A 144,179-nucleotide genomic window follows, 5' to 3' on the forward strand; every position below is an offset into this window, starting at 1 on the left:
GGTGCGGTGAAGGGTGGCGAAGTTGGAGCGGCATCGGTGAGGCGCAGGACGGCGTGGTTGAACTGGCTCGGGTATGGACGGCTCGGCCTCGGCTTCAACTACTAGCCGTGGAGGGCATTGCGGTTGAGGTTGCGGTGGACGACGACGTTGGGGTATCGGCTCCGGCGTGATGGAGGAGGGCGGCGGTTGATGGGTGGGATGGGGTGGCGGACGGAGGACGCTGGGGTTTCGTGGCTGGTGGAGAGGTAGGTTTGGCACCCATGGAGTACGAATGGGGAGTCGGACGGGTGGGGGGAACCATGTTTCGGTCTGGGACGCGCTTGTTTTTGGATTTTTTGAACAGAAGATGGGACGCGCTTGTTTGAAATTTGGGGAAAGTACAAACTTTGCCCCCCTCTTAAATTTCGGACCTACTGCGGGTCGGGGGTAGGATGGTAATCCCAGGTGTCCCAAATAGTGGGCGGGAGCGATTTCGGCCGTGCACATGTGTGCTTAGGGAGCCATTGTGTATGAATGTTTTTCGGATGCGGTTGTGTGGCGTCTAGATAAGCTACAAACCTACCTCAGTTTAGACCTTTGGACGTCAGGCCGGTAGGTTTCACGGGTCGGAGTTATTAGAAAATTAATTTCCTTGTACTACCAAACATTGGTCTCACACGGTTTCGGGTGAGTAGAGGCTCTTTTGGCACTTCGTTTGAAATTTTGAAACACAAGCATTCACGTTTAGAGTACTCTTGAACTATTAGGATTGACCTAAATAGACAACGTTATATTTGACCTTGTATGTTTGAAAACCTCATTAAATTATCCGCTTCTTTTTGAAATTTTGACACTTGAAAATCCTATAACTACGATTATTTTGGAATGGAGGAGCTAAATTTGAATCTATTTTGTACATGACTATATATGCTATTATGTACAAAATCAGAGCAAAGATTGGTGCCCCCATAATTTAGGTATGGTTTACAAATGCCATGATATCAAATTCAAATAATTGAATGGACTTCATGTTGAATTCGATTTTTTTAAACCACCTTAAGTTGAATTCAAATGTATGCTAGTTCATAGGTAGCTATTTATAATGTCCATTGTGTAACTTTCATATGTATAATGTGCTTTACACACACAACATGAACTATACTCACGTTTATATTCAATTGCTAAAGTGATGCATTGTCTGGAGTTCAAAATACTAACTATGTGGGTCAATTGTGTCGAATAATAACATAGACATGCTCAAATTCGATAGAATCTAGATGTCTGATGGATCAATGACCGCTCATTACGCGAATTGCAAATATCAAGATCCCATCCTAATATTTGGATACAATTTATATCTTTAATCAATGTGCAGAGCAGTCTTTTACGTGTAGTTTCACTCTCCATAGGTGGTCTCTCACACATGCTCACACACTCTCTCCCGAGGTGTCTTTCTCGCACACATGCTCTGGATATAACCCTCCCTCCCTCCCGTAACCATTTACAACTATTTCCACTAACCTTTATCACAAGCACTCTTCCTCTCGCAAACATACACACGCACAATCCTCATCGACCCTTTCTATATACGTGGACCTGCCTACGTGCCTCATGTACACACATTATCTTTACGCCTGTCTCTCACGCATTGTATCACACCTCTCTTCCTAATCGACGAGTATGATTCTAGCAGAGCATTCTGTAGGATGCCCCTTAAAGTTAGGTTGGATGAATAGTAATATCAGAGATAAAGGGGTTACCTTAGTCCGAGAACCTAGGGTTACAAATCCTAGCCGGCTTTGTCAGTGGACACAGAGTCCTTCACAATTCTACTATCTTTGTCTTGTACGACTAGTCATCCATGGGTCTTCCTAAATGCGTCACGGGCCGACCAATGTGGCGCAGGATGGAACCGAACGAAGGGCCTCACCTCGACCCACCGGACCTCACGCCGTGACACACCCTCTGCCCCCATGTCTCATTATCTCCTCACACCCACACATACCAACACAAACACCGCGCACAGAAAATTTCTCCTGGTGCCTCTATTCCCTCCCCCCTTGCATATACACACTCAAGGGAATGGGATCTCTTATCATGACATCATATTCGTCTCTCTCACTCTAGACCACTCTCATTTCTCGTTCTATCTCTCCCACGCCCCCCCGTTGGCCCCTTTATCCATGCCTCTCTCGAATACGTAATACACACACATACCTCTCTAGGCCCCGCCAAATGCATCAACTACACATTCACACATGTTACATCACGTACCCCATTGATCTAAAAAGCCCTCTCTTCACGTTTATTTCGCATACAATATTCCTTTTGAATAAAGTGTGGCCAAAAAATTATTTTTAGAGTTTCTACATATATACAACATTACGAAGTTATATGGAGGAGTACGAACGCTAATTTGCATTGCATGGTGCCCACAATGATATTTATTCCGCACTGTGAATTTGTATATTTTTATACTATATACAAAGTTAGTCATAATAAAGAGAAACGAAGAGCATCTCTCTCTCCATCGCATACCCCCCTGTACGCCCCTTTCACGTATGCACACAAAACTATCTCCAGGTCCTCTAAAAGTAAGCCCCCAGAAAATTCATGCATGTTTCATCTTTCTCTCGCGATATATGCAATAACGATCATTGTATTTGAAGTGAAAGCACGATACGTACATTGGACTCAACACTACTAGGGAAAAGCCTATACACAGAATCTTACCAGCAGCGCGCTTTAAAATCAGGCGCTGCTGCTAAGTAGCAGTAGCGCGGGTTTTTGACCCTTGCTACTACTAAGTTGATAGTAGTAGCGCTGGTTTTTACCCATCGCTACTCCTAAGCGGTCTCTACCGTGCCCCTGGGCCATGCCATAGTAGTAGCGAGGGTTATAAACCCGCGCTACTACTAAGTTTTTACCCCTCGCTACTACTAAGAGGTCTCAACCGTGCCCCTCCGGGACATGCCATAGTAGTAGCGAGGGGTAAAATCCCTCGCTACTACTAAAGGTCCCATTTTGAAACTCTACCCCCCCCCCCCCCCCGTGGATCGCCTTTTCGGTTTTGTAAAAAGCAAAAGAAAATGATAAAAACTTCAAAAATTAAAATCCTTCGAGATGTAGTTATGTTACTACATCTACTAGTTAGGAAAATTTAAAAACTTAAATTTGGACATGTTTTGCAAAAAGTGTAGGGAAAATGTAAAACGCTATAACTTTTGCATACGATGTTAGAAAAAACGTATAATATATCAAAATGTTTCAAAAATTAAAATCCTTCGAGATGTAGTTATGTTACTACATCTACTAGTTAGGAAAATTTAAAAACTTAAATTTGGACATGTTTTGCAAAAAGTGTAGGGAAAATATAAAACGGCTATAACTTTTGCATATGATGTCAGAAAAAAACGTATAATATATCAAAATGTTCAGCATGAAAATCCGCATACGACGGAGACCGCCTACGGCCTGTTTGCAAATTTTTAGAATCCTCAAATTCTAAAAGGAAAAAAAGTTATGCTCAAATTTCAGTTTTTTTTTAATTTTGGTCAAATCTGGTCAAACTATGGTCAAACTACTTATTCAAGAAGTATTAGTGTTACTAAATAATCATTCAAGAATATTAGTGTTACTAAATAATTATTTCAGTTTTTTGGAATTTTGGTCAAATCTGGTCAAACTGTGGTCAAACTCCTTATTTAAGAAATATTAGTGTTACTAAATAATTATTGTTTTTTAGAACAATAGTTTTAAACTCAAACAGCGAAATGTGTGACTTCATGCTCAAGCTAAACTCCCGAGGGTTAATAGGATTGACATCTTACTATTGTCAGGAAAACAACAAGTGCAGACTTGGAATTGAGGGAGAATAGAACCCGGAAGTTAAGCGTGCTCAGGCTGGAGTAGTGAGAGGATGGGTGACCGTCCGGGAAGTTAGATGATTTGGAATGATGAGGGGTGATTAGAGATTAAATTGAGCAGCGATGAGGGTGATTAGATATTAGAGGTTAAAATAATTCAGAAATTTAAAAATTCGCGCAAAAAATTCAAAAAAAAAATTCCGCGGGTTAGTAGTAGCGCGGGTTTTTACCCACGCTACTACTAACGGACGTAGTAGTAGCGCGGGTGGCACCCACGCTCCTGCTATACGTTAGCTGTAGCGCCTTATTAGTAGCACCGGCCCCCGTGCTGCTAATAGGCCCAAAACCCATGCTGCTGCTAGGCTTTTCCCTAGTAGTGCAAGAATCCACTCATTACGGTCACCATTTACGTTTAGTGGTTATTATACAGTCACGGGCTCACCGTACAACTCTGTATTTGCTCATGACATGACTAGTTGACCAGTTAAACGCTCCACGTGGCACCTCTAGTGTTTCATCACATTATCTCACTACCATCGTGCCCACCCATCGACTTGTATCTACTCTACATATACACTCTTATAAAATACATAAAATACACTCTTATAAAAAACAGAGTTGGTGATGATGGTGTGCCTGCCATCCTACAATATAGGCCGTCCGATTTATATCTGACAGATAGGAAAGAAACTATGGCAATTTTGCAAAAGGTACCCACACACCTCTCCACATTTGCAAATAAGGCCTTCCCTCGTTCATCATTTTCTCTCACAAGATAAACAAGTCATACAAATGCATCTTGATGTTACGTGCAACGCACGGGCATCTTGCTAGTAAGAATGAAAACAAACAACAAAAATATTTGGATGGTGGTTCGAAGTCATGACCGCAGGCACAGCGGACAAGGTGGCCTTGTATTGGTATGCTGAGTCATTTGTTTTAACACACAGGAGCTGATGTGGTGATTATACACACACGCACGCATGCACACGAACTGCATCCACGCAACACATGCACCCATGCACGCATGCAACACTCACACATACACACGCAGCCACGCACGCACGCAACACTCACACACACGCACGCATGCATGCACACACCAGTACACCACACGACCAACACACACTCTCACGCTCAAGTGCTCAACCTACACGTGCATGCGCACACATCAGGCCCTGACAGACACGTACACAACCAGGTGATTCCCGCGCACGGGTTGGAGCCTTGTCATGCCTGCGTAAATTTGTTTTTATCTGACCTTTTGCCTATGCGAACTGAGAGGTGGGACCCACAAGGAACGTGGTCAATTTAACTAGTCACGATGGTGCCACGCAGACTATTTGGCTGGTCAACAGAGTGCAATCCGATGCTGAACTGTGAGCAAGTGACCGTATAATCACCGCAAAACGTATATAGTGACTGTAATCAGCTTATTCTGATGTTCGGTGACCGTATTACGCTTTTCTCTCTGTAGGGCCTCCAAAACTACATCTCTACACATTCTTGCATGTTACATCTAACAACTATGCAATAAAACACTACTACTACATTCTAACACAATAAATCATATGTGTTTTTAGTTTTATTAGATATCATATTGTTACTTATAATTATTCAGTTTGCATACATTAAAATTGCCTTTGAAATGTATGGCCAGTATCATCTACCGCGCGGGAAAAATCCCGCCCTTTCCTGTTTAATCGGGTTTGTATCGATGGATCGTGCGAAACAGAAAAACTATAGTACTATACAGTACAAGTGATGGTTCAGTCGGCCGTCGTGTCGTCTACTCCTCCGTCGTAAGAGTGGAGCGCTCGCTTTCATAAATCTTCTAGTCCCTTTCGCCGACATGTGGGACATCAAGCTACCGGGTCCACGTGCCATACCGGAATACAGTGAAGAGCAGCCGGGGTGAAGCACCCCAGTCATGGCGCTGGCGTACTAATGGGCAATGAGGCGTCAAATCACAAAGCTGCACCTTTCCCGCTGTTAAGTTGGAGGGACGAAGCAACCATCATTTCACTCGTTGATGAATCCGCTTCTCCCTCATCTTCTTCAACTTAACCATGTATTGCTTCTGCCGTTGTTCTACCTCATGTGGGACGCGGATCGTCTTGGTAAAGCACTAACACGTGGGACCGCATGATAGCAAACCGCGAGGACAACGTCCTCCGAAAATAAGAAGCCTAATCCTAGACATACAAAGGGTACGTAGCTGCTATGTATACTTTCCATCTAATCTATATATGCCCCCCTGATTTTCAGGTGGGGTGGGCCTAATCCTCTCCTTTAATCCAATCAAATAGTCCCACATCACATTAGTTCATAACTTTACGTAAACCATTACATGGATGTAGCATTGCTCAAATAAGAAACCTTCCCCGCCATCCGCGCGGCAAAATCACCTCCTTTTTACTAATCTTGATTCTATAATTTTTTAGATCAATATAATTGAGATTTGTATAGATAGCACACAGGAGCAAAACCAAGTGGTACGGTTAAGGGCATCCACAATGTGTAGCCAAATGTGAAAATAGCTTTTGGCATCGTGGGAACCATTGTGGACGGTGTTGCCAAAGCCAAAAAGATGGAACCGAACCTCCCTGACTAATTGATTGAAGGAATAGAAAAATGCAATGTCTCTCCTCTTTCTCCCATGCTTGGACGCATGTAGTACAGTATAGAGCACAGAGTCTACTCCCTTGTCCCTTCTATCACAAATCACAAAGCAGTGAGGCGTCAAATCACAAAAGCACGGACGAAGCAGGTGCAAGATGAAGGTAAACCACGAGATATGGCATCAGCTGTGTACGTCTTGGACAAGGTAAAAAGAAAAGAATTCTGCGAGGTCCTGTCATGTGTGAGATTCCCACATGGATTTGCTTCCAACCCTAAAAGGAGAGTCAGTGCAGATGGAAACAAGGTACAAGGGTTGAAAACTCATGACTGCCACGTCCTTAGAGGATTGGGCTGCCCTGACGTATATAGAGCAGTTGCAGAGTTGGGACAATTCTTCAGGGAACTCTGCAGTAGGAATATCAGGATAGATGCTTTGGAGCGTCTTAGAGACAAGATACCAACTATCCTATGCGACCTTGAGAAGATATATCCTCCAGCCTTCTTTGATGTGATGGTGCATTTGGCTGTTCATCTACCTGATGAGGCACTACTTAGAGGTCCAATACAGTATGGCTGGATGTACCCTATTGAAAGGCGTCTAGGCACTTTCAAGGGCTATGTTAGGAACAGATCTAGACCCGAGGGTTCCATTGCAGAGGCCTACATTGCTACAGAAGCGTTGACATTCTGCTCAAAATACATTGAAATAGCTAATCAGCTTAGCAAAGAATTGGGTGAAGACAATCCCGGGCTCAATGTTTTCGATTATTCTGTTCGAGTTACAGGGAAGAGTCGACAAGAGGACAAACCTAAAGATTTGGACAAAATGTTTTGGTATGTGTTGAATAACTGTCCTGAGATAGTACCTTATATCAAGTAAGTGCAGTACTGCAGCTTATACATCGTAATCTACTAAACTTGCAGCACATTCTTATATATTTAGATGTTTGACGCGATCACTATGTTGTGCAGCATCTACAAAGAGGAGTTACTGCCGCAAAATCCAAGAAACATTGACAAACTAGTTATGGCAGGATTTGCGAAATGGTTCAAGAACCATGTAAGCTTTTGAAGTGCACTGTCAGTTTTTTTAATATATTACATAAGATGACCAGCTTGTCTATTTTCTAACCATAGGTTAAGAAGATGTGGGAGGATGGGCAGGCAGTTGATGATGCCCTTTACTCACTAGCAATGGGTCATGATACTCGGGTAAGACATTATGAATCTTGCGTTGTTGGAGATGTTGCTTACACTGCTCCTAATGTACAAGATAACATAGATGTTCCTAATATCTTTGAGAACCATCATGTCAATGACACCGGCGAAAAGATTGCCTGTCGTGCTGTGGACATACAAGAGTTGATCAAGAAGAAGCCAACATTCGAGGACGTTGAGGACGAAGAAGAAGATGACACCATGGGAAATTATGATTCAGACTGATACACATGGCGAAGATGTTGACGCTGCTGCTATGGATGATGATTACATTGCTTTTGTCGTATTTGCCTGTCAGAAGACGTTTTTTTATCTACTATGTGAAATTGTGTTTGCTATGAGAACTGAAACCTGATGAACATGTTGTTTAGTATTTTGCTGTGAGAACATCACTTGTTATGTATGATGATTTGTGTTTGGTGATTGTATGACAACTAAAACATGATGACATTGTTGTTTAGTTGTACTCATATTTGGCTTTGAAACTTGAATTTGATGACATAGTTTGCTGTTGGACTGCAATTTGCTCGACGTCTTCGAATGAGAACAAAGCTGACCCGACAGGGCCTCTGCTATTTATTTATTTATTTATATGAGCAAAAGGGGATACCCCCTGATTTCCGTTAATAGAAATCATTAGATGTTCACAACACTACGCCCAGCCTGCTACACAGGTTTCATTCATTACTAGTTTCAGCAAAGTGCTCATGTCGTAGCCACTTAATACATCACGAGTGCTACATACACTGCAGATAAAGAGACAATCATCCTACAGAGCACATCGATTTTGCCCATTATCTTCACAAGCTCTTTCATCTCCTCATTGCTGTCAAGGCTGTTCAGCAGCTGTTGCTTGACCATGATCAGAGGAACTGCATCTTTAACCTTCTTCCCTGCATCTTCCTGTTCTGCCGTTCCTTCAGTTACTTGTCCAACACCCCAACCTGCTAGTATTGGGATTCCTCGGCTAACCAAATAATCAGCGTAGTTGCATTCCCCCACATCAGCAACTTCCCAGAAATACAAATCACACAAATCTTCCCTTTTCTGCATGAATCAAATTGGAAGATCATCAACCAAACTATTAAAAAATCAGCAACTGAAAGCAGTAGAACAACACTTAAACATATTATTACCCCATTATTCGCGCATTTGTAGAAGAGCCAGGGTTGTGGATTATGGTTGAGACGCGATGGATGACTCTGCGTGATTTGCAGCAGTGGCACCACACCAACGGCAGCGGGTTGCGATGAGCAATCGGCTGCGGTGCGCGTGCCGGCGGGGGTGTGATGAGACCCACAAGCGATGGTACGGGTGGCGACTTGGCGCATATCTGGTTGTTGCCTGCTGAAGAGCAGGTGGACGAGCAGCCAACGGACATGGTTGTTGCGGCCAGAGCTTCTGATGCTAGGCAGAGTAAGTAGAGAAGAGGAGAAGCGAACGTTGGATATGTCAGTTTCATTACTTGCAGAGTAGCATAGCACCATATATAGGGGCTGTTTGGATTGTGACTATGTTTGCCTTATGTTGCCACATTACTTTTTGCCACACTTGCCTAACTTGAGTTGTTCAAATTGTTAGCCACACTTTGGCTTGCCTAAGGGAATCTTGCCACACTTTTTATGTCTATGACATGTGGAGTTCACTTCTCATAAAAAATCTTGCCTTAGGTGTGGCTAGAACCAAACACCCACCAAACTTGGTCAAACTTGCCTAAGGTGAGGTGTGGCAAAGTGTGGCAATATGTGGCTAGAAACCAAACGGCCTCATAGTCATAGTCTAGGTTTGGATTCGAACCAGCTACAGGAGCACGTCTTTCTTTTTTCTAAAACTCGGCAATGTCTCTTTACTGGTACACTAACTTGTTCTGTACGCCTTCCCAAGTCTTTGATTTTCTTTCTATATATAAAAAAGTATGCTACTTGGTGTCCACTTAGTCAACAAACAATTGTGCCAACCTTGACCGTTGGATTGACATTCAGTGTCTGTCGCATTTCTTCAGTCTCTTCTTCCTCGAGCCGCCAAAACCAAACTAGCGCCGGCGGGACCTCCTGCTCCCGCCTCCCACGGCTGGCTGTGATCTTCCCCGGCTCCTGTTCGTTCCCGTTCGAGGCCTCACCATCGTCCTCCGCCTTGGTTCGCTCGCCGCGGCGCCGCCCTCCGGTGTTGTCAACATGGTCAAGAACCGAGAGGAATAAGAAGATGACTGTACATGGTGAGGATGATAGTAGGGACCCAGCAGCGCGCGCAGTAATTTTGTTTTTTCGGGACGGAGAAGGGTATCAACTGGGTTGTGCGGGGCTCGTGACACGTCTAGCCCAGGATTTTATTTCATATGTTTAGCACATGACTAGCCCAGTTTGTTTTTTCCTTTCTGAAAATGGCTAGCCAGCTATTTTGTTTTTGCAGAATAACCAACATAGGCCTACTTGCTTTTCTATGCCCTGCTGGGCCGGAAATCTTTCAAGACGAGGAGGGATGCATTTTGCCCAGAAAATGGGCTATAAGTAATAATAAATGGGCTGTAAAATGAAAAAATACAACAAACAGGCAATTAGTTCCAAAATATTGTTTTCTTTCGGATTTTGATATTTTAAATTTCATTGTGTTTGTGCGGGTAAAATTTCATTGAATTTAAATTAAGGTATATTTAGATTTAAAATTAATTTGAATCTGGCTAGAAATTTCGGGCTGTATGCTGTTTGGGATAGATTTGGGGGCTGACTTGTGGGTCTACTAGGTTGACGTGTACTTTGGCTTTGTCAACTTAGTACAGAAACGATTCTAGCAGCAATGACTGTTGGATGTTAATCCAACGGCCGTGCTGCTTCTTCAATATCTAAACTTCTTGCTCCAGCCGCCCAAACCAGCTCCGGTGGGACTGCCTACTCCCGCCTCCCATGGCCGGCTGTGCTGCCGCATAGGACGCACTGCCCCACCCTACTTCATTGCTGGTCAGGCCATTCCTCTACTCACCCACACCTCCTGTTATTTTTCGGCGACGGTAGCCGGACCAGTAAACCCTCGTACTCCCCACCGCGTGGGCAACCATTGTCGAGTCTTCCCCGGCTCCGTGTCGTTCCCTTCCTAGGCCTCACCGTCGTCCACCGCCATGGTGCTCTTGGCGCGGCCTGGTCAACGTGGTCAACGAGCGACATCCATCGGCCGTGGACTGTACGCGCAAAATAATGATTCCTCCACCTAGCAGCCGGGACCCACCGGAAGGGCCTCTGTATTTCGTGAAAAAAACATTCCCCCCGCTGACATGTCGGACCCACCAGCTATATCTTCACACGCAAGGAAGTGCCTCCTTATTACGCACAAAAAAATGAATACCCCCTGCTAGCTGGGACCCACCACTGTGGGAGGCTGACTTGTGGGCCTACAAAGTTGACGGGGACGGAGGGCTTTGTCAACTTAGTCAATATGAACGATTCTAGCTCCAGTGATCGTACGATGTCCATCCAATGGCCGTAGTGCTTCTTCAACCTCTGGTCTTCTTGCTCTAGCCGCCCAAAGCAGCGCCGGTCTTGCCGCATGCTCCTGCCTCCCGTGACCAGCTGTGCTGCCGCGGGGGCCTCACCGCCCTCTACTATTCCCACCGCTGGCCAGGCCCTGCGGCGACGGCAGCCTCACACCACAGCCGAACCAGTGAACCCTCGTACTCCTCTCCGCACGGGCTTCCACTGCCGTGTCTTCCCCGGCTCCGCGTCGTCCCCTTCCTAGGCCTCGTCGTCGTCCATCGCCGTGGTGCTCTCCGCGCGGCGTGGTCAACATGGTCAAGGAACGACTTCCATCGGAAGAGTACTGTACGTGGAGAGGCTGACAGCTGGGTCCACGGCCACAAGCCAGTTTTTTTGTGATTTGCCAAGTAAGTCGCTTTGTCAGGCCTGTTGGGCTGCAAATCTTTCAAGACGAGGAGAGCTTTCATTCGGCTGGCCGAGAAAATGGCCCATCAGTAATGAGAAATGGGCTGTACATTTTAAAACAGATCAAACCGGCAATTAGTTTCAAATATCTTTTTTTTCATTTCGAGATTTTAAATTACATTAATTTTTATGCGTGGAGAATTTGTTGGATTTTATATTGATATACATTTATTTTTAAAATCAGTTTGAATGTGAGTCGAAATTTCGGGATTAAAAACAGTTCGGACCGCACCGAGAGATGCAAAATTTCATATAATTTTTTAAACGTGGCCACAGTATGGGCTGTAATGCTAACAAAAAGAATATGGGCTCCAAAAAAACCTTAAGAATTAGCAAATGGGTTGTATGCTGTTTTCCACAGATTTGAGGCTTTCCTAAAAAAAGGTTGACGCACAAGCAGTGACTGTTGGATGTCCATCGAACGACCGTCGTGCTTCTTCAATCTCTGCTCTTCCTGCTCCAGCCGCTCAAACAAGCGCCGGTGGGACTGCCTGCTCCCTCCTCCACGTGGCCGGCTGTGCTGCCGTGCAGGCCTCACCGCCCCACCGTACTCCCATCGCTGGCCTAGCCATCCCTCTACTCACCCACACCAGCTGTTATTCTCCGGCGACGGCAGACGAACCAGTAAACCCTCGTACAGTCGTACTCCCCTCCGCATGGGAAACAACTGCCGAGTCTTCCCTGTCTCAGTGTCGTTCCCTTCCTAGGCCTTGCCGTCGTCCACCGCCCTGGTGCTCTCGGCGTGGCCTGGTCAACATGGTCAACGACCGACATGCATCTGAAGTGGACTGTACGTGGAGAGGCCGACAGCTGGGTCCATGGCCGCACGTAAGGAAATGCCTCCTTATTACACGCAAAATAATGGTTCCTCCACCTGAATCAGGGACCCACCGAAAGGGCCTTTGTATTTCGCGAAAAAACATTACCGCCGCTGACAGCTCGGACCCGCCAACTATATCTTCGCAGGCAAGGAAGTGCCTCCTTATTACGCACAAAAAATGAATACTCCCCCTGTTAGCTAGGACCCAGTATAGTGGCAGGCTGACTTGTGGGCCTACTAAGCTGACGGGGACGGAGGGCTTTGTCAACTTAGTCAATATATGCACGATTCTAGTTCCAGTGACCGTATGATGTCCATCCAACAGCCGTAGTGCTTCTTCAACCTCTGGTCTTCTTGCTCCAGCCTCCCAAACCAGCGCCGGTCGTGCCTCGTGCTCCTGCCTCCCATGGCCGGCTGCGATGCGGCGGAGGCCTCACCGCCCCCTACTACTCCCACCGCTAGCCATGCCATCCCTCTACTCACCCACACCCCTTGTTATTCTGCAGCGACGGCAGCCTCACATAGCAGCGAACCAGTGAACCCTCGTACTCCTCTACGCGTGGGCATCCACTGCCGCGTCTTCCCCGGTTCCGCATCGTCCCCTTCTTAGGCCTCGTCGTCGTCCACCGCCCTGGTGCTCTCGGCGCGGCGTGGTCAACGTGGTCAAGGAACGACTTCCATCGGATGTGGACTGTACGTGGAGAGGCTGACAGCTGGGTCCACGGCCGCAGCAAGGAAGTGCCTCCTTATTACGTGCAAAATAATTATTAATCCACCTGACAGCGGGGACCCACCAGACGGGCCACGGTATTTCGTGAAAAAAATGTTTCCTCCCTGACTGTTGGGACCCACCAGCTACACCTTCGCACACAAGGAAGTGCGTCCGGGCAAAAAAAAACAAAACGATTCGCCCCCCTGACTGCTGGGACCCACCAGCTACATCTTCGCACGCAAGGAAGTGCCTGACAGTCGAGACCCACCTGGTCGAAGCGTACGTAGTGTTGTCATTCTGGTCGCGAATGTGTACGTACATATATACTGGTCGATGTAGAGGCGCGCACGTGTCGTAGTAGAGGCGCCTACGTGTCGTAGTAGAGGCGCGCACGTAGGATGTACATGTACGTACAGCGGCCAGGGTGCAAGAAAGAAAATACAGCCACATACGTACATATAGGCAGGGTCTTGAACGCCTACTCGCGCATACGTACGGCCATGGCTCATGTACATGGCTGGGTCGTAACGGAGAAACAACGTCGTCGTCGTGTTCATGGGGAGGCAACGGAATGCATCGTGTTCATGGGGAGGCAACGGAATGCGTCGTGTTCATGGGGAGGCAACAGAATGCATCGTGTTCATCGAGAGGCAACGGAACGCATGGGAGCCAACCGGATGGGTCGGAACGGAATGCGTGGTCATGTTCATCGGGAGGGCTTGGACAGAACAGGCGATGGAAACGAGGCCTGGCGTACCATAGAACGGAGGAAACAGACCTCCTACAGTCGAAACGGGGGTCCTGTTGATCGGGAGGGGTTGTGGCGTACCACAAACCGGAGGAAACGGAGCTCCTACGGTCGAAACGGGGGTCCTGTTGATCGGGAGGGGTGTGGAGTACCGCAAAACGAACGAAACGGACCTCCTACGGTCGAAACGGGGGTCCTGTTCATCGGGAGGGGTGTGGCGTACCGCAAAATGGGACTCCATGGGATATTGTTCATCTCCACCGTCCACCTCCTCCAGCCTCCACGGGCTACCGTCGACCTCCTCTAGCCTCCACGGGCTCCTGTTCATCCAGCCTCCATCGCGCGCTACTCCACTGGCTACTGTTCAACCACCCTTCCATCGTCTACTGTTCATCCAGCCCTCCACACTACAGGGTCCTGTTCAACCACCCCTCCACGGGCACCCCTCCACAGTCTACTGTTAAACCAGCCCTCCACCACACCACGGGGTCCTGTTCATCCAGAGGCAACGCCACTGCTCACTGTTCATCCAAACCCCCCGCAACACTCACTGTTCATCCCAGAGGCAGCATCGATCGGCTTCAGTTAGCAGCAGTAGCGAAGGAATCGCTCGATCGGGTTCAGTTAATAGCCATCGATCGATCGCTCGATTTCAGTAACGCGTAGCCTATAGTGCAATCGCTCGGGTTCAGTTAGAGCCCAACGCCTCGCTCGGGTTCAGTTAGAGCCAACGCCTCGCTCGGGTTCAGTTAGAGCCAATGCCTCGCACAGACGCGCATACGTGTACGAGAGAAAAGCGCATCGCTCGGCCCCCGACCTCCCACCGTAACCGGGAACTCCTCGAAATTTTCCTCCCCCTCGCTTCTACCATGGTTTTTTCCGTCATGGATGGCCCAAAGAATGTCATGCAGCTGCGTCTCCGGCCCGCCCAGGACGAAAAGCCCATTTTCTGTCATGATTTTTTGTCATAGAAGTAGGAGCCCACCACATCTATGATGATATCGGGTTTTGTCACAATTATCGTCATAGAAGTGTCATATGTATGACAGAAAAAAAATTCGTTTGGCCCAAAATGTCACAGATGTGTCTTTTTTTGTAGTGCTAGCAAGCGGCGGCTGAGCTCGCTCGAGGGTCGGGACCTGAGGACGCAGAGCACACAAGAGCATGGAGAAGAGGGGGAGGCTCGCATGGGCCTAACCTAGCTACCCAACAGTGGTCGACGCACAAGTCTGGTGCAACACGAGGAACCTGCTCCGGAATGCCAAGATAAGTCTTGCACCTGGATCGACCCAGCGCTACGGCATAAGATCCTCGCCTTTCGTTGCCCTACTACGGCAACGTCGCCTCCCTTTCCCATCGTCAGGTAGCTGCTTGCGTGCTAAAGGAGACCTCTTGAGCATCGCTCCTCAGGAGCTCTTACTGGACCTCGGGCCGCTCACCTCCTGGCCTTGATCATGGCATCGCGACCTGGCATACCAGCGACGGCTGCAGCCTGCCTGGGGACCGGGACCTGTCGGCGTAGAGCACCAAGCTGCCGCGGGGTTGGAAAGGGGAGACCGAGCCTTTGCGTCTGCAAATTTTCATAATAAGGATAATATCAACAAAAGACATTACAAACCCTTTACATGCCCCCACGGGGTCCGTCTTCATTCCTCACAGGGAACAAGAGAAGGAAGTTTCTAGGGGCCCTATCTACACGCGCCAAGCGTCACCGACTCCATCATCAACAGTGGGCCTCTGGAGGCCGGCGCCAACCCCATCCAGATCAGCGACGGCGGCGGCCGGACGCTGCGGCCTTGCTCCGAGCGCGGCGAGAGCTCGGGGGCACGTAGCTGTCATCGCTTGTGTCCGGAGTCTCATCAAGCTCGGGAGAATCACTGGACCACCAGGAGTCACCACCACTGCTGGAGGAGTCGGTGGCGAAGCCCGCGGTCGGCTCGACGTTGCCCGCTGCACCGTCCTGGCGACCCCTTTAGGGCAGCACTCCAAGCGGTGGCCTTCCTCGTCGAAGACCTTGAAGAACATCATGGAGACGCCGTCGTACTCGAAGTGGATGGCGAGGGCGCCCTCCGCACGGCAGACTCGAGCGACCTCGCCCCAACCACGAGTCATGAAGATCCTCCCGGAGGAGACGTCTTCAACCTCTGCCCCAGTCACCAGGGCATCGCAGTCGGCGTGCTACAGCCAAAGCTCGAGGGGGCCCCTCGGCGGCATCTCGGCGACGAAGAACTGCGGGAAGCGAATCCAAGTGTGCAGAGGCATCGCCGCCCACAACAATAATTCATGTGAGGAGTCCGCGGCGTGGACTCCTGGGTCGGCGGCCTGCGTCACCACGGTGCGGCGATCACGGCCACGGCGTGGGCGGCGTTGTTCGCCGCCCCTCCCTGCAGAGCCCTCAGCTTGGGCGTACAAGGGCAACGGATACCCGGGAGGTGGCCGCTCGTACCATGCCCGCGACACTTCCGGCCTCACGACTATGTCGCGACGATGGGACAACCTCTTCTTCGGCGGAAGTGGCTCAGGCTCGTCAAGGGGAGTCTTTCCCTTCTCCGCGGCCGAGAACCCCCGTATCGGCGCCATGGTCGATGCAGCAAGCAGTGAAGCGAGGAATAAGAAGGAGCGGGAGAAGCGAAGGAAGAGATGGGTGACAGGGGCTCTGCCCCCCTCTTCCCATTTATAGCCAAGGGGAAGACAACTGTCGGCCTCCACGATCTAAGGGAATGATGATCTTTTTCTGCATGCAGCAAGGACTCGTCAAGTCGGGCAGTTGCCGAGGCAGCATGGAGAAGCGGAGACGCCCACGTCCAATCAGTCGCCACGCGCCAACCGAGGCCGCAGGCTGTTGGAGTCTACGACACTCCGCACTTGCCCTTTGGCTTCGCCTCGAAGCCAAGTCCGAGCGCGCCTTGGGCCCGGGGGCTACTGTCGGTGTTCTGGGAACGGGGGTCCCTAGACTTGCCTGCCCGCGGCCCGCGGCGTGGCTCCACCAGCGGCCCTGTATGGCCCATCTTCACCAGCAAACACTCAAGAACCTCGCGAGGGGCCAAACCTCGCGAGGCGGACGACACAAGACCTCCTCAAGGGAAGCTTCACCAAGAAGGCTCGCGAGGGGCAGAGAGATCAAGGCAAGGGAGACCTCACGAGGTTTCTGTGACGCAAGCCATGACGACTGGAGCCAGGCGGGCGCCAGCACATGTAGTGTCCTCATTTCCTTTTTGCTACTAAAGGGGCAAGCACAGGCGAGGATTCTCGAGGCATCAGGCAAAGGTTACCATATCGGTGCAACGAGACCAAGACCAGCAGGACGGCGGGACGGAGGTCATCGTGGAGCCCAAGACGGCGTCACCACCAGAGCCTTTGGCAGGCGAAGACCACCTTTACTTAGGATAACTTGTACTAGTTGTCTCCCTTCGAATTTGGTCGTTGTTGGATCCCTTCCCGCTCAATATTTGGGAAGAGGACCGAGGCCACTATAAATAGGACTAGCCACCACAATGGGAGAAAAGGATCGAGATGACCCTCAACCACACAAGTTCTCCAAGCATAAGAACACCTCTCCTCAGGAGGCTGTTCTTCCCTTGTGACTATTCATCCTCAGCCCAAGAGGCAATCCACCACACTGATACGTCTCCAACATATCTATAATTTTTGATTGCTCGATGCTAGTATTTTGGATGTTTATGGCTTTATTATACACTTTTATATCATTTTTGGGACTAACCTATTAACCCAGAGCCCAGTGCCAGTTTTCTATTTTTACCTTGTTTTAGGGTTTCGAAGAAAAGGAAAACCAAACGGAGTCCAATTGACCTGAAACTTCACGGAACCCATTTTTGGAAGGAAAGAAGCCCGGAAGACTTGAAGTGCATGTAAGGGAAGCTTCGAGGAGGCCACGAGGTAGGGGGGCGCGCCCACCCCCCTGGGCGCGCCCTCCACCCTCGTGGCCCCCTCGTGGCCCCCTAATGTACTTCTTCCGCCTATATATCACCATATACCCTAAAAACATCCGAGAGCACAATAGATCAGGAGTTCCGCCGCCAGAAGCCTCCGTAGACACCGAAAACCAATCTAGACCCGTTCCGGCACCCTGCAGGAGGGGGAATCCCTCTCCGGTAGCCATCTTCATCATCCCGGTGTTCTCCATGATGAGGGAGTAGTTCTCCCTCAGGGCTGAGGGTATGTACCAGTAGCTATGTGTTTGATCTCTCTCTCTTGTGTTCTTGAGGTGATACGATCTTGATGTATCGCGAGCTTTGCTATTATATTTGGATCCTATGATGTTTCTTCACCCTCTACTCTCTTGTAATGGATTGAGTTTCCCCTTTGAAGTTATCTTATCGGATTGAGTCTTTAAAGATTTAAGAACACTTGATGTATGTCTTGCCGTGCGTATTTGTGATGACAATGGGATACCACGTGATTCACTTGATGTATGTTTTGGTGATCAACTTGCGGGTTCCACCCATGAACCTATGCATAGGGGTTGGCACACATTTTCGTCGTGATTCTTCGGTAGGAACTTTGGGGCACTCTTTGAGGTTCTATGTGTTGGTTGAATAGATGAATCTGAGATTGCGTGATGCATATCGTATAATCATACCCACGGATACTTGAGGTGACATTGGAGTATCTAGGTGAAATTAGGGTTTTGGTTGATTTGTATCTTAATGTGTTATTCTAGTACGAACTCTAGGGCTGTTTGTGACACCTATAGGAATAGCCCAACGCATTGATTGGAAAGAATAACTTTGAGGTGGTTTCGTACCCTAGCATAATCTCTTCGTTTGTTCTCCGCTATTAGTGACTTTGGAGTGACTCTTTGTTGCATGTTAGGGGATAGTTATGTGATCCAATTATGTTATTATTGTTGAGAGGACTTGCACTAATGAAAGTATGAACCCTGGGCCTTGTTTCAATACATTGCAATACCGTTTACGCTCACTTTTATCATTCGTTACCTTGCTGTTTTTATATTTTCAAATTACAAAAACTATTATCTACCATCCATGTACCACTTGTATCACCATCTCTTCGCTGAACTAGTGCACCTATACAATTTACCATTGCATTGGGTGTGTTGGGGACACAAGAGACTCTTTGTTATTTGGTTGCAGGGTTGCTTGAGAGAGACCATCTTCATCCTACGCCTCCTACGGATTGATAAACCTTAGGTCATCCACTTGAGGGAAATTTTCTACTGTCCTACAAACCTCTGCACTTGGAGGCCCAACAACGTCCACAAGAAGAAGGTTGTGTAGTAGACATCAAGCTCTTTTCTGGCGCCGTTGCCGAGGAGGTTAGCGCTTGAAGGTATATCTTTAGATCTTGCAATTGAGTCTTTTAGTTTCTTGTTTTATCACTAGTTTAGTTTATAAAAAGAAAACTATAAAAAAATGGAATTAAGGATGCCTCATATGCTTCATCTTTTTAATGTCTTTCGTGAGAATAAGGATTCCGAAAATTGTGCCAAAGTGTTAGAAGAAGAATGCATTAAAATGTTTGGCACTAAATATTTGAATGATGAGCATGATTGCAATGTTGTTAGTATGAACTCCTTGAATATCCATGGTACTAATGATGATTTCACTAGTTATGATGAAAATGTCTCCTATAAACATGTCAATTTTTGTGGAGTGTATTGGGTTTGTAAGTACACACAAAATAGGGAAGATAGATATTGCAAGAGGCATAAGTACTTAGAAACTAAATTGTTGCAAGAAATGCTAGATGATTGTGCTGAAAATTTAAATTTCTTGGCCATACTTGTGAGCTTTGTGTTCAACGCGGTCATTTAACTATCCGATGCAAATTGTTTCATGATCTAATCGTGTCCAAAAATTGTGATGACTTGATTTCCCTTGCATATTATAATGAACTTAGTTTGCTTATGGGCTACGAAGAAATGAAATGTATAACTAACTATCTTCCAGAATTTGCCCGTTATAAACTTCTTGGATTTGATCTAGAAGAAATTTATATGTATTGTGCGGTGAATTGTATTGAAAATCCTTATATTGCCAACTACATAAAGAAAAGAAAACAAATAGAAGATGAAGAGAAAACTAATGAAAGGGAAGAGACTTCCCAATATCCTCCTATTATTTCTTATGATGAATTAGGTAATGAGGAGGAGCCTCCTATTCAACCAATCTCATTAATAAGGAGCTCCAAAGAGAGGATTGAACCCACACATGATGTGGTGAAGAAGAAGAAAAGAAAAAGGAAGAGAGGTAAAAATATATATCCCCAAATAATGTTGCTCCTATTACTATTATGCCTCATGAAAATATAATTGTGGAAGATAATGATACTTCTTACGATCCTGAAAATCTTTTTGGCACTTGCTTGGAAGAATATGACAATTGCTATACTATTGGTGCTATCCATACTATTAATGATGAAAGTGATTATGCTTATGATATGAAAAGGCCCAAGCTTGGGGATGCTATGTTTGATCAAGATGATGTTTTTGAGAATATATTTGCTACAATTAATGTCAGTCCCAAGCTTGGGGAAGCTACGTTTAATGAAGATGATATTTTTAGTCTCCCAAGTTTTGATATGCAAATTTATAATGATGATAGCATGCCTCCTACTTATGATGATTATTGTGATGATACTTATGCTATAAAAAGTAGTGATTATATTTAGAAAAAAATTCATGATTATGGTTACCCCTTTTCTGAACATTACTCTTTTAATGTGGAAACAATTTATAGTATTCGAGTTTCTTATGATACTCCCACTATTCCGAATGAGAAGAATTTTGCTTATGTGGAGAGTAATAAAATTTGTATGCTTGTAGATCATGAAAAGATTGCTTTAGGTGCTGTTTATATTGTTGAATTCATTCATGATGCTACTGAAAATTATTATGACGGAGGAACATATGCTTGTAGGAATTGCAATAATATTAAGTTTCCTCTCTATGTGCTTAAAGTTTTGAAGTTATGCTTGTTTTACCTTCCTATGCAAGTTGATTCTTGTTCCCACAAGTTGTTCGCTCACAAAATCCCTATGCATAGGAAGTGGGTTAGACATAAATTTGCTAGTCATATTCTTCATGATGCTCTCTTTATGTTACAATTCTTATCTTTTATGTGAGCATCATTGAAATCATCATGCCTAGCTAGGGGAGTTAAACGATAGCGCTTGTTGGGAGGCAACCCAACTTTATTTTTGTTCCTTGCTTTATGCTACTGTTTAGAAATAAATAATTTATGTATCCTCTGTTATGAATGAGTTTTTATGTTTTAATTAGTGTTTGTGCCAAGTAGAACCGTTGGGAAGACTTGGGGAAAGTCTTATTGATCTTGCTGTAAAAAACAGAAACTTTAGCGCTCACGAGAATTCCTGCCATTTTTTATTGGAGAGTGATATTTAGTTAATTATTTTTGAAGATGATTAATAGATAAATTCACGTCTAGCAATTTATTTTAGAATTTTTGGGGTTCCATAAGTTTGCGTTAGCTACAGATTACTACAGACTGTTCTGTTTTTGACAGATTCTGTTTTTGATGTGTTGTTTGCTTATTTTGATGAATCTATGGCTAGTAAAAGAGTTTATAAACCATAGAGAAGTTGGAATACATTAGGTTTAACACCAATATAAATAAATAATGAGTTCATTACAGTACCTCGAAGTGGTGTTTTGTTTTCTTTCGCTAACGGAGCTTACGAGTTTTGTGTTAAGTTTTGTGTTGTGAAGTTTTCAAGTTTTGGGTAAAGATTCGATGGACTATGGAATAAGGAGTGGAAGGAGCCTAAGCTTGGGGATTCTCAAGGCACCCCAAGGTAATATTCAAGGACAACCAAGATCCTAAGCTTGGGGATGCCCCGGAAGGCATCCCCTCTTTCGTCTTTGTTCATCGGTAACTTTACTTGGAGCTATATTTTTATTCGCCACATGATATGTGTTTTGCTTGGAGCGTCATTTTATTTCCTTTAGTTTTGCTTGCTGTTTGAATAAAATACCAAGATCTGAGATTCTTAAATGTTAGAGAGTCTTCACATAGTTGCATAATTATTCGACTACTCATTGATCTTCACTTATATCTTTCGGAGTAGTTTGTCATTTGCTCTAGTGCTTCACTTATATCTTTTTAGAGCACGGTGGTGGTTTTATTTTGAAGAAATAATTGATCTCTCATGCTTCACTTATATTATTTTGAGAGTCTTTAGAACAGCATGGTAGCTTGCTTTGGTTATGAATTTAGTCCTAATATGATGGGCATCCAAGAGGGGTATAATAAAAACTTTCATATAGAGTGCATTGAATACTAAGAGAAGTTTGATACTTGATGATTGTTTTGAGATATGAGGATGGTAATATTAGAGTCATGCTAGTGAGTAGTTGAGTAGTTGTGAATTTGAGAGATACTTGTGTTGAAGTTCGTGAGTCCCATAGTATGCACGTATGGTAAACGTTGTGTAACAAATTTGAAACTTGAGGTGTTATTTGATTGTCCTCCTTATGAATGGCGGTCGGGGATGAGCGATGGTCTTTTCCTACCAATCTATCCCCCTAGGAGCATGCGCGTAGTGCCGAGGTTTTTGATGACTTGTAGATTTTTGCAATAAGTACGTGGGTTCTTTATGACTAATGTTGAGTCCATGGATTATACGCACTCTCACCTTTCCATCATTGCTAGCCTCTTCGGTATCGTGCATTGCCCTTTCTCACATTGAGAGTTGGTGCAAACTTCGCCGGTGCATCCAAACCCCGTGATATGATACGCTCTTTCACAAATAAACCTCCTTATATCTTCCTCAAAACAGCCACCATACCTACCTATTATGGCATTTCCATAGCCATTCTGAGATATATTGCCATGCAACTTTCCACCATTCCGTTTATCATGACACATTAATCATTGTCAAATTTCTTAGCATGATCATGTAGTTGACATCGTATTTGTGGCAAAGCCACTGTTCATAATTCTTTCATACATGTCACTCATGAGTCATTGCACATCCCGGTACACCGCCGGAGGCATTCATATAGAGTCATACTTTGTTCTAGTATCGAGTTGTAATCATTGAGTTGTAAATAAATAGAAGTGTGATGATCATTATTTTCTAGAGCACTGTCCCAAGTGAGGAATAAAAAAAGAAGAGAAAAAAAAGAAGTGAAAGGCCATAAAAAATAGAATGCCCAAAAAAAGAGAAAGGCCATAAAAAACGAGAAGGCCCAAAAAATGAGAGAAAAGAGAGAAGGGACAATGCTACTATCCTTTGCCACACTTGTGCTTCAAAGTAGCACCATAATCTTCATGATAGAGAGTCTCTTGTTTTGTCACTTTCATATACTAGTGGGGATTTTTTCCATTATAGAACTTGGCTTGTATATTCCAACAATGGGCCTCCTCAAGTGCCCTAGGTCTTCGTGAGCAAGCAAGTTGGATGCACACCCACTTAGTTTCTTTTGTTGAGATTTCATACATTTATAGCTCTAGTGCATCCGTTGCATGGCAATCCCTACTCCTTGCATTAACATCAATCGGTGGGCATCTCCATAGCCCATTGATTAGCCTCGTTGATGTGAGACTTTCTTCCTTTTTGTCTTCTCCACATAACCCCCCTCATTATATTGTATTCCACCCATAGTGCTATGTCCATGGCTCGCGCTCATATATTGCGTGAAAAGTTTATAGATTTGAGATTACTAAAGTATGAAACAATTGCTTGGCTTGTCACCGGGGTTGTGCATGATGAGAGCATTCTTGTGTGACGAAAATGGAGCATGACTAAACTATATGATTTTGTAGGGATGAAATTTATTTGGCCATGTTATTTTGAGAAGACATAATTGCTTAGTTAGTATGCTTGAAGTATTATCATTTTTATGTCAATATGAACTTTTGTCTTGAATCTTTCGGATCTGAATATTCATGCCACAATTAAGAAGAATTACATTGAAATTATGCCAAGTAGCACTCCGCATCAAAAATTCTGTTTTTATCATTTACCTACTCAAGGACGAGCAGGAATTAAGCTTGGGGATGCTGAGATGTCTCCAACGTATCTATAATTTTTTATTGCTCCATGCTATATTATCTACTATTTTGGATGTTTATGGGCTTTATTATACACTTTTATATCATTTTTGGGACTAACCTATTAACCCAGAGCCCAGTGCCAGTTTTTGTTTTTACCTTGTTTTAGGGTTTCGAAGAAAAAGAAAACCAAACGGAGTCCAATTGACCTGAAACTTCATGGAACCCATTTTTGGAAGGAAAGAAGCGCATAAGACTTGAAGTGCACGTAAGGGAAGCTTCGAGGAGGCCACGAGGTAGGGGGCGCGCCCACCCCCCTGGGTGCACCCTCCACCTTCATGGGCCCCTCATGGCCCCCTGACGTACTTCTTCCGCCTATATATCTCCATATACCCTAAAAACATCCGAGAGCACAATAGATTGGGAGTTCCGCCGCCAGAAGCCTCTGTAGCCACCGAAAACCAATCTAGACCCGTTCTGGCACCCTGCCGGAGGGGGAATCCCTCTTCGGTGGCCATCTTCATCATCCCGGTGCTCTCCATGACGAGGAGGGAGTAGTTCTCCCATGGGGCTGAGGGTATGTACCAGTAGCTATGTGTTTGATCTCTCTCTCATGCTCTTGAGGTGATACGATCTTGATGTATCGTGAGCTTTGCTATTATATTTGGATCCTATGATGTTTCTTCCCCCTCTACTCTCTTGTAATGGATTGAGTTTCCCTTTGAAGTTATCTTATCGGATTTAGTCTTTAGAGATTTGAGAACACTTGATGTTTGTCTTGCCGTGCGTATCTGTGGTGACAATGGGATACCACGTGATTCACTTGATGTATGTTTTGGTGATCAACTTGCGGGTTCCGCCCATGAACCTATGCATAGGGGTTGGCACACGTTCTCGTCGTGATTCTCCGGTAGGAACTTTGAGGCACTCTTTGAGGTTCTATGTGTTGCTTGAATAGATGAATCTGAGACTGTGTGATGCATATCGTATAATCATACCCACGGATACTTGAGGTGACACTAGAGTATCTAGGTGACATCAGGGTTTTGGTTGATTTGTGTCTTAAGGTGTTATTCTAGTACGAACTCTATGGCTGTTTGTGATACCTATAGGAATAGCCCAACAAATTGATTGGAAAGAATAACTTTGAGGTGGTTTCGTACCCTACCATAATCTCTTCGTTAGTTCTCCGCTATTAGTGACTTTGGAGTGACTCTTTGTTGCATGTTGAGGGATAGTTATGTGATCCAATTATGTTATTATTGTTGAGAGGACTTGCACTAGTGAAAGTATGAACCCTGGGGCTTGTTTCAATACATTGCAATACCGTTTATGCTCACTTTTATCATTCGTTACCTTGCTGTTTTTATATTTTCAGATTACAAAAACTATTATCTACCATCCATATACCACTTGTATCACCATCTCTTCCCCGAACTAGTGCACCTATACAATTTACCATTGTATTGGGTGTGTTGGGGACACAAGAGACTCTTTGTTATTTGGTTGCAGGGTTGCTTGAGAGAGACCATCTTCATCCTACGCCTCCTACGGATTGATAAACCTTAGGTCATCCACTTGAGGGAAATTTGCTACTGTCCTACAAACCTCTGCACCTGGAGGCCCAACAACGTCTACAAGAAGAAGGTTGTGTAGTAGACATCACACACCACACTGGAGTAGGGTATTACACCACATCGGTGGCCCGAACCAGTATAAACTCTTGTGTTTCCTGTTCTTTGGGTTCGTCGAGCTAGGCCGTGAGATCACGACGTGCGCGAGCTAGAGGGAGGAGAGATCTTCATGCGCACCCCAGTGTTCGAACCTCAAGGGTTTTACCGGAACCTGAAATCCGACACCCACAATCTATCTTAGTGTTCAGTGTGGGGCGGTGTTCGCCGGCAGCGCGGGCGCGGTGGTGGGGCGGTGGCGCGGGGATCGTCGGAGAAAAATCTCGGCACCGGGGGGGGGGGGGGGGCTAGAGGGCTGGCCGGGGCGGCTGCGGACTGGTGGTGGGGAGTTGTTTTGGGGCGGCGAGGTGGCGGCGGACTGACTCTGGGGAGTTGTTTCGGGCCGGTGAGGCGGGGAGGCGGCGCGGGGGCCGGCGGATCGGCCGGTGGTGGCTGCTACCTCCTGAGCACTGCGTTGGTTTTCCCTTGAAGAGGAAAGGGTGATGCGGTAAAGTAGCGCAAGTATTTCCCTCAGTTTTTGAGAACAAAGGTATCAATCCAGTAGGAGACCACGCGTGAGTCACCTCGTACCTACACAAACAAATAAGAACCTCGCAACCAACGCGATAAAGGGGTTGTCAATCCCTTCACGGCCACTTGGAAGAGTGAGATCTGATAGAGATAATAATAATAATAAGATAAATATTTTTGGTATTTTTATGATATAGATTGAAGGTAAAGATTGCAAAATAGAATAGATTGGAAACTTGTATGATGGAGAATAGACCCCGGGGCCATAGGTTTCACTAGTGGCTTCTCTCAATATAGCATAAGTATTACGGTGGGTGAACAAATTACCATCGAGCAATTGATAGAAAAGCGAATAATTTTGAGAATATCTAGGTATGATCATGTATATAGGCATCACGTCCGTGAGAAGTAGACCGACTCATTCCTGCATCTACTACTATTACTCCACACATCGATCGCTATCCAGCATACATCTAGAGTATTAAGTTCATAAGAACTGAGTAACGCCTTAAGCAAGATGACATGATGTAGAGGGATAAACTCATGCAATATGATATAAACACCACCTTTTTTATCCTCAATGGAAACAATACAATACGTGTCGTTTCCCTTTCTGTCACTGGGACCGAGCACCGCAAGATTGAACCCAAAGCTAAGCACTTCTCCCATTGCAAGAAAGATCAATCTAGTAGGCCAAACCAAACTAATAATTCGAAGAGACTTGCAAAGATAAACCAATCTCTTCCCCGACAAACACACCGCAAAAGAAGATTACATCGAATAGATCTCCAAGAGAATCGAGGAGAACTTTGTATTGAGATCCAAAGAGAGAGAAGAAGCCATCTAGCTACTAGCTATGGACCCGAAGGTCTGAGGTAAACTACTCACACATCATCGGAGGGGACATGGAGTTGATGTAGAGGCCCTCCGTGATCAATGCCCTCTCTGGTGGAGCTCCGGAAAAGGCCCCAAGATGGCATCTCTTTGGTACAGAAGGTTGCGGCGGTGGAAATAGGGTTTCGTGGTGCTCCTGGATGTTTTCGGGGTACGTGGATATATATAGGAGGAAGAACTAGGTCGGTGGAGCAACGAGGGGCCCACGAGGGTGGAGGGCGCGCCCAGGGGGAGTAGGCGCGCCCCCCTACCTCGTTGTCTCCTTGATTGTTTCTTGACGTCCACTCCAAGTCCCCTGGATCACGTTTGTTCCAAAAATCACGCTCCCGAAGGTTTCATTCCCTTTGGACTCCGTTTGATATTCTTTTTCTACGAAACACTGAAATAGGCAAAAAAACAACAATTTGGGCCGGGCCTCCGGTTAATAGGTTAGTCCCAAAAATAGTATGGAAGTGTATAAATAAGACCATTAAAAATCCGAAACAGAATATATAATAGCATGGAGCAATAAAAATTATAGATACGTTGGAGACGTATCAGTGGCTGGCGGCTCAGGGGGGTGCTGGTTGAAGATGAAGTGCAGGCCCTCCCTAAACTACATGTGAAGTGCCTCTCTGCTACCATTGCGTTCAGTTTCGACAGTAACATTCAGATTCCACATTAAATTTCAATTTTGACAGTTAAGTTCAGAGTCAACAGTTTTTAACTCATCTGTTGCAGTCAGGTGGTATTTGGTGATGTAAATTTTACATCTATCACTTTTTGGTAATGTATTTTACATCATCTATTGGATATGCTATTAGAATCCCACTTAAGATTAACGATGTCTGTCTTGTGCTGCTTTAGCCTTGACGTCTTACGGCTCATTGGAGCTGCTCGAACGATAGAACGATCCATCACAACAGAGCAGTGCCTGTTGGACATATGCACTAGAGGCAATCATGTATGATGATATTTCCTATGCGTTTATGAATAAAGATAGTCCTTGGACATTATCAATGATGTGTATCAGCAAGTACGTGACTTGTTTGTGGGACTATGCATTGTATGATGGTTGTCCTAAAAGGTCCCTAGTCGAAAGGGCTGTGTGGACACGCAGCCTATTAGACTAGCATATGACACGGTTGATGGCTTGGTCTCACTAGCCATGGAGCATTGGATGCTAACCAGATAATATGGACTCAGAAGAATCTGGTCAGATTCGACGTATTCGGATCCGAGTTGAGATAAGGTTCGAGTCGGACAGACCCAACTATGAGACGCGGCAATATGTCATCTGTGAGTCTCTAGTACAACATACATTCTATGTCCTAAGACCTGAGCTAGCGCATGTACTCGGGATGGTGACACACTTGCTTTGGGCCAACCAAACGCTACTCCGTGACTGGGTAGTTACAAAGGTAGTGTCAGTGTCAAAACCGGCGGATCTCGGGTAGGGGGTCCCGAACTATGCGTCTAGGTGGATGGTAACAGGAGGCAGGGGACACAATGTTTTACCCAGGTTCGGGCCCTCTTGATGGAGGTAAAACCCTATGTCCTGCTTGATTAATATTGATGATATGGGTAGTACAAGAGTAGATCTACTGCGAGATCAGAGAGGCTAAACCCTAGAAGCTAGCCTATGGTATGATTGTTGTTCGTCCTATGGACTAAAACCCTCCGGTTTATATATACACCGGAGAGGGCTAGGGTTACACAGAGTCGGTTACAATGGTAGGAGATCTACATATCCGTATCGCCAAGCTTGCCTTCCACGCCAAGGAAAGTCCCTTCTGGGCACGAGACGAAGTCTTCAATCTTGTATCTTCATAGTCCAGGAGTCCGGTCGAAGGTATAGTCCGGCTATCCGGACACCCCCTAATCCAGGACTCCCTCAGTAGCCCATGAACCAGGCTTCAATGACGACGAGTCCAGCGCGCAGATTGTCTTCGACATTGCAAGGCGGGTTCCTCCTCCAAATACTTCATAGAAGATTTTGAACACAAAGGTAGTGTCCGGCTCTACAAAATAAGTTTCCACATATTGCCATAGAGAGAATAATATTTACACAAATCTAATCTGCTGACGTATTCCGTAGCGTGACATCACACCACGGCCAAGTCTTTATTCGAATAGTTTTACTGTCCCACCTCAGCGCGTTTAGCGAGGCAGTTTCCTTGGCACGTCTTGTCAAAGCAGAGATCGTGTCCCCTTATTCCGGGATTCTCATCAATACGGGCGTGGGTAACCCAATCGCGCCATTGATTACGGCGCTTGGGAGATAAGCGAGTTTTACCAGGCTGGTGGGGACGCATAGTCGCGTCCACCCATATAAGGGGATAAGGATCCACCTTTTCATCCATGCCTTCTTCCTCCTTTGCCTATCCATTTCCGCGCACTCGAGCTCCAGCGCCCAAGTCCGCACACCCCACCTCAACCTTCTCCAGCCATGTCCGGAGTGGGAGGCAAGTGGATGGTCTCCTCCATCACGGAGGGACACGTCAAAAAACTGAGGAAGGCCGGATACTTATCTAACGACATTGCGCACCGGCTTCCCGAAGAGGGGCAGCTCATCCCCACCCCTAGGCCCCATGAGAGGGTGGTGTTCCTCCCCCATTTCCTCCGTGGACTGGGCTTCCCTCTCCACCCATTTGTCCGGGGGCTCATGTTCTACTATGGCCTGGATTTCCACGATCTGGCCCCGAACTTTGTCCTCAACATCTCGGCGTTTTATCGTCATGTGCGAGGCTTTCTTCTGCATCCGCCCCCATTTCGGCCTATGGCTCAAGACTTTCAATTTCAAGCCGAAGGTGGTGCGCGGCACCCAGGCGGAGTGCGGAGGCGCCATGGTGGGAAAGATGCCCAACGTCCTATGGCTCGAGGGCTCCTTCATGGAGACCCTGAAGGGGTGGCAATCGGGGTGGTTTTACATCACCAAGCCGCGCGACCCTGAATGGGTCGCAGCCCCCGAGTTCCGATCCGGACCCCCTACGCGGCTCACCTCCTGGAAAGAGACGGGCCTGTCGTGGGGTAAACAAGGAGAGATGACCGGACTCCAAACATGCATCCAAACCCTGGTGGACAAGAAGCTCAAACTTGTCAACGTAGTCCAGGTTATGCTCATCCGCCGGATCCTCCCGTGTCAACAATGGGCTTTCAACCTGTGGGAGTTCGACCTGGAACGGCACCGAACTCTGAGCAGGCTCTTCGACACGACATACGAAGATGCCTGGAAGGTGCTTTTCAAGGGCGCCGAGGCCCCCGCATCCGCTACCGAGGCTCGCGGATTCAGCATGCAGCGTCACGCTCGTGCGGTAAGTTGTTTTTAACTTTTACAGGGTATTAGTTTTTCATAGTTTGACTCCATGCGGGATCTAAGCTCCCTTACCTTTGACAGGATTGGCAGGAGACGTCCGGACAGATCAACTGTCCGGCTCCTTTGCCCGAAGGCCCAGCGGACGCTCGCTTTGCGAAGCTGCTGGTTCTGGCACCCTATGTGGTGCCGGAGAAGAAGGCCAAGAAGAAGGCCATGGGGACTCGAAAGAGTGCCCGGCGCCAGGAGGTGTCGGATTCATCATCCGACGACTCCAAGGCGCACTCCTCCCATGAAGACGAGGAGGAGGAAGAAGAGACCTCTCCCCCTCCAGCGGGGGGAGGGAAGAAAAGGAAGGCCGCCCCAACTGGGGAGGCCGAAGGGTCCAAGAAGGGGAAGAACCCTCCTCCGGACTACTCCACCAACACCGATGACAGCGAAGAGGAGTGTCCACACAGGGCCAAGCCCCTGGCGAGATCGTAAGTATTCAGACACTAGAGCAATTCATAGTGTTCCTTTCTTGCATAGCTCCTCCTTACGCCAAATATGACTATGCAGCCCGGCCAGTCGTCGAGCGGCTCCCTGGATTCGTCGGACGTGAATTCACTTCCGCCCGCTACCTCCCCCCACCCTATGGATGACGCCGAGGTGCTATCCCAACAGGTTCCAAGCGAGGAGGAGGTGGTCCTGGAGGCGCCGCAAGGCTACCTCCCGAACTCTAGGTGCAAAGGGGATAAAACCCCCAAGGGCCCCGAGTCCGGCCTTGAGCCGGACACCGCGCTGGAACCTTCAACGGTTATGGACTCCGGTAGGTAGCCTCCTTCCAAGAGGAGCAAGCCTACCGAGCCGGTGACCTCCGTCCAACCGGAGGCACCGGACAATTTGCTGGAGGTGCTTAAAGGCGCCTCCATCGACGAGGAGCACCGCACTATTATGAGTGCGGTGATCCAGAAGGTTCAGTCCGCTAAGAGAGGACTGACTGAAGCATGTGCCAGCCTTCTAACAGGCTTTGAGGTAAGTAAAGAATATGTAAAAATATTACCGCATAGACAGTATCCCCTGATGCTCTGTTCGGCGTTCGAAAAGAAAAGCCGAATAGAGGATCTAATAACATTTGCAAGAGTCTAACATAATCAAGTCAATATGCATATATAGGCTTCACTGCTGGCCTCCGTCGCACTGACTGCGGAGGTGGATACGCTAAAGCAAAACCTCGCACGGTCCGAGAATGAGCTCGGCCATGCCAAGAGGCAACTCGAGGAGAAGGAAGGTGAGTAATACCTTGCGCGAGTATATAGAGAAGATGTGGTTGCAAAAAATGAAAGGATCAACGTGCTATTATAGGGGCCACGACCGAGGTGGCAACCCTTAAGAAAGCGCTGTCCGAGGCCAAAAACAGAGCGGCCGTGGAGCGCACAGAGAGAGGGAAGCAGGAGGCGCGGGTGGAGGAGGTGCAGAAAGAGCTCCAGGCTCTCGTGAAAAAACACGAGAGTTTGGAGCTTGACTCCAAGACACAAGCGTCCGAGCTTGCGGCAACCTTCGAAAGCGCGAAGTCTGCCAAGGCCGAAGCCCAGAAAGCCCTCCAAGAAATTGAAGCAATGAAGAAGATAGCGGCGGGTAAGGCATTCATTATGCAAAGCAAGCACGTGAAAGTGAATTACTTGTTACTTACCCGAGTCCGGAGCTCTCCAGGAGCATTCACAGATTTGCCTCGTAGTGCGTCTGATGCCGCCGCCTACTACCGATCCGAGGAGGGGAGCTCGACGAAGAAGGTGTTCTGGTCTCAGTATGCTGAGGCCGGACACCTGGTGCCTTTGAGCGACCAGCTGAAGCAGATGGTCGAGCTCCACAAGGTGGCCGAATAGGCCATAAAGGGCCTCGTAGTTCGGCTTTGGCCTGGAGAGGCTCTGCCTGGGAGCTACTTCGGGCTGGTGAGGCGGCTGGTGGATGCATGTCCACGGCTTGAAGTAATCAAGTGCTCCTTCTGCATCGAAGGTGCCCGTAGGGCGCTTGCCCGTGCTAAAGTGCACTGGGGCAAGATGGATGCGGAGAAGCTGGTGAAGGACGGGCCGCCGCCGGGCAAGGAGCATCGTGTCCCGGAAGCATATTATGAGGGCGTCCTGAAGGGTGCCCGCCTTATAGCGGATGAATGCTCCAAAGATGTAATTTTTGAGTAAACTCGCATTTGTGATCCTGTACGCTGAAAACTTGTTCATATGCACTAAGCAACGCTTTTGAATTTAAAATATTACCTTCTGTGTTGCCGTTTATCAAATTTGAGAGATGGTGAGTCGTCGGCTTCTACCCCCATGCCACAAGTGCTGGGGTGTTCGGGATAAACATGAGCGTTTTTTCCCATTCTTGGGTCCTTCGAGGGAGGCGCTCAACACAACGAACAAGCCAATCAGACTATAATGCTTCAACACTCTCACTTAGCCATAGAATTCTATAATTTTAAATTTCGGCGAAGCCCCTAGTGTTCGGAAGACCGAGTTCGGGGTGCTATCCACGCCTAGGCTGGACAGAGCCGACTCCTCGCTCTAAGCGGCATAAGTCTTTAGGGACTTAAAAACCTCTCGAACAGCGACCAGCTCTCGCCTCGTCATGATGGTCAGTTTTAGCTTTCTCTACTGAGGTGCTTAGCCCAGCTCAACTGGGGTATAACCGCAATAGTTCTCCTAGTGCTACCTTAGCCGATATAACGGAACGTAAGGTACCAAAACATAGGAGCCGGGCAAACCCAACTATTGACCCAAGACATGATTCGGAGCCGATGCATATAATGCTATAAGTTCGGGGTGTCGCACTTGTGAAAGTGTTCGGACTTCTCACACCGTATTGTGGGGTACTTAAGCCCCTGGCGTATTGGCCGTACCAAAGTGTACAGGTGCAACATGTCATTAATGAACATATATTCGTAAAAAAGAGTAATGCAATAATAGACGGAAGCTATGCATTGTTTATTTTAAAAAAGCTGCGATCAAAGCAGAACGATACAAATAGTGCAATAAGCAAAAGATGGGATTATTTAACATGTCCTTTCCAGGGGCGAGCTGCGGAATGTTACGTGAAACAGGTATACTGCTCGTTATAGAAACCACCTTAGAGTTCCATAGTGCGGCGTAGCTTTCTGCTTCCCTGGTTGTATCGTTTGTGCAGCAATTGTACTGTTAGACAAGCCTTCCGAAGAATGGAGTCCTGAAAATAAGAGAAAATTAAGAAATCGGCAGCCCCTAGTGCGGTTTAAGCCACGTTTCGGGCGTGCCGTGATGGTGCCCCTCCCCCTGTGCCCATGGTATTTCCAGAGCGTAGTTATGTACGTGCAACACTAGTTTCGCAAGTTCGCGAGGGCTGGGGTTGGGGCCGCATTGCTACACTTGCTTGGAACATGCCAGGCGGTCTTGTTGTAGGTTACTCCGGGCGTGCTTGACGGTGTCCAGACGTTTAATGGCCGGACTGGGGAATTTCCTTGAGAGGCTGCTTTGTACTTCCACTGCGATAGCCGCCGTATGCTCCTCCGTTCGGAGAGAGCGTTCAGTGTTTCCATTGACCGTGATGACTCCTCGAGGGCTTGTCATCTTGAGCTTGAGGTATGCGTAGTGCGGCACCACATTGAACTTGGCAAATGTGGTTCGCCCGAGCAGTGCGTCATAGCCACTGCGGAATGGGACTATGTTGAAGATTAACTCCTCGCTTTGGAAATTATCCGGAGCTCCGAAGACCACTTCAAGTGTAACTGAGCCTGTACAGTTGGCCTCTACACCTGGTATGACGCCTTTAAAGGTCGTTTTAGTGGGTTTAATCCTCAAGGGATCGATGCCCATTTTCCGCACTGTATCCTGGTAAAGCAGGTTCAGGCTGCTGCCACCGTCCATAAGGACTCTAGTGAGGTGAAATCCGTCAATAATGGGGTCTAGAACCAATGCGGCGAATCCACCATGACGGATGCTAGTGGGGTGGTCCCTTCGATCAAAAGTGATCAGGCAGGAAGACCATGGGTTGAACTTTGGGGCGACTGGCTCCATCGCGTATACGTCCCTTAGCGCACGATTCCGCTACCTCTTGGGGACGTGGGTTGCGTATATCATGTTCACTATCCGCACTTGTGGGGGAAAACCTTTCTGTCCACTGTTGTTCGTCGGGCGGGGCTCCTCCTCGTCATCGCTATGAAACCCCTTGTCTTTGCTTTCGGCATTTAACTTGCCTGCCTGCTTAAACACCCAACAATCCCTGTTGGTGTGATTGGCTGGTTTTTCGGGGGTGCCATGTATCTGGCATGAGCGGTCGAGTATTTGGTCCAAACTGGACGGGCCCGGAGTATTTCTTTTGAATGGCTTTTTCCGCTGACCGGGTTTAGAGCCTCTGAATCCAGCATTAACTGCCGTATCCTCAGCATTGTCGCCGTTAATGCGGCGCTTTTGCTTGTTGCGACGCGACCTACCACTGCTGTCCTTGGTATCCGAATTACCAGGGCTCTTGGTCATGTTATTGCTGTGAGCTAGCCAGCTGTCTTCTCCCGCGCAAAAGCGGGTCATAAGTGTCGTGAGGGCTGCCATAGATTTCGGCTTTCCCTGTCCTAGGTGCCGTGCAAGCCACTCGTCGCGGATGTTATGATTGAAGGCTGCTAGGGCCTCTGCATCCGGACAGTCAACGATTTGATTTTTCTTGGTTAGGAACCGTGTCCAGAATTGTCTGGCTGATTCCTTTGGCTGCTGAATTATGTGGCTAAGGTCATCGGCGTCTGGTGGTCGCACATAAGTGCCCTGGAAATTGTCGAGGAATGCGGTTTCCAGGTCTTCCCAACAACCAATTGATTCTGCTGGCAAGCTGTTAAGCCAATGCCGAGCTGGTCCTTTAAGCTTGAGTGGGAGGTATTTGATGGCGTGTAGGTCATCACCGCGGGCCATGTGGATATGAAGGAGATAGTCCTTGAGGGAGTCCTGGATTAGGGGGTGTTCGGGTAGCCGGACTATACCTTCAGCCGGGCTCCTGGACTATGAAGATACAAGATTGAAGACTTCGTCCCGTGTCCGGATGGGACTTTCCTTGGCGTGGAAGGCAAGCTTGGCGATGCGGATATTCAAGATATCCTACCATTGTAACCGACTTTATGTAACCCTAACCCTATCCGGTGTCTATATAAACCACAGGGTTGTAGTCCGTAGGCAATCAACTCCATGGTTTAGCCTCCTTGATCTCATGGTAGATCTACTCTTGTACTACCCATATCATCAATATTAATCAAGCAGGACGTAGCGTTTTACCTCCATCAAGAGGGCCCGAACCTGGGTAAAACATCATGTTCCCTGCCTCCTGTTACCATCCGACCTAGACGCACAGTTCGGGACCCCCTACCCGAGATCCGCCGGTTTTGACACCGACATTGGTGCTTTCATTGAGAGTTCCTCTGTGTCATCGCCTCTAGGCCCGATGGCTCCTTTGATCATCAACAACAATGCAGTCCAGGGTGAGACTTTTCTCCCCGGACAGATCTTCGTCTTCGGCGGCTTTGCATTGCGGGTCAATTCGCTTGGCCACCTTGAGGAGATCGAAAGCTACGCCCCTTGCCATCAGGTCAGGTTTGGAAGCCTAAACTACACGGCTGACATCCGCGGGGACTTGATCTTCGACGGATTCAAGCCACAGCCAAGCGTGCCGCACTGTCTCGATGGGCATGATATAGCTCTACCGCTGAGCAGTGCCTTGGAGGCCGCACACGCTTCGGTTCCGACCATTGATTCGGAGCCTACTGCGCCTATCGAGGATCAGCGGTTGGACGCTGCCTCAGGGGCTGCGGTCTCAGAGGCGATCGAGCCGAACTCCAGCCCCACACTCCGCATGGCCCGTGACTCCGAGGATCCGGATTCCTCTCCGAACTCCGAGCCCCCCGTGCCCCTGCCGATCGAATCTGATTGGGCGCCGATAATGGAGTTCACCGCCGCGGACATCTTTAAGCACTCGCCCTTCAGTGACATCCTGAATTCTCTTAAGTCTCTCTCTTTGTCAGGAGAGCCCTGGCCGGACTACGGTCCGCAAGGTTGGGATACGGATGATGAAGAAATTCAAAGCCCACCCACCACCCACTTTGTAGCCACTGTCGACAATCTAACCGACATGCTTGACTTCAGCTCCGAAGACATCGACGGCATGGACGACGATGTAGGAGACGAACAGGAACCAGCACCTGTAGGGCGCTAGAAGGCCACCTCGTCATATGACATATATATGGTGGATACTCCAAAAGATGGAGATGGTGATGGAACAGTGGGGGATGACGCCCCCAAGAAACAGCCAAAGCGCCGGCGTCAGCGGCGCCGCTCTAAATCCCGCCAAAGCAAAAACGATGATTCTGGCACGGGAGATAATACTACCCCGGATAGCGCCGAAGAACACCCACCTCAGCAAGATTCGGCACAGGAAGATGGAAAAGCCAGCCCTCATGAGAGAGCGGCAGACCGAGAGGTCGAGGATGATAACTATACACCTCCCTCCGAAGACGAGGCAAGCCTCGATGACGACGAATTCGTCATACCATCAGACCCCGCCGAACAAGAGCGTTTTAAACATAGGATTTTAGCCACGACAAGCAGCCTCAAGAAAAAGCAGCAACAGCTTAGAGCTACCCAAGATTTGCTAGCTGACAGATGGACTGAAGTCCTTGCGGCCAAAGAGTATGAACTCGAACGCCCCTCCAAGAGTTACCCGAAGCGCAGGTCGCTACCCCAATCAGAGGAGGAAGCACCTACATCACCAGCGCATGACATGGTAGACCGGCCACCTCGCGGCCGCGACAGAGAGGCCTCTCGGCCCTCCACCCAAGCCATGCCCCGACGCCACTCAACTAAGGCACGGGAAAATGCGCCCGACCTGCGAGACATACTGGAGGATAAGGCAAGACAAACAAGATCGATCTATGGATCGCGCAGGCGCCCTACGACATGTGACAATGATCTTCACTCCGGATACAACAAATCCGGTCGGGCTGAACACAACAGACATAGCTCTTCCGAGCTGCGTCGTGATATAGCCCAGTACAGAGGCGCCGCACACCCGCTATGCTTCACAAATGAAGTAATGGATCATAAAATCCCAGAGGGTTTCAAACCCGTAAACATAGAATCATACGATGGTACAACAGATCCGGCGGTATGGATCGAGGATTATCTCCTTCACATTCACATGGCACGTGGCGATGATCTACACGCCATCAAATACCTCCCGCTCAAACTTAAAGGACCGGCCCGGCATTGGCTTAACATCTTGCCAGCAGACTCAATTGGTTCTTGGGAAGACCCTGAAGCCGCATTCCTCGACAACTTCCAGGGCACTTACGTGCGACCGCCGGATGCCGACGACTTAAGCCACATAATTCAGCAGCCAGAAGAATCGGCCAGACAATTCTGGACACGGTTCCTAACAAAGAAAAACCAAATAGTTGACTGTCCGAACGCAGAGGCCCTAGCAGCCTTCAAGCATAACATCCGCGACGAGTGGCTTGCCCGGCACCTGGGACAGGAAAAGCCGAAATCCATGGCAGCCCTCACGACACTCATGACCCGCTTTTTTGCGGGAGAAGATAGCTGGCTAGCTCGCAGTAACAACTTATCGAAGAACCCTGGTAATTCAGATACCAAGGACAAAACTGGCAGGACACGTCGGAATAAGAAAAAACGCCGCGTTAACAACGACAGCAATGAAGACACGGCAGTCAATGTCGGATTCAAAGGCTATAAATCCGGTCAGCGGAAAAAGCCATTCAAAAAGAATACTCAGGGCCTGTCCAGTTTGGACCGAATACTCGATCGCTTGTGCTAGATACATGGCACCCCCGAAAGGCCAGCCAATCACACTAACAGGGATTGTTGGGTGTTCAAGCAGGCAGGCAAGTTAAGGGCCGAAAACAGAAACAAGGGGCTGAACAGCGACGACGAGGAGCCCAAGCCGCCGAACAACAGTGGACAGAAGGGCTTTCCCCCACAAGTGCGGACGGTGAACATGATATACGCAACCCACATTCCCAAGCGGGAGCGGAAGCATGCGCTACGGGACGTATACGCGATAGAGCCAGTCGCCCAAAGTTCAACCCATGGTCCTCCTGCCCGATCACTTTCGATTGAAGGGACCATCCCACTAGCATCCGTCATGGCGGCTTTGCCGCATTGGTTCTCGACCCAATCATCGACGGATTTCATCTCGCAAGAGTCCTCATGGACGGCGGCAGTAGCCTGAACCTGCTTTATCAGGATACAGTGCGGAAAATGGGCATAGATCCCTCAAGGATTAGGCCCACAAGAACAACCTTTAAAGGCGTTATACCAGGTGTAGAAGCCAACTGTACAGACTCAGTAACACTTGATGTGGTCTTCGGATCCTCGGACAATTTCCAAAGCCAAGAGTTAATCTTCGATATAGTCCCGTTTCGCAGTGGCTATCACGCCCTGCTCGGACAAACCGCATTCGCAAATTTCAATGCGGTGCCGCACTACGCATATCTCAAGCTCAAGATGCCAGGCCCTCGAGGAGTAATTACGGTCAACGGAAACACCGAACGCTCCCTCCGTACGGAGGAGCATACGGCGGCTCTCGCAGCAGAGGTACAAAGTAGCCTTCTCAGGAAATTCTCCAGTCCAGCCATTAAAAAGCCAGACACCGCCAAGCGCGCCTAGAGTAACCCACAGCAGGACCGCCTGGCACACTCTGAACAAGCGTAGCAATGCGGCCCCAACCCCAGCTTTCGTGGCATAGCGAAACCAGTAACTCGCGTACATAACTACGCCCTTGAAATACCATGGGCACAAGGGAAGGGGCACAATAACGGCACGCCCAAAATACTTCTTAAAACGTACTAGGGGCTGCCGGATTCTTTTTTTAATTTTTTCTTACTTTTAGGACTCCATACGTCGGATGACCTGTTCGGCAATTCGACTGTCGCACAAACGATGCAAGATCCAGGGAGGCAGACAAGCCATGCCGCATTATGGAACTCCCAGGTGGTCTCTGTTACGAGCGGTATACCTATTTTAAATACAATTCTGTGGCCTGCCCCTGGTCAGGACATACTGAATAGTCCAATATCTTTTTTCTTATCGCACTACTTGTATCGTTCCGCTTTGATAAATAGCCTCTCTATAAACAATGCATAGCTTTTTTCTATTTTCTGCATTACTCTCTTTCATATATGATCATTAATGACATGTTGCACCCGTACACTGTGGTACGGCAAGTACGGCAGGGGCTTCAGTACCCTTTAATATGGTGTGAGAAGTTCGTACACTTTCACAAGTGCGGCACCCCGAACTTATAGCACTATATGCATCGGCTCCGAATCATGATTTGGGTCAATAGTTGGGTTTGCCTGGCTCCTATGTTTTGGTGCCTTACGTTCCCCTATATCGGCTAAGGTAGCACTAGGAGAACCACTGTGATTGTGCCCCGGTTGAGCTGGGTTAAGCACCTCAGTGGAGAAAGCTAAAACTGACTGTCATGATGAGGCGAGAGACCGGTCGCTGTTCAAGAGGTTTTTCGAGTCCCTAAAGACTTATACCGCTTCGAGCGAGGAGCCAGCTTTGTCCGGCCAAGGCGTGGATAGCGCCCCAAACTCGGTCTTCCGAACTAGGGGCTTCGCCGAAATTTAAAATTATAAAGTTCTATGGCTAAGTGAGAGTGTTCAAGCATTATAGTCCGATTGCCTGGTTCGTCGTGCTGAGCGCCTCCCTCGAAGGACCCAACCATGGGAAAAAGAGCGCTCAGGTTTATCACCGAACACCCCAGCACTAGTGGCACGGGGGCAGAAGCCGACGACTGGCCATCTCTCAATTTTTGATAAACGGCCGCACAGAAAATAATATTTTAAATTCAATAAGCATTGCATAGCGCATATGAACAAGTTTTCAGCGCACAGGATAAAAACGAGCGAGTTTATTCAAAAATTACATCCTTGGTACATTCATCCGCCACAAGGCGGGCACCTGCAAGAACATCCTTGTAATAGTTCTCGGGCTTGCGATGCTCCTTCCCCAGCGGCGGCCCGTCCCTCACAAGCTTTTCACCATCTAGCTTACCCCAGTGCACCTTTGCACGGGCAAGGGCCCTACGGGCACCTTCGATGCAGACGGAGCGCTTGATGACCACGAGCCTTGGACAAGCCTCCACCAGCTGCTGCACCAGCCCGAAGTAGCTCCCAGGCAGGGCCCCTCCGGGCCACAGCCAAACTATGAAGCCTTTCATGGCCTGTTCGGCCGCCTTGTGGAGCTCGACCAGCTGTTTCAGCTGGTCGCTCAAGGGCACAGGGTGTCCGGCCTCAGCATACTGAGACCAGAACACCTTCTCCATCGAGCTGCCCTCTTCAGCTCGGTAGAATGCGGCGGCATCGGATACGCTGCGGGGAAGATCTGCGAATGCCCCTGGAGAACTCCGGATTCGGGTAAGTAACAGGTAGTTTACTTTTATATTTCTGCTTTGCATGAAGAATGCCTTACCCGCTGCTATCTTCTTCACCTCCTCCAACTCTTGGAGGGCCTTTTGGGCTTCGGCCTTGGCAGACTTGGCAGTCTCAAGGGCCGCCGCGAGCTCGGACGCTTGGGTCTTTGACTCAAGCTCCAAACTTTCATGTTTTTTCATGAGAGCCTGAAGCTCTTGCTGCACCTCGCCGACCTGAGCCCCAAGTTTCTCTCGCTCGGTGCGCTCCGCGGCCGTTTTCTTTTCGGCCTCGGACAGCACCTGCTTGAGGGTCGCCACCTCAGTCGTGGCCCTATAATAAGCAGTGCAATCTTGTTATTTTTTGCAATCACGCCTCTCTGTAGGCACTTTTTTCTGTAAGGTATTTCTTACCTTCTTTTTCCTCGAGCTGCCGCTTGGCAAGGCCGAGCTCTTGCTTGGTCCGCTCGAGTCCCTGTTTTAGGGCACCCACCTCCGCAGTCAGTGCGGCGGTGGCTAGCAGCGAAGCCTGCATACGCATATTGACTCTTTTTGTTAGACTCCTGCGAAATTTAACAGATCCTCTATTCTGCTTTTCTTTCCAAACGCCAAACAGAGCATCAGGGGCTACTGTCTATGAGGTAATATTTTTACATATTTTTACTTACCTCGAAGCCTGTTAGAAGGCTAGCGCAAGCTTCAGTCAGTCTGCTCTTGACGGACTGAACCTTCTGGATCACCGTACTCATAATAGTACGGTGCTCCTCGTCGATGGAGGCGCCTTTAAGCGCCTCCAGCAGATTGTCCGGCGCCTCCGGTTGGACGGAGGCTGCCGGCTCAAAAGGCTTGCTCCTCTTGGAAGGAGTTCGCCTGCTGCGGTCCGGAATTGTTGAAGATTCTGGCACGGTGTCCGGCTCAAAGCCGGGCTTGGAGCCCTGGGGGGTCTTGTCCCCTTTACTCCTAGAGTCCGGGAGGTCGCCTTGCGGCTCCTCCAGGACCACCTCCTCCTGCCCCGGAGCTCGTTGAGACGCCACTTCGGCGTCATCCGCAGTGCGGGGGGAGACAGCGGGCGGAACTGAGTTCACGTCCGATGAATCCAGGGAGCTGCTCGACGACTCATTGAGTTCGGCCCGGGGCGGGCTGCATGATTATATTCTACATTAGGGAAGGCTGTGCAAGAAAAGGAATAACATGAGTTACTCTGGTATCCGAACACTTACGATTTCGCCGGACGCCTGGCCCTGTCCGGCCACTCCTCTTCGTCCTCGTCGCCGTCGGGGGCGTAGTCCGACGGAGGGGTTTTCCTCTTCTTGGACCCTTCGCCCCCCCTACTGGGCCGCCTTCCTCTTCTTTCCTCCCCCCGCTGGAGGGGGAGAGGTTTCTTCTTCCTCCTCCTCGTCTCCACGGGAGGAGTGCGTCTCGGACTTGTCGGATGACGAATCCGACCCCACCACGTTACGGGCACTCTTTCGAGTCCCCGTGGTCTTCTTCTTCTTGGACTTATTTTCCGGCACCACATAAGGCGCCGGAGCCAGCAGCTTCACTAGTAGAGCTGGGGCTGGGTCTTCGGGCAGTGGAGCCGGACAGTTAATCGGTCCGGATATCGCCCGCCAAGCCTGTCAAAGGCAAGGGAGTTTAGATCCCGCGTAGAGTTAAACTATGAAAAAAGCTGAACATCTTGTAAAAGGTGAAGATAGCTTACCTCGCTAGCGTGACGTTGCGAGCTGTATCCGCGGTCCTCGGAAGCGGATGCGGGAGCCTTGGCACCTTTGATTAGCACCTTCCAGACGTCTTCATACGTCGTGTTGAAAAGTCTGGTAAGGGTTCGGTGCTGTGCCGGGTCGAACTACCACAGAGTAAAGTCCCGTTGTTGACACGGGAGGATTCGGCGAACGAGCATGACCTGGACTACATGTACAAGCCTGATTGGCTTGTTTACCAGGGACTGGATGCATGTCTTTAGTCCGGTCACCTCTTCCTCGTTACCCCACGATAGGCCCGTCTCTTTCCAGGACATGAGCCGCGTGGGGGGTCCGGATGGGAACTCGGGGGCTGCGGTCCATTTCAGATCGCGTGGCTCGGTGATGTAAAACCACCCGGCTTGCCACCCCTTTAGGGTCTCTACAAAGGAGCCCTCGAACCAGAGGACGTTGGCAATCTTGCCCGCCATGGCGCCTCCGCACTCCGCCTGGCTGCCGCGCACCACCTTGGGCTTGACGTTGAAGGTCTTGAGCCAGAGGCCGAAATGGGGGCGGACGCAGAGGAAAGCCTCGCACACGACGATAAACGCCGAAATGTTGAGGATGAAGTTCGGGGCCAGATCGTGGAAATCCAGGCCGTAGTAGAACATGAGCCCCCGGACGAATGGGTGAAGTGGAAAACCCAGTCCACGGAGGAAGTGGGGAAGGAATACTACCCTCTCGTGGGGCCTTGGGGTGGGGAGGAGCTGCCCCTTCTCGAGAAGCCGGTGCGCGATGTCTTTGGACAAGTATCCGGCCTTCCTAAGCTTTTTTACGTCGCCCTCCGTGACGGAGGAGACCTTCCACTTGCCTCCCGCTCCGGACATCGCTGGAGAAGGTTGAGGTGGGAAGTGCGGGCTTGGGCGCTGGAGCTCGAGTGCGTAGGAGATGGATAGGCAAAGGAGGAAGAAGGCGTGGGTAAAAAGGTGGATCCTTATCCCCTTATATGGGCGGATGCGGTTGTGCATCACCACCTGCCTAATAAAACTCTCTTGCCTCCCAAGCGCCGTGGTAAATGGCGCAGTTAGGGTTACCCACGTCCGTATTGATGAGAATCCCGTAAAAAGGGCACACGATCTCTGCTTTGACAAGACGTGCCAAGGAAGCCGCCTCGCAAAACATGCTGAGGTGGAAAAGTAAAAACGATTCGAGTAAAGGACTTGGCTGTAATGTGATGGCGCACTGCAGAATATGTTAGCAGATTTGACTTGTGTTAATATTATTCTCTCTATGGCAATATGTGGAAGCTTATTTTGCAGAACCGGACACTACTCTTGGTGTTTACAATCTTCTATGAAGGACTTGGAGGAGGAACCCGCCTTGCAATGCCGAAGACAATTTGCGCGCCGGACTCGTCGTCATTGAAGCCTGGTTCAGGGGCTACTAAGGGAGTCCTGGATTAGGGGGTGTTCGGGTAGCCGGACTATACCTTCAGCCGGACTCCTGGATTATGAAGATACAAGATTGAAGACTTCGTCCCGTGTCCTGATGGGACTTTCCTTGGCGTGGAAGGCAAGCTTGGCGATGCGGATATTCAAGATCTCCTACCATTGTAACCGACTTTATGTAACCCTAACCCTATCCGGTGTCTATATAAACCGGAGGGTTGTAGTCCGTAGGCAATCAACTCCATATACAACAATCATACCATAGGCTAGCTTCTAGGGTTTAGCCTCCTTGATCTCGTGGTAGATCTACTCGTGTACTACCCATATCATCAATACTAATCAAGCAGGACGTAGGGTTTTACCTCCATCAAGAGGGCCCGAACCTGGGTAAAACATTGTGTTCCCAGGCTCCTGTTACCATCCGATCTAGACGCACAGTTCAGGACCCCCTACCCTAGATCCGCCGGTTTTGACACCGACAGTCCTCGATCCATACCATAGGATCTGTTGTGCCATCGTATGATTTGATGTTCATGGGTTTGAAACCCTCGGGGATTTTATGATCCATTACTTCATCTGTGAAGCATAGTGGGTGTGCGGCGCCTCTGTATTGGCCTATATCACGACGCAGCTCAAACGAGCTTTGTCTACTGTGTTCGGCCCGGCCGGATTTACTGTATCCGGAGTGACAATTACCATCTCGTGCTGTGGGGCCCCCACGCGATCCGTAGATCGATCTTGTTTGCCTTGCCTTGTCCTCCAATATATCTCGCAGGTCTGGCGCATTTTCCCGTGCCTTGGTATTTTTTTAGCAGCGCCGGGGTGCGACTTGAGTGGAGGGCCAAGAGACCTCTCTATCGCGGCCACGGGGTGGCCGGTCGGCCACATCATGCGCTGGTGATGTAGGTTTAGGTGCTTCCTCCTCTAATCGGTGTAGCAACCTGCGCTTTGGGTAGCTCTTGGAGGGGCGTTCGAATTCATACTCTTCGGCCGCAAGGACTTCAGTCCATCTGTCAGCTAGCAAATCTTGATCAGCTCTAAGTTGTTGCTGTTTTTTCTTGAGGCTGCTCGCCATGGCCATAAGCCTGCGTTTGAAACGCTCTTGTTCGACGGGATCCTCCGGCATGACAAATTCGTCATCATCGAGGCTTGCCTCGTCTTCGGAGGGAGGCATATAATTATCGTCCTCGACCTCTCTGTCTGCCGCACTCTCATGAGGGCTGGCTTCTCCATCCTCATGTGCTGAATCTTGCTGGACGTGGTTGTCTTCGGCACTGTCCGGGGTGTTATTATCTCCCCTACTGGAATCACCGTTTTTGCTTTGGCGGGATTTAGAGCGGCGCCGTTGACGCTGGCGCTTAGGCTGCTTCTTGGAGGGGTCATCCTCCGCTGTTCCATCGCCATTGCCTTCTTTTGGGGTGTCCACCATGTATATATCATACGACGAGGTGGCTTTCCAGTGCCCTATAGGCGCTGGTTCTTGATCGTCTCCTGCATCGGCGTCCAGACCGTCGATGTCTTCGGAGTCGAAGTCGAGCATGTCGGTTAAATCATCGACAGTGGCTACGAAGTGGGTGGTGGGTGGGCTTTGAATTTCTTCATCATCCGCATCCCAACCTTGCTGACCATAGTATGGCCAGGGCTCTCCTAATAAAGAGAGAGACTTTAGTGAATTCAGAATATCGCCGAAGGGCGAGTGCTGAAAGATGTCCGCGGCGGTGAACTCCATGATCTGCGCCCAATCGGGTTCGATCGGTAGGGGCGCGGAGGGCTCGGAGTCTGGAGAGGAGTCCGGCTCCTTGGAGTCACGGGCTTCGCAGGGAATAGGGCTAGTGTTCGGCTCAATCGCCGTAGAGATTGCAGCCCCCGAGGCGGTGTCCAACCACCCGTCCTCGATTGGCATAGTTGGCTCCGAATTAAGGGTTGGGGCTGATGCGGGTGCGGCCTCCAGGGCACTGTTCGGCAGCAGAGCTAGATCATGCCCATCGTGACAATGCGGCGCGCTCGGCTGCGGCTCGAATCCGTCAAAGATCAAGTCTCCGCGGAGGTCGGCCGTGTAGCTCAAACTTCCAAATCTAACCTGATGGCCAGGGGCGTAGCTTTCGATCTGCTCCAGATGGCCAAGCGAATTGGCCCGCAGTGCAAAGCTGCCAAATACGAAGTTCTGTCCGGGGAGAAAGGTCTCACCCTGGATCACATCGCTGTTAATGATCGGAGAAGCCATCGGGCCTAAAAGTGACGACACAGAGGAACTCTCAATGAAAGCACCAATGTCGGTGTCAAAACCGGCGGATCTCGGGTAGGGGGTCCCGAACTGTGCGTCTAGGCGGATGGTAATAGGAGGCAGGGGACACAATGTTTTACCCAGGTTTGGGCCCTCTTGATGGAGCTAAAACCCTACGTCCTGCTTGATTAATATTGATGATATGGGTAGTACAAGAGTAGATCTACCGCGAGATCAGAGAGACTAAATCCTAGAAGCTAGCCTATGGTCTGATTGTTGTTCGTCCTATGGACTAAAACCCTCCGGTTTATATAGACATCGGAGAGGGCTAGGGTTACACAGAGTCGGTTACAATGGTAGGAGATCTACATATCCGTATCGCCAAGCTTGCCTTCCACGCCAAGGAAAGTCCCTTCCGGGCACGGGACGAAGTCTTCAATCTTCTATCTTCATAGTACAGGAGTACGGCCGAAGGTATAGTCCGGCTATCCGGACACCCCCTAATCCAGGTCTCCCTCACCTTTTCGGGCTTGTCCAGACCCATGCTGCGAGACATGGTCGAGCAATATGGGATTTGCCCCTCCGATCGGAAGAGATATACTCTGGGCCCCTCATGTGATCCGACCAAGATAAGCATGGCCATGCGATTAGGATTATGAGATAATCCGGTTTGTGGTCGACATCACTGGAACGAGAAAGAGGTCGTGCTAGCACAAGGATGACAGACTCGCCTTGAGCCCGACAACATATATCGTGTGGCAAAAGGAATGGAAGTATGATGCACAGGTTCACCTAACCATCTTCATAGTCTACTTGGTGTTCGACATGCCTTGCTAGGGGCCGCTACCAACCGTGTAGTTCGGTGGTGATCCGAACTGCGACCAAGCCGGCTTGAACCTAAGGGGTCGCGCGCTTAAGGGAAAGAACCTACGAGGTCCGATCCGAGGACACTGGTCGGATGTGATCCGAGCTGTGTTCGGATTCTGGCTGAGTAGACTTATGGGTGTTAGGGTCCGTGCGAGGCCCAAGTGTTGAGCCCACGATGGATGCCTATATAAAGTGGGGGTGCAGCACACTCATGCGATTGATCGCTTCGGCACTGTCACTAGGGTTTGCATGTGTTGCGAATAGCCACCTCCACTCGACCGCCGACTGTGTGATCGGACCTAGCAGTCCGCCGCATGGTGTTCCTCCTGCACGCGCGGATACCGTTAGAGGCGGTGCACTTGCACCGCTTCGACGAACCTGTACAAGGGAATTGACGACCGGCTGTTTGAGGGAGATCGGACAAGTAGGAGACACGCTACCCCAACTCTTCTTTCACTGCATGGCACTGCGTGTCTAGTGGTAAAAATCTATGATCCATCTCCCGTAGCATGTTCTTGGTTGTTCTGCACATAGGAAAATTTGAATTTGCATTCGATGCACCCTACCGTAGAACCCAATAGTGGTATCAAAGCCTCTGCTATAGGATTTGAATTTGGATCGTATGCATATTAGATATGTGGAGGTGATAGATGAGATCTATTGTTTCTGATGATCGGAGTCGATGAGGTCGTGACACAACCTACCCCTACCGGTCGGTATCCGCCATCGAGGTTAACAGTGAAACGTAAATCCGTCGTGTCCGTAGCGCCTTGTATTTCGTACATGATCACTCAAACCGGTAGAATGCGATTCCATGCGTAACTTTGTTTTGCAGGTTTGATGTGAATAGTATGGCTCATGTGTATGTGATGCATGTGTGTAAATTATACATGGCCTATGTGTGAAGTTTTTCAGCCGGCAGGAGCCGAAGTGTTGTCATTATATTGTATAACGACCGGTGTGTCAACTTGTGACTCTATGTAAAATTCATTACTAGTTGTAGTAGTTGGATAATAGAGATCGGGTTGGTGGCTTGGCGTCCCGGCGTGACAAACAATATCGAGTTCCTAGATGGTCATCGGAGTCGGAGCTGACCTAGAAGAACATCCATGAAGGAGCCATACTATTTCACAATATATGTTTTATCGGTGATTGTTATGCTTCTTGTTTTCTATGCATGTCAGAATGATAGAAAGATGCCTCATTAATATCTAGAAATTTGCCATTTCCGATGTTGCACCTTCGCACGTCAAGTACATCTAGTAGTGGACTCATAAAATTGGGGTGCTGCTAGGTGTCATTGAACTGAAGGGTTCATGTCGGACACGGACATGTACTGCATTAGGTTAACTTGACAAGGCTATCAAAACGGTTTTGGGTGTTGTGGCAAAGAAGGTTGGGGGCCTGTGTATGAGATACCTTCCCGACCGACAGGAGTCTTATAGAGATACAATTAGCAAGGAGTTGCTTACCGGATAGGCATGTTGTCTAGCAGTGATGCTAAAGCTCACTAGTCGCATGTGCTAGTCAGAGCCTGAATCACTGAGAGTATGCAGAGGGATGGCGACTTCAGTGGGAGTATTTATATTTAAGGCTTGAATTACTCTACATAAACACATTGCTTAGTGATTGCATATTTTCTGTTGTATATCAATGTCACCACATGCTCAACCCAACTTTCCATTGAAATCAATTCTGGAAAAGGATAAACTGAATGGAACAAACTTTACCACCTGGTATAGAAATCTGAGAATTGTTCTCAAGCATGGTAAAAAGGAACATGTTCTAGAGGATCCACTTCCAGAGGAACCTGCCGATAATGATAATACCACAACTAAGAATGCCTACCAGAAACTCATTGATGAATCAACGGAGATCAGATGTCTGATGCTGGCTTGTATGGAGCCCAATTTGCAACAGCATTTCGGAAATGGCGAGGCTTACGATATGATCGAAAGTCTCAGGAGCATGTTTCTGACACAGGCTAGGACCGAAAGGTTCAACATCTGGCGATCCTTGATGGATTGCAAACTAAATGAAGGTGATCCACTGAGCCCACATGTGATCAAGATGATCGGATATGTGCAAGATTTGGATCGTTTGGGCTTCCCGCTCTTGGATGAGCTGGCTACTGATGCAGTTCTGGGTTCTCTTCCACCCAACTATGGGACGTTCATCTCGAACTATCATATGCATGGCATGGATAAGAAGCTCACTGAGTTGCATTGGATGCTCAAAGTGGCAGAGCAGGATATTAAGAAAGGCACACATCAAGTTTTGATGGTGCAGAAATCGGCTAAGTTCAAGAAGAGATGGTCCAAGAAAAAGGCTAAGGCAAAGGGCATAGAGACGGTAACCTTCACCGCTGCGCCAAAGTCTGAACCGGGCTCGAAGACCATTTGCTACCATTGCAAGGAGACCGGTCACTAGAAGAGGAACTGTAGCAAGTGGCTTGCAGAGCATGGCAAGAAGGCCGGAAATGCTTCTTCGGGCAAAGCTACACTTGTTGCATATGTTATAGACATTTACCTTGCGGACATACCTAGCAGCTCTTGGGTATTTGATACTGGATCGGTTGTTCATTGATACGTCTCCGTCGTATCTACTTTTCCAAACACTTTTTCCCTTGTTTTGGACTCTAACTTGTATGATTTGAATGGAACTAACCCGGACTGACGTTGTTTTCAGCAGAATTACCATGGTGTTGTTTTATGTGCAGAAAACAAATATTCTCGGAATGACCTGAAACTCCACGGAACATCTTAGAAAAAAAATCCTCGCCAAAGATGAAGACCAGGGGGCCCACACCCTTCCCATGAGGGTGGGGGGCGCGCCCCCCCGAGGGCGCGCCCCTGCCTCGTGGGCCCCCTATTGCGTCTCCGACTCCAACTCCACCTCCATATATTGAGTTTTGATGAGAAAAAAATCAGAGAGAAGAAATCATCGCGTTTTACGATACAGAGCCGCCGCCAAGCCCTAAAACCTGTCGGGAGGGCTGATCTGGAGTCCGTTCGGGGCTCTGGGGAGGGGGATTCGTCGCCGATGTCATCATCAACCATCCTCCATCACCAATTTCTTGATGCTCACCGCCGTGCGTGAGTAATTGCATCGTAGGCTTGCTGGATGGTGATGGGTTGGATGAGATTTATCATGTAATCGAGTTAGTTTTGTTAGGGTTTGATCCCTTGTATCGATTATGTTCTGAGATTGATGTTGCTATGACTTTGCTATGCTTAATGCTTGTCACTAGGGCCCGAGTGCCATGATTTCATATCTGAACCTATTATGTTTTCATGAATATATGTGAGTTCTTGATCCTATCTTGCAAGTCTATAGTCACCTACTATGTGTTATGATCCGGCAACCCCGAAGTGACAATAATCGGGACCACTCCCGGTGATGACCATAGTTTGAGGAGTTCATGTATTCACTATGTGCTAATGCTTTGTTCCGGTTCTCTGTTAAAAGGAGGCCTTAATATCCCTCAGTTTCCAATAGGACCCCGCTGCCACCGGAGGGTAGGACAAAAGATGTCATGCAAGTTATTTTCCATAAGCACTTATGTCTATATACGGAATACATGCCTACATTACATTGACGAATTGGAGCTAGTTCTGTGTCACCCTATGTTATGACTGTTACATGATGAACCGCATCCGGCATAATTATCCATCACTGATCCGGTGCCTACGAGTTTTCCATATACTGGTTCTCGCTTATTTACTTTCCCGCTGCTACTGTTACAATCACTACAAAATACCAAAAACATTACGTTTGTTGTCTTTACTTTTGTTGCCGCAACCACCACTATCATATTACTTTGCTACTAAACACTTTGCTGCAGATACTAAGTTTCCAGGTGTGGTTGAATTGACAACTCAGCTGCTAATACTTGAGAATATTCTTTGGCTCCCCTTGTGTCGAATCAATAAATTTGGGTTGAATACTCTACCCTTGAAAGCTGTTGCGATCCCCTATACTTGTGGGTTATCATTCATATTTGCAACTCCATGCAGGGGCTGGTAAGAACTAGGCGTGTAGGGGAGATTGACATCAGGGTCGGCAACAAAGCAAGAGTTGCTGCGTTGGAGGTCGGCACGATGCAGCTCCAGCTCCAGCTTCCTTCTGGATTTATTTTGGAATTGAATAATTGTTATTACATTCCTGCACTTTGTCAGAACATTATTTCTGCCTCATGCTTGATGAGTCAGGGTTATGAATTCAATTTAAAGGACAATGGTTGTTTGTTTTTTGAATGGTATGTTCCACAGCTATGCAGCCATTCTTGATGGGCTATTTATATTGAATCTAGAACAGGAACTGGTCTGTAACGTGAATGTCAAGAGGCATAAGACTAATGAGATAAATCCGACATACTTCTGGCATTGCCAGCTTGGACACATTATTCCGAAATGCATGAAGAAGCTCCATGATGATGGGCTCCTAACTTCGTCTGACTTTGAGTCGTTTGAGACATGCGAATCATGCTTCCTCGGCAAGATGACTAAGTCTCCTTTCGCAAAGAGTTATGAGAGGGCATCTGAGCTATTGGAACTTATACATAGTAATGTGTGTGGTCCAATGAGCACAACTGCCAGAGGTGGCTATTAGTACTTCGTGACTTTCACTGACGACTTGAGTAGATATGGATATATCTATTTGATGAGGCATAAGTCGAAAACTTTTGAAAAGTTCAAAGAGTTTCAAAACGAGGTTGAGAATCATCTCGGAAAGACTATAAAACTTCTATGATCAGATCGTGGAGGTGAGTACATGAGCCAGGAGTTTGATGATCATTTGAAAAGCCGAGGTATAGTACCTCAGCTCACACCCCCAGGTACGCCACAGAGAAACGGCGTGTCGGAAGGGAGGAATAGGACCTTGTTGGACATGGTCCGGTCAATGATGAGCAAATCAGATTTACCCTTGTCATTCTGGGGATATGCTCTAGAAACTGCAGCTTTCACACTTAACAGGGTACCATCAAAATCCGTAGAAAAGACACTACATGCGATGTGGACCGAGAAGAGTCCTAGTTTGTCTTTTCTAAAGATTTGGGGTTGTGAAGCATTTGTCAAGCGACTTATGTCAGACAATCTTACACCCAAGTCGGATAAACGCATATTCTTGGGATATCCGAGGGAAACCTTGGGATATAGCTTCTACAACCGGGAAGAGAACAAAGTGTTTGTTGCTCGGAACATGGTTTTCCTTGAGAAAGAGTTTCTCAGTCGAGAGGCCAGTGGGAGGGCAGTCCGACTTGAAGAAAATTCGAGTACCACTCGGGGACGGCTCGGCGGGTGATGAGATCATACCAGAGTCAGTCAGGGAACCCGTAGTGGAAGCGGCACCGGAACCACAGAGGTCGGAAATATTGCGCAGAGTGCGTGATGTATTGTTGTTAGAAAGCGACGAGCCAACCACGTATGCGGAAGCGATGGTGAGCCCGGATTTCGAGGCATGGCTAGAGGCCATGAGATCCGAGTTAAATTGCATGGATGAAAATCAAGTCTGGGACTTGGTTGATCCGCCGCCTGGCATAAAGGCCATTGGCTGCAAATGAGTGTTTAAGAAGAAAACCGATGTGGATCGAAATGTTCAGATCCAAAAAGCTCGGTGTCGGTGTACAAAAGTAGGGGCTCTCTTATTGACCCTTTTACTTGTGCGCGGGCGGTCAGAGCCATGCGCCGCGGCCACACTTAGCAGGGCAGAGGAGGGAAGCCAGAGAGAAGCCGAAGCACCAAGGCAAACAAGACGACGCCAAGGCCGAGAGAACAAAGAGCAGAGGGACGAAGCAGGTTCCCCCTGCAAGACCCTTGCCGGGGCAGTTCGCCCAACACCAGCGAAGCGCACCATGCTTGAGCCCACGGTCTCCAACACCATCAACCACGTTGGGCCAGGGCACGGGAGGCACCTCCATGGTGGCATGCAGATCTTTGTGAAGACAGAGAATACTCAAGATCAGATGAAGACCAGAAGACGGTGACCCTCGGCGGGATCCTAGCCAAGGAAGTCCACAAGGCCCCCCGGCAAGACCCTTGCCGGGGATAACAGGGATGACGGCAAGCCACGGCAGAGACCCTTGTCGGGCCCCTGGCAAGACCCTTGCCGAGGGCATCAGCAGGGCCACTGCCAGACCCGTACAAGCCAAGACTACCACCGCCGTTCGCATGTAGCTGCCGGCCCAACCAGCTGGGCAGGCACCTGCGTGGCAACATGCGACTTCCAGGCCAAATCAGTAGGCACCTATGTGGCGGCATGCGGACCTTCATGAAGTTCCTACCACCGCACCACCTCAGCTGCCTGCCTGTCTACATGGCACTACATGCATCACTAGCCTGGGCGCGTGTCGAAGCGAGGAGGAGCGGTGACGGATGGGACGGGCCTCGTTCCCGTCCCCGATAAATCTAAGGGACACCTAAGCGATGCATTGAATGTGTCTTGTCCTGTAATACGAGTGATAAGCTCGCAGTACTGTAGGCCTTTCCACCTCATGTGTGCCACTGTGGCAGCCCCTTTCGACTATAAAAGGAGGCCTATGGCATACTGGAGGGGGATTTGACTCTTTTGAACTACACAGCTGCCATAGCTAGTTCGAAAGCCCAAGAACACTCAATACATCCACCAAAGCAGAACTAGAGTTTTACGCATCCTCGTGGCCCAAACCTGGGTAAACGATCCTGATGCTGACTGCTAATCCTGCTCTTCTCATGACCCCGCGCCCCGGCAACCATAGTAGGGATTCTTGTGATCCCATAGGTGTCGTTTCCCACTGACATCTTTGGCGCGCTAGGTAGGGGGCGCAGTTGTGAGAATCTGGTCTGGCTGTTAGCCTAGCAGTTCTTCATTGCCATGGCTCCCAAGAAGAAGGCAGCCACGGCGGTCGGTTCATCCAGGGCCAAACAACCCGTACCAGTGAGGGCGAGTAGCGGGCTAGTCGCGGATAGGACCCAAGGCGTGGCCCGCGAGCACCAGCATCGCTCTGGTAGTCACCACCCACTCCAGCAGAAGCCTTGGCGCGCGCAGCTGCTCCTCGACTTCCCTCCTGCTGCGGAGAAGCTCAACGAGTGGAGAGCCACCATCCGAAGCCTCGTCACCGTCGCCAACAAAGATGATCCGTGACCAGCGGGGCCCTCGGGCCGGCGCTCCACCAAACCACCACATGCCGGTGGCGGAAGAACCGGGGGTGCTGCGGTCACAGTGCACTCTCTTCCTCCGTGCCAACCACCGCAGGTGGCAGCCCGTCGTGACGACGCTTGCGATAACATCTCCATAGCGTCGTCCGACCCGCGGATCCACCCCGACCAGCGCCAAGTTCTTCGGGAGCGAGCCCATGATGACGCTCGAAGCACCATCAAGCGCCGGCGCGATACACGCCACCAGTCGGACAAGCGGGCAGGGCCCGCTGCAGACCACCCGGCTTCGGGAGGCTCCGACAGACTACCTTACAAGGTGGGTTGCCCAGCCTTTACCCGGGAGCTGCGGCCGTTCCTGTGGCCATCCCACCGCACGTTCAAGCCTGTCGTCGGTGAGAAGTACAACGGCAAGAACCATCCGTCGGAGTTCCTCAGCGTCTACACCATTGCGATGCAAGCCGTTGGGGCTCGTGACGACAAGGTGCTTGCCAATTACTCCCCGCTGGCCCTAAAACCCAATGTCATGTCTTGGTTGATTCACTTGCCGGCAGACTCCATTTCTTCTTGGTCAGACCTATGCCATGAGTTCGTTGGTGCCTTCGCTGGAGGCCACCAAACTCATGGCCAGGCGAGTGATTTGCATATCATTCCCCAGAAGGAAGGAGAAAACCTGCACAAGTACATACAGAGGTTCAGCCGGGTGCAGTACAATATCCCCGACGTTCACCCCGTGGCCGTGATTAGCACGTTCCATCAGAACCTGCACAATCGCAAGATGTGTGACAAGCTGGCAATGAACAAGGTTAAGGACGTGGTCGAATTTTATGTTCTGGCTGATAGTTGCGCCCGAGCTGAAGAGGGTAGGAAGTACCCCGGCGAAGATGCCGTCGCGGAAACCGACTCTAGTGATGAAGGCACCGCCGCCCCGACGAAGAAGGGCCGGCGTCGCAGTAGGAAACGCAAGGGCAAGGCCGTACTTGCCATTGAGGGATCTGATGATACCGGTGCTGCCAAGAAGGCCAAAGCAGACGACCCCGGCAAGGAGATTCCCGGGTGCGCCGCTTGCCGGGCCTTAGCAGCTGCCGACAAGCCAGGGGGCTCCGACAAGCAGTACTGCAAGATCCACCGCACCAAGGGCCACGACCTCCATAATTGCCGGCAAGTCGAGCTGCTTGCTGAGAAGCAAAAGGCCGAGTATGAAAGGAGGGACAAGGAGAAGGATCAGGATGGTGCCGAAGGATCCGGCAAGAAGCGTGGTGGCCAGGGAAGTCGCCGCGGCAAGGATAAATAGCAAGAGAGGCCCGCTCGGGGCTGCGACAAGAAGCAAGATGACGACGATCGTGACGAGGACGACGAGTCCGGTGAGCATGAGTTTCAGAAGGCTACGGAGGCCATTTGTGTCGATGGTGGTGCCTCGCTGCATACCTCTCACCGCCAACTCAAGCGGTGGGCGCGTGAGATTATAGCAGCGGAGCCCTCGTTCGACGCTCAGAAGCCGCTAAAGTGGTCCAGCACGCCCCTCATCTTTGACGCCGAGGACCACCCTGACCGCACAACTGCAGTCGGGTGTTTGCCGTTGTTGGTTTCACAAATGATACGCAACCTCAAGATGAACAATATGTTGGTTGACGGTGGGGCCGGTCTAAACTTGATCTTGCCTGTTGTGATCAAAAGGCTGCAAATTCCTGATGGAGACCTCGAGGAAACGGGCATGTTTCAAGGGGTCAACCCAGGAAGGAGCCAGCCAAAGGGGAAGGTCACATTGCCTATGACGTTTGGAGGCGAGTTGAATTACAGGACGGAGAGGATTGTCTTCAATGTAGCCGAGATCCCCTTGCCCTACAGCAGGATCCTCGGCCGCCCGGCACTAGCCAAGTTCATGGCGGCGTTGCACTATGCCTACAACACGCTGAAGATGCCTGGGCCAATGAACATCATCACCGTCCCCTCCGATAACAAGGACGCGCTGATCTGCGCCAACCTACTCTACCAGTAGGCAGTTGCGGCAACTGCCGCCAAGGCGCTTGCTCCTGCCGCTAAAGCCCCAGGAGGGAAGAAGAGGACTGGCAGAACCTCTCGCACCCACTCCGACAAGCGCACTCCTTCAGGGTGTTGCGCTATCGTCGAGGACGTGCCAGAGAGCTCCACCGACAAGAGCAAGAAATCCAGAGCTGCGCCACCAGAGACCAAGGGGGTGTCCATCAAGGAAGATGGAACGGGAGGCGCTTTCACCATAAGCTCCACCCTCGACGGCAAATAGGAAGGCGCGCTCGTCGCTTTCCTGTGGGCGAATGTCGATGTGTTTGCGTGACAAGCATCCGACATCCCCGGCGTTCCCAGGGAAGTGATTGAGCACCATCTTGCTGTCTATCCCCATGCGCGACCCGTCAAGCAGAAGGTCAGGAAGCAAGCTTTGGAACGGCAGGAGTTCATCACAGAGGAGATCAGGAAATTGGAAGCAGCAGGTTTGGTGAGACGAGTGCTCCATCCGATGTGGTTGGCCAATCCGGTGGTGTTGCGGAAGGCAAAAGGGAAGTGGAGATTGTGTACTGACTACACAGATATCAATAAGGCTTGTCCTATAGACCCCTTGCCGTTGCCGCGCATCGACTAGATTGTTGACTCCACGGCCAGGTGCGATCTATTGTCATTCCTCGACGCCTACTCAGGCTACCACCACATCTTCATGACAAGAGAAGATGAAAAGAAGACAGGATTTATCACCCCATGTAGTACATATTGCTTTTTACGGATGCCTTTCGGGTTGAAGAGTGCTAGTTCAATATTTGCAAGAGCAGTCCAAATTGGTTTTGAACCCCAGCTACATAGAAATATGGAAGCCTATATGGATGACATAGTAGTCAAAACCAAGGATAGGGCGACTCTTGTACAAGACTTAGAAGAGACGTTTGCCAACCTGCGCAAGATCAACCTTAAGATGAACCCTGAGAAGTGTGTCTTCGGCGTTACGTTCGGCAAACTTCTCGGGTTCTTTGTATCACAGCATGGGATCGAGGCAAACTCAGACAAGATCAAGGCTATCGAGTGGATCGAGGCGCCCAAGCGGATCAAGGATGTGCGTCGACTCACAGGCTGCGTTGCCTCCATGAGCCGATTCATCTCCAAGTCTGCCGAGCGGGCCCTTCCCTTTTTGAAGATTTTGAAGAAGGCGGGCCCAATGGAATGGACCCCAGAAGCCGAGGCGGCGTTGCAAGAGCTGAAGAGATACCTTTATTCTACACCGATACTAGTTGCACCTAGACCACAAGAGCCATTGTTGTTGTATCTGGCGCCGACGAATCAAGTGGTCAGTGTCGCGCTGGTGGCGCAGAGGGAGGTGGACGAAGACGCGGTGGCTGCGGTAGGACCGGCAGATGGCAAGTCAAAGACTCCTCCAGCAGGGCCTGGTGCCGGCAAGGCAAGGCTCCCGGCAGAGTCTGACGCCATCGGGATAGAGCCCGTGCCGTCAAATGAAGTGGTGCAGAAGAAGAAGATGATGCAGCACCCGGTTCACTTTGTTAGCTCCCTCCTGGAGGGGGCTAGATCAAGATATTCCGGCGTGCAGAAATTGCTCTTCAGCCTCCTTATGGCCTCGAGGAAGCTACGTCATTACTTCCAAGCCCACAAGATCACTATCGTCACCCGCCTCCCATTGCAATGGATACTGCACAACCCAGATGCAACTGGAAGGATTGTGGAGTGGGCCTTGGAGTTATCTAGCTTTGGGGTGAAGTTTGAAAGTACTTCGACAATCTAGAGTAGAGTCCTGGCGGAGTTCATTGCAGAATGGACCTCGATGCCCGAGGAAGAGATCCAGGAGACCACTCTCCCCGGCAAGGAAACAGCTCGTGACTGGATTATGTACTTTGACGGAGCTTTCTCGCTGCAAGGCGCTGGTGCTGGTGTGCTGCTCGTCGCACCCACCGGAGAGCACCTCAAGTATGTAATCCAGATGCACTTTCCCAGGGAGATGTCCACCAACAACACTGCTGAGTACGAGGGATTGCCTGCCGGTCTCAGGATCGCGGCATACCTTGGAGTTAAAAAGCTCATCGTCAGGGGTGATTCGCAGCTTGTCGTCAGACAAGTCAACAAAGATTATCAAAGCCAGTTGATGGAGGCCTACGTAGATGAGGTGAGGAAGCTGGAGGAGCACTTTGACGGTATACAAGCAGAGCACGTTCCTCGAGCGGAGAACGACATCGCTGATTACCTGTCAAAGCGCGCTGCATTAAAGTTACCTATGGAACCAGGTACCTTTTTGCTTCGGCTAAATCAACCATCCGTCGAACCGCCAACGGAGCAGAACAAGCAGAGGAAATCAGGCCCCGGCAAGTACTTTCCCACCGAACCCCCAGGGACCGTCGGCAAGGATGTTGCCGTGGGCCCCGAGCCTACCGAGGAGTGACCGACTCCGGCAGGCCATCAAGCCCTGGCCATAGAGACGAACGTTCCCATGGCGGAAGAGATGCCTTTGGTGCTTGTCGTCGAGCCCCAGGCTCCGGCGTGGGTGCAGCACACCATCCGTTTCCTCCAGACGGGGAACTTCCTGAGGAGCAAGAAGAAGCGGAAAAGGTAGCCCGTCGGTCTGCCGTGTACCAGTTTGTCGATGACGTCCTGTATAGGAAAAGACCGAACGATGTAATTGAGGTGCATCCCCCGGGAAGAAGGACTGGAGCTGTTGGCAGAGATACACTGAGGCATATGTGGCTCCCACATAGGGTCGAGGGCCCTTGACGACAAGGCATTTCGGCGGGGTTTCTTCTGGTCCAATGTCCTCCAGGATGCAACGACACTAGTAACCAAGTGTGAAGCGTGTCGGTTCCATTCAAAGAAGCTTCATCAACCAGCTCAAGCCCTTCAAACAATCGCTCTCTCCTGGCCATTCTCGGTCTGGGTGTGCGACATACTGGGCCCTTTCCCCCGTGCTGTCGGGGGCTTTGAGTACTTGTACGTTGCGATCGACAAGTTCACAAAGTGGCCGAAGGTGGAAGCAGTGAGGAAGGTGACATCACAGTCAGCCGTCAAGTTCTTCAAGGGGCTAGTCAGCCGTTTCGGTGTACCCAACAGAGTCATCACCGACAACGACACGCAGTTCACAAGCCACACCTTCATGCAGTACATCCAAGACCTTTGACAGGCTGCACAAGAGCGGAAGGTGATGGATTGATGAGTTGCCGGCTGTTCTTTGGTCGATCAGGACGACGCCAAATCGAGCCACCAGCCAGACACCTTTTGCCCTAGTATATGGGGCAGAAGCAGTTCTCCCCATGGAACTCATATACGGGTCACCTCGAGTGCTCGCTTATTACGAGCTTGAGGAAGAGCAGTTGCGGCAAGACGATGTGACGCTCCTTGAGGAAGATCATCTTCGGGCGGCTGTGAGAGCAGCACGCTACCAGCAAGCCTTGCGCCACTAGCATAGCTGCAAGGTTCATGCCCAAAGCTTTGAGGAAGGCGACCTTGTTCTTCGGCACGTTTAGTCGGCCAAGAATTCCAACAAGTTGACGCCGAAGTGGGAAGGCCCTTATCGGCTAATACGAGTCACCAGGCCCGGCGCAGTCCGCCTGGAGACCGAAGATGTCATCCCAGTGGGAAACTCCTGGAACATCGAGCATCTTCGCAATTTTTACCCATAAGGCGCGGCTTGCCAGGCTCCCGGCAAGCCACCTTTTGTACAAGCTTTGTCGGCAAGGCATGTAACCCTCTGTACAGAGCCAGGCGCAGACCCTGAGCATAAATAAATGAAGCGCTGGCGCCCTAAGTTATAGCATGCATGCTAGGTTAAGTCTCTCCCTCGGTTAGAGTTGGTAGTGCTTAGCGGCGACTAACCCCTAGGCTAGAGGTCGAGTGTGCGTCTTTCTGTTCTCTTTGGTTCGAGGGCACTTCTGCTGAGCCGCTTGGGAAAAGGAGAACGAACCGGCGCTCCGACCCCGGCAGGGCAAGGCTGCCGGGAGTTGAAGATACGAGGGTCCAACCACGGCAAGCCTAGGGTTGTCGGGGGCTGCGGATTCAGATAAATCTTTCATCCCCTTGTTGTGCGTTTCCGTATAGAACTGGGATATGTGAAACCTCATTTGTGTTCTTGAAACCACCGTGCTCCCCCTTTTCTGGACCCGAGAGCTAACTCCTGGGTCGGAATTTGGTAGTAGTCGCGGTGGCAAGGAGATGAACGAGGGGCCTAACCCTACTTCGCCCCTGCCTCCGCCAAGAGCGCGAGAATGGTCGACTGGAGTAGGGGAACGGCAAGGCCTGTTGCCAGGCGACAATGTTTACCTTAAAAATAACAAGGATTCATCCTTGGCATGGGCCTCGCTCACGCGCAAAGAACCCGGCAAGCACCCTTTTATTAAAAACATCCCATACAGGTACAGTTCATACGGAATCAGAAACATGAGCAAGGGGATTACATGTCTTAAAATCAACAAGTGCCTGCAGGATTACAAAAAAGAGAGATGAAAGGTGCCCGTAACTCTTTTCTTGTCCCTCTCCTCAGAAGATGGAGCAAGATAGCAGGAGGGCAAAAAGAACGCCTAGGCGAGGTGCGAGGAGCAGAGGGCACCAAGAGGGGAAGGATCCGAAAGATGAGGCAGTGGTCTGGCAATACGCGGCGAAGGTGTCGGTGCCCGCGTACTCCGACTTGACGGCCGCCACTCACCTTCTTCGCCTCCTCCGGCCCTCCTACGCCAACCGCTCAAGGAGACGGCGGGAAGCACCCCGATGGAGAGCTTGGCGGGGAAGGCCCTCGGCAGGCCGCACGACATGGGGCGGGGCGACGCGTTCAGTCAGAGACGAGGTCGACGTGACCCCGCTCGACGCTCTCGTCGTCGCTGTCGCTGCCCTCCTCATCGCTCCCGCTTGAAGAGGAATCTTCATCGTCGGAGGAGCTCTCCACACAACACTTCAGGCAAGTTCCGAAATCTTCAAAGACCTTGATGGAGAGCAGGCTGCCCTCCGTTAACTTGAAGTAGAGGACAAGCCCTGCCTCAAGCTGTCGATGCGAGTGAACGTCTTCCATCCGCGGCAGAGGTACATGACGTGAGGAGCGGGGAAGTCGACGTCGACCCGCGTGCCGCCGCTCCCGCAGCCCTTCATGTGCAACCAGATGGTCTCGGGTGGATCGAGCTCCATCTCCCGAGCGAATGTAGTAGGGAGACGGAGGCGGCGATGCGGTGGCCGACGCAGCCTGATGAAGAACTCGCGGGGCTGGTCCCCGATGTGGCGCTCCATCGGGGGAGGCGTCGCTGGTGAAGACGAGGCCAATGCGCCGCCCCGTCCTCCTCTCCCCCGAGTGCCACGACGACCTCGGCTTTGCCCCTCCCCCTTCCTCTTGTGGCCGGCTCTACCGCCACGAGCTCTTGGGGAGGAGGAACGCGTTGACGAGCAACAACCCTCGCCGCCACCGTCGAAGGGCCAGCACCTCCTCTCGCCATGGTGGGTGGAAGAAAGAAGCAGAGGTGGAAGGAAACGGAGGATGGAAGAGTGTGGAATGCCGCCCCCTCCCCTCCTTATAAAGGGGCGGAGCTGTGCTCAGCCGCCCCACTCGACCAATCCGATCATTGGGGCGCAGGTAATCAGGACCGACCCACTGCCCTAATCAGCGACGACCCGATTTCCCGCCTCCACCTCCTCCCACCTTCATGAAGAACACATGGCGAGCGAGCAGCATTAAAGGGACGGGCAAAGAGGCCGCTCCCCACCCCGTGGTCGTGGGGCACGGGCACCTTAAAGACCATGGCCTGAGTCCATCCAAGTAAATGGGTCATGCCTCTATGCCTCCCTCCTTTTATGGGGAAGGCGCGAGCCGCCTCCTCCCCCATTAACCATGATGTGACGCATGCCTGCGGAAACCATCCCATGCATGACCCCCACGTCATGCACGACCCTCCACGTCGCATGTTCAAGGCGGGTCGTGGGGAAGCACGGCGGACGAGAAGTTACTACAGTAAAATCCACCCCACCTTCCCGCGCACCTTACTGGGCCTAGCCCAACAACGCGTCACGCTTATGTATGGCCCAGGCCCGGGGGCTCCTGTTGGTGTAATAAAGTAGGGGCTCTCCTTTTGACTCCTTTACTTGTGCGCGGGCGGTCAGAGCCACGCGTCACGGCCACACTTAGCAGGGCAGATGAGGGAAGCCGGAGCGAAGCCGAAGCACCAAGGAAAACAAGACGACGCCAAGGCCGAGAGAACAAAGAGTAGAGGGACGAAGTAGGTTACCTGGCAAGACCCTTGCCGGGGCAGCCTCAGCGGCCCCGACAAGACCCTTGCCGGGGCAGCTCGCCCAACACCAGCGAAGCGCGCCACCCTTGAGACCACAGTCTCCAACACCATCAACTACATTGGGCCAGGGATCGGGAGGCACCTCCATGGTGGCCTGCAGATCTTTGTGAAGACAGAGAATACTCAAGATTAGATGAAGACCAGAAGACGGCGACCCTCGGCGGGATCCTAGTGAAGGAAGTCCACAAGGCCCCCCAGCAAGACCCTTGCCGGGGATGACAGGGATGAAGGAAATGCCACGGCAGAGACCCTTGCTGGGGCCCCGACAAGACCCTTGCCGAGGGCATCAGTAGGGCCACTGCCAGACCCGTACCAGCCAAGACTACCACCGCCGTTCACATGCCGCTGCCGGCCCAACCAGCTGGGCAGGCACCTGCGTGGCAGCATGTGACTTCCAGGTCAAATCAGTAGGCACCTGCGTGGCGGCGTGCAGACCTTCATGAAGGCCCTACCACCGCACCACCTCAGCTGCCTGCCTGTCTACATGGCACTGCATGCATCGATAGCCTGGGCATGTGTCGAAGCGAGGAGGAGCGGCGGCGGACGGGACGGGCCTCGTTCCCGTCCCTGATAAAGCTAAGGGACACCTAAGCGATGCATTAAAAGCGTCTTGTCCTATAATACGAGCAATAAGCTCGCAGTACTATAGGCCTTTCCACCTCCTGTGTGCCATTGTGGCATCCCCTTTCGACTATAAAAGGAGGCCTATGGCATACTGGAGGGGGATTTGGCTCTTTTGAACTACACAACTGCTGTCGCTAGTTCGAAAGCCCAAGAACAATCAATACATCCACCAAAGCGGGACTAGGGTTTTACGCATCCTCGCGGCCTGAACCTAGGTAAACGATCCTTGTGCTGACTGCTAATCCTGCTCTTCTCACGACCCCGCGCCCTAGCAACCGTAGTAGGGATTCTTGTGATCCCATAGGTGTTGTTTCCCACCGACACTCGGCTTGTCGCCAAAGGTTATGGACAAGTTAAAGGAATTGACTACGAAGAGACTTACTCGCCGGTAGCGAAGCTGAAGTCGGTGAGGATCGTACTAGCTATAGATGCATATTTTGATTACGAGATATGGTAGATGGATGTCAAAATGGCTTTCCTTCTCGGAAATTTAACTGAGGACGTGTATATGATACAACCCGAGGGTTTTGTTAATCTGACTAGCAGTAGTAAGGTATGCAAGCTCAAGAGATCCATTTATGGGTTGAGGCAAGCATCTCGAAGTTGGAACATTCACTTTGATGAGTTCGTCACTAGTCTCGGTTTCATTAGAAGCGATGAGGACGCTTGTTTATACAAGCAGTTAAATGGGAGCTTGATTGTGTTTTTGATCTTGTATGTGGATGACATACTACTGATCAGAAATGATGTTTCGATGCTGAACTCGGCCAAGGAATCATTGAATGGCAAGTTTTCAATGAAGGATCTTGGTGAGGCAGTTTACATTTTAGGCATCAAGATCTATAGAGATAGATCGAGGAGGCTGCTCAGCTTGAGCCAAAGCACGTACATAGATAAATTGTTGAAGCGGTTCAACATGAGTGAGGCCAAGAAAGGGTTCTTGCATGTCTCACATGGTATAAGACTAAGCGAGACTCAGAGTCCTTCGACATCTAATGAGCGAAGCAGGATGAGTCGGATTCCATATGCCTCAGCAATTGGATCCATCATGTATGCCATGATATGTACATGGCTTGATGTTGCTTCTGCAATAAGCCTAACAAGTAGATACTAGGCCAACCCAGGTGAAAGTCACTTGGCAGCGGTAAAGACTATTTTGAAGTACCTAAAAAGGACTAAATAGATGTTCCTAGTTTACGGAGGTGAGTAAGAGCTCGTCGTAAGAGGTTACACCGATGCTAGTTTCCAAACCGATAGAGATGATTGTCAATCATAGTCCGGATTCGTGTATGTCATGAACGGAGCAGCAGTGAGCTGGATGAGTTCCAAGCAAGACATGGTGGCTGATTCTACCACAGAAGCCGAATACATTGCGGATTGTGGAGCTGAAAAGGAAGGTGTTTGGATCCAGAATTTTCTGGATGATCTTGGTATTTTTCCCAGCCTCGGTAAAACCGTTGAACCTTTATTGTGATAATTCGGGTGCCATCGCACAAGCCAAGGAGCCGAGGGATCACCACAAGACCAGACACATAGATCGGAAATGTCACCTGATACAAAAGATCATAAAGAATGGTGATGTTGAGTTATGCAAAATTCACACAGATGCAAATGTTGCAGATCCGTTGACTAAGCCGCTTCCACAATCCAAGCATGAGGGGAACGTTAGAGCTATGGGCAATCGATGTCTATTTGATTGACTCAAGTGCAAGTGGGAGACTGTTGGAGATATTCCCTAGAGGCAATCATGTATGATGATATTTCTTGGATTAATCCTATCCACCATACTAATGAATTGGTTCACCGAAATGAGTTTCATATACTAGTACATGCTAAACCTGTTATGTGTCTGCTTGTTTCTTCTTTTACAATGCTGACAGAATATTGGGGAAGAGTGCCTTATTAAGCAATGGTAAAGGAAGTAATGCAGATAAGGTTCAGGATAGTGAGACATCCTCGTTGGTCTCCAACAAAGCTGATAAAACAGCTAAGTAAGACTATCTTGAAGACAGTGAGACAACCCCAAAGTCCTGTCTTGGTTTAGTGTTCGAGTTACTAGCCACTACCGCTTGCACAAGCTATACAAACTCACTGTCTGAATCAGTTCGGTTTCTTGAGTCTGAACTACAAGATGAAAGACATCGATCAGTTGTGCTGTGACAAGAAGCGGAAGGACTGCGAATGTCCCTCGAGCATTCAGATGCATACTTTCTGGTGCAACAACAAGCGTTGAAGGATTTTAGTGCCAAACTGGACAAAGCTAATTAGAGTGCTAAGCTTATTGCCAGCATGGTGGATACCAAGGATAATGTTTCTTGAGCTCTTCTGAAGTTGATTCAGTTATAGTCTTGTTTTGCTGCCGTGTTTATTTGCACTGGTGGCCAATTTAGACAACTAGTGTATGTGATATGCTGCTTTGTTCCCTATATTTGCATTGGTGGAGAACTTTGATGCCCAGTGGATGTAATATGTGTAATAGTCGTAATAGCCTAGCATTAGTTCCTTGCTTGTTTATTTCCTTATTTTCTTGTTTAGTTGTTTGCTTATAGTCACTGTAGTTTTCCGTGTTTTTTAAGTCGGCACAGTAAACTAGGCTGCAATAACCATGGAAACACATGGACTATTGTGACAATGTCTTGCTACCTACGTAGTGACCATGGCCCTCCACGGGCTGTAGGATCCATGGGCCTTCCACGGGCCATAGGATCCATGGGCCTTCTACGGGCTGCATGATCCATGGGCCTTCTATGGGCCGTAGGATCCATGGACTTTCTACGGGCCGTCTCATCTATGGCCCTTCTATGGGCCGTATAATCGTTTCGCCAAACATGCGTTGTACTATTCGTGGACCAATGATGGACCGCAAAATGGGCTGTAAACGGGCTAGACTGTAAATCGTCTGTTTTATGGCCCGACCATAACGGGTCGTTAATAGGCCGTAATTGATGATGCTACGGAAATAGCCCAATGTGTTAACGGGCCACAAGCAGGCCGACTGTAACCACGGGCTGAATTTGGCCCACAAGCTGACAGGCCAGTAACAGACCGTAAGTAATCGAATTTTGGAAATGAGCCCAAGAATAAATGGGCCCTTAGAAGGCCGAAAGTTAACATGGGCTGGAAACGGCTCACGGACTAATTGGCCATTAATGGGTATAAAGTGATAGACTATTCATTACGGGCCAGTTTCACCACGGGCCGTTAATGGGCCAAGATATACAAAGGGCCTCATATGGGAGTCATGGGCCAGACATGGGACGAAAGTTACAATGGGCGGGAATCATACTGGACGGCCCAGATAATGCTATTGGGCCTAATACGGGTAAGTCGTAACGGGCCGTGACCTAGGGGGCTGTATATGGGCTATATGCTAACAGGCCGTTAACAGGCTTTCCGTGGGCTGGCCCGCTACCTCTTTGACCAAGTCAAACGGGATGGCCTTTTCACCGGAATGTGCATCTGTTGGGCCGTGCCACGTGTCGACGTAACATAGGCGCCTCCTGTCCAGTGAGTGGATGACATCTGTCCCAGCGGTGAGCCAACACATGTTTCCTCTGGCAAATGAGAATTTTACACGTGAAAATCCCCATTGGTCCGGGCTGTTAACGGGTTATCGGATCCAAAACCGGACCCGATAGCTTAATGGCGACCCGTTACGGTGGATGCCACGTGTCGGTCACCCTTAATGAAAGCACTTCCATGATGTGCCATTTATCGTCATGGAAATGGACAGTTTCGTGATGATAATTTTGGTAATGTCATGGAACACTTCTACGACAACACAGGTATGAGTATCTTGATTTTGTCATAAAATCGCCATGGATGTACATGCATGACAGAAAACGTGACCTACTATGACAAACACGTATCATCACGGAAGTGTATTTTTTGTAGTGTGGATAGGAGTCGATGTGTGGAGTAATAGTAGTAGATGCAGGCAGGAGTCAGTCTACTAATCTTGGATGTGATGCCTATATAATGATCATTGCCTGGATATCGTCATGATTATTTGAAGTTCTATCAATCGCCCAACAGTAATTCGTTTACCCACTGTTTGCTATTTTTCTCGAGAGAAGCCACTAGTGAAACCTACGGCCCCGGGTCTCTTTCTCATATTATTTTCCTTTGTGATCTATTTTATTTGCATTTTATTTTTAGATCTATTAAACTAAAAATACAAAAATACCTTGCTGCAATTTATTCTATTTTTTGTATTTGGCGTTCGATCTATCAATCTACTACAATTTATTCACGTCTGTTTGGCAATTTGTGGCACCGTTACCCGAAAGGGATTAACAACCACTACTGTAGAATGATGCTAACGCAACACTACAATCAGAGACCCTTCGATGAAACTGTGTGTGATGCAATAATCGCAAACGGTGGTGTAAAAAAACGTCAAAAAGGTGCAGAACATTAGCGATGGAGGATGCATCAAACACGGTTCAGATTTTAGTTGCGTGTGCGATGCAGGGCATACGGTTTAGTTCAATTAACTATTTGCGATGAGAGGAACAAAAGAAATGGGCAGCCAGATGAAGGTGTGTGTGATATACAACATATGGTTCACTCGGATCAACCGTTTGTGACTAGGAAACACAAAAGAAATGGTCAGCCAGATAAAGGTGTGTGTGATATACGACATACGGTTCACTCGGATGAACTGTTTGTGTTGAGACAAGAGAACAGAAATGGTTCAACTTTACAAGATGTGTGTGATACACGACAAACAGGTCTATAATCAGAAACGTGTGCGAAGACCGATAACAACACATACGATTACTGCTAACAAGCCGTGTGTGTTGTGGGCAAGCGACCGCTGGTATACAATTGTGAGTGATCGATGAAAACATCACCGATGGGGTCCATTGTTTAGTCTGTGTGCGATGTGATTTTCTTTATCCGCACAACATATATGCTCTGTCTACAGAGGATCAACATATACACTGAAAAAGACAGAATTGCATAACCAAATTAAGCATACAATTACACAAGTGACTACACACATAACACTTCCACACACCAAAGTAAGCAATTACATGCATACTAAAGTAGGAGAAACGAGGATCTAATCATCTACTTATTGTTGCAACGACGCTTGCCATTGCTCTGCTTCTGGCTGGATCCCTGGTCGTTTTGTTGAAGGAGGTACTTCCTCATGTCAACGATCCGCCTGTACATGTCGTGGCTCATGTATGCCTCCTTGGCCGCATACACGACGTGAGCTTTGTCGAGTTTCTCCATCCAGGCCGAGTGCCAGGCACGCTTGTCCTCGTTGCACGAATCCTACATGTCTCTGTAGTAGGGGTCGATGATGGCCTTGGCGAGGAGAACCAGCGAGTCCTTCTCATGCTCCTTGCTGCCCCAGATCTGGTATTGGCCCTGGATGTCGACAAGATTCTAGCAGGCGATGCCCGAATTCTCGAGAGCCTTTACATCGTTGGTAATGTCCACCGTAGCGAACATGTAGTGGGGGCTGTTGACAAACCTCGTGAAATGCTCATAAGGGCTTGTGGCTAGGCAGTAGTGGTAGACGAGGACGTGGTGGTGCAGGCACATCTGGCGACGGTGACCTTGGGACGAGGCCCGGCACGAGCGCGGGTGTACTCGAGGTCGAACCCTACCACCTTGTACTTCTCCTCGGCAAGCAACAACTCCATGAGGTGGATGGAGTGCTCCACCCAGTCCGGGTCATTGGTTGTAATGCCCCGAGACGGATGTGCCAGGTGTCTTCCAGTTATTCGCTGTTGTTGCCTTGTCATTTGCTTGCGTGTCATGCATCTCATATCATGTCATCATGTGCATTGCATTTGCATACGTGTTCATCTCATGCATCCGAGCATTTTCCCTGTTGTCCGTTTTGCAATCCGGCGCTCCTTTGTCCTCCGGTGTCCCTTTCTACCTCTTTTTCATGTGCGGGTGTTAAACTTTTACGGATTGGACCGAGACTTGTCATGCGGCCTTGGTTTACTACCGGTAGACCGCCTGTCAAGTTTCGTACCATTTGTACTTCGTTTGATACTCCAACGGTTAACCGAGGGACCGAAAAGGCCTCGTGTGTGTTGCAGCCCAACACCTCTCCAAAGTGGCCCAAAACCCACCTAAACCCCCTCCATCATCTTGGTCGTTCGATCACGATCGCGTGGCCGAAAACCGCACCTCATTTGTACTCTCCTAGCTCCCTCTACCTATAAATAGGTGTCTCACTCCGAAATTCCCGCGTAGATGAAACCCTAAAAATTCCCCCCGCACGCCGCCGGACATGTCCATCCCGCCGCCGGACGCATCCACCCCAGTCGACCACCTCACCCCGGCCAATCAGCGGCCGCCACGTCAGCTCCGCCGACCCTCTCCACCAACCCGCACGCGCCACTTGGCCTCCTACCTCATCCCCGCCGCCGCGCCTCACCCACCGGCCCTCCAGGGCCCGCGCGGGGCCCTTAGGGCCCGATCATCACCGCCTGTCGCTCGGCTCGCGCCACCCCGCGCCTTCGCCTCGTCCCGGCCGCCCCGGTCCGCCACTGCGCCGGTGATCGCCACCTCGCCGGCGACCACCGGTCTCCTCCACCCCGCCGCCGACCATCGCCGCCCGGCACTGCCACCGAGTCCGGTGAGCTTCCTCCTCCGTCGCCTCTCCCTCCTACTCCGACACTCCGGCAAGTCCCCGGAGCAGCTCCGGCCACCTCGATCTTTGGCGAGTCCAGCCAGCCATCCTCGGGCTCCGTGCGCTACAGTACCGGCGAAATCCGATCTGGATCCAGATCCACTGGGTTGACTTTTTCTCCCCGTAACCCTAATTTTTATGCCATCTTCATCATGCCATAACTCTGCATCCGTGGCTCCGATTTGTGCGTGTAGAATATCAAAATGTTCGTCTCGACGAGTACATCATTTCATCTCATTGCATCATTTTCATTTGAGCTCATCTTGATGCCCGAAATGCTGTTGGAAGAGGGCTATGTGATGATAGTTTCAGATCTGTTGCAACAAATGCACTTTTGTCATTTTTGCCATGATTAATGTGTGCATGCTATGATCCTTAGCTCTACATTTGTTTTGTAGAATGCCATGTTGTCTTTACAGGGGTGTATACCATGTATTTTTGTGATCTTTGTGGTGACTAGCACAAGCATGCAAATTAGCTTACTCAATGATGCTGATTTCAGGAACTTAGAATTTCACTAAGTCCTTGCCCTGTCATTATTTTTATGCCATATGTTCATGTTGTTTCCTAGTGATCCGTGCCTCTTTTGAGGATGATCAGTAAGGATGTTTTGTAGATAATTTTGTACTCTATCCATCCATGCCTTTGTTTGCAATTATGGAGCACCCTAGCTTGAGTCAATCGAGCTCTACTTTTGCTATAAAATGCTCCTGGCAGATTGTTAACATGTTTAGAAATTTTGCCGAGCTTATTGTTGTTGATCTGTGCAGGCTATGTGGTTGTTCTTGCCATGTCTAGCTTCTATGCCATGTCTATTTGCTGGGTGTATGATTAGTTTGTCATGCAATGCCTCGTAGTGAGTGCATCAAGCTCGTAAACATACCTACTTGTTAATCTGTTTTGCATGCTCCAGTTTTTCAGTAAGTCTGAATCTGTTTATCTTTTTGACATGTTCACATGCTTGCAATTGTATTTTCCGATTCCTTTTGGCTCATGGTCACTAAGGGACTTTTGTTATATGCTTAGAGTAGCTTCATGACATGCCTTGCTTTGCCATGATATGTTCTTGTAGCATGCAGTTATTGTGCTCTAAACATTGCTTCCTGATGATAAATTCTTGACATGCTGTTAATTTCACTAAGTCGGTAACCTGTTATCTTTTGCTCTTTTGCCATGCTTGTTTGATCCTGTTAATGAGTGAATTAGCCGTAGCTCAGTGTTCATCTTTTGTCAAGCATCATGAGTGGATCCCTGCCATGTATTTTGTTGTCATGTTGGAGTGTTGTAGCATGTTGTTATTGATGCATTTAGAAGGCTACTTGCTGTTTATCGCAGACCGGTGCCATATTTGTTTTGCTTGCCATTTCCAAACCGTGCATCCGTTTCCGGTGATCTTTATATCAATTTCGACCTAAATAAACTCACCTTTCCAGTGGAACTCTTGGTTTTCCAAGTTTAGGCCAGTTTCAATCATTCCTTTCCAAATCATGCATATGCATCACATACCGCATCCCGCAAATCATGCCATGTTCATGTGTTGGTTGTTTACTATGTTGTTTGCTTCTTTCCGGTGTTGCTTCTTCATGTTGGTTCCGATTACGTCGCATTTGTGAGGACCCGTTCGACTACGTCTGTTTGTCTTCTTCATGGACTCGTTCTTCTTCTTTGCGGGATCTCAGGCAAGATGACCATACCCTCGAAATCACTTCTATCTTTGCTTGCTACATGTTCGCTCTATTGCTATGCCTATGCTATGATACCTACCACTTGCTTATCAAGCCTCCCATATTGCCATGTCAAACCTCTAACCCACCATGTCCTAGCAAACCGTTGTTTGGCTATGTTACCGCTTTGCTCAGCCCCTCTTATAGCGTTGTTAGTTGCAGTTGAAGATTGGAGTTTGTTCCTTGTTGGAACATGGATTTTTTGTTGGGATATCACAATATTTCTTATTTATATTAATGCATCTATATACTTGGTAAAGGGTGGAAGGCTCGGCCTTATGCCTGGTGATTTGTTCCACTCTTGTCGCCCTGGTTTCCGTCATACCGGTGTTATGTTCCTTGATTTTGCGTTCCTTACACGGTTGGGTTATAATGGGAACCCCTTGACAGTTCGCTTTGAATAAAACTCCTCCAGCAAGGCCCAACCTTGGTTTTACCATTCGCCACCTAGCCTTTTTCTCTTGGGAGTCACGCATCCGGAGGGTCATCTTATTTTAACCCCCCCGGGCCAGTGCTTGTCTAAGTGTTGGTCCGAAACAGAGCCACTTGCGGCGCCACCTCGGGGAAACTTGAGGGCTGGTTTTAGCTGTACGTAGTGTTCATCCGGTGTTGCCCTGAGAATGAGATATGTGCAGCTCCTATTAGGATGTCGGCGCATCGGGCGGTCTTGCTGGACTTGTTTTACCATTGTCGAGATGTCTTGTAACCGCGATGCCGAGTCTGATCGGATTGTCTTCGGAGAAGGAATATCCTTCGTTGACCATGAGAGCTTGTGATGGGCTAAGTTGGGACACCCCTACAGGGATATGATCTTTCAAAAGTCGTGCCCGCGGTTATGGGCAGATGGGAATTTGTTAATGTCCGGTTGTAGAAAACCTGAAACCTTAACTTAATTAAAATGCACCAACCACGTGTGTAACCATGATGGTCTCTTCTTGGCGGAGTCCGGGAAGTGAACACGGTGTTGGAGTTATGCTTGACGTAGGTTGTTCTAGGATCACTTCTTGATCATAGTTTCTCGAACGTGCTTTGCCTTCTCTTCTCGCTCTCATTTGCGAATGTTAGCCACCAAATATGCTAGTCGCTTGCTGTAGCTCCACCTCATACCTTTTACCCTACCATAAGCTTAAATAGTCTTGATCGCGAGGGTGTGAGATTGCTGAGTCCCCATGACTCACAAATACTTCCAAAACCAGTTTGCAGGTGCCAATGATACCGCGCAGGTGATGCAACCGAGCTCAAGGAGGAGCTCGATGAAGATCTTGTCCTTTGTGTTGTTTCGTTCTAGTTGATCAGTAGTGGAGCCTAGTTCGGGTCGATCGGGGATCTGTGTAGCTTTTGGGGTAGTCTTCTTTTATTTTGGTTCCATAGTCGGACCGTAAGTGTATTTGGATGAATGTAATGCTTTATTCATGTATTGTGTGAAGTGGCGATTGTAAGCCAACTATGTATCTCTTTTCCTTATGTACTACATGGATTGTGTGAAGATTACCTCACTTGCAACATTGCTTTCAATGCGGTTATGCCTCTAAGTCGTGCTTCGACGCGTGGGAGATATAGCCGCATCGAGGGCGTTACATTGGTGTACACCACCGAGAGGTCCATGAACCTTCTGTGGGTGTCCACCATGGCACGCATGGTGAACTACTGCTCGTCGTTGGTAGCCGCTCGGAGCACCATTGGAGCCGCGCAGGATACCCTCTAAGAATTTCTCGTGGTGGTGTTCTTCTTGCAATGGTGGGGCGCGATTGAAAGGTTGAAGAGACACAAGGGTTAAATGGCCGCTATAATAAATGGGGGATGGCCGGCCTGTAATCGTCACGTCTTATCAAGGCGTTCATAGCGGAGGATTCCAGTGCACCCTTGACAACACCACATGCGTGGGCTTGAAGAGGCGCCAAATGTATCGTCGATGATCCTGTTCCCGCGCTATCGCGCAGTTTAGCATGCAAGCTTCCCACCCGGCTAGTTTGGCCACGTGTCAGCAAGAAGAGGGACAAATCATGGGCGTTTATTGGCAAAAAGCTTTGTAAAAACGAAGTGTGTGGAATGAATTCAGTCATAAGTTTACCCGTGGGTGATGAGGTCAAAGTTACACAGAAGGGTGATGATGGACACTCGAGTGCGATAATTAATTCTGCGCTCTACAAGGCACACGGTGGAAGAAACCAACTGTGTGCAATAATGTCGAAGATCGCAGTTGAGTTAGCTATACAGATCATGTGCTGTGAGATCGACAAGGTAAACAAATTCGAGAATGGTTAATAAAATCTAAGACCATTGCATATTAAGGTCAAAATAGTGCTACCAGTATACAAGTCTCATACGATCTGTAATGCCCCAAGACCGATGTGCCAGGTGTCCTCCAGTTATTCGCTGTTGTTGCCTTGTCATTGCTTGCGTGTCATACATCTCATATCATGTCATCATGTGCATTTCATTTGCATACGTGTTCGTCTCATGCATCCGAGCTTTTTCCCCGTTGTCCGTTTTGCAATCCGGTGCTCCTATGTCACCCGGTGTCCCTTTCTACCTCTTTTCGTGTGCGGGTGTTAAACGTTTTCGGATTGGACCCAGACTTGACATGTGGCCTTGGTTTACTACAGGTAGACCACCTGTTAAGTTTCGTGCCATTTGGACTTCGTTTGATACTCCAATGGTTAACCGAGGGACCGAAAAGGCCGCGTGAGTGTTGCAGCCCAACACCCTTCCAAAGTGGCCCAAAACCCACCTAAACCCCTCCATCCTCTCGGTCATTCGATCATGATCGTGTGGCCGAAAACTGCACCTCATTTGGACTCTCCTAGCTCCCTCTACCTATAAATATGTGCTCCCCTTCCCAAATTCGCGGATGAACCCTAATCCTTTTTCCCCTCTCGCCCGCTGGACATGTCCGTCCCCGACTGACGAATTCGTGCCGCCACCTAGGGCGAATCAGAGACCGCCATCTGTCCGTCGCCGCCCTCTCTCTCCTCAGCCCCGCCGCCGGCCCGCGGGACCCAGATCGGGCCGGCGCGAGCCCATCTCGCCGGCGCCGCCGCCCCGCGGGCGCCCGCGCCCGACCGTCGCTTCTCCGGCGCCCTGCCCCACCTCGCCTCACCTATGTGCCGCCAGCCTAGCGCGCCGCCGCCCCGCAATGCTGTCCCCGGCCATGCGGACCGCGCCGCGCCTCGCCTCCTCTCCGCGCGACTCCGCTGTGCTCGCCGCCCGGCCTCGTCGTCGTCGGATCCGGGGGCGCCATGCCCGGATCCGCCCGTCCCTGCTCGCCGTCGTCCACCGGAGTCCGGCGAACCCCGACTGCGCCGCCTGCGTCCCTGCGCCGAGCGGTTGCTCGGGAACGAGCTCGCGCTCGCATGGGCCTCCCGGCAGCCCATCTACTCCTGCCACCTGGGCGGTGCAGTGCGCCAGAGCCGGCCCGTGTGGCCCAACGTGAGCACCCATGTTTTTCCCGATTTTTGACAGTCCCAGTTATTTTATGCAGATTTCATGTCATCATAACTTCCTCATTGTAGCTCTTATTCGTGCGTGTAGCATATCAAAATGTTCGTCTCGACAAGTACATCATTTCATCTCATTGCATCATTTTAATTTGAGCTCATCTTGATGCCCGAAATGTTTTTGGAAGAGGGTTATGTGATGATTATGTCAGATCTGTTTCAGCATTTGGCATTTTGTCATTTTTTCCATGATTAATGTGTGCATGCTATGATCCTGAGCTCTACATGTGTTTTGTTATATGCCATGCCATCTTTACAGGGGTGCATGCCATGTATTTTTGTGATCTCTGTGGTGACTAGCACAAGCATGCAAAGTAGCTTACCCAATGATGCTGATTTCAGGGACTTAGAATTTCACTAAGTCCTTGCCCTGTCATTATTTTTATGCCATATGTTCATGTTGTTTCCTAGTGATCCGTGCCTCTTTTGAGGATGATCAGTAAGGATGTTTTGTAGATAATTTTGTACTCTATCCATCCATGCCTTTGTTTGCAATTATGGAGCACCATAGCTTGAGTCAATCAAGCTCTACTTTTGCTATAAAATGTTCCTAGCAGATTGTTAACATGTTTAGCGATTTTGCCAAGCTTATTGTTGTTGATCCATGCATGCTATGTTGTTGTTCTTGCCATGTCTAGTTTCTATTCCATGTCTTCTTTATGCGTGTATGCTTAGTTTTTCATGTCATGCTCTTTAGTGAGTGCATCGAACTCGTAAACATGCCTACTTGTTAATCTGTTTTGCATGCTCCAGTTTTTCACTAAGTCTGAATCTGTTTATGTTTTTGCTATGTTCACATGCTTGCAATTGTATTTTCTGATCCCTTTTGGCTCATGGTCACTAAGGGACTTTTGTTATATGCTTAGAGTAGCTTCATTCCATGCCTTGCTTTGCCATGATATGTTCCTGTAGCATGTAGTTATCATGCTCTAAAGATTGCTTACTGATGATAAATTCCTGACTTGTGTTATTTTCTCTAAGTCTGAAACCTGTTATCTTTTGCACTTTTGCCATGCTTGTTTCAACCTGTTAATGAGTGAATTAGCCATAGCTCAGTGTTCATCTTTTGCCAAGCATCATGAGTGGATCCCTGCCATGTATTTTGTTGCAATGTTTGTGTGCAGTAGCTTATTTATATTGATGCATTTAGGAGGCTACTTGCTGATTATCTCAGACTGGTGCCATATTTGTTTTGCTTGCCAATTCCAAACCATGCATCCGATTCCGGTGATCGTTATATCGATTTCGACCGAAATCAATTCCTCTTTCTAGTGGCACTCTTGGATTTCCAAGTTGAGGCCAGGTTCAATATTTCCTTTCCAAATCTTGTCCTTTGTGTTGTTTCCGTTCTAGTTGATCAGTAGTGGAGCCCAGTTGGTAGGGGTGGGCGTTCGGTATAAAACGAAAATTCAGTTTCTACCATTCGGTTTATTTCAATATTTGGTTCATAGAATCAGAAACCGAAAATGAGTACAAAAAAAAGCTAACCGAAAAATCAGTTAACCGATTATTTCGGTGCGGTTTCCGGTTTATACCGAAGGCCCCGTTGATTGAGCAAATGCACTCTATCCCCATGCGAGCAGCGGCATGCACTTATATAGATGAGCCTGTCTACCTTTCCTGATTGACCAAGCGAGGTGGGACTAAAGGAAGTGTGTCCCAATCGATTAAGTCACACGCGCTAGCTTCAGGCAGGTCGTCATTCCACAATCCACGAAAGCCATCTCATTTGGGCTAGTGGGCTATCTAGCTAGGTCCAGTAGACAGTAGCGTAGCTAGTTGGGCTGGGTACGGGAAAACAACTGGACGTGGTTCGCGTACAGAGACTGCGAGAAATTCCACGCTAGCTTAGTACTCCTGCATACTAGTTCGGTACTAGTTCGGCTAACCGAGAAAACAACCGAACAGACCGAACATTGTTTGGTTACTGGAACTAAAAACCGAAATTTTCTGTATCAATTTAAAAAACCGAAAATTCGGTTTATTCAGCCTCGGTATCGGTTCGGTGTTCGGTTTGTCGTTTTTCTGCCCACCCCTACCAGTTGGGGTCGATCGGGGATCTGTGTAGCTTTTGGGGTAGTCTTCTTTTATTTCGGTTCCATAGTAGGACCTTGATTGTATCTGGATGATGTAATGCTTTATTCATGTATTGTGTGAAGTGGCGATTGTAAGCCAACTATGTATCTTTTTCCCTTATGTATTACATGGGTTGTGTCAAGATTACCTCACTTGCGACATTGCTTTCAATGCGGTTATGCCTCTAAGTCGTGCTTCGACACGTGGGAGATATAGCCGCATCGAGGGCTTTACAAGTTGGTAATCAGAGTCTTCCCCGACTTAGGAGCCCCCTACTTGATCGAATCGCTGGCGTTGTTGAGTCTAAAAAATGTTTTGAGTCATTTAGGATTATATATATATCGGAGAGTTAGGAATTCTTTTTACTCCTCAGTCCCTTCATCGCTTTGGTGAGGCATCGTGACGTAGAGTTTTGACTCTTCTCTTCTGAAATTTCACTAAGAAAATTAGGATCACGCGGGTATCTTGGAATTGTTCTGATGGTTTTGTGACGAGAATATTGTTCTTGGTGCCTCCTGACATTTAGGGGTTGTGGCAGTGTCCCGGGGAGTTGAGCTCCGAGGTGTTGTCGTTACAATTTTATCGTTGCAATTCTGGAATACCTGAGTTTCGCCGACATCGAAAATCTCTTTTATGCAGTTGTTGGTGAGATAACCTCGACGCCACCCAGTACTGGGGCGGGAGTTCGGGAGTATTGCCATAACTCGTATAACGGATGCCTTTCAAAGGTTGAGGTAAACGATTTCCGAAGGTTTCTTGGTTATGTGTTGAAGGATGGATACAGCTGGATGTAGGATTTGATAGTTTTGGGTGAGATATTATGCTTCCCCTGTATCCCCAACACCTGATTTTATAACCAGAAAGGTTCGGGAGTTTATAAGTGGGAATTCAAGTAGCTCGTAGGATATCTTTCCGACAGATGTATGATATGAAATTGGGGTTCGACGTCTAGTGGTCCGCCTATCCACGGTTGGTTTTACAGTGGTCTCATTGTTTCTTAAAGAGTCCTTGGCTATGCTGACTCGGGGACGCTTCGTATGTCATGTGCACTACCTTGTACATGATGGTGCTGTACGATCGAGCCCGTGTAGGCCCCACCACGAAAACTTCGGACGAAATCTCTATCATATGTTTGTTCTGGCTTATTCCGCAAGCCAATCCTTGTTTTGTTTTGAGTTGTGGTATTCGAGTAGCTTCAATGTCAAGTGTTGATTCCATGCCTTTCCTAAACGGTGTTCTACTAATCTTTCTCATTTATCGAGATTGTCTTGTTAATCCTTTTCAACCGGCGTGTTTCTCTTCAAGTGAATCCGATCATTTTCAACATCTGCAAGATCAATTATCAGTTCTTTTCAACGGTGTTCATTTCATCCGCCCCAAGCTTGCCTTTGTTTTCCCGCCCACCCACCCTTTTTTCTTCAAGGACTTAGTTTTCTTATTCAAGTATCCATCTTATGGATGTGAAGTCTCTCCATTATTTTCCGTCAATGTCCTTACCCGGTGATTCTCATGAAGATCCTAACGGAGCTTCTAGTTCATCATTATTCGTTCTTTTTCTTCTCCGGTGGAACCAATTCAAGCTTGGTTTATCATATCCTTTCCTCGTTTCAAATGCCTTCTCATACCGGTGCACCTCATAATAATTCACTTCTTGCTATTCATTTGTTCCGGCGTGCTCAAGATATCTCAAAAGGGCTCTTCTTGTCATTCAAGATCCGTTCGACCTATTTCGAGGTTGTTATCTCATTCAAGCCATTTAATTCAACCGGTGCAACCTCTCTTTTAGATCATTTCAATGGTGTTACTTTTGAGTGGGCCCTAACCCACAGGTGTTTTCCCAGGATCTTACCTCACTCTTCCTATTCTCCTGGAGCTTTTCAAATTCATATCAAAGTTTGATGCAAGAATGAATTTTCATCAGTCAGATGTACTTCTCCAAGATCTGTCAAATTCTTTTCATCCTTGGTTCAACCTCTTTGCTTTTGATTCTTCCGGAGTGTCTAAACAATTCATGGTGGTGTTCCTCATCGTCATTCTCTGCATTTGAAGACCGAAGAAGAGTTTCTCTTTAATCTTTCTCCATTCTCTTCAAGATTCACAGTTCTAGCCTTTTGCCATCCTCTCATAATTATTTTAACGTGAGTATTCTTTTCACCTATACGGAGCATTTCATGAGTTGTTTTCATGTCTTTCCGTCGAAGGTCATCTTTTCAAATATTATTCATTCTCAGCTTTCAACTCTCGTTCTTCAATCTTACCGGTGCATCGTTCAAGTATTCTTTAATCAGCTCGTGATCTCTTTGTTCTCACAGATCTAAATTCTCTCAAGCATCTTCGTTCATTTGCTAATTCTTCCCGGTGTTTCTTTATCTTTTCTTCATTCATTTTTCAATTCTTACCGGTGGTTCATCCAAGATTCCTTTTCTCTTGATATCATATCGATTTTTTTTCAATCCTACCGGTGATTCGTTGAAGATCTTCCCAAGTTGAGCTATTCCTCTCTTTAATCCTTTCTACGAGAATGAGTAGTGTGCCAAATCCATTGCTTGTCATCAATTTAAATTGGTGAAGGATAAGCATAACATAATTCTTATTCTTGTTTCATCGACTAAATTCAATTCCTTATTTCGGAGCCTCATCAAAATTCTCGGTTTCACTTGATTCATCTTTTCATTTCCGGAGTTCCAAGCTCTCTCAATTTTCATGTCATGGAGATCCATCTAAATCATTACAAGGTTTCACCTTGTGATTTCAACTTCTCTTTCTTTTCGTTATCCTCTTGTTTACCGAAGTTCTTCATGGAGGCTCTACATGATGGTTCATCAAGGATTTAATTCCTTCTCGAAGTGTTCATTGAGATTCTTTTCAAGGGAGCTCAAGCATTCTTCTTCTTGCCATCCGGAGTGCAATTCTTTCTACCATATCATCGGAGGTGGTATTATGTCATTCTTGATAATTTGAGTTCATGTTTCATGATTCACATGTTGTTAAGAATGAGGTATTTTAAATCCATCAACCTCTTTGTTGGAGTTATCTTGTGTCATGTTTCACCTAAAGCCTTCCCTAAGGATTGTTGCTATTTATGGTGCTCATAAATGACCCAATTTCTTCATTTATCCTCCCGGTGAAATAAGTTCCTCGTCTCCTTGTGGATATCAATCCAATCTATCATTTCCGTCAGTGGCAGAATTTCAACTCAGTTTTGAGATGTTTTCCCTAAGCCCACAACAAGCTTACTCTTTTCGTTGTTGGTTTTCCAACAACTCCGTTCTAGCGTTTGTTGTAAGCGTGCTCTCTCAAGATCTTGTTTCCCTTCGTTCATTCCATTCCATTCTTACTTTTGTCCCGGAGGCGTTGTGATGTTGCTCTCTTCAACCCATCTTCTTGTTTTGTTAGGATCGTGTTCTTTTCTTGGTTTATCCATCTAACCGGAGTGTTGTGTCCCTTTGCTCAAGCTCTTTCATTTTATCAAGTCTTTCATCTCTTTTCAACCGGAGTGTTGTCTGAGATCTTTCTTACCCCTTGTTCCATTCATTCAAAAATTACGGAGGCAGTGTATTGTGATTTCATCAAGTATCTTCTCATCTTATCAAGTTATTATTCAATTCCTTTTCTTTTCAATCATAGTGCTGCCCGAAGTTGTTCTTCCTTGTTCCTCTTTTCTAATGGAGTGTTTTCAACTTCGTCATCTCTGTTGTATTCTTTTCTCGAATGGCTTAACCTTTTCAAGGTTCTTTGGCCTCACTCGTTTGTCAAAGAAGCAACTTAATTTTACCACTTCTCTTTCTCTTCCATTTGCCCTCCGGTGCCATTCTAGATCTCGGGATGAGATCCTGTCGTAGTGGTGGAGTGTTGTAACACCCCGAGACCGATGTGCCAGGTGTCCTCCAGTTATTCGTTGTTGTTGCCTTGTCATTCTTTGCGTGTCATGCATCTCATATCATGTCATCATGTGCATTTCATTTGCATACGTGTTCGTCTCATGCATCCGAGCTTTTTCCCCGTTGTCCGTTTTGCAATTCGGCTCTCCTATGTCACCCGGTGTCCCTTTCTACCTCTTTCCGTGTGCGGGTGTTAAACGTTTTCGGATTGGACCGAGACTTCTCATGCGGCCTAGGTTTACTACCGGTAGACCGCCTGTCAAGTTTCGTGTCATTTGGACTTTGTTTGATACTCCAACGGTTAACCGAGGGACCGAAAAGGCCTTGTGAGTGTTGCAGCCCAACACCCTTCCAAAGTGGCCCAAAACCCACCTAAACCCACTCCATCCTCTCGGTTGTTCGATCACGATCGCGTGGCTGAAAACTGCACCTCATTTGGACTCTCCTGGCTCCCTCTACCTATAAATATGTGCTCCCCTCCCAAAATTCGCGGATGAACCCTAATCCTTTTTCCCCTCTCGCCCACCGGACATGTCCGTCGCCGACGGACGAAATCGCGCCGCCGCCTCGGGCGAATCGGAGACTGCTATCTGTCCGCCGCCGCCCTCTCTCTCCTCAGCCCCGCCGCCGGCCCACTGGACCCGGAACGGGCCCGCACGAGCCCATCTCGCCGGCGCCCTGCGCCGCCTCGCCTCACCTGCACGCCGCCAGCCCAGCGCGTCGCCGCCCCGCGATGATGTCCCCGGCCACGCCGACCGCGCCGTGCCTCGCCTCCTCTCCGCGCGACGCTGCTGCGCTCGCCGCCCGGCCTCGTCGTCGCCGGATCCGAGGGCTCCATGCCTGGATCCGCCCGTCCCTGCTCGTCGTCGTCCGCCGGAGTCCGGCGAACCCTGACTGCGCCGCCTGCGTCCCTGCGCCGAGCGGTTGCTCAAGAACGAGCTCGAGCTCGCATGGGCCTCCATGCGGCCCATCTACTCCTGCCACCTGGGCGGTGCAGCGCGCCAGAGCCGGCCCAGCACCAGATCCGGCCCGTGTGGCCCAACGTGAGCACCTATGTTTTTTTCCCGATTTTGGACTAAGTCCCAGTTATTTTATGCAGTTTTCATGTCATCATAACTTCCTCATCGTAGCTCCGATTCGTGCGTGTAGCATATCAAAATGTTCGTCTCGATGAGTACATCATTTCATCTCATTGCATCATTTTCAGTTGAGCTCATCTTGATGCCCGAAATGTTGTTGGAAAAGGGTTGTGTGATGATTATGTTAGATCTGTTTCAGCATTTGGCCTTTTGTCATTTTTGCCATGATTAATGTGTGCATGCTATGATCCTGAGCTCTACATGTGTTATGTTATATGACATTCCATCTTTACAGGGGTGTATACCATGTATTTTTGTGATCTCTGTGGTGACTAGCACAAGCATGCAAAGTAGCTTACCCAATGATGTTGATTTCAGGGACTTAGAATTTCACCAAGTCCTTGCCCTGTCATTATTTTTATGCCATATGTTCATGTTGTTTCCTAGTGATCCGTGCCTCTTTTGAGGATGATCAGTAAGGATGTTTTGTTAATAATGTTGTGCTCTATCCATCCGTGTCTTTGTTTGCAATTATGGAGCACTCTAGCTTGATTCAATCGAGCTCTACTTTTGCTATAAAATGTTCCTCGCAGATTGTTAACATGTTTAGCGATGTTGCCAAGCTTATTGTTGTTGATTCGTGCATGCTATGTTGTTGTTCTTGCCATGTCTAGTTTCTATGCCATGTCCTCTTGATGGTTGTATGATTAGTTTGTCATTTCATGCTCTGTAGTGAGTGCATCGAGCTCGTAAACATGCCTACTTGTTAATCTGTTTTGCATGCTCCAGTTTTTCACTAAGTCTGAATCGGTTTATGTTTTTGCTATGTTCACATGCTTGCAATTGTATTTTCTGATCCCTTTTGGCTCATTGTCACTAAGGGACTTTTGTTATATGCTTAGAGTAGCTTCATGCCATGCCTTTCTTTGCCATGATATTTTCCTGTAGCATGTAGTTACCATGCTCTAAAGATTGCTTCCAGATGATAAATTCCTGACTTGTGTTATTTTCTCTAAGTCTGAAACCTGTTATCTTTTGCACTTTTGCCATGCTTGTTTGAACCTGTTAATGAGTGAATTAGCTATAGCTCAGTGTTCATCTTTTGTCAAGAATCATGAGTGGATCCCTGTCATGTATTTTGTTGCAATGTTTGAGTGCAGTAGCTTATTTATCTTGATGCATTTAGGAGGCTACTTGTTGATTATCGCAGACCGGTGCCATATTTGTTTGCTTGCCATTTCCAAACCATGCATCCGATTCCGGTGATCTTTATACGGATTTCGACCGAAATCAACTCCTATTTCTAGTGGCACTCTTGGATTTCCAAGTTGAGGCCAGGTTCAATCTTTCCTTTCCAAATCATGCATTATGCACCGCATGCCGCATCCCGCATATCATGTCATGTTCATGTGTTGGTTGTTTACTATGTTGTGTGCTTCTTTCCGGTGTTGCTTCTTCGGGTTGGTTCCGATAAGATCGCGTTTGTGAGGACCCATTCGACTACGTCCATTTGTCTTCTTCATGGACTCGTTCTTCTTCCTTGCAGGATTTCAGGCAAGATGACCATACCCTCAAAATCACTTCTATCTTTGCTTGCTAGTTGCTCGCTCTTTTGCTATGCCTGTGATGCGATACCTACCACTTGCCTATCATGCCTCCCATATTGTTAAGCCAAGCCTCTAACCCACCTTGTCCTAGCAAACCGTTGTTTGGCTATGTTACCGCTTTGCTCAGCCCCTCTTATAGCGTTGTTAGTTGCAGGTGAAGATTGGAGTTGTTCCATGTTGGCACATGGATATTTTGTTGGGATATCACAATATCTCTTATTTAATTAATGCATATATATAATTGGTAAAGGGTGGAAGGCACGGCCTTATGCCTGGTGTTTTGTTCCACTCTTGCCGCCCTAGTTTCCGTCATATCGGTGTTATGTTCCCGGATTTTGCGTTCCTTACACGGTTGGGTTATAATGGGAACCCCTTGACAGTTCGCCTTGAATAAAACTCCTCCAGCAAGGCCCAACAATGGTTTTACCATTCGCCACCTAGCCTTTTCTTTCCCTTGGGTTCTACAGACTCAAGGGTCATCTTTATTTAAACCCCCGGGCCAGTGCTCCTCTGAGTGTTGGTCCAACCTGTCAGCTGCCGGTGGCCACCAGGGGAAACTCTGGGCTGGCCTACCGGAACCTTGGACAATCCGGTGTGCCCAGAGAATGAGATATGTGCAGCTCCTATCGGGATTTGTCGGCACATACAGGTGGCTTTGCTGGATTTGTTTTACAATTGTCGAGGATGTCTTGTAACCGGGATGCCGAGTCTGATCGGATTGTCTTGGGAGAAGGAATATCCTTCATTGACCGTGAGAGCTTGTGATGGGCTAAGTTGGGACTCCCTGCAGGGATTTGAACTTTCGAAAGTCGTGCCCGCGGTTATGGGCAGATGGGAATTTGTTAATGTCCGGTTGTAGAAAACCTGAAGTTGATCTTAATTAAAATACATCAACCGCGTGTGTAACCGTGATGGTCTCTTTCCGGCGGAGTGCGGGAAGTGAACACGGTGTTGGAGTTATGCTTGACGTAGGTTGTTCTAGGATCACTTCTTGATCATAGTTTGTCACTCATGCCTTTGCATTCTCTTCTCGCTCTCTTTTGCGCATATGTTAGCCACCATATATTCTAGTAGCTTGCTGCAGCTCCACCTCATACCTTTTACCTTACCTATAAGCTTAAATAGTCTTGATCGCGAGGGTGTGAGATTGTTGAGTCCCCGTGACTCACAGATACTTCCAAACCCAGTTTGCCGGTGCCGTTGATACCGAGCAGGTGACGCAACCAAGCTCAAGGAGGAGCTCGATGAAGATCTTGTCATTTGTGTTGTTTTGTTCTAGTTGATCAGTAGTGGAGCCTAGTTGGGGTCAATCGGGGATCTGTGTAGCTTTTGGGGAAGTCTTTTTTTTGGTTCCGTAGTCAGACCTTGATTGTATCTGGGTAATGTAATAGTTTATTCATGTATTGTGTGAAGTGGCGATTGTAAGCCAACTATGTATCTCTTTCCCTTATGTATCACATGGGTTGTGTGAAGATTACCTCACTTGCGACATTGCTTTCAATGCGGTTATGCCTCTAAGTCGTGCTTCGACATGTGGGAGATATAGCCACATCGAGGGCGTTACACGATCCCATTTCAACGATTGTACCACAAAAGCTCGAAATATTACAAGGTTCAAATTCCAGAGTTATATGGCTCAAATTTGAAGATTACAAGGTTCAAACTGATATTAGAAATGAAATTTAGCTCATCAGCTGCAAACGTTTGCGTTGATCCGCTGAACATGGATATCAGAGAGGTTCAAACTAATATTACCACTTCTAAGACTGGTTTCGAAACCTCACAATTTTTGCAAAGGGGTCAGCCACTGAGAAGTCGTGTATGGGGTTGACACGATGACTTTTGATTACTATCTGAAGTTCCAAAATGAAATTCAGCATTTTTGGAGCCTATTCCATTCTGCCGCAGGAGACGACGCTGATCAACAAACCCTTCATTTTTGCGAAATAAATGTAGGGCAAACCTCATTTCCTTCAGCACCCTTGCTTTGAGAACAAATAACATGGCGAATATAATCTTCGGTAAGGTCCTCGGTAGGAGTTCAAAGTAATTTTTTGAGAGATGCAGATCTAGGCATTCGATGTGATTGTTATATTGTATCACATTATCCACCACTTGGCCTAATATTATCTGTAAAAGAAGAAAACGTGTTAGTGCCTACATTCAGTTTTGGACATTACTACAGGCCTATTTGGTTTGCAGGATTTGTAAAATGCACTAACATGCCATCTTCGATCTGACATGATTAACATGGGCATTTTGTTACATTCTAGAAAAATGTAGCCTTCTTCAAAAGAGGTTGGAGTGGATGAAAACTAGTACAGATGAACCCAAAGGAGAAATGCTTATTGATTGTAACCATATGGATCAAGCAACCAATATGGGGGGGGACATGTATGTACTGAAATCCTCCAAAAGAAGCCTTCATAAATCGTAGTACATTGTCATTGTAAACTTGGAAAAAGGTGTCACAAATTGAACTCCCTTATGGTTAACATTTAATAGGAAAGGAACATCACCTCGATATATAGCTTCTCTAGGCACGGAAAGCATCTCAGGAAACTGACAACTTGCTCCAGGTTGGAGCCGATAGATTCTAGTGCCAAGACCTTCACTGTGCGTAGTTTCAGGGTCAAGCTTGTCGGAATCATTTTATGAATGACAGACGAACAAACATCTTCAAAATTAGAAATAATATTAATTTGTAGAAGGAGAGGTAGAAGGCGGCTGTTGTACCTGAACGAGTGTGGATCCAATAACAAGTTCGGAGTATTTGTCAGACAAGTAGCCCACCACTATCAATTTCGGCGCAGATATGACATTGATTCTTGTTGGACCTTGTTGATCAACTACAAGTAATCTCTCAAGTGCAGGTGTCTCCTCAATGACCATACCATGGTACACATCTTGTGATGTCTTCCTGTCGCACCAGCAACACACATAAATAGTCCGGAGAGTCATGGAGGTGATGTGGAAGGTACTCAACCCATTGATCGCCTGAAGACGAAGGTACTCGAGTGCAGTACAGCCACGGAGCAGGCGCTCCATGTCACCATTTGAGAGGCAGACGACGATGAGCTTAAGGTGCTTTAGTCGTGGTAGAATAAGAGTGGGCACATCATTAAGGGGGATGGCAGTTCCTGAACTTGGTGACGCGCAGCGTGGGCGCGAGGCGGAGTGCAGACGTTGGCAGCGACCGCATATGCACATCATCAAAAGTGAGCTCCTCGAGCTAATCTAGGCGGGGGATCGGAACCAGTCGTCAAGCTTGGCTCGGTCCTTGCCATTGGAACGGAACTTGCCCATTCTAAGGCCACTGGTTGGGCCAAGGTGACTACCGAGGATTTTGGAGAACACATCCAAGCTTTTGCAATAGCCATGGCAGAGCTCGTGAGTGTCGATGAGGTCGAGAGGGATGGAGTTCCATAGGGGGCGCCACCGCCGGGAAAGGACGGTTGTCCGCGCCCCATATTTGATTGGGAGGAGGGTGATGATGACTGTCAACATATCATCGGGGAGGCTGCTGATGAAGCCTAGGCCTGCTGGAGTCGCTTGCGGTTCTAGCTTGCCCCGCCTCGGCTTGTTAGCAGCCTGTTCTCCACCTCCGTAGTCTCCTTGTCAGCGGCGCTTTCTGATAGAAATGGGAGTACATGCAATATTTAGTTAAAATAGGGCAATAGAAAAGTGTATTGGTAACTAGAAGTTATTAGTTAGGAATATAGTAAGAAAAGGGAATAACAGTTGGTTGCTTAAATACTACACAATTCATTTGATATTGCTAGGTAAGTCAACATGCTGATAGTTGAAAAGAAAACTTACTTCGAACAAAGTTTGGCCGGATGATATCGTCGGGGAAGCTACCATATATCTCATGACCAGGCCCTTTTATGTGCAGTGCAATTCCAGTGCCAGCTTTCAGTTCATAAAACTTGGCAATTTCATCCCAAAAGCCAGTGCCAAAATAGGAGTCACCACGTTCGTCAAGTCTTACAGTAGCAACGATTGTAAATCCATGGTTTGTGTGTAGTATGACATCCCTGCAGTCTTTATTTATGTAAAGGGAAAGATTGTGCACTACAGATTATGTTGCATAGCAAGGGACGCGCTGCAGAAAATGGTAGGATTGTTAAAGAAAATATGGTAACATGAAAATATGGGCCCAAATTGAAAGAAGTGTACAGCAGTTGAAATCGACGTACAAAAAATTATAATTAAACAGATAGGGTAAACATGATTTCATGGAAATATGAGAGTAATCGAAAGAATAATACATCATTAATTTGCCTAATATAGAAAGAAGAGGGCAAAAATACCCTTTGACGTATATGGTGCATGTGGCACCTTTTATCCAAATGTACTAATATTTATAATATGTTCAGGAAAGTAGGCCATGTCAGCCGATTTAGGGTGAGATTGAACTTACTGCGCGCATCCACAAGTCATCTGTTACGGTGAGATAGAATGTCTGGCGGAGGCCGCAAGGTCCTGATGTGTCCGCGCACTGTACACTCTATGAACGAAAGAAAACCCTCAAATCATCTCGAATAAAAATGAATTCACGGCGATTATTGCTGGGTGATTAAAGGAGGCAAATGAACTGGGATACGAGATGAGATAATATCTCATTAAATTAGTTACCTTGTTATCCATCAGAAAGAACCCTCAGTACGACAGATTCCGCAACCAAGCGGAGCTGGGTCGACCGCGAGCAGCGTCGAGAAAGTCGATGGCGATAGGCGGCGGCAAGTGAAAGTGGCAAAATGCGGTGGGCTTTGCCGGCAGCCTGGCGGCGGCAGGCAGGCATCGAGCTAAGTGTTTACCGCCGCGATAGGCGGTGCCATGCATAGACGTGGAGGAGCTTGTGCATGTGTGAATTGGGACTAGAGGGGGTAGAGGGCGGGGTGATGGTTTTTGTGATGTGGGGATGGTGGGGTTTTCTTTTTTGAATTGGGTGGTGATGGTTTTCTGTCCAACAAAGAATTTTGGAGGCGGCGGTTTGCTAGAGCCAACCTTGTGTGATTGATGCAACACGCAAAATGAAAGTCATTGCACATGGTTCCAATTTTGGGAATCGTATTGGATTGATGTAGTACCTCCGTCCTAGTTTATTGGTTCCCTTTGTAATTTTTACCAGATATTTAACTAAGAAATGTTTATGCATGTCACCAAAAATTATATCATTGAACACTATGCTCAAATACCCATCCAATGATATAATTTTTGCTGACCTGCACTAACATTTTGTCAGTTAAACCTTTGGTCAAAATTTAACACAAATTACAAAGGGGACCAATAAACCAAGACGGAGGTAGATTCCATCAATCGAACTGATTGCATCCATATCCCACGGTTAGACATAAGTAAACATAGATTAAACATACTCAGACATAGATAATAAGTGTACACGTACGCAAGCATAGTTCAACCATAAGTACATAGTTCGATCCCACATCTCATCTCACATGCCGGCACGATCCTGTAGCTTCTCCAGGTACTCAGCGTACGCGTCATGCACCACTCTGCGAGAATACTTCTCTTGAAGGAGCCAATGGCCCGTCCTCTTGCATGCGCCAGAACACTTAGATACACGTCATGAAGCTTGTGGTTGCAAAATGGGCATCAATAGCCGTCGTTCCAGGTCCTAATACGCTTGTTATGCATTCCCGCATAAAGCTCCCTCGGGATTTGCCTCTTGTACCTCCACTGGCCCTCTTCATCCTCGTTGTCCACTTCATCCTCGTTGCCGTGAAGTAGGATTAGGAATTTATGGCTATTTATGTATACATATCCAGAGATTATGGTTCGATTTTTAAGCACAGTCATCTATGTACAAACCAATCTTGAAGAAAATAAAGGCACAAACATATGTCGGTCATTCAAAATCAATTGTCAAGTCCTGGCTAGGAATTATTAGCACGAACACTAACCCTAGTCAGATTACTAGTAGAAATAATTGTTGGGGAACGTAGCAGAAATTCAAAATTTTCCTACGTGTCACCAAGATCTATCTATGGAGAAACCAGCAACGAGGGGAAGGAGAGTGCATCTACATACCCTTGTAGATCGCTAAGCGGAAGCGTTCAAGTGAACGGGGTTGATGAAGTCGTACTCGTCGTGATTCAAATCACCGATGATCAAGTGCCGAATGCACGGCACCTCCGCGTTCAACACACGTACGGAACGGAGACGTCTCCCATGCCTTGATCCAGCAAGGAGGAGGGAGAGGTTGATGAAGATCCAGCAGCACGACGGCGTGGTGGTGGATGTAGGGCGTCACAGTAGCAGGGCTTTGCCTATACTACGAGAGAGAGACGTAACGGGGAGAGAGGGAGGCACCAGGGGCTGGTGTCTCAAGTTCCTCCTCTCCCCCACTATATATAGGAGGGCCAAGGGGGGTGGTGCGCCAGCCTAGGAGATCCAATCTCCTAGGTGCGGCTGCCCAAGGGAGGTTTCCCTCCCCCCAAGGCACCTAGAGGTGCCTTCCACTAGTGGGACTCCTCCCATATGGAAACCCTAGGCGCATGGGCCTATAGGGGCTGGTGCCCTTGGCCCATATAGGCCAAGGCGCACCCCTTACAGCCCGTGTGGCCCCCCGGGACAGGTGGCCCCACCCGGTGGGCCCCCGGGACCCTTCCGGTGGTCCCGGTACAATACCGATAACCCCGAAACTTGTCCCGATGGCCGAAACAGCACTTCCTATATATAATTCTTTACCTCCGGACCATTCCGAAACTCCTCATGACGTCCGGGATCTCATCCGGGACTCCGAACAATATTCGGGTTACTGCATACACATATCTTCATAACCCTAGCGTCACCGAACCTTAAGTGTGTAGACCCTACGGGTTCGGGAGACATGCAGACATGACCGAGACGTTCTCCGGTCAATAACCAACAGCGGGATCTGGATACCCATGATGGCTCCCACATGTTCCACGATGATCTCATCAGATGAACCACGATGTCAAGGACTTAATCAATCCCGTATACAATTCCCTTTGTCTAGCGGTATGTTACTTGCCCGAGATTCGATCGTCGGTATCCCTATACCTTGTTCAATCTCGTTACCGGCAAGTCTCTTTACTCGTTCCGTAACACATCATCCTGTGATCAACTCCTTGGTCACATTGCGCATATGATGATGTCCTACCGAGTGGGCCCAGAGATACCTCTCCGCTTACACGGAGTGACAAATCCCAGTCTCGATTCGTGCCAACCCAACAGACACTTTCGGAGATACCTGTAATGCACCTTTATAGTCACCCAGTTACGTTGTGACGTTTGATACACCCAAAGCACTCCTACGGTATCCGGGAGTTGCACAATCTCATGGTCTAAGGAAATGATACTTGACATTAGAAAAGCTTTAGCATACGAACTACACGATCTTTGTTCTAGGCTTAGGATTGGGTCTTGTCCATCACATCATTCTCCTAATGATGTGATCCCGTTATCAACGACATTCAATGTCCATGGTTAGGAAACCGTAACCATCTATTGATCAACGAGCTAGTCAACTAGAGGCTTACTAGGGACATGGTGTTGTCTATGTATCCACACATGTATCTGAGTTTCCTATCAATACAATTATAGCATGGATAATAAACGATTATCATGAACAAGGAAATATAATAATAACCAATTTATTATTGCCTCTAGGGCGTATTTCCAACAGTCTCCCACTTGCACTAGAGTCAATAATCTAGTTCACATCGCCATGTGATTAACATTCACAGGTCACATCGCCATGTGACTATCACCCAAGAGTTTACTAGAGTCAGTAGTCTAGTTCACATCACTATGTGATTAACACTCAATGAGTTTTAGGTTTGATCATGTTGCTTGTGAGAGAGGTTTTAGTCAACGGGTCCGAACCTTTCAGATCCGTGTGTGCTTTACAAATCTCTATGTCATCTCCTAGATGTAGCTACCACGCTCTATTTGGAGCTATTCCAAATAACTGTTCTACTTGGAGCTATTCTAAATTGTTGCTCCATTATATGCATCCGGTATCTCCACTCAGAGCTATCCGGATAGGTGTTAAGCTTGCACCGACGTAACCCTTTACGACGAACTCTTTTTACCACCTCCATAACCGAGAAACTTCCTTAGTCCACTAGTTACTAAGGATAACTTTGACCGCCGTCCTGTGATCCATTCATGGATCACTCTTGTACCCCTTGACTGACTCATGGCAAGGCACACTTCAGGTGCAGTACACAGCATAGCATACTGTAGAGCCTACATCTTAAGCATAGGAGACGACCTTCGTCTTTTCTCTCTATTCTGCCGTGGTCGAGCTTTAAGTCTTAACTTCATACCTTACAACTCAGGCAAGAACTCCTTCTTTGACTGATCCATCTTGAACACCTTCAAGATCACGTCAAGGCATGTGCTCATTTGAAAGTACTATCAAGCGTTTTGATCTATCCTTATAGATATTGATGCTCAATGCTCAAGTAGCTTAATCCAGGCTTTCCATTGAAAAACACTTTCCAAATAACCGTATATGCTTTCCAGAAATTCTACGTCATTTCCGATCAACAACATATATTCATCAGAAATTCTATAGTGCTCCCACTCACTTCTTTGGAAATACAAGTTTCTCATAAACTTTGTGTACACCCAAAAACTTTGATCATCATCAAAGCACACATTCCAACTCCGAGATGCTTACTCCAGTCCTTAGAAGGATTGCTGGAGCTTTGCATACTCATTAGCATCTTTCAGGATTGACAAAACCTTCCGGTTGTATCACATACAACCTTTCCTCAAGAAAATCGTCGAGGAAACAATGTTTTGACATCCTATCCGCAAGATTTCATAAATAATGCAGTGACTGCTAATATAATTCCAACAGACTCTTAGCATCGCTACGAGTGAGAAAATCTCACCGTAGTCAACTCCTTGAACTTGTCAGAAAACATCTTAATGACAAGTCGAGCTTTCTCAATGGTGACATTTACCATCATTGTCCGTCTTCCTTTTAAAATCCAGATGTACCTAACAGCCTTACGACCATCAAGTAGTTTCTCCAAAGTCTACACTTTGTTTTCATACATGGATCCTCTCTCGGATTATATGGCCTCGAGCCATTTATCGGAATCCGGGCCCACCATCGCTTCTCCATAGCTCGTAGGTTCATTGTTGCCTAGCAACATGACTTCCAAGACAGGGTTACGTACCACTCTGAAGTAGTACGCATCCTTGTTATCCTACGAGGTTTGGGAGTGACTTGATCCGAAGTCTCATGATCAATATCATAAGCTTCCACTTCAATTGGTGTAGGTGCCACAGGAACAACTCTTTGTGCCCTGCTATACACTAGTTGAAGTAATGGTTTAATAACCTCATCAAGTCTCCACCATCCTCCCACTCAATTATTTTGAGAGAAACTTTTCCTCGTGAAAGGACCCGATTCTAGAAACAATCCCTTATTGCTTTCGGATCTGAGACAGGAGGTATACCCAACTGTTTTGGGTGTCCTATGAAGATGCATTTAAACGCTTTGGGTTCGAGCTTATCAGCCTGAAACTTTTTCATATAAGCGTCGCAGCCCCAAACTTTTAAGAAATGACAGGTTAGGTTTCTCTAAACCATAGTTCATACGGTGTCACCTTATCAGAATTACATGGTGCCCCTTTTTAAAGTGAATGTGGTTGTCTCTAATGCCTAACCCATAAACTATCGTGGTAATTTGATAAGAGACATCATGGTATGCATCATATCCAATAGGGTGCAGTTATGATGTTCGGACACACCATCACACCATGGTGTTCCTGGCTGTATTAGTTGTGAAACAATTTCCGCAATGTCTTAATTCTGTGCCAAACTCGTAATTCAGATATTCATCTCTATGATCATATCATAGATCTTTTTATCCTCTTGTTACGACGATCTTTCAACTTCACCCTGAAATTGCTTGAACCTTTCAATAATTCAGACTCGTGATTCATCAAGTAAATATACTCAACATCTACTCAAATCATCTGTGAAGTAAGAACATAACGACATCCACTACATGCCTCAGCACTCATTGGACTGCATACATCAAAATGTATTACTTCCAACAAGTTGCTTTCTAGTTCCATTTTACTGAAAACGAGGCTTTCGGTCATCTTGCCCATGTGGTATGATTTGCATGTCTCAAGTGATTCAAAATCAAGCGAGTACAAAACGGTCCATTTGCATGGAGTTTCTTCATGCATATATACCAATAGACATGGTTCGCATGTCCCAAACTTTTCAAAAACGAGTGAGCCCAAAGATCCATCAACATGGAGCTTCTTCATGCGTTTTATACTGATATGACTTACGTGGCAGTGCCACAAGTAGGTGGTACTATCATTACTATCTTTTGCCATGAACATGTGTATCACTATGATCAAGATTCAATAAACCATTCATTTTAGGTGTAAGACCATTGAAGGTATTATTCAAATAAACAGAGTAACCATTATTCTCCTTAAATGAATAACCGTATTGCGATAGACATAATCCAACCATGTCTATGCTCAACACAAACACCAATCTCGATGGTAGAAGGAGCGTACGATATTTGATTATATCAACATTGGAAACACTTCCAACACATATCATCAGCTCACCTTTAGCTAGTCTCCGTTTATTCTGTAGCTTTTATTTCGAGTTACTAACACTTAGCAACCGAACCGGTATCTAATACCCTGGTGCTACTAGGAGTACTAGTAAAGTACACATTAACATAATGTATATCCAATATACTTCTATCGACCTTGCCAGCCTTCTAATCTACCAAGTATCTAGGGTAATTCTGCTCCAGTGGCTGTTCCCTTTATTACAGAAGCACTTAGTCTCGGGTTTGGGTTCAACCTTGGGTTTCTTCACTAGAGCAGCAGCTGAATTGCCGTTTCACGAAGTATCCCTTCTTGCCCTTGCCCTTCTTGAAACTAGCGGTTTCACAAACCATCAACAATTGATGCTCCTTCCTGATTTCTACTTTCGTGGTGTCAAACATCACGAACATCTCAAGGATCATCATACATGTCCCCGATATATTATAGTTCATCACGAAGCTCTAGCAGCTTGGTGGTAATGACTTCGGAGAAACATCACTATCTTATCTAGAAGATTAACTCCCACTCGATTCAAATGATTGTTGTACTCAGACAATCTGTGCACAAGCTCAACAATTGAGCTTTTCTCCTTAGTTTGCAGGTTAAGAAAATCGTCGGAGGTCTTATACCTTTTGACGTGGGCACGAGCCTGAAATTCCAATTTCAGCCCTTAAAACATCTCATATGTTTCGTGACGTTTCAAAAACGTCTTTGGTGCCTCAACTCTAAACCGTTTAACTGAACTATCATGTAGTCATTAAAACGTGTATGTCAGATGTTCGGAACATCCACAGACAACGTTCAAGGTTCAGCACACTGAGCGGTGCATTAAGGACATAAGCCTTCTATGAAGCAATGAGGACAATCCTCAGTTTACGGACCTAGTCCGCATAATTGCTACTATCAACTTTCAACTAAATTTTTTTTCTAGGAACACATCTAAACAGTAGAACTAAAGCGCGAGCTACGGCATAATTTGCAAAAACCTTTTGACTATGTTCAGGATAATTAAGTTCATCTTATGAACTCCCACTTAGATAGACATCCCTCTAGTCATCTAAGTGATTACATGATCCGAGTGAACTAGGCCGTGTCCGATCATCACGTGAGACGGACTAGTCAACGTCGGTGAACATCTTCATGTTGATCGTATCTACCATACGACTCATGCTCAACCTTTCGGTCTTCTGTGTTCCGAGGCCATGTCTATGCACATGCTAGGCACGTCAAGTCAACCTAAGTGTATTGCGTGTGTAAATCTGTCTTACACCCGTTGTATGTGAACGTAAGGATCTATCACACCCGATCATCACGTGGTGCTTCGAAACGACGAACTGTAGCAACGGTGCACAGTTAGGGGGAACAATTTCTTGAAATTATAATGAGGGATCATCTTATTTACTGCCGTCATTCTAAGCAAATAAGATGTATAAACATGATAAACATCATATGCAATCAAATAATAGTGACATGATATGGCCAATATCATATAGCTCCTTTGATCTTCATCTTGGGGCTCCATGATCATCTATTACAAGAACATGATCAATCTCATACATCACATATATCATTCATCACATCCTTTTGGCCATATCACATCACATAGCATACCCTGCAAAAACAAGTTAGACGTCCTCTAATTGTTGTTTGCATGTTTTATGTGGCAGCTATGGGTTTCTAGCAAGAACGTTTCTTACCTACGCAAAACAGCAACGTGATATGCCAATTGCTATTTACCCTTCATAAGGACCCTTTTCATCGAATCCGATCCGACTAAAGTAGGAGAGACAGACACCCGCTAGCCACCTTATGCAACTAGTGCATGTCAGTCGGTGGAACCAGTCTCACGTAAGAGTACGTGTAAGGTCGGTCCGGGCCGCTTCATCCCACGATACCGCCGAATCAAGATAAGACTAGTAACGGCAAGCATATTGAACAAAATCAACGCCCACAACTACTTTGTGTTCTACTCGTGCATAGAATCTACGCAATAGACCTAACTCATGATGCCACTGTTGGGGAACGTAGCAGAAATTCAAAATTTTCCTACGTGTCACCAAGATCTATCTATGGAGAAACCAGCAACGAGGGGAAGGAGAGTGCATCTACATACCCTTGTAGATCGCTAAGCGGAAGCGTTCAAGTGAACGGGGTTGATGAAGTCGTACTCGTCGTGATTCAAATCACCGATGATCAAGTGCCGAATGCACAGCACCTCCGCGTTCAACACACGTACGGAACGGAGACGTCTCCCATGCCTTGATCCAGCAAGGAGGAGGGAGAGGTTGATGAAGATCCAGCAGCACGACGGCGTGGTGGTGGATGCAGGGCGTCACAGTAGCAGGGCTTTGCCTATACTACGAGAGAGAGACGTAACGGGGAGAGAGGGAGGCGCCAGGGGCTGGTGTCTCAAGTTCCTCCTCTCCCCCACTATATATAGGAGGGCCAAGGGGGGTGGTGCGCCAGCCTAGGAGATCCAATCTCCTAGGTGCGGCTGCCCAAGGGAGGTTTCCCTCCCCCCCAAGGCACCTAGAGGTGCCTTCCACTAGTGGGACTCCTCCCATATGGAAACCCTAGGCGCATGGGCCTATAGGGGCTGGTGCCCTTGGCCCATATAGGCCAAGGCGCACCCCTTACAGCCCATGTGGCCCCCCGGGACAGGTGGCCCCACCCGGTGGGCCCCCGGGACCCTTCCGGTGGTCCCGGTACAATACCGATAACCCCGAAACTTGTCCCGATGGCCGAAACAGCACTTCCTATATATAATTCTTTACCTCCGGACCATTCCGGAACTCCTCGTGACATTCGGGATCTCATCCGGGACTCCGAACAATATTCGGGTTACTGCATACACATATCTTCATAACCCTAGCGTCATCGAACCTTAAGTGTGTAGACCCTACGGGTTCGGGAGACATGCAGACATGACCGAGACGTTCTCCGGTCAATAACCAACAGCGGGATCTGGATACCCATGATGGCTCCCACATGTTCCACGATGATCTCATCGGATGAACCACGATGTCAAGGACTTAATCAATCCCGTATACAATTCCCTTTGTCTAGCGGTATGTTACTTGCCCGAGATTCGATCGTCGGTATCCCTATACCTTGTTCAATCTCGTTACCGGCAAGTCTCTTTACTCGTTCCGTAACACATCATCCCGTGATCAACTCCTTGGTCACATTGCGCATATGATGATGTCCTACCGAGTGGGCCCAGAGATACCTCTCCGCTTACACGGAGTGACAAATCCCAGTCTCGATTCGTGCCAACCCAACAAACACTTTCGGAGATACCTGTAATGCACCTTTATAGTCACCCAGTTACGTTGTGACGTTTGATACACCCAAAGCACTCCTACGGTATCCGGGAGTTGCACAATCTCATGGTCTAAGGAAATGATACTTGACATTAGAAAAGCTTTAGCATACGAACTACACGATCTTTGTGCTAGGCTTAGGATTGGGTCTTGTCCATCACATCATTCTCCTAATGATGTGATCCCGTTATCAACGACATCCAATGTCCATGGTTAGGAAACCGTAACCATCTATTGATCAACGAGCTAGTCAACTAGAGGCTTACTAGGGACATGGTGTTGTCTATGTATCCACACATGTATCTGAGTTTCCTATCAATACAATTATAGCATGGATAATAAACGATTATCATGAACAAGGAAATATAATAATAACCAATTTATTATTGCCTCTAGGGCATATTTCCAACAATAATTTGCACAGATGAAACAACTAATCACTTATCACTTGTACCATTCAAACAATCAATACACTACACGGATCTAAGAAACTTACTCAGATTTCATGGATTGGGAGAACATAACCATAGGATTTTTATTCCAAAAAGGGGGAGGCAGGAGTAACCAGAGAAACTCTATGATCTATTTGACACATAAATGGGTATAGATGTCTAACCAGTTGTCCGTCGTTGTCAGAGTCGTCGCCGGAGTGGTTGTCGGAGTCGGAGTCGGGTTCGTCACCAGAGTCGGTGTGGAACTCTGCTTCCGGCTGTGGAAGCTCGACATCGTCGGTGATGTCAGGGTGCATCGATAACTTGCTGGAGGTGACATCAACCTCTGTCTCCATCTCCACGCCGTGCTTCGGTGCTTTAGCAGCCCCGGCATCGCCACTCCCTCCGATGGGGCGCTTCGGCGGCATCCTCATTCATGCACTGACGGCTTTGAGGACTGAGAGCGGTGTCGAGGATGCAAGCGGGGGGAGAGGATTGTGTGTGTGGAGAGGATGGGAGGTGCGGCCGCTCAGGCGCACCATTAATATGGAGTAGTGGGAGTTGTGGGAGACAGGTGGGCAGTGGTCAAACCGATGGCTCGCCTCCCGGTGAGCCTGCGCACCGGACTGCTGGCATGCATACCAAAGTTTCACATAGCTACTCGCACGCCCCCGATGACACTGCACAGTGAGCACGCCTCCGTCAGTTCACGCACCTGCACGCATGCCTCCCGGTCTGCCTACATGGCGGACTACTTGCATGCGTTCTGTCAACTCACGCTTGCTCACACGGCACACGGGTCGCGCGGCGGCACATATATTGTTTTTCTATTTGGATGATTAATGTTGCCGCCTTATTGCTTAACCGAAGCATGGAACATATCCATCGTTGGTCTAACACTCACGGTTCGAATAAATAATCTGTTTGGGATATTGGTTCCCAATTATTAATAATCTCCCGTTTGTAATTAGATAAAGATTACATCAAAACTGGTCTCAAATTTGACAAAAAAGAGTACAATGACACTTCGTATTGGTGTCCATATGACAACATGATAAGTTTCATGAACTTCAAATTAGTTTTGGATGTAATAGAATTTAAAAATCAAGATTCTCAATGTTTGAAATTTGTTGCACGAGGAGTAAACATGCACCCAATGAGACACATGTGTTTTTGCAATCCATTTAGGTGCACTGTCACGTGTGCATGTAGCTCAAAATTGATTTTTGCACATTATACTCGTAGAAAATCAATCAATTAATGTACTAAAACATCTTAATGATCTCTGTGATTTTTTCCAAAATTAAAACGTCCCTCCTTTGGTAACATATGTTCACCACGGGATAATTAATTTAACATGCATCATAGTTGTGGTGGATTCGCGGTGTGTGTGTGTGTGTGCGTCTAGGGGTGGTGGGTTGCTCGCAGTACACTACAAGTTGTGAGCCACCGTGTGGGTTGGTCGTTTTGTTAGGCACGCCGGTGCCACATCAGAGTCGTGAATTCGTTATTTAAAACATTACACAACCCTTTCATACATACATGTTTTGGCCACATGCAGTCGATGGTTGTCCTACAGGAAACTCGATACTCGCGTGTGACGCTTTCTATGGGCCCGCGAGGTCGTCGTCCATCACTTTGACGAACAACCGGTAGTGAGGTTAATTTGAACAACATGGTAGAATCTTTTTTGTTTGTGTTATGGTGGTATATACTACGCGTCAAAGAGATGGGAGGGGACTAGCATATATACTATAAGTACGCGTTCGTGAACAAGTACACCTCACTCAGTGTCGGGACTTTTCGGTTTCTAAGGCACGTGCAACATCAGAATTGTTAAATTGGCTATTCAAACATCACACAACACCTCTTTGGGCCACATGCATGCACGCAGTGGTTATCCTAGCTAGGACACTCACGTGTGATGCTTCCATCTGTGGGCCGACGAGGGCATCATCGATGCATGCATGCATCACTTTGACCTACGTCGGGAAAGGTTAATTAATTTCACCATCGATGAGGATTCTTTTGGGTTGTACATATTACGGCAAGAGCATATAGTATGAGGTGAAGAGGGGGGAAGGGGTCCATCATATGTAGTACGCTTCATGAACCTTGCTCTGTGTGGGTGCATGTTTACGGTTTTTGAAGCATGTGGCACATCAAAGTTGTGCATTTTCGGTATTCAACATATATATGTTTGGCCCACATGCAAAGCGGTGGTGGTTGTCCTCTCACACCCACTTAAAGCGGTTATCAGCGATATCGATGCTTTCCATCTGTGGGCCTGCTTGGTCCATCACTACTTTTTGCCTGACAACACAAGAGAGGTTAATTTGACTTAGGAGGGGATAATTTTTTTTTGCTTGTAATATAGTATATATATAGGTCATGATCTAGGATGACATGCATGATACAGTTTGAGCACACATACATGCATGTGTACGCATGAATCTCTCCCATCAAGTCGAAGTGGCTAGTACAACGGCACGTCATGAACCGATCTCGCTCTGTGTGAGGAGCTAGTGTACGATTTTTTACGCACGCGCCACATCAATGTTGTGAAATGGTATTCAAACATGCATGCATGCATCACCTCCATACATATGCATGTAGTGGTTGCCTTCGAACGGTACACTCCCTCGCGTGGTTATTAGCGACAAGCCTATATATTCGTGGGCCCGTGTGGACACCCATGATCACCTTGACCGACAACAAGATAGGTTACCATGGCGGATTCTTCATTTGGTTCATGTTATCGTAGTATAGGTCATGGTGAGATCCAAACCTAATTAAGTTTGAGCGCATATACTATGCACGCATGCATGCATGAATCCCCGTCATTGGCTTGAAGTGTGGTGTAATGTAACATACATATGCATCATCAGCCTAACCCTCACTCAGTGTGGTTTGGGCCACACGCAAGCAGTGGTTGTCTTCGGGGACTAGCTACTTGCATGATTGTTGGCGAGCTAGCCCATATCCGGGGTCGCATGGACAGCCATCACTTTGACCAACAACAAGAGAGGTTGTATGACCAAGGTGGATTATTCTTGGTCCGTTTTACGATCCATCTTGGCGAGATATGCCTCTCTGGCTCGCCGACTGAAAGTGTGTGTGGGGGGTGGGGGGGCTGCTACTTCACACTTTGCTAGGTGAACATCGGTTGGGGGGGCATGCATTGATAGCTTAGGATTCCCTTCGTGGCGACACGAGGGTGGGCTGCTAGCTGCTACTTCGCACTTTACTAGGTGAACCTCAGTTGCAGGGGCATGCATTCATAGCTTAGGATTCCCTTCATGCCGACACGAGGGAGGGGGGTTGCTAGCTACTTCGCACTTTGGTAGGTGAACCTCGGTTGGGGGGCATGCATTCATAGCTCAGGATTCCCTTCGTGCCGACACGAGGGAGGGGGGATGCTAGCTACTTCACACTTTGCTAGGTGAACCTCGATTGGGGGGCATGCATTCATAGCTTAGGATTCCCTTTGTGCCGACATGAGGGAGCGGGGCTGCTAGCTACTTTGCACTTTGCCAGGTGAACCTCGGTTGGGTGGGAGGGGGCATTGATACGTCTCCAACATATCTATAATTTTTGATTCCTCCATGCTATATTATCTACTGTTTTGGGCAATATTGGGCTTTATTTTCCACTTTTATATTATTTTTGGGACTAACCTATTAACCGGAGGCCCAGCCCAGATTTGTTGTTTTATACCTATTTCAGTGTTTCGAAGAAAAGGAATATCAAACAGAGTCGAAACGGAACAAAATCAACTGGAGAAGTTATTTTTGGAACGAAAGCCACCGGATAGACTTGGACTCCATGTCAGGAGATACAGGAGGTGCTCACGAGGGTGGGGGGCTCCGCCCCCACCCTAGGGCACACCCCCTGCCTCATGGGGCCCCCGTACTTCCTCCGACGTACTTCCTGCACCCATATATATCGTCGTACCCTAAAACTTCCAGAGAAGACAATAGATCGGGAGTTCCGCCGCCAGAAGCCTCCGTAGCCACCGGAAGCCAATCTAGACCTATTCCGGCACCCTGCCGGAGGGGGAATCCTTCTCCGGTGGCCATCTTCATCATCCCGGTGCTCTCCATGATGATGAGGGAGTAGTTCTCCCTCGAGGCTGAGGGTATGTACCAGTAGCTATGTGTTTGATCTCTCTCTCTCTCTATCGTGTTCTTGATTTGGCACGATCTTGATGTATCGCGAGCTTTGCTATTATAGTTGGATCTTATGTTTCTCCTCCCCCTCTTCTCTCTTGTAATGAATCGAGTTTCCCCTTTGAAATAATCTTATCAGATTGAGTCTTTAAAGATTTGACAACACTTGATGTATGTCTTGCCGTGGATATCTGTGGTGACAATGGGATATCACGTGATTCACTTGATGTATGTTTTGGTGATCAACTTGCCGGTTCCGCCCATGAACCTATGCATAGGGGTTGGCACACGTTTTCATCGTGATTCTCCAGTAGAAACTTTGGGGCACTCTTTGAGTTCTTTTGTGTTGGTTGAATAGATGAATCTGAGATTGTGTGATGCATATCGTATAATCATGCCCACGGATACTTGAGGTGACATTGGAGTATCTAGGTGACATTAGGGTTTTGGTTGATTTGTGTCTTAAGGTGTTATTCTAGTACGAACTCTAGGGTTGTTTGTGACACTTATAGGAATAGCCCACCGGATTGATTGGAAAGAATAACTTTGAGGTGGTTTCGTACCCTACCATAATCTCTTCGTTCGTTCTCCGCTATTAGTGACTTTGGAGTGACTCTTTGTTGCATGTTGAGGGATAGTTATGTGATCCAATTATGTTAGTATTGTTGAGGGAACTTGCACTAGCGAAAGTATGAACCCTAGGCCTTATTTCAACGCATTGCAATACCGTTTACGCTCACTTTTATCATTAGTTACCATGCTATTTTTATATTTTCAGATTACAAAAACTATTATCTACTATCCATATTGCACTTGTATCACCATGTCTTCGCCTAACTAGTGCACCTATACAATTTACCATTGTATTCGGTGTGTTGGGGACACAAGAGACTCTTTGTTATTTGGTTGCAGGGTTGCTTGAGAGAGACCATCTTCATCCTATGCCTCCTACGGATTGATAAACCTTAGGTCATCCACTTGAGGGAAATTTGCTACTGTCCTACAAACCTCTGCACTTGGAGGCCCAACAACGTCTACAAGAAGAAGGTTGTGTAGTAGACATCAACCTCTTTTCTGGCGCCGTTGCCGGGGAGGTTAGTGCTTGAAGGTATATCTTTAGATCTTGCAATCGAGTCTTTTAGTTTCTTGTTTTATCATTAGTTTAGTTTATAAAAGAAAACTATAAAAAATGGAATTGAGTTTGTCTCATACGCTTCACCTTTTTAATATCTTTCGTAAGTATGATGGAAAGGAAAATTGTGCTCAAGTGCTAGAAGAAGAAATCTATAAAATGTTTGGCACTAAATCTTTGAATGATGAGCATGATTGCAATGTTGTTAGTACGAATTCTTTGAATATCCATGATACTAATGATGATTGCACTAGTTATGATGAAAATGTCTCCTATAAACATGTCAATTTTTGTGGAGTACATTGGGTTTGTAAGTACACACCAAATAGGGAAGATAGATATTGCAAGAGGCATAAGTACTTAGAAACTAAATTGTTGCAAGAAAGGTTAGATGAATGTGCTGAAAATTTAAATTATATTGGCCATACTTGTGAGCTTTGCAATGAACATGATCATTTCAATACCCAATGCAAATTTTTTCATGATCGTATCGTGTCCAAAAATTGTGATGACTTGATTTCCCTTGCACATCATAATGAACTTAGTTTTCTTATGGGTTATGAAGAAATGAAACGTATAACTAATTATCTTCCGGAATTTTCCCGTTATAAACTTCTTGGATTTGATCTAGAGGAAATTTATATGTATTGTGCGGTGAATTGTATTGAAAATCCTTATATTGCCAATTACATAAAGAAAAGAAAACAAATAGAAGATGAAGAGAATGCTAACGAAAGGGAAGAGACTTCCCAATATTCTCCTATTATTTCTTATGATGAATCAGGTAACGAGGAGGAACCTTCTATTCAACCAATCTCATTAATAAGGAGCTCCAAAAAGAGGATTGAACCCACACATGAGGTGAAGAAGAAGAAGAAAAGAAAAAGGAAGAGAGGTAAAAAGGTATCTCTCCCAAATAAAGTTTCTCCTATTATTGTTGTGCCTCATGAAAATGAAGATGATACACTTGATGATGATCTTATTATGCCTATTGCTTGTTGTGATGATTATGATTGGGAAGATAATGATACTTCTTATGATCTTGAAAATCTTTTTGGCACTTGCTTGGAAGAATATGATAATTGCTATACTATTGGTGCTATCCATACTATTAATGATGAGAGTGATTATGCTTATAATATGAAAAGGCCCAAGCTTGGGGATGCTATGTTTGATGAAGATAATGTTTTTGAGAATATATTTGCTGCAATTAATGTTTGTCCCAAGCTTGGGGATGCTACGTTTAATGAAGATGATATTTTTAGTATCCCAAGTTTTGATATGCAAATTTATAATGATGATAGCATGCCTCCTACTTATGATAATTATTGTGATGATACATATGCTATAAAAATTAGTGATTATATTTATAAAACTTGTCATGATTATGATTACCCCTTTTCTGAACATTACTCTTTGAATGTGGAAACAATTTATAGTATTCGAGTCTCTTATGATACTCCCACTATTAAGAATGAGAAGAATTTTGCTTATGTGGAGAGTAATAAATTTTCTATGCTTGTAGATCATGAAAAGAATGCTTTAGGTTCTGGTTATATTGTTGAATTCATTCATGATGCTACTGAAAATTATTATGACGGAGGAACATATGCTTGTAGGAATTGCAATAATATCAAGTTTCCTCTCTATGTGCTTAAAATTTTGAAGTTGTGCTTGCTTTACCTTCCTATGCAAGTTGATTCTTGTTCCCACAAGTTGTTTGCTCACAAAATCCCTATGCATAGGAAGTATGTTAGACTTAAATTTGCTAGTCATATTCTTCATGATGCTCTCTTTATGTTACAATTCTTATCCTTTATGTGAGCATCATTGAAATCATCATGCCTAGCTAGGGGCGTTAAACGATAGCGCTTGTTGGGAGGCAACCTAATTTTATTTTAGTTCCTTGATTTTTGTTCCTGTTTAGTAATAAATAATTCATCTAGCCTCTGTTTAGATGTGGTTTTATGCTTTTAATTAGTGTTTGTGCCAAGTAGAACCTTTGGGAAGACTTGGGTGAAGTCTTTATGATCATGCTGTAAAAAACAGAAACTTTAGCGCTCACGAGAATTGCTACCATTTTTATTTGGAGAGTGATATTTAGTTAATTCTTTTTGAAGATGATTAATAGATAAATTCCTCAGGTCCAGCAATTTATTTGAGAATTTTATGAGTTCCATAAGTATACGTTTGATCCAGATTACTACAGACTTTTCTGTTTTTGACAGATTCTGTGTTTCGTGTGTTGTTTACTTATTTTGATGAATCTATAGCTAGTAAAATAGTTAATAAACCATAGAGAAGTTGGAATAAAGTAGGTTTAACACCAATATAAATAAATAATTAGTATATTACAGTACCTTGAAGTGGTGATTTATTTTCTCATACTAACAGAGCTTACGAGTTTTCTGTTAAGTTTTGTGTTGTGAAGTTTTCATGTTTTGGGTAAGGATTCGATGGACTATGGAATAAGGAGTGGCAAGATCCTAAGCTTGGGGATGCCCAAGGCACCCCAATATAATATTCAAGGATAGCCAAGAGCCTAAGCTTGGGGATGCCCCGGAAGGCATCCCCTCTTTCGTCTTCGTTCATCGGTTACTTTACTTGGAGCTATATTTTTATTCACCACATGATATGTGTTCTGCTTGGAGAGTCAATTTATTTGTTAATATTTGCTTACTGTTATTTATAACAATGTTTTGAATCTTTTATTTCAATAAAAGTGGCATTAATAGTCTTTACTATGCCTATGTTACAAGTCTTCATATTGCTGTTTGAAAACAGAAAGTTTACCGCTGTTGCAATAATTCCCTAGAAAAGTCAGAATGTGATAATATGTTAAAACCTTTTGCATATTAAGCTCTGATAAATTTACTACAGTGGGAATTTTATTTCATAATTTTTGGAGCTAGGGAAGTATGGATGTTGCTGCATTCTTTACAGACTATCCTGTTTAGGCAGATTGCTGTTATGTTTGCATTGTTTGCATATGTTTGCTTCTTTAATGATTCTATTTGAGGATAGGACTATTAAATATGCAGAGGCATTTAGTATGCAATGTTGAATAATAATTTTAGTGATTTTCTACAGTAGAGTATGATAAGGTTTTGTCAATGGTTTATACTAACTTATCTCATGAGTCCTTGTTGAGTTTTGTGTGGATGAAGCTTTTGAGATTTAGGGAGACCGTGATATGAGAGGAATTCAGGAGACACAAAAGCTCAAGCTTGGGGATGCCCAAGGCACCCCAAGATAATATTTCAAGAAGTCTCAAGCGTCTAAGCTTGGTGATGCCCCGGTTGGCATCCCACCTTTCTTCTTCAACAACTATCGGTTAGTACCGGTTGATCCTAAGTTTTTGCTTCTTCACATGATGTTTGCCATTCTTAGAATGTCATTTTATTTAGTTTTGCTTGATGTTTGAATAAAATACCAAGATCTGAAATTATTAAATGTTAGAGAGTCTTCGCATAGTTGCATAATTATTCGACTACTCATTGATCCTCACTTATATCTTTCGGAGCAGTTTGTCGTTTGCTTTAGTGCTTCACTTATATCTTTTAGAGCATGGTGGTAGTTTTATTTTGAAGAAATAGATGAAATCTCATGCTTCACTTATATTATTTTGAGAGTCTTAAATAGCATTGTAATTTCCTTAAAATCCTAATATGCTAGGTATTCAAGAATAATAAAATTCTCTCATGAGTGTGTTGAATACTAAGAGAAGTTTGATACTTGATGATTGTTTTGAGATATGAGGATGGTAATATTAGAGTCATGCTAGTTGAGTAGTTGTGAATTTGAGAAATACTTTTGTTGAAGTTTGTGATTCCCGTAGCATGCACGTATGGTGAACCGTTATGTGATGAAGTCGGAGCATGATTTATTTATTGATTGTCCTCCTTATGAGTGGCGGTCGGGGACGAGCAATGGTCTTTTCCTACCAATCTATCCCCCTAGGAGCATGCGCATAGTACTTTGTTTCGATAACAAATAGATTTTTGCAATAAGTATGTGACTTCTTTATGACTAATGTTGAGTCCATGGATTATACGCACTCTCACCCTTCCACCTTTGCTAGCCTCTCTAATACCGCGCACCTTTTGCCGGTATCATACACCCACCATATACCTTCCTCAAAACAGCCACCATACCTACCTATCATGGCATTTCCATAGACATTCCGAGATATATTGCCATGCAACTTTCCACCGTTCCGTTATTATGACATGCTTCATCATTGTCATATTGCTTTGCATGATCATGTAGTTGACATTGTATTTGTGGCAAAGCCACCGTTCATAATTCTTTCATACATGTCACTCATGCATCATTGCACATCCTGGTACACTGCCGGAGGCATTCATATAGAGTCATATCTTGTTCTAAGTATCGAGTTGTAATTCTTGAGTTGTAAGTAAATAAAAGTGTGATGATCATCATTATTAGAGCATTGTCCCAGTGAGGAAAGGATGATGGAGACTATGATTCCCCCACAAGTCGGGATGAGACTCCGGACGAAAAAAGGAGAAAGGTCCAAATAAAAAAATAAAAAAAATGAGAGAAAAAGAGAGAAGGGGCAATGCTACTATCCTTTTACCACACTTGTGCTTCAAAGTAGCACCATGATCTTCATGATAGAGAGTCTCCTATGTTGTCACTTTCATATACAAGTGGGAATCTTTCATTATAGAACTTGGCTTGTATATTCCAATGATGGGCTTCCTCAAAATGCCCTAGGTCTTCGTGAGCAAGCAAGTTGGATGCACACCCACTAGTTTCTTTTGTTGAACTTTCATACATTTATAGCTCTAGTGCATCCGTTGCATGGCAATCCCTACTCACTCACATTGATATCTATTGATGGGAATCTCCATAGCCCGTTGATACGCCTAGTTGATGTGAGACTGTCTTCTCCCTTTTTGTCTTCTCCACAACCACCATTCTATTCCACCTATAGTTCTATATCCATGGCTCATGCTCATATATTGCGTGAAGATTGAAAAAGTTTGAGAACATCAAAAGTATGAAACAATTGCTTGGCTTGTCATCGGGGTTGTGCATGATTTAAATATTTTGTGTGGTGAAGATGGAGCATAGCCAGACTATATGATTTTTTAGGGCTAGCTCTCTTTGGCCATGTTATTTTGAGAACACATGATTGTTTTGTTAGTATGCTTGAAGTATTATTATTTTTATGTCAATATGAACTTTTGTCTTGAATCTTTCGAATCTGAATATTCATATCACAAGTAAGAAGAATTACATTGAAATTATGCCAACTAGCATTCCACATAAAAAATTATCTTTTTATCATTTACCTACTCGAGGACAAGCAGGAATTAATCTTGGGGATGCTTGATACGTCTCCAACGTATCTATAATTTTTGATTGCTCCATGCTATATTATCTACTGTTTTGGGCAATATTGGGCTTTATTTTCCACTTTTATATTATTTTTGGGACTAACCTATTAACTGGAGGCCCAGCACAGATTTGTTGTTTTATGCCTATTTCAGTGTTACGAAGAAAAGGAATATCAAACGGAGTCGAAACGGAATGAAATCAACTGGAGAAGTTATTTTTGGAATGAAAGCCACCGGATAGACTTGGACTCCACGTCAGGAGATACGGGAGGTGCTCACGAGGGTGGGGGGCGCCCCCCCCCCACCCTAGGGCGCGCCCCCTGCCTCGTGGGGCCCCCGTAGCTCCTCCGACGTACTTCCTGCACCCATATATATCGTCGTACCCTAAAACTTCTAGAGAGGACAATAGATCGGGAGTTATGCTGCCAGAAGTCTCAATAGCCATCGAAAGCCAATCTAGACCCGTTCCGGCACCCTGCCGGAGGGGGAATCCTTCTCCGGTGGCCATCTTCATCATCCCAGTGCTCTCCATGATGAGGAGGGAGTAATTCTCCCTCGAGGCTGAGGGTATGTACCAGTAGCTATGTGTTTGATCTCTCTCTCTCTCTCTCGTGTTCTTGATTTGGAACGATCTTCATGTATCGCGAGCTTTGCTATTATAGTTGGATCTTATGTTTCTCCTCCCCCTCTTCTCTCTTGTAATGAATCGAGTTTCCCCTTTGAAATAATCTTATCGGATTGAGTCTTTAAAGATTTGAGAACACTTGATGTATGTCTTGCCGTGGATATCTGTGGTGACAATGGGATATCACGTGATTCACTTGATGTATGTTTTGGTGATCAACTTGTGGGTTCCGCCCATGAACCTATGCATAGGGGTTGGCACACGTTTTCGTCGTGATTCTCCGATAGAAACTTTGGGGCACTCTTTGAGGTCCTTTGTGTTGGTTGAATAGATGAATCTGAGATTGTGTGATGCATATCGTATAATCATGCCCACGAATACTTGAGGTGACATTGGAGTATCTAGGTGACATTAGGGTTTTGGTTGATTTGTGTCTTAAGGTGTTATTCTAGTACGAACTCTAGGGCTGTTTGTGACACTTATAGGAATAGCCCACCGGATTGATTGGAAATAATAACTTTGAGGTGGTTTCGTACCCTACCATAATCTCTTCGTTCGTTCTCCGCTATTAGTGACTTTGGAGTGACTCTTTGTTGCATGTTGAGGGATAGTTATGTGATCCAATTATGTTAGTATTGTTGAGGGAACTTGCACTAGCGAAAGTATGAACCCTAGGCCTTGTTTCAACTCACTTTTATATTTTCAGATTACAAAAACTATTATCTACTATCCATATTGCACTTGTATCACCATCTCTTCGCCGAACTAGTGCACCTATACAATTTACCATTGTATTGGGTGTGTTGAGGACAAAAGAGACTCTTTGTTATTTGGTTACAGGGTTGCTTGAGAGAGACCATCTTCATCCTACGCCTCCTACGGATTGATAAACATTAGGTCATCCACTTGAGGGAAATTTGCTACTGTCCTACAAACCTCTGCACTTGGAGGCCCAACAACGTCTACAAGAAGAAGGTTGTGTAGTAGACATCAAGCATGCATTCATAGCTTAGGATGCCATTCATTCCAACATGAGGGGGGTGGGGGCAAGCAATAATGTGCGCTTTGTGAGATAGTTGCCACATCGAAGATGCATTTGGTATTTGAAAATCAAACCACCATTTTCATACATAAAGTTGGTCCACATGCAAGTGTGTTCGTGTTCTCACCCTCTCCCGCGTCATTTTTCGCCAAATTTATGAACATTAGACAAGTCGGATGACGCAATAGAAACGGTTCACTCAAACTAACCGTGTGCATTGGGCTCCACGAGGCTTCCCCTCTCAAAAATATCTACCCGCCTGCAGCTTTTTTCTGTTTGGTAACACACGGTTATTGTGTTTCAGCCGTTTGTGCTGTTTCTTGTTCCCAATCCTGCCTGCATCCCTCGAAAATATCTGCCCGGCTCAAGGGTTTTTCTGTTTCATAACACACGGTTGTTATCTCCGGACCGTGTGCGATGCACCATCATTTAATTTTTCAATAGCCCTGGCATTTTACTCACGCGTAGTTAAATTTTCAGTACCCGCATCATTTCCTAAAACACCCCCGCCCCCTCCACACACACACGCACCAAAACCTCCTCGGGCGTGTGCACACACACACACCCTCCCTCGCTCAAAACCTTAGCAAGGTCCCCGCCGTCGCCACCGCAAGGCCTCCCTTGTCAACATCTGCCGGTTTACCCATGCAGCTTACCCACCGATCTCCATACCCTGGCCGCCCTGAGTTTCTTAGATGGCACCTGCCAAATGCCCCCCTTCCCACAGATCCCCATCCCCATCCCCCACTCTAGAGCGTTGCAGCCTAATCCCGGCTACGCTTCCCGTGGAGCTCGAGGAGCGACCAGCCCAAAAGAGGTGTATTGCGGTCTCTTCGCCCGACGTCTCCGAGGAAGCTGACGACCATTACTGGCGGCAGGTACTCAAGCAGCGGGCTAGAGTATGCGGGCATGTCTCTGCCACCGACTACGACATCGAGGTCATCGACAGCGACGTCCTGAGGCGGGCTATGTCACAGGTTAAGTGGCCCACCCCCAACCCCTCGGGTTCAACCGACGCCGATCTCATCCATGGCCCCACCGCTGATCTCCTCTGGCTCGTTGTCAACAATTTGCCATCCTACATCGCCATCGAGCCCCTTTTGGTATTTATGAAGGACACGTTTTGCAACGCTGGCTTGGGATCCACAACTTCCAAGTCAGACCTCATCGACGGCGACCATGAGGAGGGCACCCTCTCCGTCTCTTCCAAGGGGAAAGATCCCATCTGCTCTTCCAAGGGGAAAGCGCCCATCTACGACATCAGGGAGGGCACCCTATAGCCGTGCTCTTCCAAGGGGAAGGAGCCCATCTGCGACAACATGGAGCGCATCCAGGGTCTGTGCTCTTCCCACGGGAACGAGCCAATCTGTGACAAGTGAGGAAACCCATTATTTGTTTTGCCGTGCCTCTTCATAGGGGGAAACCCATGATTTGTTTTGTTGAGTCCCTTTTGTAGTGTAGTGAGAATATGTCCAGTTTTAATTGCTATATCTGGTTGTTTGCAGTATGCCTTGTTTATTTTAGTTGTTCACAATGTGATGCTCTATATGTGCAATTATTTACCGTGGAGTACATTTCATCAATCCAGTTTTAAACATACCGATAGGAATGCATATATTTTCTTGTTGTTAAGCCTGTTATAGCTAGCATATACCTCTTTTAAAGTTTTTTGATTGTTCGGTGGTTTGTATTTACCATATGTCCAGTTTCAAATGCTATCTTTGGTTGTTCGTAGTATGCCTTGTTTATTCTAGTTATTCACAATGTCATGTTCTATATGTGCAAGTATTAACTATGCAGTTCAATTTCATCACTACCAGTTTCAACAATACCACTATGAATGACTACATTTGGTTGCTGTATCTTGTAGTTAACACGCCTTTCCATCTTTATTTAGCAATAACCAGTGTACTTAGACTGACACAATACTAGTTTGAATGACTATGTTTGCTTGTTGTTAAATGTTAGGCATGTTGCAGTTAACACACCTTTCCACTTGTTTTGCTTTACTAGCATGCTTAAACCTACACACTGAAGCTATCTTTTGGAGATTATTTTGTCTGCCATGGATACTTTTGGTTGATGTTTAGCCCGTTGTGCTTAACATGCTTCTCGATGTACCTACACAGGACAATTTTGGGAACTACTGTTGTTTTCCATCGAGGTTAGTTTCATCCCATGGCATATATATATATTCACTATTCAGGATATCGGTAGCTGGTACCATATAGGCGGGGGGCTGATAAGGGACTAATCGGTGAATCGGACTTTTAATTAAATATATTTGTAACCCATTTATCGTTAGGTTAACTAGGGCCATATGTAATATATCTAAGGCTACATAGCAACATGCACTGTACTTAATATCTAAATATGCAATCCTAGGCTACATAGCAACAAGGAAGAGTGTTACATTAATGTTCTGATGATGTCTAGATATACGTAGAAGAGCAGCAGCAACAACATCAACAACACATCCCTATTTGGATACTCAACTTAGCTAGAGATTAGAGTTAGTTTCTAGCTCATGACTAATCCTGAACTAACTCCATCCAAGGAGTTGTTTGGATGGCACGGTTAGATTGACAATAAATGCACTAGGAGAACTAGCTCCAATTAGCACCTCTTGGGTTGGATAGTTTTTTGCGTGGGTTATAGATACAACTAGATCAAACTAGCCCTCATGATTAGATATACTTTAGGGCTATTTGAGCCCGAACTAGCTCAAACTAACTGTAACCATGTATGCAGCAGCAGTTAATCAGTCGATAATTTGTAAGAATACACTAAACTCCTTCCGGCCCATCATATAATATGTTAATTCATCTGATATGTGAGTATATTGGATGTTATAAGATACTATAAAAGAGTGTTGTAATACATCATTGTGCAATTGCTATTTAGCTTCTAATATTAACTTGGTGCTTTTAGATACATATGTCATTGGTAAAGATCCGCGCTTCAAACCTTTCTGCGTATGGGGCAATGACATATCGGTGAACCAGCATCAAGTGAGGAAGCTAATAAAGATTGTTAGTAAAATGGGTCCAAAGATGGCAATTAAACTATTTGTTTACACTTTATCCAAGACAACAGCAAACTGCGGGACGGTAAGTAAGAACTCAGAAGCCTTCTTTTTACTGCCCATAATGAGTTGTGTTAGATGACAATGTCTGAATCTTTTTCCTTTGCAGTGGTTGACAAAGCAGTTTACTCAAGATTACCTCTCAAACTACATGATTGGTGGGCATGAAAAGGTTAAAGTATTTCTACCAGAACATGATGATTATCTAGATGTTTTCATGAAGACTGTGAAGGATGGGCGGTCGGCCATCACAATGGGGTTGGACTGGAGTCGTGCATGCCTTCTCCATGGAGGAGGGTACAATATGGGCATTCCGCTTCACCTTGTTCAGCAACCAGAATGTATTTCGCCTCTTTCTTTACCGTCTTTAATAGTACAAGTATACAATTGTGGTTCATCATTCTTTATTTGGTTCTTGTGTAATTCTTGAACATATGTACCTATGAATCGAATAATGCATTGGTTGTTTGAAACTGATGGATATGAATAAAGTTGTAGCATAGATTCAAATTCAAATTCAAATCCGGTACAATTTGAAATAGCAGCAATTAAATTACGGTGAAAGTATGCTCTCCATGTCGTTATGACACACGCGGTTGGTAAAACACAAACGTTTGCGATATACTCCAAAATCCGAGACGGTTCACAGAGAGGAAACGTGTGCAAGCATGCACACAATTGCCGTTTGCAAAGCATGTGCGATGTCAGACAATATCACAAACGATGCGGGCAAACTAAACGTTTGTGTTAGTTGCCTTATCGTACACGATTTGTAACCATGAACTATTTCTGATGAAGTATGCCTTGTAAACATTGCATCATAGAATAGCGTGTGCGATAGTTGTCATGTACGACGATGTTACGACGGTCTGACGTTTCATAAACCTGTACGACACTCGTACGACAATTAGCTAATCTTCTTAATTGGTTATCGCATACGGTTTGGGAAAAGCGAATGTGTGTGATTGTATGATTATCATACACATTCTATAATAGTGAACCGTTTGTGATGGGCCGCGCATCGTAAGTGTAGCACCATAGAATACTGACTGTGATGGCAATGCGAGCACAAACGAGTAGGAGCACTCTAGAGTACCTATCCATGATGGTTTCTGGGTCGTGTGGGAAGGACCCCCCTATCGCGCCATCACTCACTAGGCAACAGTTCCAAATATTGTCGCGGAAAGGGGTTAAAACCGTTTGTATAGCACCGACACGCACCAGTGAACCCCTTTAATATGTTGGTTTGCGAGCATTTGTTATTTGTGTGCAGGTGTCGTTTACGTATTGTTGCTTGGTTCTCCTACTGGTTCGATAACCTTGGTCTCATCACTGAGGGAAATACCTAACGTCATTGTGCTGCATCATCCCTTCCTCTTTGGGTAAATATCAATGTAGCTTCAAGCCGCATCAATGTGCTGGAGCACGCGCTCGTCCTCCTCTTCGTATGCTGCGTGCATAAACGTGTCTCCACCAGCTACTCGCGTGCTTGGTAGCGCGGCGGCTTCGCGAGGAGGGACTACAGACGACATGAGCGGCCGAGCCTTCGTCTTCATGCACAGGGATGGTAGGGACACGACGGGGATGGGCGAGAAATGGTTCGCCGGAGCAGGCAGGTGCCGGCACGCGCAATGGCGGCGGCGACAAATTGATGAGTGCGCATATGGGAGCTTAGTTTAGTTTTATATAGGGCTGGTCAAACTTAAAAGAACACCGTACTAGTACACGTAAACATTAGTCTGAGGCAACGCTTATATTAGTTACCACAGCAACCATACGAAATCCTGTGCAAGCGCGTGCACCGCGGCCGCGTGGTCGATCAAACGGTGTGTCACCGTGTCGTGTGCGAAGGACATCCACCGAACCTTTTTGTGTGTGTGAAAACAATCCCCGAATATTACTCAACTTTTTTTCCTGGAAAAGTTCTTCACGCTACAATATTTCCATATATTTGAATTTAGCTTCAATTCGTGTTTATTTGGATTTTGACGTTTTAGGTGCACCCTAGTTTTTTTAATAGTGATTTTGTGTGTGTGACTGAGAGAGAACGTGTGTATGTGTCCATATGTGTGTTGTGTCGGAAGGGCAATGTGGAGACTGTGTGCGTGTGATAGATACATAGAGAGGTGTGAATGTGCGAATGATCATGCATGAGTGATACATAGAGAGATGCTGATACGTTGTGTATACATGAGAGAACGGTCTTCTATTTGTACTTGTGTGTGTCCGTGAGAGAGAGAGGAGCATCCGTAACACAACAACCATCTCTCTCGATTCGTCCATCCCTCACACGATCGCATGTAACACATGCATCAACGCACACATTTTGACACCCTCACCCTCACCCGGCCCCTGCCCACCTCAAGGCCCGCACATCCCTCTCTATCTCGCACACACAATCTCTTCATGAAAACCCTATTTAGCATGTAGCTTTCCATCACATACACACACATTCTCTCCATAGGTTTGATTTCTCTCAATGCCTGACACACACACACACACGCACTGCACACACACTCCTCCTCCCCCGAGCACACAATTTATCCCCATCCAAGGTTATATGGGGACCACTCTCGCTTGTGCTTCTCTGCACCCCAGCATGCACACCACCTCAATCTTCAAAGAGGGCGTCGAGGAGATCGAAGACGACGACCACACTGCACTAGAGAATGTGGGGCCATTTGGAAGAAGGATGATGTGACAACGGCCGACTGACTCCTCCCCCACCCTTTCTCTCCCACACAAAATTACCAATCCCTCTCTCTCCCGCACAAAATTATCAATCCCTCAACACACGAGATCCTTCCCCTCTCGTCCATGTTTTTTCAGCTCTCTCATCAAACCTATTGTCTCTTCTCCTTCCACGTCTACAAAATCCGGATGCACACACATCTCACGTATATTACATGTCTCCATATTTCTCGCAGACCTAACTTCTTCCTCTCTCTTTCTCTATCTCTCTAATACGTCCCCAACGTGTCTGTAATTTTTGATTGTTCCATGCTATTATATTATCCATCTAGGATGTTTTATATGCATTTTTATGCTATTTTATATGATTTTTGGGGCTAACCTATTAACCTAGAGCCTAGTGCCAGTTTCTGTTTTTCCTTGTTTTTGAGTATCGCAGAAAAGGAATATCAAACGGAGTCCAGTTGACCTGAAATTTACGGTGATTGTTTTTGGACCAGAAGAAGCCCACTGAGTACTAGAGATGGACTAGAAGAGTCCCAAGGCCACCACGAGGATGGAGGGCGTGCCCTACCCCCTTGGCGCGCCCCCTACCTCGTGGCCGCCTCGTGGACCCCCTGACTTCTTCCCAACGCCAATGCCTCCTATATATCCCCAAACTTCCAGAAAGAAACTTAGATCGGGAGTTCCGCCGCCGCAAGCCTCCGTAGCCACTGAAAACCAATCTAGACCCGTTCTGGCACCCTGCCAGAGGGGGAATCCCTCTCCGGTGGCCATCTTCATCATCCCGGCGCTCTCCATGACGAGGAGGGAGTAGTTCACCCTCGGGGCTGAGGGTATGTACCAGTAGATATGTGTTTGATCTCTCTCTCTCTCTCGTGTTCTTGATTCGACACGATCTTGATGTATCGTGAGCTTTGCTATTGTAGTTGGATCTTATGATGTTTCTCCCCCTCTACTCTCTTTTAATGGATTGAGTTTTCCCATTGAAGTTATCTTATCGGATTGAGTCTTTAAGGATTTCAGAACACTTGATGTATGTCTTGCATGTGCTTATCGGTGGTGACAATGGGATATTCACGTGATCTACTCGATGTATGTTTTGGTGATCAACTTGCGAGTTCCGTGACCCTGTGAACTTATGCATAGGAGTTGGCACACGTTTTCGTCTTGACTCTCCGGTAGAAACTTTGGGGAAATATTTGAAGTTCTTTGTGTTGGTTGAATAGATGAATTTGAGATTGTGTGACGCATATCGTATTATCATACCCACAGATACTTGAGGTGACATTGGAGTATCTAGGTGACATTAGGGTTTTGGTTGATTTCACTACAAAAAATACACTTCCGTGATGATACGTGTTTGTCACAGTAGGTCGCGTTTTTGTCATGCATGTACATCCATGACAAATTTATGACAGAATCAAGATAGTCATACCTGTGCTGTCGTAGAAGTGTTCCATGACATTACCAAAATTATCATCACGGAAGTGTCCACTTCCATGATGATAAATCGCGCGTCACAGAAGTGCTTTCGTCAAGGGTGACCGACACATGGCATCCACCGTAACGGAACGCCGTTAAGCTATCGGGTCGGGTTTTGGATCCGATAACCCGTTAACAGCCCCGACCAATGGGGATTTTCCACGTGTAAAATTATCATTGGCTAGAGGAAACATGTGTCGGCTCATGTTGGGACAGATGTCATCCACTCACTGGACAGAACGTGCCTATGATATGTCGACACGTGGCACAGCCCAACAGTGGCCCATTCCTGTGAAAAGGCCGGCCCGTTTGACTTGGTCAAAAGCTAGCGGGCCAGCCCATGGAAAGCCTATTAACGGCTTGTTCGCATATATCCCATTTACAGCCCGCTAACCCAAGGCCCGTTATGCCCTATCTGAATTAGGCCCAGTAGCATAATCTGGGCCATCCAATATGATTCCAGTCCGTTTTCACTTCTGGCCCATGTATAGCCCATGACGTCTTTCAGCCCATATGAGGCCCTTTGTAACTCTTGGCCCATTAGCAGCCCGTGCTGAAACTGGCTCGTAATGAACAGTGTATTACTTTACACCCATTAATGGTCCGTGATGAAACTGGCCCGTAATGAATAGTGTATCACTTTATACCCATTAATGGCCCGTTATTCCGTTGGGCCGTTTCCAGCCCAAGTTAACTTTCGGCCTTCTGAGGGCCCATTTATTCTTGGGCTCATTTGCAGCATTCGGTTACTTATGGCCCGTTACTGTCATTTTCTGCTTGTGGGCCAAATTCAGCCTGTCGTTACAGTCGGCCCGTTTGTGGACCGTTAGTCTGTTGGGCCATTTTCATAGCATCACCAAATACGGCCTATTAACGGCCCGTTATAGTCAGCGCATAAAACGTACGATTTCCATTAAAGGCCCGTCTATGGCCCATTAAAGGCCCGTACAAGACCCATAAATGAGTCGGCGGCCCATGGATCCTACGAGACGTAGAAGGCCCATGGATCCTACAAGACGTAGACGGCCCATGGATCCTACGAGACATAGAAGGCCCATGGATCCTACGAGACGTACAAGTCCCATGGATCCTACGAGACGTAGAAGGCCAATGGATCCTACGAGACGTAGAAAGCCCATGGATCCTACGAGACGTAGAAAGCCCATGGATCCTACGAGACGTAGAAGGCCCATGATCCGACGGCCCGTGAAGGGCCATGGTCGGGCGATTTGTCCCCCGTTTGAACGATATAGCATATTCAAAGAATTATCCTACTCAATACTATCACCTCTAAAAAGCATACACTATTCAACAAAGAGATCAAGGCATAGAAAGGTAGAATAATCCTACACTATACAATAAAGAAATTACAGCCGATTATACCCACTGGGCATTATGGTTCGGCACAGGTGATAATAAAGCATACACAAACAGCAAATTACATACACTGGGCAAATACAGCTCATACATCATGGACGCGCATCAACTTAACTCCATTTGAACTATAATATCTTCAGAAAATAGGATTGGCCGGATTCAGATAGCAAAAATTTCAGTCTACAAAATCTCCAATTCCTCCATGGTTACCTCAATGTCTTGTTTCATTTTTTTGACTCCTGCATCTAATACCTGCATGTCCAGTCTCAACTTGTTGATTATACGTTGACAATCATGTACACGTTGTCTTGCCACCTCTAGTTGATGCTCGAGAACATCAGCACATTCCAATTCCAATCCATAATCATTCGGTAACGGCCATGCCACACTGCTCGTAGATCTTTGTGTTGATGTCACTTCATCCTGAAATGTTTCTGTAAGTACACATGACTAGGGCAAAAATATAGTTACAATAGTGAAGCGAACAAGACACTATTTTGTACTACATGGCAAAACAGGACTAACAATAATGTTACACATCACTTTAAAAAAAATGTTACACGTCATGAAGCATAAGCAGGTGATATTTTAAAAATTATAAAAAAGATAGTCTGTGCAGCCTGCATACAGAAATCCCTCTTAGCTCACCAGAGGAGCATGATGTTGGGGCCCAATCGAAAACACAGACAAGTTACAAATTTAGACAGCACGTTGCGTATAAGTAAGCAAGCAGTTGGCCATTCTGTGCCTCAATTAAAGTCTTAGGGAGCATAATGAATAGCAGAGGGTTTCATACAAACATACTACAGCAGGCAAAACTATGCAATCATTAGCGTAGTATAAACTAGATTGTGGGCCTCATGCAATAATAGTTAGTTAATAGACTTCAAAGCTTTAGGCACACTTCGACAGAGTAATTAAATGGTAAGGCCTTTAATTATGTCAACTAATAGTGATACAAGTACCAAACACCAGACATGATTATTTGGGCATCTCATTAACTGAGGACAAATAAAGCAATTGAAAAGAGAAAATTAACTATGCCTGAAACAAACAAGGAATTGAACTGTTGAGTTGCATACAGTGACTTACCTTAGCAGGTTGAAGAGGCTCAGCGCAGCTCCTACTTCTCTTGCAAGGCTCCTTCCTAACATCTTGTACTTGGAAATCCTCAATCTTATCTTCATTGCACCCCCTCTGCAAGGTGACACAAACTAGGTACTCGTCTCCTTGGAAGATAAATATGCATACTTTCCAGACTGTGAACACAAAAGGATGAGATTATAACAAAACAACACCACATAATGAAACATGCCGCATCTCTTGCACTTGCACACAATGAAATGAGCATTTACTATGTCTGCACTATGTAAAAACTAGGCATACCTTCGAACTGGATCTCCAGGTACTCTTGGAGAGCCTACTGTAGTGCACAGCCAAACCTTTATGTCACCTATGAGTTAGACAAGGCCCTACTACAGCAGCCCTTAGTGTTTAAATCGTTGACAAGCTCTGTTAGAGTGTTAGGTCAAGAACAGCAAGTAATCAAAGCAAACAATCCTAGTATGGCTGGCTGATGCAAACAAGCAATTGAACAGATGTGTGAGAAAATCTTACATATCAAGAAAAGAAGCAAAGAAGCAAAGAAGGAGGCTTAAAGACCATCACTTGACTGACCAGATTTAAGGGGCATTTAAACATCATGTGCAACGTATGAACTAACATAAACATTGCATATTCCAGATTCTACAATGGAATGCACATGTATTAGGTTATGCCATGTATGATGATGCCTAAATGTACAGATAGCAGGCAGGAGTGATTCATCATCGCACACACAATTGAATTGCAGGTTAAGGGCCAGTTCGATTCTGCCTTTTCAGGGCATATTGTTAAAATAAGCCATAAAAGATGTAAATACGTCATTTTTGAGTTATGGGCCTGGGCTTAACTAATTTCGCTTTGGAGGGGGGTGTTTCGGGTAGAACCTCACTAAAAATTGAAGGGAAGGGGAATAGTGAAATGACTCTGTTGTCTGCCTATATTAAACTCAAAATGCAACTACTGACGCTCGTGTCACACCTAACCTCAAGTAAAAAAAAACATGCAAGCATTCATTGCCCTGCCCGCTTGCATCTCCTCTCCCCTTTCCCTCTCCCTCGATCCCCTGCCTGCAGCACTAGGGTTCCTCCAGCGAGCCGTCACCACTGGTCCCATCTGGCCTGGTCCTCGATGATGCTATGTCCAGCTAGGCTACATGGCCGGCGGGTAGGGGCAAATCTCCTTGGCTGCTCCTCCCTCTGGCGCCGCCCCTCATTCTCATGGTCTCCAGCAGCTGCTCCACTGTGGTTCTTCCAACGCACTACTCCCGCGGGCGCAGCACAACTACGGCCGATGCCACACTGCGGCAAAAGGCACCGTATTCCCCCTCCCCTCCTCCCAAGCCATGGCCTTGAGGTGTTGTTGAAGGATGAGCTCATCCAGCAAGGTGAGGATCTCCTCTGATTTTTTGCCAAATTTTCATTCTGATCCACTATACGATGAATTGCTATGAGCTGCTTCTGCTGCTGCTATATGATGCATTGCTATGAGCTGCTCCTGCTGCTGCTATATGATGAATTGTTATGAGCTGCTGCTGCTGTATGATGAGTTGCTATGAGCTGCTGCTGCTATATGATGAATTACTATGAGCTGCTGATGCTGCTATATGATGAGTTGCTACAAGCTGCTCCTCCTGCTGCTATATGATGAATTGCTATGAGCTGCTCCTACTACTGCTATATGATGAATTGCTATGAGCTGCTCCTGCTGCTGCTATATGATGAATTGCTATGAGCTGCTGCTGGTATATGATGAATTGCAGACTGCTGTTGTTGTATGATGAGTTGCTATGAGCTGTTGCTGCTATATGATGCTTTCAGGTGGTGCTGCTATACGATAATAACCAGCCACTTGGACCATCGAATTTCAATAAATAATTGTTCTTCACTTAAATGTGGGTCATGCGTTCTTCGTTTAAATTAGGCAATGGGATCTCTATGGAAAACATTGACCAAAGTAGATTGTACCAAGTAGATGGTATCTTTGTATTTACATTTTGAGCAAATAGTGATGGTCTGTTTTCCTATCATATTAATTACTGCACTGGGTTCAATTTGTGATGTTTACAAGTCAAATTAATTTCCATATGGGCAGCAAAATGAAAAAAAATATAATGCAATCTAGACTTTCCACTGATCATACCAAAGATAAGCTGAAAACACAATGAAAAGAACTGGTTGGCTTATTACATGGAGCTTATATTCACATGTGCTTATTTTCTTAGGATAACTCGTAACAAATGTCCCTAAGAAACTTGGCTAATAGAATTGGCATACAAATAACATGTCACGATGATTGCAATGGAGGAGTGACGTACCATAGCACACTGTATAGGCTCACTGCTGCCTCTCCTTTTTTTTGCGATGTTCCATGAAATTGCCACATACATCTTGTACTTTTTCATTGTGTGACCCTATCTACAAGTTGACACGGCTAATTTCAGACATCTCTACATGATACTACATTGCATATCCCTTGCGCATATTTAAACCACCAATTAACGATTGTGTGCGTACCATAAACTAGCCATGACTCTGTATGCTGGACTAGCAGGCACTCTAAGGGAGCCTAATGTAGTGCACTGGAACTCCTACATGCCACCTACGATTTTGTGTAATGTACTGCCCCTGTTCCTAAATATATGTCTTGGTAGAGATTCCAGTATGGACCACATCCAGATGTATATAGATGCATTTTCGAGTGTAGATTCACTCATTTTGCTCCGTATGTAGCCTATAGTGGAATCTCTAGAAAGACTTATATTTAGGAACGGAGGTACGAGGTAGTATCATGTATGACATCTACATATCTAATTTAGCAGCCATAGTAGAAATCATTGTCTCCACAAAGGGATAACTGGTCGAAAATCCTAGCAAAGCACGCAGGCAGGCACAGAACAATACAAGAGAGAGAGACGCGCTTACAAGATCATAGCAATGCCTCAGTCCAGGATCTTGGTTGGCCAAGCTGTTAGATCCAGAGGAAACATCATCCTTGTAGTTTTTGCCAGCTGCATAATAGGTAACAGCGACCGGTTAGTATATTTGAAGTACATCGGGCAGGTGATGCTGGACGGGTTTAAAGGTGACAAGTACCTAGGCCATGGCGGGTGCTTGGCATCTCTCCAGACGGTGGGAATCATGTTAGAAACGTCGAGGGTGATGATGTTGCATTGGCTGTCGGGGTCCAGTAAGGAGATCTAGAACCGTCGAGTAGGGTGTTTATGGAGCGGCTCCGGTAGGGTGGACTATGATGTGGGTGAAGCGGATCTGTGGCCGTGGACGAGGGCGTAGGTGAAGCTGCTCCGGTGGATGGGTTAAGGATGGTGTCGACGACGCGGATCTGCGGCCATGGACGGGCCGTCAGAAGCTACTCCGGTGGTTGGGTTAAGGATAGTGTCAACGATGCGGATCTGCGGCCGTGGACGGGGCGTCAGAAGCTGCTCCAGTGGTTGGGTTAAGGGTGGTGTCGGCGATGCGGATCTGCAGCCATGGACCGGGCATCAGAAGCTGCTCCGGTAGGTTGGATGAGGGTGCGAGGAAGCGGATCTGAGGCCGTGGACTTGTGAGTTGGCAAAGCAGCCCCGGCAGGGTTGAGAATGGTATAGGCGAAGCTACTTCGGTAGGGTTGACGATGGTGTCGGCGAAGCGGCTCTGGTAGGGTTGAGGAAGGTGTCGGCGAAGAGGATCAGAGGCCGTCGACGGGGGCGTCGGTGGGGCGGCTCCCTGGGGTGTGGATGAAGCGTCTCCGGTGGGGAGTATGAATGAGCCGCTGCAGATGCGCGGCGGTTGACGAGAGTACCGGTGAAGCAGATCTGGCGCCATGGACAAGGCCGGCACTGAATGGGCTGTGCTACAGTGGTGGATGAGCAGTCTACTTGTTTTTAGGGGAGGTGGGAGGGGTAGATGCGGCCGCAGAAGCAGATCTGGCGAGGTGGACGCCGCTGGCAGTGAATGGGCTATGGTACGCTGGTGGATGAGCAGTCTAGGGTTTTGAGAGGGGAGGGAGAAAGGGCGATGAAGTATGGACGGCATGATGTAAGATGCTCTGGTGCTGTGGAGTTAGTCGTTTTTGCGGGAGGGGGAGAGGAAATGGGGGTGCCGTGTAGTGGGGGAACCGGAAGTTACCAAATCAGCCCCGACCTATCATGTAGATGAGGGCGGTATTGTAACTGTTGGTCTCCGTGCACCAAGGACAAAAGGGGGATTTCGCATGCTAAAGACTAAGGTGGCGGAAATTTTAGAAGGAGGCGGGAGATTTTGCCGCCCGCGGGATCGTTCGTATCCAGCTTCAACTAATTTTGGACCGTGCTAGCGGGAAGGTCATGCTAGACTGTGTACACGGGGCACGCGTTAGCAGTTAATAACTGATGTGAAGTCCACCCCAGAAAAAAATACAATAACTCAGGATGATGCGCCGATAACTTGGACGTTCACACGGGCGCGGCCAATCGTATGGGTGTAGTGGCGTGTTCACAAAAAAGGGATCAAACGCTCAGCCTATGTATTTCTCGTGTAAATAGATAATTTAGTGCCATTCGTTATTTACTTTAAACATAATGCATTGATGTGTTAGTGTAGAGGCGCACAAAAAGAAATGGATATTGTAGTCAGCTACTTAAAAGTGTTACCTCATATGATTACATAGCCTCCATTTCATAAATTGCGTACCCGTTGAATTCATATATTAATAGTACATATATTACTTCAAAATAGACACTTAAATCATCCAAGACTAATGAATTTGAATGCAGGAGTAACAATGGTGCTTGTACATGATAGCTACATTGGTTGTTTGAAGAAACATCATTGTAACTTTGGCATGCACAACTGAAAAGGTTTATTTAAATAGAAAAAATGTGATATGTGAGTGTCCAATATTTATAGCGTTGAATCGATATTGTACCTTTGGCCACAATGCGAAGTAGATATTGACTTATGTTCAAGCGATGCACGTCCACGATCGCTAGATAGTGATACGTGAATGAATTGTGCAATCTTTCTCACACGCATACATATCTCATTTCCCTATGGGCATCAGAATCACACACGCGCACTTCATGTATTTATCTCCCTCCGTAAGGGTTAAATTCGTCTTTCTACCTCGTCCTACAAGTCTCTCACACAAAAACACACACGCTCTCTATGTCTAACACGCCCACCCCCTTAATTCCGCCCGCCCACAGCCGCTAATGTCTCAAAGTATAATAATGTCTCTCACACATATGCTATCTACCTATCCCTTAATATAGCTAGATATGTGTCACACAAACTCCTTCTCCCTACTAGCAAGATGCCCATGCGTTGCACAGAACATCAATATGCATTTGTATGAGAAGTTTATCTTGTGGGAGAAAAGGATGAACGAGGGAATGCCTTATTTGCTAATGCGGAGAGGGGTGTGGGTATATTTTTGCAAAATTGCCATAGTTTCCTTCCTATCCGTCGGATATAAATCGGATGGCCTATATTGCAGGATGGCAGGAACACCATCATCACCAACTCTGTTTTTATAAGAGTAGAGATATGTGAGTGTCACAGCCCCCCCCCCCACACACACACCCACACTTCCCAACACCGAAGGAGTAGGGTGACACCTCGATCTTGATACTAATCTATCGACTGGCTTCTCTCTCAAACATACACACACACACACTACCCAGCACCGAAGGAGTAGGGTGGCACATCGATCTTGATAATAATCTATCTACTCCTCTTTCAAACACACACACACACGCTAGTTGTGCCTCTGTGCCTACCGTCCACACTCTCGATACGTCTTTCTCCCCCCCCCCCTAACAATGACAGCAGAAGGGTGACAACTCGATTTGATCATAATCTGTCAATTGGTCTCTCTCTCAAACATTGTGTCTTGGTGCCTCGCTCGGTAGCCCCCTCGATATGTAGACTTCTCACGCGCGCACAGCTGTAGTGGCGATGACGCTGAACCCAGTGTGCCTTGTTTTTACCGGCCTCATGTGATAGTTTTCACCCTGTTTTCTATTAATTAACAAGGCAACCTTTTCTTTGTTACTACTAGTGAATCTGAAATCATTCGGGGCAAACATAAATTATATCACTTCAACCCAATTATCGCAGCAACTATATTAAAAGAAATTAGCTAGCTGCCCGTGCATTGCACGGAACATCAAGATGCATTTGTATGAGTAGTTTATCTTGTGAGAGAAAAGGTTGAACGAGGGAAGGCCTTATTTGTGAGTGTGGAGAGACGTGTGGGTATATTTTTGCAAAATTGCCATAGTTTCTTTCCTATCCGTTAGATATAAATCCGACGGCCTATATTGCAGGATGGCACGCACACCATCATCACCAACTCTGTTTTCTACTCCCTCTGTCCGAAAATACTTTTCATCAAAATGGATAAAAAGAGATGTATCTAAAACTAAAATATGTCTAGATACATTTCCTTTTATCCATTTTGATGACAAGTATTTCCGGACGGAGCGAGTATTTGTCTTTTTAGAGATTTCAACAAGTGACTATGACCGGACCTTACCAACATACTCAAAAAAGTAGTCCCTAATTTTGATGTTACCCTCTTTTCTTGGCGGTGCAGTGCCATCTGGATACCTCATAAATAAATCAAGGAAAAATCTGACCCCTTCCTGAAAAGACATACGGAGCAAAATGAGTGAATCTACACTCTAAAATATGTCTACATACACATCTGTACGTGGTAGTCCATTTGAAATCTGAAAAATACAAATATTTAGGAACGAATGGAGTATATATAAGAGTAGACATGGAGATATATCTCCAGCATGGTCTACAACAAAAATGTGCTGGGCTGGTTAGCGCCGGATGCTTGCAACGCGATGACATGAGTTCGAATTCTGTCTTTTAACTTTATATTTTTATATTATATATTACTCTACTTATTTAATATATACTTCTTTCGCTACAGTACTGACAGTGGAACCCATAGAGTACTTAGAATACAAGATTAAGGATGGACTTGTTTCTTTTTAACTTTCTGTACGAAGCTGTAGCCACCCTGCAAGTCACGTGTACACTGTACATGCAATTAACTTTTTATAGAGGGACAATCATACAGGCAATTAACTCAAATGGATTGGATGTCACTCTATTATTTCCAGCATAAAGAGCATCTCCAATGGCAGCTGGCAATTTTCCTCCCGCTTCCTTAAGTGGAGGACGACATCAAATGACAGCGGCATACATTTTTACAACTCTAACCAGCCAAATGAAATTCGTGCAAACACGGACTGATTTCATATAAGCATGAAGGATTTCGTATAAAAAAGCCAGATCTTCATATAAACATGATGGATTTCATTACATTTACATGAACTAAGAGGTGCCAATCCGGCTCTCTTGTATAATTAATACTCCCTCCGTCCGGAAATACTTGTCCTAGAAATGGATGTATCTAGACATATTTTAGTTCTAAATGGCCGCTCGCGGATCCCTTTGTCTTCCTCATGTCCGTCAGACACTTGCGGGGTCGACGAAGGTCCTCGGAAGAGACGAAGCAGGAAAGAAACCACCTGAATCTGCGGTCATCGCCTCGGCGGTGGCCTTCATGGGTCCCATGTGGCGGCGGCCTCCCGTGTTCTACTTCTCCTCGATGATGGCGGCAGACACGGAGCAGCTGGCCACCGACTCATCGCTCTCCATGCACCCGGCTTCTGTCTCTGCCTGCATGGCGCTGCCGCAGGCACGGGAGGCGCGCCCACAGACATGGGAGGCGCGGCCACCGTAGACACTGGTGGCGCGGTATGACGCGGTAGCGACGGCACCCGTACCGGCGTGCTCGCCGCCATGCCGGCGTGGAGCAGCTCGCCACTCCTCATCGAGCTGAACTGGAGCGGCGAGTTGCTGAACCACACACCTGCTTGGGGCGTCAACTGGCTCCGTCGGGCCAAGCGAGGTTGGTGAAGCACCGAGCGGCCTCGCCCGTATCCGGAGGGCTCGGCGGGCCACCCAGCCGGGTAATATGCCGGAGAATGGCTCATCGGAAGCCATCGGAAGAGTGGAGAAAATGGTGAAGGAGGAGATGGGGGAGCGGCGGAGGGGTGCGATTCTTGCCCGCTGTCTGTCTGGCCTCGTGTAAATAGAGGGCAGACGGTAGGAGCTTGGTCGGCGTCTGGCCTCGTTTAAACTGAGGGCGGACGGGAGGAGCTCGGCCAGTGTTGCATTTAATTCTGGCCCGCTCATGAACGGACATGTGGTCGGAGTAGGATTCTTGGTTTGCATGCGGGTTTAACGGAGGGGTTTAATGGAGGCGTCGGGCATGCAGCGGGCGGCGCAGAACTATTCGATTTGACAGCAGTAATGAGCCGTCAAATCACAAAGGCCCTTGCCTCTCATGAAACTGACCAAGCTAGACTGCCCAGCCCTCTAGCCTTTTAAAAAATGTATATACTCCACTTTTGTACAGTAGTAGTATCGATGGATTGCGCCATGGAGCAAAACTTGAAATTAAAAAAAGGTGGTACATATAGAGAGTGCTCGTCGCCAAATTATGCATATAGTACTATTAAAAAGTCTTGTTACAATAATGGTGTCCAGCACAAGTGCACAACCCACCCCTCAAATAAAACTAAGCACCATGGAATTCTTTGACAAAACTAAGCACTGTGAAATTCTTTGACGACTAAACTGCTGGCTATATGATGTTGGCCATGTATATTGTATGTATATAATGTGAAGAAACGAGTGGTAGTACTATACCAACTAAAAGATGAAATGTAAGAAATACTAGTATGTACGTACTAAAGAGTTAAAGTAACAAGAAGAAACATAACATAGTTCTGCTGGGGGCTCAGCACAACACACCCCTCAAATTAAATTAAGCACACCTGAAATTAAACTTTGCAACTATTCCGGTTGACACTGCATTAGAACCACCATGAGCAACGACACTGCCACCTTACTCGGAGTCCTCATCCACGTCCTCGACTTCGTCCTTGTCCCTCTTCCTCTTGGCCGATACTTCTTTGCTTGAACCGCACACTTCGTTGTTTCTCTTCATCCAACCCTTGTAGATATTGAAGCAAAGGTAGCCATCCATTGCAGCATAGTGGATGTGGTCTATATCTAGTACATTCCACTGCCATGCATGACGATGAAACGTCTATGGAGGTTTCTCCAGTTTACCATACGAAGGATGAACCATGGCTCCTGCCAGGATTAGCATTAAAGGCTGACGAGAGGACAATAGCCGATTCTTCTGGAGGTCGAAGGTGTTGCCTACAACGAGGCCTATCCGACGCAGGACTTCTTTGTCGTTACCAAAGTCTACAGTAATGAATTTGACTAGGTTGCTCTCGAGGAAGTCCTTAAAATCCTAGCACTCAACGTCGGCATGGCATATGTGGTAGACCAAGCATAAGTCACGCACGCAAACCTGGATCATGGCGGGCTCGTCCTCTCTTCGTCCTTTAGATCCTTCTCTCGTCCTAGGACTGTGGTGTACTCAACATCTAGCCCAGTGACCCACTCATCATCTGAGTCATCGAACATGCGTCTGAAGCGAGAAAGGCATCCTTTCACCTTCATGGAAGAACGGGTGTAGATGACGTCGAACTCATCGCCGGTGATGGTTCTAACCTTGTACTCATCGCCAATCGGGGAGATTTGGGACGCCATGGATTTGGGAGGAGGGTTAGGATTAGTGGAACTGCCGTAATGTGAATGGACGGGACGACTAGTAGCAAACCGCCGTAGTATTGAAGCGCCGCAATTAAAATGATAATGGCAAGTCAAATCATGGGGCCCCACCGGCAGTAACTCGCTGTCAAATCACAAAGCCCTACGTTTGCAGTAGCCTACTCCCCTCGTCTACTCGCGTCTCTGTCGAACCGACTAGGCGGAACTGCCCCGCCTACGGCGCAGGAAAAGCCCGCGCAGTATACTCCCTCCGTCTAGGTGACCAAGGTGGAGAGGAAAACGAGAGAACTTAATGTTTAGTACTTCGTATTTGCTAAGGCTGGTTGTAATGGTACTAGCCTTAGCAATTTTGATGAGGTGTCATAGAATTAAATGAAGAAAGAAAGAGAGAGAGTTGAGTACTATGTGTCATACATGGCAATAAATAAAGTACTACATGATACTAATATATGATACATGGCGCAGGAGTACTAAGTCTCATTCATCTTTTATAGCCATTGGATGTGATGCTATATAAGATGCGTGTGTGCTGACGTGGGTTGTATTTGTTCTTGTGCAACGAACTGACCACTGCATGTCATGTTTGATAGTCTCAAGTCATTAAAAGCATACAAGCCCCACATCTCTTCTTGGTTGATTCCTCTATTTATGTCAAAAAATAAGAAACAATGTGAGAGTTAACACACCATGCCTATGTGTTTACTATTTGGTTTTTGTAAGATGACTTAATACTCACCTAGACGGAGGGAGTATTCGATTTGACAGTGGGTGTCACAGTTCCTGATACGGCTTTAATGCAGACAAGGGAGGGACTAGCGGTTCCCGATATGTTGAACGGCCAATGCATCCTCATTCAATTAATGCATGAGGGAAGTAATGGGAGGAGGTCCGGGAAAAGAGGCTGCACGATGTGAATGCAACGCAGTTTGCCCTCATTGCCCTCATATAAAGGCGCCCCTCCATTCGAATGCATCTACCACATCGTACACACCTAAGCATTTGCCTAAGCACCTACACTAAGCGCAAAAGAGCTCACTCCAGACCCATGGCGGCGATGCACGTGAGCGGCCAGCGGCTGCGCCAGATGGTCCACAACGCCGGCCTGCGGCATGGCGCCGAGGATCATCTCCAGATGGTGTTGGAGACCGGCTGGTGGATGGCCGCCGTCGATGCCAACTACGACTCTCAGTTGGACCAGATGATCGTTGCCACCAGCAACAAGTTCACCGTCCTCAAGAAGCTCGCGGACGACATTGTCGTGCTCCTCCAGCCCGCACACCCGGGCTCCTCATTGCCTGCCACCCTAATCGGCCTCCATGGCCGGAACCTCTTTCAAGCACTGGTGGCCCTGCGACTGCCCACCGACGCCACGAAGAATGTCCACCTGGAGGTCATGCTCGCCGCGAGGCGCCTCTCCCTGCAAGAATTCGTCGACCTACACATCCACGTGTATGAGCAAATCGTGTACATAGGTATCTACAAGGCCAGTGAGGATGATACGACGTTGGCCTTCCTCAACTGGCTGGAAGCCTTGGATGCCTTTGCTGAGAAGCACCTCGACCTCGCCATAAAAGCCGCCGCTCCTTAGCCGCCGGTCGGTGGCCCGGCGCACTAAGTTGAGGAGGAGGAGTGTCGGTGTCAAAACCGGCGGATCTCGGGTAGGGGGTCCCAAACTGTGCGTCTAAGGCGGATGGTAACAGGAGGCAGGGGACACGATGTTTTACCCAGGTTTGGGCCCTCTTGACGGAGGTAAAACCCTACGTCCTGCTTGATTTATTCTTGATGATATGAGTATTACAAGAGTTGATCTACCACGAGATCGGAGAGGCTAAACCCTAGAAGCTAGCCTATGGTATGATTGTCTGTTGTCCTACGGACTAAAACCCTCCAGTTTATATAGACACCGGAGGGGGCTAGGGTTACACAAGGTCGGTTACAAAGGAGAATATATACATATCTGTATTGCCTAGCTTGCCTTCCACGCCAAGTAGAGTCCCATCCGGACACGGGACGAAGTCTTCAATCTTGTATCTTCATAGTCCAACAGTCCGGCCAAAGGATATAGTCCGGTTGTCCGGAGACCCCCTAATCCGGGACTCCCTCAGTAGCCCCTGAACCAGGCTTCAATGACGATGAGTCCGGCGTGCAGTGTTGTCTTCGGCATTGTAAGGCGGGTTACTCCTCCGGATATACCACAGAAGAGTTCGAATAAAAGGATAGTGTCCGACCCTGCAAAATAAGTTCCACATACCACCGTAGAGAGAATAATATTTCCACAAATCTAATCTGCTGACACGTTTTGGCAACATGACATCATGCCATGGCTCGGCGATTATTCGAACCGTTTTTTTCTTTAACTAGCCCCGCACATAACATGAGGCAGTTTTTTGACACGTCTTATCAAAGCAGAGATCGTGTTCCCCTTATTACGGGATTCTCATCAATACGGGTATGGGTAACCCAACAGCGCCTAGGACTCCTAGATTTTATTGAAGTCCCAAACGGCTACGGGGAGGACGCTTGATATTCACCCTTGAGGGAGTCCTGGATTAGGGGGTGTCCGGATAGCCGGACTATAACCTTTGGCCGGACTATTGGACTATGAAGATACAAGATTGAAGACTTCGTCCCATGTCCCGATGGGACTTTCCTTGGCGTGGAAGGCAAGCTTGGCAATACGGATATGCAGATCTCCTCCCATTGTAACCGACTCTGTGTAACCCTAGCCCTCTCCGGTGTCTATATAAACCGGAGGGTTTTAGTCCATAGGACGAACAACAATCATACCATAGGTTACCTTCTAGGGTTTAGCCTCTTTGATCTCGTGGTAGATCTACTCTTGTACTACCCATATCATCAATATTAATCAAGCAGCTTAGGGTTTTACCTCCATCGAGAGGGCCCGAACCTGGGTAAAAACATTGTGTCCCTTGTCTCCTGTTACCATCCACCTAGACGCATAGTTTGGGACCCCCTACCCGAGATCCGCCGGTTTTGACACCGACATTGGTGCTTTCATTGAGAGTTCCTCTGTCTCGTCACCTTTAGGCCCGATGGCTCCTCCGATCATCAACAACGATGCAGTCCAGTGTGAGACCTTTCTCCCCGGACAGATCTTCGTGTTCGGTGGCTTTGCACTGCGGGCTAATTCGCTTGGCCATATGGAGCAGATTGAAAGCTACGCCCCTGGCTGTCAGGTCAGATTTGGAAGTTTGAACTACACGGCTGACATCCGCGGAGACTTGATCTTCAACGGATCCGAGCCACAACCAAGCGCGCCGCACTGCCACGATGGGCATGACTTAGCTTTACCGCCGAACAGTGCCCTGGAGGCCGCGCCCGCAACAGCTCCGACCCGGAGCCAACTGCGCCGATCAAGGCGGGTGGCTGGACACCGCCTCGGGGGCTGCAGTCTCAATGGCGATCGAGCCAAACACCAGCTTTATCCTTTGCGAAGCCCGTGACTCCAAGGTGCCGGACCCTGCTGCGGACTCCGAACCCTCCGCGCCCTTGCCAATCGAATCAGATTGGGCGCCGATTATGGAATTCACCGCCGCAGATATCTTTCAGGACTCGCCCTTCGGCGACGTTCTGAATTCACTAAGGTCTCTCTCTTTGTCAGGAGAGCCCTAGCCGGATTATGGCCAACAGGATTGGGATGCGGACAACGAAGAAATCCGACGCCCACCCACCACCCACTTCGAAGCCACTGTCGACGATTTAACTGACATGCTTGACTTCGACTCCGAAGACATCAACGGCATGGACGGCGATGTAGGAGGCAAACAGGAACCAGCGCCCACAGGGCACTGGACACCCACCCCATCCTACGATGTATACATGGTGGACACACCCAAAGGAAACAACGAGGACGAAAGGGAGGATGCAACGAAGGGTCGTCCTCCGAAAAGCAGTCAAAGCGGCGGCGTAAGCGCCGCTCCAAGCCCCGCCTCGACAGAGACAGCGGTCATACAGACCCAGCCACAGAGCAGGGTGAGCCAGCGAACGATGAACATGGCATCGAGCAACCGTCCGAACAAGGCAACTTGGATAAACAAACCGCACAACCCGTCGCCGGCGAAGATAACAGTCCGGACGACCTCATGCCGGACAAGTTCCTGGACCAGAACAACCTCCACAAAAGGCTCGTCGCCACTGCGCGTAGCCTGAAAAAGCAGAAGCGGAAGCTCAAAACTGCGGAAGATGCACCCAGAATCAGGTGGAGCAAAGTACTCAACACCGCAGACAAATATGGCGACAGTCGCCACACAAAAAGCTACCCGAAGCGAAAGCTCCTGCCTAAATTTGATGAGGAGGCCTTAGAACCTCCGCAATCAACAAATAAGGAAGCCACCCGGTCGGATAAACGACCCCATGGCCAATATAGAGTGGCAAGAGGCGCCGCACACAAGCCAGCACGCGACCCACTCAAGGATTCGCATCAAAAAGATGGCCCGGCCAGATCTATCTACGAGCCACGAAAGCAAGCTCTAGTAAGCAATGCAACACAACAAACATCCGAACACTACGGCACACCCAAATACAGGGGTGCCGCACACCCCCTATGTTTCACCGATGAGGTGCTGGACCATGAATTTCCAGCGGGATTCAAGCCCATAAACATAGAGGCGTACGACGGAACGACAGACCCTGGAGTCTGGATTGAGGACTATATCCTCCATATCCATATGGCCAGAGGAGACGACCTCCACGCCATAAAATACTTACCCCTCAAGCTCAAAGGGCCAGCCCGGCATTGGCTTAAAGGCCTTCCCGGAAACACCATTCGATGTTGGGAAGAGCTCGAGGAAGCTTTTCGGGCAAATTTTCAAGGGACCTATGTCCGGCCTCCGGATGCAGATGATTTAAGTCATATAACTCAACAGCCCAGAGAGTCAGCCCGGAAACTCTGGAACAGATTTCTTACTAAAAAGAACCAGATAGTCGACTGTCCGGACGCCGAAGCCTTAGCAGCTTTCAAACACAGCGTTCGAGACGAATGGCTCGCCAGACACCTCGGCCAAGAAAAGCCAAGAACAATGCCCGCATTAACAAGCCTCATGACCCACTTTTGCGTGGGAGTGGACAGCTGGTTGGCAAGATGCAGCACCAGCGACCCAAGTACATCCGAAGTCAGGGACGGAAATGGGAAACCACGTCGCAGCAAGGACCAGCGCCGGAATAAGGGAAACAGCCCGAAGAGCACGGCAGTCAACACCGGATTCAAAAGCTCTCGACTGGGTCAGAAAAAGCTGCCCCGCAAGGATAACAGGGACGAGCTATCTAGCATAAACAAAATCTTGGACAAAATATGTCAAATCCACAGCACTCCCGGGAAGCCTGCAAACCATACCCACAGAGAATGTTGGGTCTCCAAGAAATCCGGCAAACTCAACGCCGAACACAAGGGGATCGATACACCAAGTGAGGACGATGACGAACCCCACAAGCAGAGCACCGGGAAACAAAAGAATTTCCCACAAGAAGTCAAAACAGTAAACTCACTTCATGTGACAAAAGGGAAAAACAAAGTGGCGCCTATAGAGATACGCGCCATGCGGCCTATCACAAAGGAGTCTCGCCACTGCTTGTTAAAACCGACCACCTTCGACCATCAGGATTACTCCGGAAGTATCCGGAACGCAGGTTGGACCGCCTTGGTATTAGATCCGATAATCGACGGATTCCACTTTACACAAGTCCTGATGGACGGCGGCAGTGGTCTAAACCTGCTATATCAGGACACAGTCTGCAAAATGGGGATGGACCCACCAAAAATTCGCCATAGGAACACTTCCTTTAAAGGAGTAACGCCAGGCCCGGATGCACATTGCACGGGTTCTCTCCCGCTAGAAGTAATGTTCGGTTCCCCCGATAACTTCCGCCGCGAAAAGCTAACCTTCCACATCGCCCCATTTTCAAGTGGCTATCAAGCACTACTGGGATGCGAAGCTTTCGCCCGCTTTAACGCAATACCGCATTATGCATCTCTCACGCTTAAGATGCCTGGCCCATGAGGCATCATCTCACTAAAGGGAAACATTGAATGTTCCTCGCGCGCAGAAGACTATACGGCTGCCTTGACAGCCACACATTAAAACAGCTTCACCAACAAAAGCATCTAATAGGTCATTAAGACCACGGACACGGCTAGGCGAGTCCGGAGCAAACTTATAATTGATAAAGGTTTTTGTAGCTGTACACCCCTATACAAGGGGCTCCGCATATGTAAAATAAACGACAATAAGGCTAAATTTTCCCCATCTTGAATTATACTTTGTTTACTTAGTACAACATATATTTCACACGGCTATTCTTCTTTCAACTAAGTTCCTCTCTTTTACAGATGAACATCGTGCTACACCCATCCAGCACACGGCGCAACAGAGACACAGGCGCAGACGTACAGCAGGGACCCGTCCCAAGGATTCTCTTTAGATTAAGACCCTGCGTAAACCTTTTTCACTGTCTCTTGTTGATGCGTATCCCCCGGATTCATAGTATAACCGAGGAGGAGGCTGGCGTCTTGGCATGTGGTCACGTCAGAATTTCGCACGTACCTGGACACCAGGGGCTTATTATCATGGGCACTGCTCAGCCCGTTTTTATAAAGACCGAATACCTTAGGGAGTGTTCGGCGTTGCGAGTTTGGCCTTATATGCATCAGCTCTGAATCATGTATTTGGTCAAATGTTGGGTTTGCCCGGCTCCTGTGTTTTGCTGCCTTACGTTCCGCTCTATCGGCTAAGGCGGCACCAGGAGAACTATAGCGATTGTGCCCCGGTTCAGCCAGGCGAGCACCTTAGTAGAGAAAGCCGAAAACTGATTGTCATGATATAGCGTGAGACTGGTCAACCACTCGATGACCTATCGGAGTCTTAGGGATTCCTCCGCATTAACGAAGGGCCGTTTCCCAGCCAGGCACACACGCGCCCTGAGTTCGGGCGAGCGCAGCGCCACCAGGGGCTATATAGTAGCCCCCTGTCAAACTCTTATGGCTAAGTGAAAGTGATAAAGCATTGTAGTCCGATTGCCTAGTTCGCTGCGCTATCACCTCCTTCATGGACCAATACGTTGGATCAAGTGTGAGAATGTGTCTTCTGTGAACACCCCCGCATTATATGCGTGGGGGCTGAAGCCGACGACTGCCATCTTTCAGATTATATACACATATACCTCAACGGCCGCACAGGAGGCATTATAATACTTGCAGGCACAAGTATAAAAAGCTTCTACAATTCATCAAAATATTGTTTTACAATAATACACGTTATTCGAACATAATATCCTTCGAGCACTGCGTCTCTATTAAATGAGCGCCTTGCAGAACTTCCTGAAAATAGTGCTCAGCAGCTATTCGGCCTCCGTCTAAATCTTGGGATGCAACAGCGGTGGCCTCCATCTCCGCCCAGTATGTCTTGACACGGGCAAGGGCCATCCGCGCCCCTCTATGCATCCTGACCTCTTCATCGCATTGATATGCGGCACGGCACCAAGGAACTGCTGCACCAAGCTAAAATAACTGTTCGGCTTTGGCCTTTCCGGCCACAGATGATTAACAACATCCTTCATGGCGAGTCCGGACAACCTATTCAGTTCGGCCCATTCGGCCAAACGATCGGTCAACAGAAGCGGATGCTCCGGATTGTTGAATTGTGACCAGAAGAGCTTCTCCACTTCGCTATCTTTCTGATCTCTGAAATGTTCGGCCGCATCAGCGGCACTCGCAGCTAAATCCAGATATGCGTCCGCCAAACTCCACATCCGGTCCAACAGAGCGTATTTAGGATCTCCGAACTTCATCCGCAGCATAAAGGGTGTTCCGGCCGCGATATCTCCGGCCTGACGCAGCTCCTCCTTCGTCACTCTCATCGCAGAACAAGCATCCTTGGCCGCTGTAGTGGCCTTCTTCAGGTCTGTCCGCTCCGCCCGATCTTCTTTTTCAAGAAGCTTGCAGCAGTCAGCAGTGTTCTTTAACTTCACAGCCATTTCGGCCATTTCCTTCTTTCTTCGGCAGTGAGCAGCCTGTTCGGCTTTCAGCTCTTCAATTGCCTTTACGACAGCCGCATCACTTCTCCTGGCTTGCTCCTTAGCTCAGGCAAGTTCCGCCCGAAGGTTCTCCATGGCAGCGGCCCCATCTGCATCAAGCGCACACGCTGTAAGATACTGGCATCAAGCTCCTCTTACCAGGTGTCTCTGTAGAAATTACATACCTTGTGCCTCGTCAAGCCGCTTGTTGACAAGCACGATGTCCGCATCTGCCATGTCAAGTTGCCGTGTTAGCTCGGCAAATTCATCAGTCCGGCTGGTCACTGGACACTTCGCCACCTACATAGGAAGGCGGCAAAATTACACCTAGGACTATGATCCTCTGCGTGATGTCGTCTTCGACAACACACAGAGTCTCAGGGGCTACTATCTACACAGGGCGCATCTTATATGCAGAACTGTCAAAAGGTACATAACCTCGTGTACCTCAAAACCTGTCAGTAAACTCCTGACAGCCTCGTGCAACCCGCTTTCAGTGGACGAAATCCTTTCAATTACCGTACCCATCAACGCATGATGTTCCTCTGAGATAGACGCTCGCCCTAACAGATCCTTCAGTTCCTACGACCGAGCACCAGGCGGTGCCGGACTCCTTCGATGGCCTTTTTCAAAGACCAGACACGGATGGCCTTGGGGGGCCATATGACTGCCTTCCGGCCCTGCCGGATTCGGAGAAACCCTCTGTGACGATACCTCAGGATCACCCGCCTCGTAAGGCGGTACGGCAGGGGGAGGCATTCCGCTCTCCATCATCTCCGGAAGAAGATCCCCCGAAGATGAACTCTGCTGAGAAGGGCTAAGATCCGAACTACAAGGTAAAATTTCAGTTATTTTCCTTCGAAATAAAACAAGGATTTCTCTCGTTTTAAACCTCCCCTCTCTACATACAGCTCGGTGGAGGGCTGATCCCCTTGAGGGCATAGTACGGCCGAGGCATCCCCCGGCACAGGACCCTCTGGCGAAGATTTGAGACCATGGACTCCGGGTCTTCAGAGGCAGTCCTCTTCCTCCCCTGAGTAGAGGAATTTTTGATTCCTCCTTTCCAGACAGCCTCCTTCGCGGAGGCATCAGCTTCTTTGTCCCCCCTTCGCTTTCTTCCCAAGTCACGATCTCCAGCATCCTGGTTAACATGGGATCCGGCGAGGTCTTGGGAAGGGGGGCCGGACACCTGATTAACTTCGCCTTCGCTACCCACTCCTGTTTCAAAGACAACTCTTTTAAGGGTGATGTTGTGATAAATGAACGGATGGTGTGTCCGGGCACAGGGCTACTTACTTGAGTATCCGGACGATTGCATCTCAGACCTGCGTCATCCGTAGAATCTGGACACACTACTTGTGGTCCGAAGAACAATTTGTACATCTCCACGGGCGTCATGCCAAGAAAATGTTGGAGAACTCGTGGTCCCTCCGGGTTGAACTCCCACAGGCGGAGGGGGCGACGTTTGCAAGGCAGAACTCGGCGAATTAACATAACCTGCGTCACCACGACCAGACTGATGTCTCTTTCTAGGAGATCTCAGATGCGGCCCTACAACAAGGGCACGTCCTTTGCCGACCCCCAGTCCAGCCCCTTATTGACCCATGACGCTAGTCGTGGCGGGGGACCTGAGCGAAAAGTAGGCAACGCCACCCACTTGGTGCTCCTGGGATCTGTGATATAAAACCACTCTTGTTGCCATAACCTGAACTCCTCTTGAAAAGAGCCGTCGGGCCATGGAGCGTCAGCATTCTTGCTTATAACAGCGCCTCCGCACTCCGCGTGCTATCCCTCAATCATCTTCGGCTCTACTTTAAAGGTCTTAAGCCATAGTCCAAAGTGAGGTGTAATACGGATGAAGGCTTCGCACACGACAATGAATGATGAGAAGTGAAGGATGGACTCCGGGGCTAAGTCGTGAAATTCCAGCCCATAATAAAACATGAGCCCCCTCACGAAGGGATCCGTCGCGAAGCCTAGCCCTCGGAGGACGTGAGACACGAACACCACGCTCTCACCAGGCTTGGCAGTAGGAATAACCTGCCCATGAGCAGGCAGCCTATGCGAGATTTCGCTGGTCAAAAACCTGGCCTCTCTCAGCTTTAGCACGTCTTCCTCCGCGACGGAGGAAGGTGTCCATTGGTCTCGAAGGTTGGAGCCGGACATCGTCAAAGGTCCGAAGCGCCTGAAATCTGGGGCCTAGGGTGTTGGAACTCGAGGCGAAGGGAGAATTCGATTGAGATCAAAAGAAAGGAGTAAGGCCTTGGTCTCTTTATAAGAGGTTGGATACCAAGATCCCTCCCCGTGACCATTTGGGACTCGCCTTTGATCGAGGAGCCACACCAACGGGCACGATTGGGTTACCCACGTCCGTATTGATGAGAATCCCGGGATAAGGGGACACGATCTCTGCTTCGACAAGACGTGCCACGGAAACTGCCTCGCAAAACGCGCTGAGGTGGGACAGCAAAAACGGTTCAAATAAAGGCTTGGCTGTGGCGTGATGACACGCTATAGAATACGTCAGCAGATTAGATTTGTGTAAATATTATTCTCTCTACGATAGTATGTGGAACTTATTTTGCAGAGCCGGACACTATCCTTGTGTTCAAAATCTTCTATGAAGTATTCGAAGGAGGAACCCGCCTTGCAATGCCGAAGACAATCTGCGCACCGGACTCGTCGTCATTGAAGCCTGGTTCAGGGGCTACTGAGGGAGTCCTGGATTAGGGGGTGTCCAGATAGCCGGACTATAACCTTTGGCCAGACTCTCGGACTATGAAGATACAAGATTGAAGACTTCGTCCCGTGTCCGGATGGGACTTTCCTTGGCGTGGAAGGCAAGCTTGGCAATACGGATATGCAGATCTCCTCCCATTGTAACTGACTCTGTGTAACCCTAGCCCTCTCCGGTGTCTATATAAACCGGAGGGTTTTAGTCCATAGGACGAACAACAATCATACCATAGGTTACCTTCTAGGGTTTAGCCTCTTTGATCTCGTGGTAGATCTACTCTTGTACTACCCATATCATCAATATTAATCAAGCAGCTTAGGGTTTTACCTCCATCGAGAGGGCCCGAACCTGGGTAAAAACATTGTGTCCCTTGTCTCCTGTTACCATCCACCTAGACGCATAGTTCGGGACCCCCTACCTGAGATCCGCCGGTTTTGACACCGACATTGGTGCTTTCATTGAGAGTTCCTCTGTCTCGTCACCTTTAGGCCGGATGGCTCCTCCGATCATCAACAACGATGCAGTCCAGGGTGAGACCTTTCTCCCCGGACAGATCTTCGTGTTCGGTGGCTTTGCACTGCGGGCTAATTCGCTTGGCCATATGGAGCAGATTGAAAGCTACGCCCCTGGCCGTCAGGTCAGATTTGGAAGTTTGAACTACACGGCTGACATCCGCGGAGACTTGATCTTCGACGGATCTGAGCCACAACCAAGCGCCGCACTGCCACGATGGGCATGACTTAGCTTTACCGCCGAACAGTGCCCTGGAGGCCGCGCCTGCAACAGCTCCGACCCGGAGCCAACTGCGCCGATCAAGGTGGGTGGCTGGACACCGCCTCGGGGGATGCAGTCTCAACGGTGATCGAGCCAAACACCAGCTTTATCCTCTGCGAAGCCCGTGACTCCAAGGTGCCGGACCCTGCTCCGGACTCCGAACCCTCCGCGCCCTTGCCAATCGAATCCGATTGGGCGCCGATTATGGAATTCACCGCCGCAGATATCTTTCAGCACTCGCCCTTCGGCGACGTTCTGAATTCACTAAGGTCTCTCTCTTTGTCAGGAGAGCCCTAGCCGGATTATGGCCAACAGGATTGGGATGCGGACAACGAAGAAATCCGACTCCCACCCACCACCCACTTCGAAGCCACTGTCGATGATTTAACTGACATGCTTGACTTCGACTCCGAAGACATCGACGGCATGGACGGTGATGTAGGAGGCAAACAGGAACCAGCGCCCACAGGGCACTGGACAGCCACCCCATCCTACGATGTATACATGGTGGACACACCCAAAGGAAAAGACGAGGACGAACGGGAGGATGCAACGAAGGGCTGTCCTCCAAAAAGCAGTCAAAGCGGTGGCGTAAGCGCCGCTCCAAGCCCCGCCTCGACAGAGACAGCGGTCATACAGACCTAGCCACAGAGCAGGGTGAGCCGGCGAACGATGAACATGGCATCGAGCAACCGTCCGAACAAGGCAACTTGGATAAACAAACCGCACAACCCGTCCCCGGCGAAGATAACAGTCCGGACGACCTCATCCGGACAAGTTCCTGGACCAGAAGAACCTCCACAAAAGGCTCGTCGCCACTGCGCGTAGCCTGAAAAAGCAGAAGCGGAAGCTCAAAACTGCGGAAGATGCACCCAGAATCAGGTGGAGCAAAGTACTCAACACCGCAGACAAATACGGCAACAGTCGCCACACAAAAAGCTACCCGAAGCGAAAGCTCCTGCCTAAATTTGATGAGGAGGCCTTAGAACCTCCGCAATCAACAAATAAGGAAGCCACCCAGTCGGATAAACGACCCCATGGCCAATATAGAGTGGCAAGAGGCGCCGCACACAAGCCAGCACGCGACCCACTCAAGGATTCGCATCAAAAAGATGGCCCGGCCAGATCTATCTACGAGCCAAGAAAGCAAGCTCTAGTAAGCAATGCAACACAACAAACAGCCGAACACTACGACACACCCAAATACAGGGGTGCCGCACACCCCCTATGTTTCACCGATGAGGTGCTGGACCATGAATTTCCAGCGGGATTCAAGCCCGTAAACATAGAGGCGTACGACGGAACGACAGACCCTGGAGTCTGGATTGAGGACTATATCCTCCATATCCATATGGCCAGAGGAGACGACATCCACGCCATAAAATACTTACCCCTCATGCTCAAAGGGCCAGCCCGGCATTGGCTTAAAGGCCTTCCCGGAAACACCATTCGAAGTTGGGAAGAGCTCGAGGAAGCTTTTCGGGCAAATTTTCAAGGGACCTATGTCCGGCCTCCGGATGCAGATGATTTAAGTCATATAACTCAACAGCCCAGAGAGTCAGCCCGGAAACTCTGGAACAGATTTCTTACTAAAACGAACCAGATAGTCGACTGTCCGGATGCCGAAGCCTTAGCAGCTTTCAAACACAGCGTTCGAGACGAATGGCTCGCCAGACACCTCGGCCAAGAAAAGCCAAGAACAATGGCCGCATTAACAAGCCTCATGACCCGCTTTTGCGCGGGAGTGGACAGCTGGTTGGCAAGATGCAGCACCAGCGACCCAAGTACATCCGAAGTCAGGGACGGAAATGGGAAACCACGTCGCAGCAAGGACCAGCGCCGGAATAAGGGAAACAGCCCGAAGAGCACGGCAGTCAACACCGGATTCAAAAGCTCTCGACAGGGTCAGAAAAAGCTGCCCCGCAAGGATAACAGGGACGAGCTATCTAGCATAAACAAAATCTTGGACAAAATATGTCAAATCCACAGCACTCCCGGGAAGCCTGCAAACCATACCCACAGAGAATGTTGGGTCTTCAAGCAATCCGGCAAACTCAACGCCGAACACAAGGGGATCGATACACCAAGTGAGGACGATGACGAACCCCACAAGCAGAGCACCGGGAAACAAAAGAATTTCCCACAAGAAGTCAAAACAGTAAACTCACTTCATGTGACAAAAGGGAAAAACAAAGTGGCGCCTATAGAGATACGCGCCATGCGGCCTGTCACAAAGGAGTCTCGCCACTGCTTGTTAAAACCGACCACCTTCGACCATCAGGATTACTCCGGAAGTATCCGGAACGTAGGTTGGACCACCTTGGTATTAGATCCGATAATCGACGGATTCCACTTTACACAAGTCATGATGGACGGCGTCAGTGGTCTAAACCTGCTATATCAGGACATAGTCCGCAAAATGGGGATGGACCCACCAAAAATTCACCATAGCAACACTTCCTTTAAAGGAGTAACGCCAGGCCCGGATGCACATTGCATGGTTTCTCTCCCGCTAGAAGTAATGATCGGTTCCCCCGATAACTTCCGCCGCGAAAAGCTAACCTTCCACATCGCCCCATTTTCAAGTGGCTATCAAGCACTACTGGGACGCGAAGCTTTCCCCCGCTTTAACGCAATACCGCATTATGCATCTCTCACGCTTAAGATGCCTGGCCCATGAGGCATCATCTCACTAAAGGGAAACATTGAATGTTCCTCGCACGCCGAAGACTATACGGCTGCCTTGACAGCCACACATTAAAACAGCTTCACCAACAAAAGCATCTAATAGGTCATTAAGACCACGGACACGGCTAGGCGAATCCGGAGCAAACTTATAATTGATAAAGGTTTTTGTAGCCATACTCCCCTATACAAGGGGCTCCGCATATGTAAAATAAACGACAATAAGGCTCAATTTTCCCCATCTTGAATTATACTTTGTTTACTTAGTATAACATATATTTCACACGGCTATTCTTCTTTCAACTAAGTTCCTCTCTTTTACAGATGAACACCGTGCTACACCCATCCAGCACACGGCGCAACAGAGACACAGGCGCAGACATACAGCAGGGACCCGTCC

The sequence above is a fragment of the Triticum urartu genome, chromosome 5A (assembly GCF_056163025.1).
Source record: "Triticum urartu cultivar PI428250 chromosome 5A, HENAU_Tu73, whole genome shotgun sequence".
In the NCBI taxonomy this organism is placed as follows: Eukaryota; Viridiplantae; Streptophyta; class Magnoliopsida; order Poales; family Poaceae; genus Triticum; species Triticum urartu.